This window comes from Pollachius pollachius (assembly GCF_949987615.1).
Source record: "Pollachius pollachius genome assembly, chromosome: 5".
NCBI lineage: Eukaryota > Metazoa > Chordata > Actinopteri > Gadiformes > Gadidae > Pollachius > Pollachius pollachius.
The window spans coordinates 2,960,129-3,088,071 of record NC_136938.1 but is presented as its reverse complement, the minus strand read 5'-3'; the positions used below and the strand labels follow the sequence as shown (position 1 = coordinate 3,088,071).

Sequence of the window (127,943 nt, the reverse complement as noted above, 5' to 3'; positions counted from 1 at the left end):
ATATGTCGATGTTTATGTGTCGATGTTTATATGTCGTGGTTTATCTAACATCTATCTACCATTGGATTCAACGATACAAAATCTCAAAAAGTAGAATTGCATGGCTTGTGTTTGTGCGCGTGTGTGTGCGCGCGCGTGTGTGTTTGTGTGAGCACGCAGCGTTCATCACATTTTCCTCCTTGCGGTTGGCGGATCCCTGCGATTCTCAGTGTTGGAGTCGAGGTCCGCACTGAGAGGCGCTGAATGGAAACTATGAGTGCAGACCGCGACGCTAACGGGCCGCCCGTTACAACCTAGTTACACACAAACACACCCACACACACACACACACACACACACTCACACACACAGTGGATAATGGCTAATGATCAGGAAACATTATGTTTCCTGATGATGTAATATAATATATAAAAAAATATATATCAGAAAAGAAGAAGATGAATGACGACAAAACGTCTTTGTTGACAAAAGAGTCTTTGAATGTCGTCCCTGTGAGGGGTGGGGTCTGGGGGGGGGTACCTAATAATACGCCTCGCACATTGAGACCTCAGGAAGGAAAACCCCGCTCCACTCTGAGACTCTTGTGTTACAGGATTTGACCAATACGACCATTGATGTGTTTGCACTGTGCGTCCGACGCGGGAGTGGATGGTAATAGGTTCCCAAGTGGACACTTGAGTGCGTGACGCTAGACAACCCATAGGCTGCGGGGGAGGAGGAGATATGTGTTTGGTTAATCACCCTTTTCCTGGGTGGGGCCTGGCTCCAGAGCCGGAGGAGGATGATGTCATGGATTTAAATGGGGATCCTTGACTTGACTAATGTTGGTGCTGGATCTCCTGTTTATGTTGCTCAAAACAGAACCAGTCACTCCAGTTCAGCTTCTAGTTGGGCTGGCTGGCCTGCTTCCCTAAAGGTGGGACTGGGTGAACTGAGAACCAGTTGGGTCTGGCTGGTTGGCCTACTCTCCTTAAGGTGGCACTGGGTGAACTGGGAACCAGTTGGGTCTGGCTGGTTTGCCTACTCTCCTTAAGATGGAACTGGGTGAACTGGGACCCAGTGTGTGAGAAAACATGCCAAATGCAGCCCTTAGTGAACGTCAGTGACTTTGACTAAAACAAGAAGTTCCTCAAACTAAACGGAAGGTAGAATGTGGTCACATCTCGACACTCAAAACTAGCAACCTTCCGCCCATGTCGGGCCCTCCCTGGTTCGTCTTCTCCTGGGGGCCGCTGGTCGGAAGGACAAAGAGGATCTTCATGAAGCACGTCGAAATCCACGCGTAGATAACAACTCAAAGGCAGCACCCCGGTACGGTGGGTGGTCTGAGTCAACGGCCCCCCAGCGCCCAAACCCCCTCTCTGGGGACCCCTCCCCAAGAGCCCGGGAACCACTTAGAAGGAACCCAGTCCTGGGGGGGGGCGCGTGGAAGGGGGGGCTCTCTGAGGAGACGGAGGCTAGCCCCCCCCCGTCATAAATCAGAGCCGGCATTCAGAGGGTCTGGGGTCAGGGGTCACCGGGGAGGGGGAAAGGGGCGGGAACTGGGACTGTGTGTGTGTGTTGTGTGTGAATGTGTGTTTGTCTGCATGAATGTGTGTTGTGCGTGTTGTGCGTGTGTATAAGCATGCTAGCCGGTCAGGCAGACCAGAGCAGTGTATATATGGGATAGAGCCCAACCCCTCCCCACCCCACCCCCATCCCCCTCCTCCTTCCCGGCCCCCCTCCCCCCTGCTAGCGTGTCACACATTCTACAACTGCCATGTGCGGCAGCAGCAGGAATAGCACCCCCCCCCCCCCCATGCTCCAGTTGGCCAAACACCTCAACGCCCACCGCTCAGTCCAGGGGGAGCCCACAGGAACCATGCTCCAACGGGCCGGACCCCACCGGGACCCCTGACCCCAGCACCATGACCCCCACTCTGGGATAATCAGTTTAATGAGTTCATTCATAAATGACCTCCACATTCAGAATACATGAAGCCCCTTTTAAAGAAGGCGTGACGTTACATTCAGCTCAGATCAGAACAAAGTCATTCTCCAATGCCCCCAGGCCCATCAGTACATGATCACAGCAGAGACTGCTTCACACATGTCCTTCCTTGATTCAGCCGCACAATATGACACCGTGACTGCTTATTGGGCATAACAGCAACTTGAATCAGTCAATTAGGGCCATCCTACCAACACCTGTCCATTTCCATCTGGCGTCCTCAGGTGCAGTGTGTATATGTTTGTGTGTGTGTGTGTGTCTCAGTGTGTGTGTGTGTCTCAGTGTGTGTGTCTGCGTGTGTGTGTTTGTGTGTGTGCATATGGGTGTGCGTGTGTGTGAGAGAGAGAGAATGGGAGAAAGAGAGCGGGAGGGAGGGAGACAGAGGGAGGTCAGTAGCCCAACAGCTGAAGGGTAAATACTGGTTCGGTTGTAATGCTTTAGGTTGTGTGTCTGTTTGTGTGTGTCCTTATGTCCTTGTCCATCAACAGACATGCAGCCGCACACAGAGGCTGATTGGAGCGTTTTGTCGTCTCAGTGTGGGGCGACGGGGCTAATTTAGGATTGATTCTACCACCTGGGCGTTGGGGGATATTTTCTGCCAAATAAGGATCCGCGATAGAAATGTCTTGCATGAAATACTAGTCTAAGTATATGTTTACAGCCGTCTGTCGCAGCTGTTGCTTAGTTTTGGTTTTAGTTTGGGACCGTCTAATGAGAGCCACTGAGCCAGGCTGCAGACGTTATACTTAGACAAGGGGATTTTACCCCAATGATGGAGTTTAAAAATAAGCAGAACACAGAAGGGTCTGAGATCATGACCAAATCACCTCCCTGCTCCACAGAACCAGCGCTAACTTAAAGAGAAACATCTAGAAGTCTGAACAGAAAGCAGTACAAAACGCTCAGCGGATTGATAAAACCAATAATTCCAGGTCAAACAAATAGGAAACAGAGTTAAAGATAAATAATACAACTATGATAAAATGTAACTGGAAGTTGTCGCACCAACAAAGTACTTTGTAAGTCTCCCAAGCAGGTATTGTTGCGATGGATCCGTTGTTTACATAAACAACGGTGTAATGACTTCCTGTCATCTCCTTCATTGGTAACACGCAGAGAGCCACTCTGGGCCCAGACTGAGGGTTAGAGAGGCCCAGATGGAGAAGGGTCTGAATGTGAGACCCCTGCTCTTTTGTCTGAGAACAACAGCCTGCAGGCCCCCGGCTGGATGGGGCCGGGCTTCACGCCTTTCGTCATGGCCGTTAACATTAGACCGTCCTGACGGTATAAAGCTGTCAGGATCTGTCTCCCAGGCTCGTCTGCTGCCTCGATTCGGGTTTCCATTTTTTTGGGATCAGTTTAAACTCTGCGGTAATCCCCATGGCAACAAGTCCGGGAGGTTTTTTAAAGTATGTTTAGTTACCGGTTGTGTGTGCATGTGTTTGTGTGTGTGTGCTTGTGTGTGTGTGTGTGGGTGTATGTGTGAGTGTGTGTGTGTGTATGTGTGTGTGTGCGTGCGTCTATGTGTGTTGGGGGGGCCCTGAAGAATGCCGGTGCTAGGGGCCTCACCTCTTGGCAGTGACTCTGTTGATCTTGTTGCTAGGCAGCGGGTTGTCTCTGCACTGGAATGGACCTTAGCGAGGGAGGGAGGGAGGGAGGGAGACAGAGAGAGTGGGCGAGAGGGAGGGAGGGAGACAGAGAGGGCGGGCGAGAGGGAGGGAGACGGAGAAGGCGGGCGAGAGGGAGGGAGAGAGAGGGAGGGAGGGAGACAGAGAGGGCAGGCAAGAGGGAGGGAGGGAGACGGAGAGGGCAGGCAAGAGGGAGGGAGGGAGACAGAGAGGGCGTGTGTGAGGGAGGGGGGGAAGAGACAGAGAGGGAGGGAGGGAGACAGAGAGGGCGTGTGTGAGGGAGGGAGGGAAGAGACAGAGAGGGAGGGAGGGAGAGGTTCTGATGATTTTATGATGACTTTAAAGAACGACTAAACCTAATCCTCCAAATATTTTTAAAAGGTTAAATGATATTAATTTGACCATGTCCTCATTAGAAAGGGAATGATTAAACTGCAAATAAAATCACTATTCACTTCTTTCATAGCTTTTGCATCGGCCTAAAACTGATTTTGGCCGGTTCGTTTTTTTTTATGAATGCAAAACTCTTAATTTGCGTTTATCCAAACATTATAATCTGTGGTATAAATCAGTTGTAAGAGTAGTAATATTTAAGACGGAATATAAGTGTTGATAATTCAGATTATATCCATTGTGTAACAATAATGTGATTGTGCATCTGAATGCCCCCTCAGCATTATGAATGCACCTCAACGATTATGAATGCACCTGTAGCGTTATGAATGCACCTTAACGATTATGAATGCACCTTTAGCATCATGGGCGCACCTCTTACAGATGAGACATGATTGTGTTTTGCAGCTTGCTGGGGGGGTCATTCTGGGCGTGGCCCTATGGCTGAGACACGACACAAAGACCAGCAAGCTGCTGGACATCAAGTTTGAAGAAGCCCAGGCCCCCAGCACCTTCTACATTAGTAAGTACCGCTCCGCTCCTCTCCTCTCCTCTCCTCTCCTCTCCACTCCTCTCCTCTCCTTTCCTCTCCTCTCCTCTCCTCTCCTCTCCTTTCCTCTCCGCTCCTCTCCTCTCCTCTCCTCTCCTCTCCGCTCCTCTCCTCTCCGCTCCTCTCCTCTCCTTTCCTCTCCTCTCCTCTCCTCTCCTCTCCTCTCCTCTCTTCTCCTCTCCTTCCCTCCTCTCCTAACCTCTTTAACTTCTTCACTCACTTTCTCTCCTCTTTCTCCATATTCAGTTTGACTAATGGAAAAGTCACCAATGTTTAGTTTGTAGGCTAAAACATTGTATTTGAATTAGCAAATGGCCAGTCAAGCAGCATTGCTCTTATTTAGAGGAGACTCAGCTTCATATCATTTGTTTTCTCTGCGGTAAGTATCTGTCTCTGCTTTACAGAAGAGCCTGTGTGTGCATCGGGTTCTTTCCACATTAAAGGAGTGGCCATGCCAACTGCAAAATCACCACATTTTCCACATTAAGGGAAGTTGTTGCAGAACAATCCAAAGTTGCAAAAGCTGTTTGCTGTACGATGTGGATTGCTTAAATTAATATTCACATTGAACACCGAACATGAACATATACTCTGGTGTAGAGTGTGGCAGACGGACGTGTTGGTAGAGTATCAGGGGAAGTGGTTGTGGCAGTGATGAGTAACACAATACACATGAATAAATTATATAGACTGACTGATCGATCGATCAGCATTATTATTCATTGGAATGTATTGATTGATGGTAAACGTATTCAAAAGCATTCATACTTTATGTTTTAGAATCAGTCGAATGGCGCTTGAGATTTAATTGAGTTTCAGTTTGGCAGAAATATAAAAAGCCTTTCAATATCTTATTTAATTAAAAACCTAAACTTAATAAAAAATGTAACTGTTTTGTTCTTTTTTTAAGAACTCTTCTAAAACAGATGGACTGTTATTGGCATGTTGTCATGTATCTCTGCCTAAAGTTAGACATGAATTGACCATTCAGTTTGCTGGAGGTCTGAGGAATGCTGTTTGTTTCAATCTCACTCTGAGGAATGAATCCATGAATCAATGAGTCCACCTCCATATTGATGACCAGGGTACGTAAACATGCTGTAATACGTTCTGCTTAGCTGTTTCTGTCCCTTTTTCCAAAACAATACAGACATTTCTTAATTATGTCGAAAATAGAAAAAAAAATCCAATAAACGGTCCATTGTATGAGGAAGCAGGCAGTAGTTGGTCTGGCGGGTGGATTGGCTTAGTCGGTTATCACATTAATACTTAGTTAACATGAACTCACCATTATGGCGCTTTTCCACGAGGGCTGCGCTTCGGACCCAGCACGCCTCAGCCCAGTAGTGCCTCAGCCCGCGGTATAGCCCAGCTCCGATACGGCTTGTGATAGGGCGGGGTTTAAGCTGTATGGCGATAGCCGCGGGAGCTACGTAAGCATCGGGATCTCATAGCAGCCTGACACAGTGTAGCCTGCTTATAAATCCAAGGAAAAAGAAGAACGCACACACTGAACAAAGACCAACAATGTAGGCCGTCCAAGAAGGACGGCAAACTTTTGCGCGACATTTTCTTCAATAAACACAGCTTTATTTAGCTTTTTACGAAGCACACTCTACACCAGAAGCACTTTTGGCGGTGGAAACGCGATCCGTGCTGCATCTTTGCAAACTGAACCGACCTGCACCCTCCGGTGGAAATGCGCCATAAGTAAAATGAACACCATTAGTAAATGCATATTCACGCTTTAACTGATGTTAATTATTGGTTAATGAATGCACCTTCATGTAAAGTGTAGCACATCATCTGTAGTAAAAGTGTTATAATATGTTTCCAGTTGCATACTTTCCATACATTTCCAGGCACTTTCCTTTCCACTTTGGTCAAAGAGTACATTGTGCTATTGTTAATCCTCCCAGTGCCCGCTGTGTACAGGAAGCTGCTTCACGCCCCACCTCATGCACCCCAACGCTCGGTACAAACAGCTGCTCCTCAGGAGTATCTCCCCCCTATTGTCCTCGCCGAGCAGACGGGCCATGGATCAGGGGGAGGGAGCACAACCACATCCAGATGTGAGCGCAGTTGAAAAGTATCCAAGACCGCTGGTATTTCGAGTGGAGCCGCTGAGGCCGGCCCCAGCCGAGGCAGGGCAGTTCAGGAACCTTCGCTGGGGAACGAAGGTCTCAGGCCCCCCCCTGGTGGGACACGGGCCATCCTGGGCCGGGTGAGGACCTCCTCCCCTTTCTAGAGAGAGGCTGGGGGTGAGGGGGTAGAGAGGCTGGGGTGAGGGGGTAGAGAGGCTGGGGTGAGGGGGTAGTCCTGCTTCATGTTCTACGGGGACAGTAACCTGATCTGGAGGAGCGGCGGTGAGCTGGAAAATGTTAGTGTTGAGAACCGCAGGTCTAAATATTGACGTTGAACAGAGAAAGAGAAAGAGGACGAGGATGACGAGGATCTTGGCTTCATGTTGGGTTCCCTCAACGAGGGTTAGTTGGTTGGTGTACTGGGTGGTGTACTAGGTGGTGTACTGGGTGGTGTACTGGGTGGTGTACTGGGTGGTGTACCAGGTGGTGTACTGGGTGGTGTACTAGTTGGTGGACTGGGTGGTGTACTAGGTGGTGTACCAGGTGGTGTACTAGGTGGTGTACGGGGTGGTGTACTGTAGGTGGTGTACTGGGTGGTGTACTGTAGGTGGTGTACTGGGTGGTGTACTGTAGGTGGTGTACGGGGTGGTGTACTGGGCGTTGTACTGTAGGTGGTGTACGGGGTGGTGTACTGTAGGTGGTGTACTGGGTGGTGTACTGTAGGTGGTAGACTGGGTGGTGTACTATAGGTGTAGGGGTCTTTGTGATAAAGCAGGAAGTTCTCCATCACTCCACTTGGAATGCTCCCACTATTGTTCCCAGGGTTCACTTTGTTCGCCGTTCCTTTTTGGGTATCATTTTCTGTATGTGTGTGGGGGTTGTGGGTGTGCGTATCGGTGTGTGTGTGTGTGCGTATGTGTGTTGAGGATTATCAAAGTTAGTCAGCGTAATAATTCTTCCCCACTTTTTGAATGACCGGGAGTGATATGGGTGGGGCTGGAAAATGTGTTGTGAAATGAAGGAAGATTACGTTGGAATGCAGAAAAAAAAAAGTTTTGTGATGATTAACGGATCAGCCGTGTGAATGAACTCCCCTGAACCTTCCTGTCTTCCTCAACCCCGGAGCGAAGCTTCGTGACGTCCGTCTTTGATGTGTTGTGAAGTCAGGAGGCTCTTCTTGTGTTTTGCACGAGAGAGAGTGTTTAATGGGAGGCTGTTTGTAGTTTTTTCTCTGGTCCTCATGTGGCTCTCTGGGGCCCACCCGGGTGGCACCAGACAGAGACTGTGAGTCACAATCATGTGGCGGCACGCGGTGTGACACGCACACACACACACGCACACACACACACACACACACATCATACAATTCACTGTTTTCCAAGATTTCAAACTGATTTAAAACATTCCAATCTAATATCCAACTTTGTCGAAGGGTAGTGCAGCTCCTATCTGAACTCTGTCGTGTGTGACATGTCTCCTAGCTGCTAGAAGTGCGCATTACTGAAGTGGCGTGACATTTTCTATACATACATCGCACATGGCTGCCAAGAAACAGAAGAAAAGGGGGACAAGAGTCACATGACCCCAAACTGGGTGGGGCTGGTGGAGTCTGGACTCTGGTCCTTAGTGGGTCTGGTCTCTGCTGGTCTGGACTCTCTGCTGGTCTGGTCTAGGGATGGGCATTTGAAGGCATATCAGTATTCGAATATCCGATAAAAAGAATTAGAGTAACCGGTTAACCGAACTACGGAAGAAAAAAAAAGAGTGTAGCTCACTCATAATGTAGCCTGAAGTTCTTCCGTGATCTGGCCTTCACTAAACAAATGTATTTGTTTTCCATCTATTAGTCAAATAAATAAGGAAATCAAATCCAGTTTGTCAATTTATTGAGCATTTTAGAAGGAAAAAGACACTCGAAATCAGTATGCTGAATCGAAACGAGTTGAAACGAAACCATCATTTATGACAAGAATATGAATGAACAGTATTGCATACTTAAGGCACAAACTGAAATTAGATTAAAGTAAATTTAAGGCACCAACTGAATAGATTCAAGTAACTGAAGCACAACAGCAAAAAGTACAAGTACTTGTGGGCTTGGATATCAACAGAACTCCACTTGCAACGCATGGGCCTGCCTCGCATTACGCATGATGCGCATATAACAAAACAAAAATATATTATGTGTAAGACGGAAATACAGTATGTCTAAAACATTTCCAGTTAACATAACACATAAGCCCACCTACTGAAACACTGAAAGACTCTCCGTTGGAACGGAGGTTGCCGGTATAGCCAAGTATTCCAAGTATTAAATGGCATTAGAATACACGTTTAATGAAAAATATGTAATTAATATAGCTAATGAATATATTTAATTAACTGTAAGCAAAAAAAATTAAAAATCCGCTAAAGCTAAAGTAGAATACCCACGTCATTTCGAATAATCAAATACTCGAATAACCGTGCCCACCCCTAGTCTGGTCTCTCTGCTGGTCCTCAGAGCCAGTGGGTCTGGTCTCTGCCGGTCTGGTCTCTCTGCTGGTCCTCAGAGCCAGTGGGTCTGGTCTCTGCCGGTCTGGTCTCTCTGCTGGTCCTCAGAGCCAGTGGGTCTGGTCTCTCTCCGCCCGCAGCCTGTCTGAGTCACCAGGGAAGGTCGAGAAGAGGAAAGTGTTTCTCAAGGAAACCTGGAAACAAAACAGCGGCTCTGGAGAAACCCAGAAGAAAGGGGAAGGAGGAGAAGGGAGAGTCAGAAAGAGACAAGAGACAGGGAGTCAGAAAAGAGACAGGCAGTCGGAGGAGAGACAGGCAGTCGGAGGAGAGACAGGGAGTCAGAGGAAAGACAGGCAGTCGGAGGAGAGACAGGCAGTCGGAGGAGAGACAGGGAGTTGGAGGAGAGACCAACCAGAGTCCGCGGGATTCTGGACCTTTAGAACAGATAAACATCGGCACTCAGACACGTCTTAATCTCAAATGTTTGACTAGAAAACTATATCTACAAAAAGTGCTCCACATCCAGAGTCTAGAAAGGCTGATGGGGAAGCTTGTTTTCCATCCAAGCGGCAGCTAAGAGGGGTGCTTGTTTACTGGGGGGAGGCTGAGGCTCCACCCGCTCTGCCCACAAACAATCCCCAACCTCCCCCAGACAAACCCCACCCAGACGGGCCCAGCAAGGGGGGGGGGGCTTTCTGCCCGCCACACAATCTTAATGATTACATCCTGCCAATCGCATAAAGCCCCTCTCTCCACCAGAGGGGTGGGCGGGAGGGAAAGCATGTGGTCAGGGAGAGAAAAAACACATAGTTCGACCTTCAGTCCCTCCCCTCCCCCGCTACAAACCTCCCTCCCTCCACCCCTCCTCCTCCTCCCTCACCAAGGATTTTTCTTCTCATTCGCTCATTTGCTAATTTCTTTCCACTGTCGTCCGCTCCTCATCTGGTTGTGATTACCGCCTTCTAGCGCCGAGTCCTCCTCCATCGCTCGCCTCCTGCTCCCCTCTCCTGCTCCCCTCTCCTTCTCCCCGCTCTCTTCCTCACTCTGCACATCTGTGTTCGCGTTCCCGTCGCTTTACAGCGCTCTGAAGCCGTCACATTCCTCTTGTTGTTCCACATAATCGAACCTATTCTTCCCATCGGCCTCCTGATCTTTATGTGTCCTGTGTGGGGACCGGATCTGCCAGGCCGTTTTTCTATTGTTGGGTCCGAGTAAACTTAGAACTCAGGAAGTCATTGTCTTCCTTCTCTGTGGTGAAGCGTTCTTTTTACACACTGTGACATTGAGCTAAGATTTAACCCTGAGGTGGACCAGGATCTTTGTAGGTCTTATACCCCCCCCCCCCCCCATAGATACTTCACTTCCCTCAACTATAAAGTGTGATTCTGGTACTTAATGGTGACTTGCTTTAGCTTCCTACACAACGTGGAAACATCAAAGACGATTTCTCAGTCTGCTCCTGGGTGTACTGGGGGCTGGGAGGGGCGTTCAGCATTCATCTTGTTTAATAGGAGGATAAAGTCAGCGTTAATGAACAACTGTTTCTCCTCATCGTTCACAGCTCCCCCTCTCAGCCAGTTGGCGTCGTGATGTTTCATATGGAAACATAAGACGTGATTCTGCTGCGGTAGCTCTGGGTGAAGCGGGCTTCACTTCTCTGTGCAACAGCAGAGTTAATGTTTGACAGAAGTTTAACTATCTGCTGTATTTTAGACCTAAAACCTTGGAGCCTCTGCTTCTGTTGTAATACACTATTTATACCATTTTCATTGACCTGATTTAGTCGTTAGAAAGATTTGGTGGTGCGATGACCCTACCAGTCAATATTGAAATAGAATAGGTTAAAAAGATGGAGAAACATTTTTGTCATTTTGGGATTTTAGAAAGATGCTTGTATTTCCCCCCATGCAAATTTAAAACACTTACAAATGGTCTAATTTCTTAATTACCAAATAAATGTGCTATTTCATTCAAAGTATTGGATGAAGGAGGAGGAGCAGGAGGTTAAGAAGGAGGGGAGGAGGGGCAAGAGGAGAAGGAGCAGAAGGAGGAGTAGGGGGGGGGAGGAGCAGGAGGAAAATAATATGTTTAAGAGAGCAAACGGCATCTAAGGAGGCTGGGAGGGGTGATCTGTGTGGGGAGGGAGGGGGAGGAAAGGCGTGGCCATTTGTCCCGACCCACTGCCCACCCCCCCCAACCCTAAGCAACAGTCGGTCCGATGATGTCATTTATAGGAATTGATAGGTCTGTGGTCAGGGAGAGATAGAGAGAGGGTGAGGGACATAGAGAGAGAGAGAGAGAGAGAGAGAGAGAGAGAGAGGGATGGTGGTCTTGGCTTCCGTCCACAAAGTGGTGGAGAGCGACCAGCACTTGGTCAGTCGCCAAAATATCAATTTGTATATCACCCTCCCCCCCCAGATCAGTGGGTGGCTGGGGGGGGGGACTCTAATGAAGATGTTTGCTTATGGCAAAGAAAAGGCGTGGCATCACAAAATCTTTGTACGCGAGTGTGTGTATTTCTGTGTTGTGTGTGTGTGTGTGTCTGTATTGTTGTGTAAGTGTGTGTGTGTTTGTAAGTGTGTGTGATAATGTGCATTTGTGTGTATCTCTGTATGCGTTTGTTTGGGTGTGTGTATGTGTGTAGCCAAATGTGTGTGTGTATCTGTGTATTTACGTGCATGTGCATGCAGGTGTGTGTGTGAGTGTACGCAGGCCCATGTGCGTGTACAGTACGTGTAGGCGAGTGTGTGTGTGTAGGTGTGTGTGTGTGTGTGTGTGTGTGTGTGTGTGTAGGTGTGTGTGTGTGTGTGTGTGTGGGTTGCAGGCCGTTGATGCATGGAATAGCAGAGCAGAGCCTCAGCGATGGGCGGCGACCAGTTAGTGGTTCACAATCAAGTTAGGGCCCCGATTACATTAGGCTACCGGGGCCGGGGCCCCAGCAACACAGGGGGGAGGGGGGAGGGAGGATGGCTTGGGGGGAGGGAGAGATGTGGGAGGGAGGGAGGCAGTGGGAGGGAGGGAGGATGGAGGGAGGGAGGGGGGAAGGGAGACACAGGTAAATAGAATCCGATAGAGGCGCCTAGGGAGAGAGAGGCGGGCTGCGTCCCCTTTCCACTGAGGGGCAGAGCTGCCTGACGCCGTCGAATCCAAGGCATTTCTCCTGGTAGCTTTTGGCCGGTGCTCCGAACACTTTCCCCGAGACTAACGATGCATTATCAGCGCTCCACCACATCACTCCTCCCCCGCTTGGCACGCTCAGACAACATTCATTGGTCGATTCCAAATAGCTTGGTTCTCATAAAGAAAAAGGGTCCATTTAGTATAGTGCTATGACTAAGAACTACTAGCCTGGCTATTGCAGGCCAAGTTCAATCGTAGATTCCACGTTGGTCTGGGGAAGCTGCTGTCATTTTCTTCAGCACAAGAGGCGTGATAGACAGGCCTAGTTCAACTGACTCTGTACGCAATTGGCTGCTTGCCGTAGCTTCCCTGTCATTATTGTGTTAACCAGCCAATAGTGCGCCAGGGGGATTGCCAGCTTGGTGATTGGCTCCCACAAAAACATATAGGATGCAGAAAGAAATGTATTGCTCTTCTCCAGACCCTTCTGCAGGGCGAACTTAAATCGCTGGCAGAATGGGCTGGGGGTACCCAGTTTAAAGAACTACTGTACCCAGAAGCCTCGTGGGCGCTCCCTGTCTGTCGCACCCTGCCGTGACATCACAGGTGTGAAGGCTTTGTGGAAGGTCCCGGTGGCAGTACTCCAAACACGAAACAAAAGTGAAACAATCCAGAGAACTGTTTCGGGGCTCACATTACAGGCCCCTGACCGCGTTCAGAAGAGGAGCAGGGAGGCTGGCAGCGCATGTACGTGTGGTGCCCCCTGCTGGCCATACATTGCTATTTTTCTCAGAAGATAAAATGGAGTCGAGAATGCAAGTGTAAATAATAATGAAATGACTGATTCTGAGCTATGTCCCAGATGTTGTAGTATCCCCCATAAACACGCACACACACTCAGAATGTTGTATAATCATAAGCGTCTTCATCTTTTAAAGGTAAACACATCTAAAGAGCATCTCTATACATCGTCTGTTAAACTTGCAGTCTCGGTTTTATGGCCACATATCAGATTTTTTCGAGTATTTCTTCTACTTTCATATTTATCTTATCTTATTTGTGTATATATATTGTATCTTATCTTGTGTATATATTTGATTACACAAGACATTAAGTTATGCTGTAAAATACCTGTGTCTCACTTCAAACTTTACAAAATTTCAAAAATACTTGAGACACACACACACACACACGCACACACACACACACACGCACAGGGCCCCCACCAGCTCGGGAATAGCTGACCGTTGACCTCTCGTTCTAGGCGTCTATATCCTGATTGCCGTCGGAGCCGTGATGATGGTTGTAGGTTTCCTCGGTTGCTATGGCGCCATCCAGGAATCGCAATGCCTCCTGGGAACTGTGAGTCAATAACAACAATATTTGTCTGTTGCATTGTGCTCAGATACATTGAGAAAGACGATAGCTATTATTTAATTAAAAACTTTGTATACAGTTGTTGTATTCAGATTAAAGTCACAATTTAAACATTCAATTGCAAAAACATAAACTTTCTGATTGAAAGTATGTTTGCGGAAATTCAATTCTTCTTGATATTTGATAGTTAAAAAAAGTATGTTAATACAAAACATAATAACAGTAACATGTAAGAATCCCCCAGCAAAGGAAACTCACATTTGTCTCATTGAATCATTCACTGGGGGAGAGCGGTGGTTTGAAGCAATGGGCTGAGCTTGTCTGATGATCTTTGTCTGTGGTCCTCTGCAGTTCTTCGCATGCCTGGTGATCCTGTTCGCCTGCGAGGTGGCTGCGGGCATCTGGGGCTACATGCACAAGGACACAGTAAGACTCACTCTCTCACCATTCACTCTCTCACTCACTCACCGTAACCCAGCATCACGGGTACATACACAAGGACACAGTAAGACTCACTCTCTCACTCACTCACTCACCATTCGCTCTCTCAATCAATCACCGTAACCCAGCATCACAGGTACATGCACAAGGACACAGTAAGACTCACTCTCTCACTCACTCACTCACTCACTCACTCACCATTCACCCTCTCACTCACTCACTATAAACCAGCATCACGGGTACATGCATAAAGACAGGGTGAGACTCACTCACTTACTCACTCACTCACTCACTCACTCACTCTAAACCAGCATCACTGGTACATGCATAATGACATGGTGTGACTCACTCACTCACTCACTCACTCTCTCACCATAAACCAGCACCACGTGTGTCAGTGCGCCAGTCAGCGAACATCTTGAAACAGAATTAGAAGTTCCAGAAACAGCCACCTCCCAGTCTGTCCAGGCCTTGTTCTACACTGAGCTACATCGTGAAGTAATCCGACCCAAATGATTTGATCTTATAACACGTCTGGGCTGAATACTGGATTCTGTCGGTCAGGACATTCCACTGTGTGTCACTGCTGAAGAGAAGAACGCAGCTGTGATGACAGACTGTTGCTATGGCTACAGATCTTCAACCATAGAAGCGAACAGACAACATGTTTTTGATATTATCTTTGTGTTAGACGATTAACTTCTTAATTAAAACTTCTTAAAGCTGTGGTATAAGCAGAAATATTCGTCAGGTTATTTCGCTAAAACGACCTGACTCGCTCCCGACACAATGACATGTGACGTGAGCATGTGACTGTTGTATGATGTGTCATGTGTCTGTTGTGTCATGTGACTGTGCCCGCCAGGTGACCAAGGAGATGATCAACTTCTACGACTCGATTTACGACAGGGCGATCTCCAACACCGTGACGTCCGATAAGAGAGAGGCCGCCGCCTCCGTGCTAAGGGGCTTCCACGAGACGGTATGCTAAGCTACGCTAGCCCCTAGGTCACGCTAGCCCCTACGTCACACTAGCCCCTAAGTCACACTAGCCCCTACGCTAGCCCCTAAGTCACACTAGCCCCTACGCTAGCCCCTACGTCACGCTAGGCCCTAAGTCACACTAGCCCCTAAGTCACACTAGCCCCTACGTCACACTAGCCCCTACGCTAGCCCCTACGTCACACTAGCCCCTACGCTAGCCCCTAAGTCACACTAGCCCCTACGCTAGCCCCTACGTCACGCTAGGCCCTAAGTCACACTAGCCCCTAAGTCACACTAGCCCCTACGTCACACTAGCCCCTACGCTAGCCCCTACGTCACACTAGCCCCTACGCTAGCCCCTACGTCACACTAGCCCCTACGCTAGCCCCTACGTCACGCTAGGCCTTAAGTCACACTAGCCCCTAAGTCACACTAGCCCCTACGTCACACTAGCCCCTACGCTAGCCCCTACGTCACACTAGCCCCTACGCTAGCCCCTACGTCACACTAGCCCCTACGTCACGCTAGCCCCTACGCTAGCCCCTACGTCACACTAGCCCCTACGCTAGCCCCTACGTTACGCTAGGCCCTACGTCACGCTAGCCCCTACGTCACACTAGCCCCTAAGCTAGCCCCTACGTCACACTAGCCCCTATGCTAACCCCTACACTAGCCCCTATGCTAGCCCCCACACTAGCCCCTACGTCACGCTAGCCCGTACACTAGCCCCTACGCTAGCCCCTACGTCACACTAGCCCCTACGCTAGGCCCTACGTCACGCTAGCCCCTACGCTAGCCCCTACGTCACACTAGCCCCTACGCTAGCCCCTACGTTACGCTAGGCCCTACGTCACGCTAGCCCCTACGTCACACTAGCCCCTAAGCTAGCCCCTACGTCACACTAGCCCCTATGCTAGCCCCTACACTAGCCCCTATGCTAGCCCCCACACTAGCCCCTACGTCACGCTAGCCCGTACACTAGCCCCTACGCTAGCCCCTACGTCACACTAGCCCCCATGCTAGCCCCTATGTCACGCTTGCCCCCACACTAGCCCCTACACTAGCCCCCACTAGGCCCTACGTCACACTAGCCCCTACGTTAGCTCTACGTCACACTAGCCCCTACGCTAGCCCCTAAACTAGCCCCTACTTCACGCTAGCCCCTGCGTCACGCTAGCCCCTGCGCTATGCCCCTAGCCCCTAATATATGTAACTTTAAACAATATATAAATATATATATTGTATAATAGTACATATATACTACACACATACAATATATAATTATATTTATATCACTAGATCTTTTGTATTGATATGCTATTTTAATAAATATGATGTATAAAAAATGTGCATGTACATTTAAATATATATTGTCTCCTCTCCAGCTGGACTGCTGCGGTAAAGGACAGATCACCAGTGTGTTAACCTCACTGACAGACAGTCTGGGGATAACCGCCATCTGCCCCAAGGGCGGCATCGCCATCGTGAGTCTGACCCCCCCACCCCTGAGCGAGGAGTTACCGTCCTGTGACCGTACCTGACAAGTAGGCGGTTCTTGACCGTGTCAAGAACCGCCTACTTGTCAAGAAGAGGTCCTGATTGACATGGAAGCACGACCAATCACAGGCTGTATGCCGGGAACAGTACTTCTGTAACAATTGACCCGTTTTTAAACAAACCTCCTTTTCTAATGTGATTGATGACGATCGCTCAGCGGTTGGCCAAATACTGGGACTGACAACGCAGACAGCCAATGAGAGGCCTGCCCTGAGCTCTAGGTATCGGACAGGGCGGGTGATGGTGACGTGGGGCTCCAACGAGGTTAGCCGTGCGTTTAGCCGTCAGTAGTCTGAATTAGGTGATCATTCAGGAGGCTCATGGTCTGAATGAGGGGATCATTCGGGGGCTGTGGAGGGTAAGCTGGTTGCTGAAGCTGTTGTGGTGATGTTGTTCATCTTTACTTTTCCCTGACAGAACTGTCACACCAGGATCGAGGAGCTGTTCACTGATAAGATCTACCTGATCGGCATCGCCGCCCTGGTGGTCGCTGTGATCATCGTGAGTGTTTGGGTCTTAGTTAAACGTGATGACCTCTAATGCGGAATCAATTAAATACATGATCTTATTAAATATGGAAAATAACCCAACATCTTTCCTTTTCTTCTCTCTCCTCTGTCTTCTTTCTCGCTCTGTCTGTCGGTCTGTCTCTCTGTCTGTCTCTCCCTCAGATCTTTGAGATGATCTTCAGCATGGTTCTATGCTGTGGGATCCGCAACAGCCCGGTGTACTAGAGCACCAGGGGGGCTCCCCCAAGATATAATGGAAGGACCCCTTTATGTCCTCCTCCTCCTCCTCTCTCTGTACATGTATCTGTATCTCCCTTCACTCGACCATCCCTCTCTCTCCCCCCTCCCTCTCTCCCCCCCTCTCCCTCACTCTCTCCCCCTCCCTCTCTCTGTTACCCCCCTCTCCCCCTCCCTCTCTCTGCTACCCCCAGTGGCTGTATTGTGTAACTGCCCCTCTCCCCCCACCCTCTCTCTGTTACCCCCGGTGGCTGTATTGTGTAACTGCTTGCTGGATCTGTAGTCGTCGTCGTCAGGAGGAGGAGCGGGGGGCGTCTGTACCCTGCCACCGCTGCTCCTCTTCTCCTTAGTCGAAGATGCTGTTTCGTATTTGACCAGAGCTGCCCTTCAACACACGCGCACACACAGGCACACAAACACACACACACAGTACAGAAACACACACACGCACCACACCACACGCCCCACAAGTTCAACCGAATGCAAAGCTTCACTTTTCTTTAGTTTTTTGTTCCTTCTGACCTTCACCGTGTTCACGCTGAAGTCTGTACTCTTTTTATCCGCTTGAACGTAGAGAATTCCTCTTTTTCCACTGTTTTATGTATAAACTGTATATAAATATATATGATAGCAGTGGTTTATGACTGCATAAGCATGGTTGTTGTACTAGACTCCTCTATAGTGTTAATGCTTGTTTGCCTTGCCTTGACCAACCACTAAGAGCTTGAGAGCTGGTAGCCTGGCTAGACATGACAGAACCGCGATGCAGGCCGACCTACTGCAGTTAGCATCATGACAGAACCGCGATGCAGGCCTAGCTACTGTCGCTAGCATCATGATAGAACCGCGATTCAGGCCTAGCTACTGTCACTAGCATCATGATAGAACCGCGATGCAGGCCTAGCTACTGCAGCTAGCATCCCTAGCGCGCACGTGCACACACACAGACACACACGTATACATACATACAAACGCACCCACACACACGCATGTATACATGGATACAAATGCGCAGACACGCACACACACACACACACGCATATGAAGACCTCCCTGCCTTACAGACCATTCTTACCATCCAGTCACCTCACAGTGGGTCCGTGTGGGTCGGGGCGCGAGGAGACATTAGAGACGCACCCTGGGGTGCCTGGCTCTGGGCCATGTGATCCCCATTCCCCAGGTTTATAATACGTACCACACTTTACCCTCACCCTCAGGAAGGGAACCCACCTGATTATCATGTCTAGGAAGGCGTAGCGATCGCTATGGACGCAGCGACAGGCCTGATTTCATCGCGGGTCATCCAGGGCCGAGCCACGCCCTGTCGTTGGGTCCTCTATCATTCGATGGCTCAGAGTACTTCTTTTAAGGCCGCCAAATCGTTGGGCTCGATGCCCGGCGAACACATAGATTATAGACTCTATAATCTATGTGTATAACCTGCGAGAGCTACTCTAATTTGATCGGGGCCCTACACTGCTGCAGTATTCACGGCTCACCACTAGAGATCAGACGTCTTCCACTGCCAGCTTTGGGTTGATCTGGTAGTTTTATTTAGTCCAAACGGTCTGGGGGATTCGGGTTGCACGTTCAGAGCCAGTCCACCGATAGATGCTGACACCTGCAATTCAGGCAACAACAAAACAAGCATTAATTTTCTCGCTCCGCTCCCTCCTACACCACACTGCCACACACACAATTGTAATATCTAACACGCATCCTCCACACCTTCCGCGTAACCAGAAGCATTTCTGTTATCGTCTCCGCACGACAGCCGTGTCTTGCTAACTAGTTAAAGCTATGGTGAGATAAGCGAACATATGTCTTGTAACATGTACAGATCTGTACGATTCTAATTAAAACTATGAAGACTGTGCTAAGACAATGTATGCCTTTTTATTGTGATCACTTTGTCTAATACGCTTCGAGGGTTATGGTGACGGTTCCTCTGCAGTGGAGGTCAGACTGTCACCAAGTTGTCCTCGGTGATAGATATACTCGGTGTCCTGTGGTTGGAGGTCCAGGATGAGGAGTCCATCCCACGGTCCTGCCTCAGTGTGAACCAGGTCGACTCAGTGAACTGCCAGTGATGGAACCAGGTGCGCCTTATGTTGCACAGCGTGGTGACAGCAACCTCAGCGCGCTGCATTGGCACCGCACCTACAAGCCTTCTCTCTTCGGTGTGCCCAAATATTAAGGGATTAAATGTATTTTACAAATAATCGAGTTGTCTTCCTATCTTTTTTTCCGCCCGTGCTAAAGTTTGTATGTTGGGATGTTCTAGGTGGAAACAGGCCCTCAAGTTCATATTCAATAAAAGTGTTTTTGAATTCAGCCTGGTGGTCCTTATTAGAACAGAAGGAGAACCTTAACTGCAGGCTGTGTTCACTGCGATTATAACGAGAGTGGCAAAAAGTTACAAAAGAAAGAAAAAAAGAAAGTTATCAGAGAAGTGAAGTTTATAATAATAATAATAATACTTTGGATTAGTCAAACAGGGTAATAACAAAGACTATAATTGGTGATAGTACAAAATAGTTGATCACTGAACTGACAAACGGTAACACTTTACGATAAGGGTACATTGACTAACTTATTAACTTAATTAACATTAGTTAATGCAGTAAAAAGTATTATATATCATTAGAATAGGTTTTTGGGTTAGTGGCTTAGGTATTAATGTATGCATTATTTAATAGGGTTAACCCTACCTTAGTTATGAACACCATTAGTAAAGGATTACTAGACTATTAGTTCACTGTTAACTCTGTTAGATAATGCTTATTACAGTTGCATAACTGCAATTTATGTAAATGAATGGACAATTAGTCGAACCTTATTGTAAGTTGCAACCTGATAAACCATGATGACATAAACACAATATAGTTCTACATGTTTAAATAGATCATGAGTGAGTGACCCGGCCCTTCTAGATCTCTCTTCCTTCCACATTAGTTGCTGCTGCGTGAATCCAGACGTCCAACCACAGTCCTGCTGCTGACAGAAGGCCTCTGCATGCTGCTGAGGAGACCCAGCGAGATCCGCCCGGATCCGGTCTGTACCAGGGCGGCCCGGGTCTGACCCACCTGGACTCCTCCACCGCGGACGATAGGATCCAGATGAACCCGCTCGGGAGGAATGCCTTTGAGTTCCCGACACACTCCCATGAAATCATCCTTCGACTCCCAAGAGTGTGTGGACGATACAAGCAGGTCCACAGTGACATTAGCCTATATAGACTTTAAAGTATGGACCAGGACTTCCAGAACCGTCTGTTGGATCTTCTGGCCCGGGCCTACAACAGATATTTTGCAGTTAAAAAAGTGACCTAATAAAAAAAAATCTAAATTGTTTATCAACAAAAGTCTTCCCCTTTTTCGTCCTCAAACATACTGTGGCGAGAAGCGCGGGAAAGACGAGACGGGAGCCCAGGTTAAGCGGTTATGCAACTCTCGCGCCCCTTACATCGCACGACTACGAGAGTTGCCTTTATTGAACAGACACACATGACACACCAAAACCACGCCCACGGTCGCCACAATACTAACGATAAACTGAAACAGCGAGGCGTGTACAGACGAGCACGATGTGTGTGACGTTTATTGGATTCAGCGTCATCCCCTGAGGCCCTTGGAGCGACCTACTGAGGGGCCACGACGCGCAGTTTGAGAGCCCCCGGCCAAGATTGACATAAGCATTGTCCGTCTGCGTTACGCTGCGGCCTGAAACAGGTGAGAGGACTAACTCACCGGCCTGCGAGCGGACCTCCTCTCGCTCGGTCGACTGGACCGGTCAGCGGTCGCGAGCTGAACATCTGGACATCTGATCATCTAACATCGGAACATCTGAACTCTTGGCAGCGTCTTCTGTTTCCCTGAAATTTGTTTTCTCAGGAAGAAGTTTATTATAATTGTTTCAAGATTCAAGACCTTTATTTGTTTCAGAAGGGAAAATGTTTCTGCCAGAATATAAATAAAAATAGAAAACCACACAGAGTGAGACAATCACACAACCAGCCCTGATGTATGGAGATGTTGCCATAATCTACCAGATGTTGCCACCATAATCTACCAGATGTTGTCCCTATAATCTACCAGTTGTTGTCACTATAGTCTACCAGATGTTGTCCTCATAATATACCAGATGTTGTCACTATAGTCTACCAGAAGTTGTCCTCATAATCTACCAGATGTTGTCAGACTCACCATAATGACGTTGTCCCCATAATCTACCAGATGTTGTCACTATAATCGACCGGATGTTGTTCAATCGACCAGATGTTGTTATAGTCTACCTGATGTTGTCCTCATAATCTACCAGATGATGTCACCATAATCGACCAGAAGTTGTCCCCTTAATCGACCAGATGTTGTCCTCATAATCTAACAGATGTTGTCCCCATAATCAACCATACGTTGTTATCATATTTGTGGTCACTCCCCGTAAATGTTTTGACCCAACTGAGCTCCTCAGCTCCTTTAGATCTCCTGTCCCAAGAGTTGTGAGTAGAGACCCTAGCCCAACACTTCTTCCACAGCCCTTCAGCAAGGCGTTGAGCAGCCTGTAATCAGCCGAGCGGCAGACAGGATGCTGGCTCACAGGAAGCAGGAACGGCGGGTTTGCGTGAGCCTTGGTACCAGCCTGCCCGTCTGTTTCAATCTATACACACTTAAAGGTTACTTTATACTCTCAGACAGATCAACTTTGAATATTTTTTTTTACACAATAAATTGTTTACCTTGCTTTGTTGTGTTTGATAATTGACGTGAATAAGTTGACTGATATATTATTATGGTCTCTTGAAGGTGATTCTTATTGTGACCATGAACCATAGATCCGTTTTATAGACTGCTGGGTGTTTTGAGTTTACACACCTGTTGTGATGCGTCCACCGTAAGCAGCACCGTTGTCATCGATGGTTGTTAATGAGCCTCATTCATCCCTGTTAGGGCCTCAATTTAATTCCATTTATTTTATTTCAGTTGTAACCCCAACCGCCGTATAATTACATGCTGGAGTTAAAAACATGTTGTGTTTTCAAAGTTTCTACTTGTAAACTAGTTGAACAGCGACCCCTACTGAGTTCACTGCAGTATGAGTTATTATTATTTATCTTTTGAATGCCGACATAAAACATGCATTTCATTGAGTTAATGTATCAGTAAATTACGCATCCGAAATGTTCTCAAAACTGAAAAAAACATCCTACTTTGGTAAATTACAAAGGAATCAATACATCTGAGAGAATATGGACAGTTCTATAATACCGAGGCACTATGAGATAAGGGTTAGGGAGGAATACAGGAGAAAATAACGAGAATATTAATCTCCTTTTTTGATGGCACCAACACACTGTGACCCATCGGATGAAGGTCAGTGACTTCAGTTCAGACGGAGTGGTCACGACCTCTTACTGGAACCAGACCGGGAGTCTCCTGCTGGTCATCACTGAACTCAGAGCTGTCAGGGAGGAACTGGACGGAAGCCCCTGCAGAAAAAAAAAGATTCCTGTGTGGTTAAATCCCGAAATGACCTATTGACACCTTGAAGGTCACGGAAAGTGTCGTTGTTAAATAGTGTTGGATTTCAGCTTATTTCTTAACTGTTCGTGTAGACTCTGCGTCGTACACGACGTACACATATTTGTGGTCACTCCCCGTAAATGTTTTGACCCAACTGAGCTCCTCAGCTCCTTTAGATCTCCTGTCCCAAGAGTTGTGAGTAGAGACCCTAGCCCAACACTTCTTCCACAGCCCTTCAGCAAGGCGTTGAGCAGCCTGTAATCAGCCGAGCGGCAGACAGGATGCTGGCTCACAGGAAGCAGGAACGGCGAGTTTGCGTGAGCCTTGGTACCAGCCTGCCCGTCTGTTTCAATCTATACACACTTAAAGGTTACTTTATACTCTCAGACAGATCAACTTTGAATATTTTTCTTTACACAATAAATTGTTTACCTTGCTTTGTTGTGTTTGATAATTGACGTGAATAAGTTGACTGATATATTATTATGGTCTCTTGAAGGTGATTCTTATTGTGACCATGAACCATAGATCCGTTTTATAGACTGCTGGGTGTTTTGAGTTTACACACCTGTTGTGATGCGTCCACCGTAAGCAGCACCGTTGTCATCGATGGTTGTTAATGAGCCTCATTCATCCCTGTTAGGGCCTCAATTTAATTCCATTTATTTTATTTCAGTTGTAACCCCAACCGCCGTATAATTACATGCTGGAGTTAAAAACATGTTGTGTTTTCAAAGTTTCTACTTGTAAACTAGTTGAACAGCGACCCCTACTGAGTTCACTGCAGTATGAGTTATTATTATTTATCTTTTGAATGCCGACATAAAACATGCATTTCATTGAGTTAATGTATCAGTAAATTACGCATCCGAAATGTACTCAAAACTGAAAAAAACATCCTACTTTGGTAAATTACAAAGGAATCAATACATCTGAGAGAATATGGACAGTTCTATAATACCGAGGCACTATGAGATAAGGATTAGGGAGGAATACAGGAGAAAATAACGAGAATATTAATCTCCTTTTTTGATGGCACCAACACACTGTGACCCATCGGATGAAGGTCAGTGACTTCAGTTCAGACGGAGTGGTCACGACCTCTTACTGGAACCAGACCGGGAGTCTCCTGCTGGTCATCACTGAACTCAGAGCTGTCAGGGAGGAACTGGACGGAAGCCCCTGCAGAAAAAAAAAGATTCCTGTGTGGTTAAATCCCGAAATGACCTATTGACACCTTGAAGGTCACGGAAAGTGTCGTTGTTAAATAGTGTTAGATTTCAGCTTATTTCTTAACTGTTCGTGTAGACTCTGCGTCGTGTATTTATTGTTGTAGACCTAGTAGTAATTCTTGAAGTGGAAATCAAGGCAGCTTGACAGGTTGGATCAGAGGATCGAATAGGTGGTTTATACCAGGATGTAATACAACAAGATATAGATTTAGGTTGAATAATCTATAGTGTAGGCGAGTGAGGAGCAATCTCCAGACGTGCTCCTTGGCTGTCGACCCCTCTTCTTCTCGAACCAAAGGTTTGGGGCGAGTATTATAGAGAAGAAAGCGTGAATAACAAAATAACAGATGCAGTGTCTACCTTGATAAGGTATATGGTCCTGGCTATGTCCCAGACGGCCAGGTTGGTTTGTCCTGTTGGGACATAACAAATGGAGGACGGTTGGAAATAACACCTCGTGTCAGTTGGAGAGGAACTGGCCTGTCCCCACACTAAGAATTGTGAACACAAAAAGACACTAACAAGCACCAAAATTCTACAATAGATTGTGGGATAATGTATAATTAGATTAGTAGGCTACCTACTTCTGATTTAGATTGCGTAGGTGATAAAGGTGTGAATTGATAGGTGAACACATGAACTAGATCGGCCTTTAGCCTCCTAACCTAAAAGCATCTTCAATAATGGCAGATGGCTCAGACTGCGGTGGAATAGGAAAACTCATAGAAGCAATATCAAGCAAAAATGTAAAGACAACATTTGGTCCAATCGGAAAGATAAATATACATAAATACATAAATAGATACGATAAGGGATTAATAGACACATAACACGTCAAGTCTAGTATTGAGTCCTCCAGTATTAAATGACTTATGATGTACTGGCTTTACAAACGGCCTTGTGTAAGAACATCAATGAACAGAGATAGGAACTCTATCAAGTAGCCTACATATATGGGGATTCAATTAATGAGTATTAAATATATGGCCCACTAAGCGCACCCTCCCCGCTGACACATCTGTTGACGGACAGCTGTCACCCGGTGTGTATCTGTCCGTCAACTGTCACTCGACCCGGGGTGTATCTGTCTGTCACGTCCCTGTCCCCATCACTCGCGCTGTGCGTAAAGACAGGAACCCAACCCACAAGGCGTAATGTACACTCAGGCAGAATCAGCCCAAATGACTTCATTATCATTCAGTCAGAACTATTCCTGGACGATGTGAATCTCTGACTGATATCGTCCTGCGAGCAACAGGTGAATGGCTGAGCGTCGGAAGACCCGCCTCCGGCCCCCGCCCCCCCCCCTCGCCTCCTCCTCCTCCTCCTCCTCCTCCTCGGAGCGTCTAAAGGTCCGGTCCCGGTGTCGTCCTTCAGTCCTGCTGATCTAACGGCGCACAGCTTCAGAGACGCGGTGCGGGAGCTCAGCTCGTTCTAATCGCTCTTCCACCTCCAAGGCGAACAGTCGACCCTTGTTTTGTTGTTGTTCTTCTGGATGTTTCTGCCCTGAACGCGTTCATCTTCATCGGGATTCGGAGTTCCAGTCAGACTTCGAGGTGATCGTCTTCTCTAACTTTAAACTTGCCTCTCCAAGATGAGCGTCGCTGTGCGGGCGGCAGACGGCTGCTTCCTGTCCGCCTTGCAACCCAACTCGTCCCGCACGTCCTACGGCCTCCCGTCCGACCTGCAGATCTCCGACGGGCCGTACGGGGGGGACGCCGCGGGGACCCGGGCCCGCAGGGTGCAGGAGCAGGTCCGCATGCGACTGGCTGAGAAGAAGTGCTCGTCCATCCCTCGACTGAACGGCTCAACAGGTGAGGAGAGGTTCAAATTCTCAAACAGCGATGAGTCTTCTTTCCAGTACACATTCACAGATCAACTCTGCATTTATAGATTATTTATCTACACATTTACAAATCGAATCACGCCCACACGGACTGAGATACAGTAACTCAGCTCCAAGCACATTCCTCAATAGTTCTGCTACCATAAAGCCAGATGGGCGACTTAAAAACAACATAACGGTTTATTGTTGAGAAGATTCCAAACTGAGGGTTTCCTAATGCTCTATTCTTCTTAATCTTCTGGATTTTTCTAAGTTGGAACTTCGGTTTTGCTGGAGGTCAACAGCATTAATTGGAAATTAGTCATTTTTGAAGGGTCAGGGAATTTCAACAGCAGCTATTGTACTCAAGGCTGTTTTTGGTGAAGTTGTCTTGCATTGCAGAATTATTCCCTGCCAGTATTGGTAAAAGTCCATGGGGAGGAAAATCTAATGTTCAGAAGACCCCAACTCTGAGAAGTACCACGTCACACCACAAGGCCAAACCAACAGTAGCCGTCCTACTATTTATTCATTAGTGTTTCACCAAACCTCCAACAAGATCATCCCATCTTAACAAAGAGAAGGAAGACACGTAGATTGGTCATTCTCTGGACTGGGTTTAAGAAGTTAGACCACAGAGTAAGGTGGAGAGATGTTGTTGAGGTTCTGGACGTCCAGAGCAGCAGACAGGAAGCTGTTAGGGGAAGTTATGACGCCCACTCTGGTGTAGTTCCCAGTGTCCCTGTTTACAAAGGATCTCAAGCCATAAGTTCCTGATTATATGTCCTGCCTGTTTACCAAGACTGTCTACCCAGTGCATAAACATTTGATAATATCTGTTATATCAGTTATACTTGTTGAGTTGAGGATTAGAGTTACAATGTGTAACATTTCAAATAGCTTGTTACTCAAAATGACAATGACTACATTGATCTGTAGTCAATGCTGATCGATAGTGACTTCATGTTATCAATAAAATCACCTAACCCCTATCTACCCCCCCCCCCCCCCCCCCCCAGTCAGAGTGGACAGAAGTCTGTTATTTAGTTTTTTTAATTCTGCCCGTCTCCCGCCTTCTCAGTGGGAGGGGCTTCATCTCACACACTGTTTGGTTCTAGAGGAGCTTCACCCTCCAAACACCAACACTCGGCGATGGCCGCTCCATCTTCCTCCTCCAGACGGTCTAAACTCATGAGACAACGGCCAGCCGCCCCCGGGCCACATGTCTGCCTCGGAGGCGGTTGTTTGGGCCGCGTTCCAATCCACCGTTTGTTCATCACATTTCCTCTGGCTTGCGTCCTCCTGAGTTGGATGAACCCGTATGTAGCTGTCCTTGGCAGAGATGGAGAGGGTTTGCTCCGCACGCTGAGCTGCTCTCTGTCGTTTAGACGTTGGTCCTGCTACCATGCTTCCCCCCCTTAATGACAACGATGTTTGGCTGCTGCTCCCACTAATGAAGCCGCTCGTGGGATAGGGACGACTTAAGAGGGATTAGGAGGAAGTTATCAGGGTTGGAAGTTAAGGAACCCACTCATCTGGATTGGTTTCTGATGTGTTGTTTTGGACAACGGAGGATTTTGATATTAGAAAATAAGATTAAAGCCTTCATAGTGTGGTATCAATGTGGTTGGTATGTTGGTCCATCAAACATTGGCTGTGGCTGAGTTTACACGTTAGCATCAGGAAGGGATTAGCCGCTGCGATAGAGAAGCTACCGTGCTACTCTCTCCTGCTGCGATGCAAATGAACGAGAGATTCTAAAAGGCAAATGGAAAACAAGAAAACCAGAACCGCCTTTCAAACCAATCACAATGATGCTGGGTTTAAGGAATGCAAAGCTACAGCGGACGACCAGGCCCTTCAACAAGCTGCCTGCCGCCGGCGGGGGCCCCCTTGATAAAACAGTTTACCTAGCAACCAGGAGGGTTACCGTAGCAATCCTTTTCAGGTCGCTGGGGGCGGGGCCAGACCTTCCCTGCACAGAGGGGCATTAGGGAAAATGTCTGCCAGTAAACACTTGTTGACGGTTGAATTTTGGTCTGAGACCAAAGTCGTTCTCATAGTGCCAACCCTGTCCTTGTTTGAAGACCACAACAAAGCTTCCCACTGTAGTTGTAACTTTTATTGTTTTAACTGTTTTGTTTCACAACTGCTCTGGGTGTTCTCATCATTGGGGGAACCTTACGTAATAAGTGCAAAGATTGAAAAGATTTATGTCTAAAAGGCGCTGCGTTGCTAAGTGAAACCTGCCTGCTCCTAACTCCTCAGACATTGAAGCTCATTGCTGCTAATCTTTGATACCATGCGGCGAATTCCTTTTCAATTACGACAAACACCAGATTATCAGAGTGTCTGTGGTCTACTTTGGCAATCTCTTGAGCAAGGCTTTCTATATACGAACAGGTCTCTGAGGTCAGCAGGAAACAGCAGACTGGTACCCGGTACTCCCACACACCAGAACCTTTTTATTTTTTTGTCCGGATTTTGTTCAACTGCAATGTTAACTTCAAATGTCTTCCGTGTGATTTTCTGATCAACTATATTAGAAATACACACACAAAATAATTCCAACTATAAAACATGCTCCTTTCTGACTATGTGAATGATAATATTTAAATATTGTGCAGTATAATTTAAAGCCAACTAATTAACATAAGTCTCTGCAGACTCAGTAACAGCCCTCTAAAAATCACATGGAGACAAAACTATCTGGAATAGGGCTGTAAAATGTGGACCCAGTAGATGCCACAGTAGCAGTGAGACGAGGTCCTACCATGCAACGCTCATACGGGAAGAAGAGTATTCTGGGGGACCACAGCAGGGTGCATCTGGTCCAAGGAACGGTGTTGATACGGGGTTGCCATGCAGACAGGGGGTGACTTAGAGGAGGTGGTCTGGTGAAGGGGTATAACCGGGTCTTGGGGTTCAGGAGAAGGAGACCAGGATCTCTAACTGGGATGGATTCTGGTGGGCGTAGGCCCAGAGACCTGCAGCGTGTGGTGGAGCACAGCAGCGAGTTCTGAAGGAATCCGGAGTTTGTGGAGAAGGCAGATGTGAGCGAGTGAGCGGTGAGGGGCTGTTTGAGTCCACACGATGGCTCAGGGTGATGGAGGCCAGAGGCATAACCCAACAAGAGCCAGCAGGGTGATTACTGTGAGGGGAGATATGAGGAGACACCAGAGACATCAGCAGAGTCAGAGTGCTTAATTATAGTCATAAAAGTGGATTGGATTTAATTAAAACCATTGAGATTCTAACGCTTCATTTTCAGAATACCAGGGTTTGGCTGTCTTTGGTTTATTGCATAGGGTGTGGTTGTTATTCGTTCCTCCCTTGAGATAAACAGATCCATACCATTTAAACGTACAAACACGGCTTGTTCAGAGGATACGGACGGACGGGGAGAGAGAAGCCCAGTAGGACAAAGAAGGGATTCACTGTGGTTCTGTTTACATCTCTTTGAGGACACAGGGAGAATCGATGGACTTTAGTCTTATCAGTTAGCTTCGTTGTGTTGTTCTCTCCGTTACACGCTACAGTAGTGGCAGAACTCTGACAGACTCTCGCCTTTAATTAAGAGCTGGACTCAACTCAGAGCCCCTAGCCTGTCCGGAGCCGGACCAGGTCAAGCAGTAAACGTTAAGCTGATAATGAACTGTCCCTAGTTAAGATGTTATTTAATTTCATTTGAACAAGCATGTTCCACAAGCCAGTTTCAGCCAGTTAACGTAGAACTGTGCTCTGTGGATGAAGAAGCAATGTGTGGTAATTCTGTTAGTGCAAAAGAAAGAATGTGTGTGAGGATGGGAGAGAGAGAGAGAGAGAGAGAGAGGTTGAATTATGAGGTGGGTGTGTAGGATAAAGTACATTCTAAATCCAGTGGGAGCAGACATCTGGCTGCAATGGGGCTGCACTGGAGATAAGCCATGTTGTCTTTCAGGGGTTTTCAGGTCAAATCTAGAATAAAAATAAATTTCCTGTGTGCAGACGTGTATTCCTGGAAGGCGACCACCCCCCACCCTGTTACAGGGACACGCCCACCCCCGGACCCTCTCCACAGTGATAAGCTGTTAGTATCAACGTCTAGGTTAATTTCCAGATAGAGACAGATCTTAGATTGACCAATCAGGGACGAGGTGCTCTAGACTTCTGGTATCTGCTGTGCCTCATGCATCGGGTTTCACAACATTGACCCCAGCGCTCAACTCACCCTGGTTCACACACTGTCAGTCCGTTTAAAGTATGTGTTATCTATTAGTAGTGTCTGTGTATGTGTGTGCGTAAATGCATGTATACGTGCGAGTGTGCGTGTGTGGTTTTGTGTGTGTTGTGTGTGTGCGTACGATTGAGTGTGTGTGTGTGTGTGTGTGTGTGTGTGTGTGTGTGTGTGTGTGTGCGTGTGTGTGTGTGTGTGTGTGTGTGTGTGTGTGTGTGTTCAACCGGACCCTGCCTTCATCCCTGTGACCTGCTGGTTGTTCTGCAGAGTGTCAGAGCACAGGCATGCAACCCCCCCCTCCCCTCTCCTCCTCCTCCTCCTCCTCCTCCTCCTCCTCCTCCTCCCCCCTTCCTCCACTATCCCTCCCTCCCTTTTCCCTGCCTCACTCTTGAGCTCTACTGGACAATGTACACACACACACACACACACACACACACACACACACACACACACACACACACACACACACACACACACACACACACACACACACAGTCTCTCTTCCCTCTCTCAAACGTCTCTGCTCCCTCATACTGATAGCCGGGCCCCTTTCACCCAGTGTTCCTGCTCGTGTTCCTGGAGCCCAGCCAGCCAGATTAATCCCCAGCCCGGGACCCTATGACAGGGGGTCCGGCCTTCAACAATTAACGGAAGGACCATGATGATGATGATTATGATGAAGGTCGACGTAGCAAAAACTCAGCTGTTTGTCTTCGTCCTCGCACCACAACTATACCTTATTACTGTACCTCCTTACTGTACCTCATACAGTACTTTTTATTGTACCTGATTCCTTGATCATAATCCTGTCTGGTTGTGCTGTCTGTTTGTAGAAATTCAAACTGTACAGTGTACAGTGTACACTTTTCAAATGTAAGTGACATTCTTCAAGTCACTCAGACTTGTCAGTTGACTTGAAATGCAGTAGTCCGTAAAATGTGATATAAATAAGTATTTCTGAGTAGGACTATAGTCTGATAGCGGGTGGGCCTGGATCCTGAGCTGTGGCAGTCAGGAAGCATCGCAGGCCGGGTTGAAAATGTTGAAAACATTGAGTGGTTGACAACCAGTCAGCCGGTGGGTTGACCATGTGGATCATGCCCGCTGGTTCCGCTCTCACCACACAGTTCTGACCGTCTCCTCTCCTCTCTCCTCTCCCCTCTCCTCTCCTCTCTCCTCTCCCCTCTCCTCTCTCCTCTCCTCTCTCCTCTCCTCTCCTCTCTCCTCTCCCCTCTCCTCTCCTCTCTCCTCTTGTCTCTCCTCCCCTCTCCTCTCTCCTCTCCTCTCTCCTCTCCTCTTGTCTCTCCTCTCGTCTCTCCTCTCTCCTCTCCTCTCTCCTCCCTCTTCTCCTCTTGTCTCTCCTCTCTCCTCTTGTCTCTCCTCCCTCCTCCCCTCTCTCGTCTCTCATCTCTCCTCTCCTCTCATCTCTCTTCTCTCCTCTCTCCTCTCTCCTCTCCTCTCCTCTCTCCTCTCTCCTCTCTCCTCTCTCCTCTCCTCTCTCCTCCTCTGGTACAGATTTCTGCCCGCCGCCCGCGAGGAGCTTCACCGCCAACCACGGCTTCAGCTCGCGCTCCCTGACGCTCACGCCCAGCCGCGTGCTCTCGGTGAGTCTCACTGTCTAACCCCCACCGCCCACTGTCTAACCCCCCACTGTCTAACCCCCACCGCCCACTGTCTAACCCCCCACTGTCTAACCCCCCACCGCCCACTGTCTAACCCCCCACTGTCTAACCCCCCACCGCCCACTGTCTAACCCCCCACTGTCTAACCCCCCACCGCCCACTGTCCAACCCCCCACTGTCTAACCCACCACTCTCTAACCCCCCACCGCCCACTGTCTAACCCCCCACCACCCACTGTCTAACCCACCACTGTCTAACCCCCCACCGCCCACTGTCTAACCCCCCACCGCCCACTGTCTAACCCCCCACTCTCTAACCCCCGTAGCCCCTCTCTAACCCCCACTCTCTAACCCCCGTAGCCCCTCTCTAACCCCCACTCTCTAACCCCCGTAGCCCCTCTCTAACCCCCACTCTCTAACCCCCGTAGCCCCTCTCTAACCCCCACTCTCTAACCCCCGTAGCCCCTCTCTAACCCCCACTCTCTAACCCCCGTAGCCCCTCTCTAACCCCCACTCTCTAACCCCCGTAGCCCCTCTCTAACCCCCACTCTCTAACCCCCGTAGCCCCTCTCTAACCCCCACTCTCTAACCCCTGTAGCCCCTCTCTAACCCCCACTCTCTAACCCCTGTAGCCCCTCTCTAACCCCCACTCTCTAACCCCCGTAGCCCCTCTCTAACCCCCACTCTCTAACCCCCGTAGCCCCTCTCTAACCCCCACTCTCTAACCCCTGTAGCCCCTCTCTAACCCCCACTCTCTAACCCCTGTAGCCCCTCTCTAACCCCCACTCTCTAACCCCCGTAGCCCCTCTCTAACCCCCACTCTCTAACCCCCGTAGCCCCTCTCTAACCCCCACTCTCTAACCCCCGTAGCCCCTCTCTAACCCCCACTCTCTAACCCCCGTAGCCCCTCTCTAACCCCCACTCTCTAACCCCCGTAGCCCCTCTCTAACCCCCACTCTCTAACCCCTGTAGCCCCTCTCTAACCCACTAGCGCCCACTCTCATGCACCCAGAGGCTGTCTAACCCTGGTACTACCACCCACTATCATCCACCCAGAGACTGTCTAATCCAGCTGTGTCCCTCCATCCATCTCTCAGTCTAATGAACCATTCATCCATCAGACACACTTTGATGGTGTAACTCTAACAGCATGTGTTGCATAACAATATTTTTTTGGATTTTCACCTAGTATAGTTGCCAACAAGTGGGGACGAATATTCAAAGAATGTCTGTTTATTGACTCCTTATTGTGCAGAGAACTGTGTATTTTTTGTACTCCAGTCTTTGCTCATGGACACACACCCTGTTCTCCCCCCTCTGTGATTGTGACAGACGGACCACTCCTATTGCTCACTCCTGTTTTCAACACTCCCTCACAGCATTTGCTATTTTATATCTGTCTCACTGTCTCACAATGGGACTGTGTCACTTTGTTTTCTGGTAGAATATCTTCAACTCGAGTGCAGATTGGATTCCTTTCTCTTTTTACGGGCTCCTGCATTATCCAAGCGAGCCTAACATTCCTTTAAGAGGCAGTGAGGGGCAGTGTCTATGTGGTCTCTGGGGGGCCATCGGGCCCACACACGTCCAGCTGAGGAGGTGTGGAGCCCAGCGATGGTGGAGGCCGATGAAAGGCTTCCTTCTCTGTGTTTCAAAGGACTATTGTTTTGGGACCCTGTGACTGCGCCTTTAAGCCAGGAAACAACCGGCTACCGATCACTGGGCTGGGATGTGTGGTGTGGGATGTTTGATTTGAGATGTGTGGTGCTAGCTCCATCAGAGAAGAGGAACAGCCTCATCAGAGTAGAGGAACAGCCTCCTCAGACTAGAGGAACAGCCTCATCAGAGTAGAGGAACAGCCTCATCAGAGTAGAGGAACAGCCTCCTCAGAGTAGAGGAACAGCCTCATCAGAGTAGAGGAACAGCCTCCTCAGACTAGAGGAACAGCCTCATCAGAGTAGAGGAACAGCCTCCTCAGAGTAGAGGAACAGCCTCATCAGAGTAGAGGAACAGCCTCCTCAGAGTAGAGGAACAGCCTCATCAGAGTAGAGGAACAGCCTCCTCAGACTAGAGGAACAGCCTCATCAGAGTAGAGGAACAGCCTCCTCAGACTAGAGAAACAGCCTCATCAGAGTAGAGGAACAGCCTCCTCAGACTAGAGGAACAGCCTCATCAGAGTAGAGGAACAGCCTCATCAGAGTAGAGGAACAGCCTCCTCAGAGTAGAGGAACAGCCTCATCAGAGTAGAGGAACAGCCTCATCAGAGTAGAGGAACAGCCTCCTCAGAGTAGAGGTACAGCCTCCTCAGAGTAGAGGAACAGCCTCATCAGAGTAGAGGAACAGCCTCCTCAAAGTATAGGAACAGCCTCATCAGAGTAGAGGAACAGCCTCATCAGAGTAGAGGAACAGCCTCATCAGAGTAGAGGAACAGCCTCATCAGAGTAGAGGAACAGCCTCATCAGAGTAGAGGAACAGCCTCATCAGAGTAGAGGAACAGCCTCCTCAGACTAGAGGAACAGCCTCATCAGAGTAGAGGGACAGCCTCCTCAGACTAGAGGAACAGCGGCCCGCCCACCTGTCCTCTCTGAGCCCTGAGCTCTGAGCAGAAGGCCGCTGGCCCGTTGGTGTCAAGCCCAACACGTCCCCGCAGAATTTCACAAGGGCCCTAGACAGCTCAGTTTAGGCGGTGACGGCGGGCCCTCGGAGTGGGGGCCAGGGGCCGGACACGCCTCATCATCTCCAGCTTGAGATAGTGGATCATGCCGACCAACAGAGCCATGTTAGGCATTTCTTTTAGGTGATTAATGTCTACAGATTTGATACTGAAGCAATTTGATGTACAATCAGATCCAATTCAAACACAGGACAGTTTGATTTGATTCTGGTACATCCTGCATCACTGCTTTAGTACAGATATTATTTTGTAAATTAATTTTTGTTTTTATCTTGTGATCGTACCTTAAAACGGCTATAACTCAGTTTACCTGTTTGTTTGACCAACATCTGTTTTAGAGCTCAGTCGCTTCTGATTTTCCATCCGGTTGGTCAAATTCAAAGGTCTACGTCGTTCGTAACAATAGGAAGGTAACTGGGCAGGAAACACTGGGGAAAATCTGACTACAGTCTGAGGTGGTCGTCATTACTGCAGTGAATTATAGAATTCAACATCACATAATATGAAGTTACAGCTAATACAGTTCAGAGGTTTAAGAAGGTTCTCTTTTCTGGTGGATTAGGGCGGAGTTCATCCATGTTTTCCTCAGGTCCTGATCATACAGTTCATACCTTTTAGACTAGCTTTAAACTCCTGGTCGTTCCCAGGGTTCCCCTCTGGGACCCTGAGTCCATGGCCGCGTCTCTGGAGGAGGACCTCGTCTGTTCTGACCCGTTTCCCCCCCCCCTCCCAGGTGGCCACCGTCCCCCTCCCCTCGGCCTGCTTCTCCTCCCGCTCGGCCGTGGAGACAGACCACGGCCGCTTCAGGATCAGCCAGGGCAGCTCCACCCTCCAGACCGGGGGGGCCCACGGGGGCTACCTCCCCGGGGGGGTCCAGGTGGGCTACACCACCGGGGGGGCCCCGTGGCACGGCAACCGCCGCTCCAAGTCCCTGTGCCAGGAGGACATGGAGGACGTCCAGGTGGGGGTGGGCCTGCCCCCCAGCGGCGCCCCCCACCAGGCGCCGGACGGCGGGGTGGGCGGGATGCGGCGCAGCCTCAGCGGGACCCTGGCCCGGGCGGGGGGCGGGGCCAGCTGGCAGGACGAGCTGGCCTTCCAGCAGACCTACAAGGGCCCCTCCCACCGCACCATCAGCCGCATCACCAACCGCCAGCAGCAGCAGCAGACCCAGAGTCAGCACCACCAGACCCAGCACCACCACCAGCAGCACCACCAGCAGCAGCAGACCCACCTGAGCCCCGGCTGGGTCCCCGAGGGCTGGGCCGGGACGTGCACCTTGCCCGGGACAGGCAGCCGGCCCGGGGGCCGCTGGGGGGGCCAGCAGCAGCAGCAGTACGGGGCGGGGGCTGGGGGAGGGTTCCAGGAGCCCCTGTACCGGGCCGCCTCGGTGCACAGCGTGCGGAGCGTGGGGCGGGGCGTGGACCTGCTGGACCGCGCCTCCAACCACAGCGTGGACAAGCTGGGAGGGTGAGGACACGCCCCCTTTAGCCGTGAGCTACGACCCTCGCTAGCGTCCTGAAACACAAAGCTGTGGTCGTTACGAACCACACAAATAATTGATGGTACAACTTGAGCTAACCTGTATGTGTGTTTGTGTCCCTGTGTGTGTGTGTATGAATACGTGTGTGCGTGTTTGTGTGTGTGTGTGTGTGTGTGTGTGTGTGTGCCCTTGTTTGTGTGTGTGTGTGTGTGTGTGTGTGTCTGTGAGCAGAATGCAGAGTCTGAACATCCCCACGGCCGTCCGCTACCTCCTGGAGAGCGACCCGTCCATCCAGGTGCAGGGGGCCGCCTACATCCAGCACCAGTGTTACCATAGCAACGACGCCAAGAACCAGGTGAGCCCAGAGTCGATGCTACATCTACATTGAGGGCGTTTAGCAGACGCTTTTATCCGAAGCGACTTCCAATGCGTACATTTGTCAGGAGAAAGAGAAACAATATATCGCTTTCGGTACATTAAGGATGTTCATAGAACCAAGTGTCAAGCACTAACATCACTAGGTTAACCAATTCCCCGTATACAACAAAGATAGCTAGGATAAGACGCTACACCATGCTTAGTACTATCTTTAAGTGGCAGGATGTACAACATATAATAAATGTATGTATTAAGTGCCAGGACGTACAACATACAATAAGTGTGTACATTAAAGGACAATTCCGGTATAAAATGGATCTGGGATATGTTTAATATGACAACGAGTTGGAATGTTCGTTTGGGAGCGAAAAAGCGCATATAGACGCACTCTTAAGTTGGTTGTTTTTAGCCGATTCTACCAAAACGCTATGAACTTGGAACGATGGGGGCATTTGTTATGGTAAAAACTAAATCGCTACTTTAAACCACTTAAAAGGCTAGAAGTAGCCCGACACTTCTTTGGTAGTATAATAAGGGTCTTAACATATAAAACGAGGCATTGATAACTTTGTAAGTGTACAGATTGTTTATTAAAAATGACATTTTATACACACAATACCATCAGTAGTTCACCCGTCTACTGATGGTATTGTGTGTATAAAATGTCCTTGCTCCCAAGATTATAATATTAAACATATCCCAGATCCATTTTACACCGGAATTGTGGGGGGGGGGGGGGGAGGCCATCCAGAGTCCTCACTCATTTAGACGACTGAGTCTTGCCCCTCCCCCCCTCACCTGTCCAGGTGCGGACTCTGAGCGGGATCCCGGCTCTGGTCCAGCTGTTCTCCAGCGAGAACCAGGAGGTGCAGCGCTTTGCGTCGGGCGCCGCCCGCAACCTCATCTACGAGAACGCCGACAACAAGGCGGGGCTGATCGCGGCGGGGGGCGTGGCAAAGCTGGTTGACGCCCTGAGGGAGCCCGACGAGGAGCTGCGGAAGAACGTCACGGGTGAGGAGCGGTGACCTCACCAGGACAGGGGTGGGGGCGGGGGAGATGGGGCAGGGAGGACGGGGTGTGGAAGGGGGGTGAGGGGAGGGAACAGGGGGGACGTGGGGGACACAATAAAGTATAAATCTTCCCTGGAAAGCTTGCGTATCTGGGAGCGTCTTGTTCTAAGAGGCTCTGCTGAGTCAACAGACTGACTTAATGAAACCCAGCGCTGCTTCCCCCCCGCGCTGCTCCATTTCCCCCCCCCCCCACGGAGCTCCTGGTCTCTGGAGATCCTCCTCTCTGACGGCCCCCCCGTGCCTCCAGGCATCCTGTGGAACCTGTCCTCCAGGGAGAACCTGAAGGAGAAGCTGTCCCGCGAGGCGCTGCCGGAGCTGACGGAGCGCGTGCTGGTGCCGCTCTGCTGCACGCAGGACGCCGGCGCCATCCTGCTCAGCCCCTCGGAGGAGGACATCTTCTACAACGCCACCGGCTGCCTCAGGTACCCATCTGTACAGGTTGAACGTCTGTCCTGGGAGAGGGAGGACTACCAGCGGTACCCCTGGAGCGACCCCGGCTCCGCTCCAGAGGAGTAGAGTAGAGCATAGCACAGCATAGTATAGTTTAGTAAAGTAAAGGAATAGTATTGTACAGTATAGTATAGCATAGTATAGTGTAATTGATTCCATACAATGGGGAAAGCTGTTATTGATGATGTTAGAGGGGTGAAGGTCCGTCCATGTAGCTCTGCTGGGGGAGGTCAGATGATCAGAGCTGAGACAGTGGAGCTACTACAGTGAGGCTGCTCCATACCTCACTGACAGATTATAGGTGGTGTTGCTGCTTCACTATCAGATTATAGGTGGTGTTGCTGCTTCACTATCAGATTATAGGTGGTGTTGCTGCTTCACTATCAGATTATAGGTGGTGTTGCTGTTTGTTTAGGAGGTTCCGGGGGCTTAGAGCTTCCACCAAGGACTCAAGGAGTGTAATCGCGAGTGTGTTTGATTAGCTGAAATAAACTGTTTATTTGGTTCAACTTTGTTGAATGACCGATGCATAAAAACACCCTGTCTATTGTTAAACACTCACCAAAGCACAAGACAAATGATCTTTTCCCCAGCCACGCATTACGTCAGACTCAGAGACCCAAACGTGGGCCGTGATCCACGGCTGACCTCATGTGCTCGTGTCCCATTGTTTAGAAACCTGAGCTCTGTGAATGAGAGGACGAGGCAGAAGATGAGGGAGGTGCGGGGGCTGGTCGACTCCCTGGTGGCCTACGTCAAGAACGCCCTGCAGGAGGACATCGCCAACGACAAGGTAACACCTCAGCTCCCCTCCACCACTTGGGCCCGGCCTTAAGCTACCTCCTCTCAGCTCCCCTCCTCCCCCAGGGAGACCCCCCGGCCTCAGTAAGCCACGGAGCTCCGCTCCCCCACACTAAACCTTCTGAAATGAGTTCATGCTGTAGTTCAGGATCATTGGAGAAACAGGCTTTGAGTTGAGATACATGTGATGACATATGGAGAGTGGGGGGTTAGACAGTGGGCCGTATGGGGTTAGAGCAGTGGTTCTCAAACCTTTTCTGTCATTCCCCACGCATGGAGGGTCGGAAATTGTCCAACCCCACCAGCCTTCAGAACAATGTTGAAGCACTATTTTCACCTTATTTTTTTTCCATGTTAAATTTTGCTCCTAATCCCCAGATTCTGGTTTTTGTTTGCATATTGTCTGCATATGGGCCCATTAATGATTGCTTTGTTTGTATGTGGCTATTTTGTTCATTGGCAATAAAGAAAGGCATTGAAAAGGCAATCCATTTTCCTGTTGCTTTCTGCGCCTCACCTGTCAGATCTCTATTCCCCATTAGTGGGGCCCGCCCCACACTTTGAGAAACAAGGAGCTAGAGAATGGGCCGTAGGGGTTAGATAGTGGTGGCGGCGGGTTAGACAGTGGGCGGTAGGGTAGGCCATGCACAGTATGTTGACCCCTCCCCTCCCTTCATCCCCCCGGTTCCCCGCAGGGGGTGGAGAACACGATCTGCATCCTGAGGAACCTGTCCTACCAGCTGTACGCCGAGCTGCCCTACGCCACCCGCCAGCGCCTGGAGGGGCCGTCACGCGCCAACGCCGCCGCCAAGGGCAGCCAGGCCATCGGCTGCTTCCCCCTGCAGAGCAAGAAGCTCAAGGAGGTGAGGAGATGTGGGAGGAACCTCTTCATGTCACTACTGTAGCCCTCAGTGGAGTCATTATACTGATGGACCCTACTCTTGAGTCCAGCTGAGGTCCACGTTAAAGGACCAGAGGGTGATAGTGGGAGACTGTGAGCTAGCTAGGGTTAACAAGCAAGTTTTGATTGCTGGGCATGATTGTTCACTCTTAAGGACCTATGTCCACAGAGGGGGTTTTCCTGGCAGATCTGCGCTGGCACGGTGTTGGGAGGCACTGGGAAGGCTTTGGTGCTGGGAGGCACTGGGATGAAGTGCTTGGGCGGTGAAAAACAAGACAGCTGCATCCCTGTGCTTTGTTTACAGTTTCTATGACAACTAGCCATTGTTTATATGTAACAACCGACTCTTTTCCGAAATTAAATGTTGCGTTGACAGTTGAATATGATCTGTGATTGGCTGAAAACAGTGACAAAGAAAACGGTGATGACGGCTGTGCTTTTCTAAACAGTTTAAAGATTTTCAACCGAAAGTGACCGGCCAAAAAAGCAAAAACGCTCTGAGGACAAGCGCTGGGCGTTTCCTGCTGGTCTCATAGATGGTTTTCAGAGGCAGCCTCATAGGATGACCTCAGGGTTCCTCTGGACGGCTTCTCGTCTTCTCTAGGTACACGGGCACCGCTAGCAGGCTAAACTAGTGAGGATGAGTTAAGGACCTGTGCTCTGGTCCCTGAACTAGCAGGCTGAACTAGTGAGGATGAGTTAAGGACCTGTGCTCTGGTCCCTGAACTAGCAGGCTGAACTAGTGAGGATGAGTTAAGAACCTGTGCTCTGGTCCCTGAACTAGCAGGCTGAACTAGTGAGGATGAGTTAAGGACCTGTGCTCTGGTCCCTGAACTAGCAGGCTGAACTAGTGAGGATGAGTTAAGGACCTGTGCTCTGGTCCCTGAACTAGCAGGCTGAACTAGTGAGGATGAGTTAAGGACCTGTGCTCTGGTCCCTGAACTAGCAGGCTGAACTAGTGAGGATGAGTTAAGGACCTGTGCTCTGGTCCCTGAACTAGCAGGCTAAACTAGTAAGGATGAGTTAAGGACCTGTGCTCTGGTCCCTGACCTAGCAGGCTGAACTAGTGAGGATGAGTTAAGGACCTGTGCCCTGGTTCCTGAACTAGCGGACCCATAATCAGGGTTTAGAGCCAACCTGTGTTTGTTTTACGATGACATCTTTGTGAAAATGGTTCTAAGTAGTAACTTCATATCATAATAAACATAATAATACACTTTGGTGCCACAAGGAATAAACTTAAGGAAAGTGTGTTGAGTTATAAATCACAAGAAAGGATGAACTAGGAAAAAGATAATTGCGTCAGAGATGCCAATAGTGAGAGATGCCGTTGAGTGAGAGAAGTCGTTGATTGAAAACATTTATCGTAGTTCTTTGGTTAGCTGCTATGTGGTGTGTAAACCTGAACACTCTTTACATCTTAGCATGAACCTGTTAGCATCCTCCTGGTGAGACGCTCCAGTGAGAGTCTCACCAGGTGTCCTGGAGGCTGAGCACAGAGAAGAAACCCAAACGCTGTTTCCACAGGGGGAGTCGTCTTACACACAGAGTAGGAAACAGGATCAGCTTTCTGCTCGCTCACACGGAGAGAAGCCAATACCCCGCTGGGGCATGTGTGCTCAGGCTTTACGGCGGGACGGCCGCGAGAGTTTGTTTCTTTCACTCGTGATTAAAGGTCCCTCATGGCGAGTTAACACTCTGGCCTTCTCGTGCAAAGTCAGAGCAAAGCAAACGGGTTTGGAGGGTTGGACGTTATGCATCACCATGGCAACCGGCGCACACAGATCTGATAGAGGATGAGGTAGCGACCACGTCATCGGTTTATAGGAGCAGGGTGCAGCACTGCACAGGAAACAGACTCATAATGAAAAGAAGAAAGTAAGCAATCCAGCGTGTGACCTCATGTGCCCTGCTGTGCTCTTCTGACCCAGACGTTCTGCTTCTCTCTCTTCCCCTTCTCCTCTTGTCCCCGGCCGGCCCGCAGCTGGACCCCGAGATGGCCTCCATGTTCTCCGAGGTGTCGGGGAAGCCGCGGGGGGCCGAGTGGCTGTGGCACCCCCAGGTGGTGGCGCTGTACAAGGCCGTGCTGCAGAACAACACCTGCAGCTCTGTGACCCGCGAGGCTGCGCTGGGGGCTCTGCAGAACATCACCATCGGAGAGTCCCGGGTGAGGACCCAGAGACCGACACCTAGACCCAGGCCGCAGGCCGCGGTCTGGGGGGAAAGGGGGAGGTAGAGTAGGGTGGGGGGGAGGGAGAGTAGGGTGGGGGTGAGGTAGAGTAGGGTGGGGTGGAGGTAGAGTAGGGTGGGGGGGATGTAGAGTAGGGTGGGGGGGATGTAGAGTAGGGTGGGGGGGAGGGAGAGTAGGGTGGGGGTGAGGTAGAGTAGGGTGGGGGGGAGGTAGAGTAGGGTGGGGGGGAGGGAGAGTAGGGTGGGGGTGAGGTAGAGTAGGGTGGGGTGGAGGTAGAGTAGGGTGGGGTGGAGGTAGAGTAGGGTGGGGGGAGGTAGAGTAGGGTGGGGGGGAGGGAGAGTAGGGTGGGGGTGAGGTAGAGTAGGGTGGGGGGGATGTAGAGTAGGGTGGGGGGGAGGGAGAGTAGGGTGGGGGGGAGGGAGAGTAGGGTGGGGGGGATGTAGAGTAGGGTGGGGGGGAGGGAGAGTAGGGTGGGGGGGATGTAGAGTAGGGTGGGGGGGAGGTAGAGTAGGGTGGGGGGAGGGAGAGTAGGGTGGGGGGGAGGTTCAGGTCGGGTGGGATATTGGGACCAAGGGGGGAGTAGTTTCAGGTGGGGTGGGCGGAGGTGTGCGAGGGGGTGTAGGAATGGAGGGGTGGGGGGGGGGTCCCCGGTGTGGTCACATGACCTCTCCCCGGTGTGGTCACATGACCTCTCCCCGGTGTGGTCACACGACCTCTCCCCGGTGTGGTCACATGACCTCTCCCCTGTGTGGTCACATGACCTCTCCCCGGTGTGGTCACACGACCTCTCCCCGGTGTGGTCACACGACCTCTCCCCGGTGTGGTCACATGACCTCTCCCCTGTGTGGTCACACGACCTCTCCCCGGTGTGGTCACATGACCTCTCCCCGTTGTGGTCACATCCTCCTCATGGTATTTATTCACGGTGCGCAGCCCAACATTCTGTCGCCTCCACGCTGACTGAGGTCAGCGCAATCCACACACCGCCGTGACTTTACCCCCCCTCCCTCTCTCCCCTGTCTTCACCTCACGCCCTCCCCATCCCTACACCACCTCACACTCTCACCCTACATCACCCCACCCTTGTCCTCACCCCCACGCCCACCCTCACCCCCGCCCTCCCACCCTACTCTACCTCACCCTACCTCACCCTCACCCTTAACCTCCCCCCCCCCCCTGTGCAGTGGCCCGGCGTGCTGAGCTACGTCATCCTGGAGCAGGAGCGCATGCTGCCGCTGCTGCTGGAGCTGCTGGACACGCACAGCGAGGAGGAGATGAGGCCGCTGACTGGCCTGCTCCGCAACCTGGCCCGCCACACCCGCGACAAGAGCCGCATGGGTGAGGACCCGCCCCCCAAGACTCGGGGGGGGGAACGGTGGGGGTCGTGGTGGGGCGGGATGGTGTATTATGTGGGGGTGCTGTTGGATGGTGTAACAGCTGTGATCTGTAACGCCTGCAATCAACCCACAAGATCTTCCTCGGAGCCAGCAGGACAACATGCATTAAATATAACTCAGAAAACAATCATCTCTACCAGCAGGACTTTGTCATTCTAAAGATCTCACTCCAGCCTCTCTTTCTTCAGTTATCGCGCACCAGCTTCAGCAAAAGACTCAAGACTCAATTGTTCAGAGTTCCCTTGGACTGTGAATAGCCTTCCCCCCCACCCCCGCCCCACCCCTCTAACGCACTTAGTGTATGTTGTACCTCCTTGCACTTAAAAATAGAACTTAGCATTGTGTAGCTTCTTATCCTAGCTATCTCTGTTGTGTACGGGGAATGGGTTAACCTAGTGATTGTTAGTGCTTGGCACTTGGTTCTATGAACATCCTTACTGTACCGACAGAGATATATTCCTGTGTCACTTTCTTCTGACAAATGTACTTATTAGAAGTCGCTCTGGCTAAAAACGTCTGTTAAACGCCCTGAATGTAAATCTAAATGTTAAAAAATACCAACCTCCACAAGGGTCTGCCTCCCTCACCCTCTGACCCGACACATTTCCTTCTCAGGTCCATTTCCTTCTCAGGTCCTAATGATCTAACCGTTGTCCCCCCCCCAGCCAAGAGCTCAGTGAACGTTCTGGTGGCCAAGCTGCCGGCCGACGGCCACCAGAAGCACCCCGGCAGCGAGGTGGTGGTGAACCTCTGTGGCGCGCTCAACCAGCTGGTGACCGGCAGCTCGCTGGCCGCCCGCGACCTCACCTTCTTCGACGGCATCCCCAAACTGCTGGCCATCAAGACCTCGCATGACAACAGGTAGGAGACTGTAGGGGACCCATGGTCGTTAGGTAACGAGCTAATTAACAGGTAGGAGACCGTAGGGGACCCATGGTCCTTAGTTAACGAGCTAATTAACAGGTAGGGGACCGTAGGGGACCCATGGTCGTTAGGTAATGAGCTAATTAACAGGTAGGAGACCGTAGGGGACCCATGGTCGTTAGGTAACGAGCTAATTAACAGGTAGGAGACCGTAGGGGACCCATGGTCGTTAGGTAACGAGCTAATGAACAGGTAGGAGACCGTAGGGGACCCATGGTCGTTAGGTAACGAGCTAATTAACAGGTAGGAGACTGTAGGGGACCCATGGTCTTTAGGTAATGAGCTAATTGACAGGTAGGAGACCGTAGGGGACCCATGGTCGTTAGGTAACGAGCTAATTAATAGGTAGGAGACTGTAGAGTACCCATGGTCCTTAGGTTACGAGCTAACGAGCTAGTTAACAGGTAGGAGACTGTAGGGGACCCATGGTCGTTAGGTAACAAGCTAATTAACAGGTAGGAGACACCTGGACTGCAGCTGACCCGTTATGTAACGAGCTGATGAAGTCATTAGGTAATGCGATACAACCTCCCTGAACAACCAAGACAAGCACAGTTGACAAGAAGAATACAAACCGAGAAACGCGTGGTTCACACACCACTCACGCTAGTCTACACCCAAAGTCGTGTGTTCCTGTTGTATCTGTGATATCACCAGTAGGGTAGTTGTTTAAGTGTTTATTTTCATTTATATCAATGAAGCACAATTCTTCACCATTTTCAGAATTTCCATGTTGAGAGACCACCAGGCCAACTCTCTACTGGTTTGAGCCAGTTTGTGTGTTTTTTTTGTCATTTTAAGGGTAGTTAAAGGACAATTCCGGTGTAAAATGGATCTGGGATATGTTTAATATGATAACGAGATGGAATGTTCATTTGGGAGCAAAAAAGCGCGCATAGACGCATTCTTAAATTGGTTGTTTTTAGCCGATTCCACCAAAACGCTATAAACTTGGGGGCACTGGTTATGGTAAAAACTACTTTAAACCACTTAAAATGCTAGAAGTAGCCAGACACTTCTCTGGTAGCATAATAAGGATCTTAACATATAAAACGAGGCATTGATAACTTTGTAAGTGTACAGATTGTTTATTAAAAAGGACATTTTATACACACAATACCATCAGTAGATAGATTGACGAACACAGAGATTGTGACATCCGTCAGCAACACGCAAGCTCTGTGTTCGCAAATCTACTTATCGAGTCTTAAATACAAGATGGCGTAGACGGGTGAACTACTGATGGCATTGTGTGTATAAACAATAATAATAAACAATCTGTACACTTACAAAGTTATCTTTGTAAGTGTACAGTAAGTGTGCCTCGTTTTATATGTTAAGACCCTTATTATACTACCAAAGAAGTGTCAGACTACTTCTAGCCTTTTAAGTGGTTCAAAGTAGCGATTTAGTTTTTACCATAACCAGTGCCCCCATCGTTCCAAGTTTATAGCGTTTTGGTGGAATCGGCTAAGAATGAGTCTATACGCGCCTTTTTGCTCCCAAACAAACATTCCAACTCGATATCATATTAAACATATCCCAGATCCATTTTTACACCCGAATTGTCCATTCATTTATAAAGGATTAGTTGTAATAAACTGGGGGAGTGTTATTATTGTAGTTTTATCACCCAATCCCAAGAGGCTCTTTAGAAACCCCTCCCAAGCCTCCACCACTCGACAGGCAAGAGCTCAAGAAAAAGAGCAAATTCCACAGCTCAGGAAAACACAACTCAGTTTACAATTCCCTGGGGGATAAAATGATTGTAGCACACGGCCCAATTAAACCCAGTTCAGCACCCTGCTTGGTCCCCCTGTAGTTCTGTGTGTGTTCCGTCCTGTCTGGGCTGAGTGTGTTGGTTCTGTGTGTGTTCCGTCCCGTCTGGGCTGAGTGTGCTGGTTCTGTCCTCAGCACCGGTGGACTAAAGGCGGCCAAGGCGGCGTCGACGGTTCTGCTGAACATGTTCCAGTACAACAAGCTTCACAAAGATTACAAGCTGGTGAGTGAGGACCGCGCGCTGCTCAGCCAACGCCCTCTGGTTTCCTGTTTGAGTTTGGTTCCTCTTGCTGAGGTATCTAAAGATGGAGCGTTAATAACTACGCTGATGAAGATATTAAAAAACATGGAATGGTACGCAAACGGTAAATGGACTGCATTTCTACAGCGCCTTTCAAACCAGTGGCCACTCAAAGCACTTTACAATATTGCCTAACATTCACCCATTCATGCACACATTCACCCACCGACGGTGGTGTCAAGCACGCAGGGCGGCAGCCAGCTCGTCGAGCAGTTAGGTGAGGTTTCTTGCTCAGGGACATGCCGGCACTCAGCTAGGAGGAGCAAACTTCCAGTTACCAGCCTACCCGTTCTACCTCCTGAGCCACATGCAACTCCGCCACATAATGAAAAGTGCACCATGACAAACACTAAAGAGCTCTGCTGGATAAAGCCCAGCTACTTTGAACTAGTAGTACCTTCTTTATTAGGAAATCCAAACATCCTCATGACATCTACATTTCGTAAGCAGAACAGATAAGTGGACTTCTTATTAAAAGCACCCAGTGGGTTTTCCCATTAGTCATCAGACATATGTCCGCGCCCCTTAGGCTACTCAACCCAACAACCATCGCTGGGTAAGTGACCCGTCACTTCCTGTAGGGAGAGGATGTGATGAAACTGGTGTGGCAGTAGACCCAGGCTGACCGTGTTGTTATGTTTCGTTCTCAGGCATCACCGGATGTTTTTTCTATTTCCACTCTGTCCTGATCGACCTTTTTTTCCGTTGACCTCATCTGTTTTCCCTTCGTCTCCAGCCTCTCCTGAACCCTGCCCCTACCCCCCCCCCCCCCCCCCCCCCGACAATTCTGCTTATGTTTTCTCTGTTACAATTCCATCTTGTCCTCCTGCCTGGAAGTGGACAGACGGTCAGCTCGCCCACTCTGTCCTTCTGTCCAGCTGTGAGGCTCATTCACCAGACTTGATGTGGTTTAAGGACCCCTGCATTGACCTCAGCCCCTTAAAACATTGTATGGAATGATAATCGCTTAATATGGGGGGGTTTCTTAATGTACAAAACATGACGTGTCAATGAGTGCAGAATAAAAGGCCAGCTGTGTTGCAGCCAGCAGAGCGTGCAGCAGAGAACACTGAGCCCAAAGAGCCTGTCATGCCAGCCTCTGAACCATCGTGTGAGAGGCGGCTGGCTCCACTTCACAGACCAGCAGGTCGGCACGGCCCGTGGAAGACAAAAGCAGCGTGTTCTGGTAGACGACATCGGCTGGTCTTTACTGAATCAGAATATTGCTCTTGTTGTACAATAGGAGCTGTTATTTACGTCGTTGATGAAGAGCAGAGCAGCAACTTTTTAATCTCAGCTCTAATTGGTGCTATCAGCTGTCCTTGTTGAACTTGTTTGTCTTGTGTCCGCTGCTCTGATTGGTCCATTTTCAGTAGGCAGGTCCTTTCTGGCCTGTTTCCAAGTAACCCCACATGTCAGGACAGCGCTAGTGTTCTGTGGCTCAGGGTTTGGCTCAGTGGGGCGTGTGTGTCCTCCAGAACACACATGCCATGGAAATGTGGGGAATGTCACAAAGAGCCTCTGGCCTTCTGACGGCTCCCCGTCAGCGGGGGTGACTGGTGTTCTCTTCCCATAAAGCATCTGGCTCCTTCTGGTGTTCCCTTCCCATAGAGCCCCCCCCCCCCCCCAGGCAGAGCAAACAACAGCGTTCTGTTTGTTGTGTGGGCAGATTCCAGGTTTAGCCTCCCAAAGCTCACACCATGTCTCCAGAAGGTGTCCCGCTCAGTTTGAACTTGTTTCTCATGAAGTAATGCTTCTGTATTCTAATACAGAAACATAACCTACTACCTTCAAATAAAAAATACACAATTTAACGGTATTCATCACATACTTTACTTTAAGTTTGTCAGTTGTACTTTTTGGAGTGTTTACCTCACTTCCACTAAACCCCTTTGTCTCGTTAACGGTTTCAGAAAGGATTTACCAGAGGAGACTTCACAGGGGGCAGCGTGTGAAAGAGCTGGCCGTAAGCCCCCCACTAGGCCTGGACTGGACCACTGAGAAGCAGAACACCCCAGAAAGATGACGTGATGTTCAGCACACAGCAGACTATGAGCTGACGATGCATACGACCACGGTGGAAGAAGGCAAAACACGCTGACGCAATTCAAGATCTGAGTGACAGTGGTGTGCTAATCTGATAGTGATTAATAGTGGATATTTCTCTCCTTTCACTCAAACCCCAAAAGGCACTTAACAAAGTTGACATTCATTTTTTTTGTATTTGCTTACATAGACCTTAAATATGACCAAATCTGTCAGATTTCTGCTGTTTTTCCTGCGTAATTTGATTGACATGTTAACAACATACACATAGTTCATAATTCATGGCTTACCTTTGCAAAAGGGGAATCTTTATTAGGCTTCAAATGCGTGTTCCCTTACATTGAGGTACTACCTGATCTATGCATTAATAGAGGGGGAGGAACAGGAGATCAATAGATCATAATAAAATCACTGACCCAGCAAGGGTGAGATATCTTCTGGACGTCAACAGTCACAGTCATAACCGTCCACGGCTGTCCCTGTGGTTTGATGAATGGATTGCTTTATTGATGCGATGGTTTTATAATAATTATAAATTGGCTTTATCTCTGCTGTTGGTATATATTTTTTATTCAAACAAGCTAACACTGGTAGAGATGTAAATGTTTCACGGAATGTGTGACATTAAAAGCAATAACCTGATTGTCATTAATGTTCTATAGTTTGTGTAGTTATATAGATATAGATATCTTTATATATAGAAAGATGTATACATTCATACATACACAAACATTTTTTGTGTGTAAGGAAATCCATCCATCCAATTCGTACTGTCGTGTGGTGTTTCTTTGCATAATGTTTTACATTCATTGTTGGGAATAGTTGACACTGTTATTGAACACGTGGGAAGGCAGTATTTACATAATTTATGGGGAACTTTAACCAACATGATACAATACCACTGGGGAAATGAAACGGTGGCAGTACTGCAGCGATCCAACACGCAACAGCTCACTGTAACAGTTCACTGTAACCCTTCACTATAACAGTTAACTGTAAAAATAAGGCCTGTGAACAGACTGGGATGCCGCTGGCTGAGGGAAAAAGACGACTTTGGAGGCAAGTGTGGAAAAACAGAAGAGGGCCACAAACACAAAGGTTTATGTGGCAGAATGTAACCTCAGCTGATAGCATCTGGAGACTGAGGGGTCGAGACGGGTTAATGAGAGACGGCCATCAGGCTAACGAAGGACTTCTCTGGAAGAGGAGAGTCAGAGTGCAAAGGGAGACAGAGAGGAGAGGGGAGGGAGGGAGAGAGAGGGGAGTGTAGGGGAAGACCAAGAGAAGGCCACAGCTGTGAGTCACTCTGGTCAAAGGGAAGCGGGGGGGGGGGAGAAGGAATTTGGGGCCAGGAGCCGACCACAGAAGCATAATCTGTGCCGGGATCAGTGCCCGGCCACACAGCCAGAACAATGGAGAACCGCTACGTGGAGGGAAGTGGCTCTGCTGGTGTACAGTAGGATGAATACACTCCCCTTTTCCTGCTGTGGAACACAGCTTGGAACACTGGTGTGATTTATTCAGACTTGCACCAGTTGTTTAAAGGGTCGATGTTGCAGACACTTAGGGAGTGACTTCTCATCCCCAGAGCCCATCAGACCTCTGTCAGCATGACCTCTCTCCTCAAGGGTCGTCTTGAGGAGATTCCAAGTTTTGTAACGTACTGTTTTGTGCATCTAAAGTACAAAGTGAAGTATTTAATACTATGTCTAACAGACACCGTTGGTGTCTGTAAGACGGGATGTGGGATGTGAACGGGATGAGGCCAGATATAACCAATACATTGGTTTATAATGAAACGGTAAACGTTATGAACTTGGCAGGTGCAGATCCATTAACCACTACACGATGGCAGCATAACCACGGTGGTTGGGAAGAGTAGCCAAATTTCAGAAGTGCAGATGAGTAGCCTGTAGCTCCCCCCTGTGGCCAAACGGATCAGCCCGGATTCAGCTGTAATACACCCAGACATCCTAGCATCTCGTCGTATGCTTTTACAGGACATTATGTGATGCATTCGTACAAATTAATTCCATAACATACCTTTAGTGTCTAAAATATGAGTCAATGTAGTTGTATATGCATATCCATACATTTATTCCACCATAAAAACATTACAGACCCATACAGGCATGTGCTAGCAGGAGTTTAATCTCAACTGGAGCAGTAAAACATGTCAAATGCTGGCAGTGCTTTAGAAAAAACGAACGGAACAAAAAACGCTGAAATCAAATGACTACAAATGTCCGAATTATATTCGCCCTCGTACAACACAACGATGACATAGTTTAAAACACTCGGAGAATCAACACTCTGCGACAAAAAACACTGGCAAATCTGACAGTATGGCATTTAGACACAGCCGTCCATCAAGGACAACATAGCTGGTTCACATCGTATAAATACTATGAAAGTAAGAAACAGAAGAGATACGAGGAGAGAATGCCCACTCTATTGGTTTGGATTTATGTGCTTAGTAAAGATATACATGGCTCACCTAATTTACACTTATTTTCACTTTTTAAAAATAAACAAGGGGATGAATGTATGCTGGTCCCATAGAAGAGTGTGTTAAAGATTCCGTCCAGATGTCTCCAGCAACACAGAACCAGAGATGTTCAGAACAGCGTTTGCTCTACCTTCCAGACAGCTCGTCATCGAGTGCCATGGGTAGAGCGGTTAGGATCCACGTAAAGAGGTTGGCCGTAGATGGAGTCTGACGGAGTTTGTGAATCATTGGCCACCAGGTGGCAGGTCTGAGGAGCGTGGGAAGACGTCGTGGAGCTTTGGCTTTAAGTCTTTAAAAGAAACGGTCCCTAGGCTGCAGGCTCAGAGCGACTGGTGGTCAACATCCAAGACGTCAGGTTAGGAGCGGAAAGAAATGAATACCTGACAACCAGCTTCACCAAATCAGTCTCTCTGGCTCAGCAACTGGACACCAATGAGAGGACGTCTGTGGACGTGGGATATTTACACCTGCAGGTCACACCTCTGTGGTTCTGCTTCTCCTCTGGCTGGAATAGAAAACAAGAGAGAATGAACCACGCAGACAGACATCAACGTACAAACACGTAGATCACCTGACCCCGCCTGGGTGGACCAGGAACTTGCCTCAACGCAACCCCCCAACACTCGGCCCGCTGAATACCTGCACTGAAGTGTAACGTATGAATATATGAATGTATGAATGAATGAATGGATGCCATTTGATCCTTTCCTCCAAAACCTCTAAGAAAGGCCCCGAGTGTTGGCCCCAGTGGGATTGAACCTCTCACTCTGGCTCGTTGAGGCTCTATTAGCTGGGCTAGAAGAGTGTTCATCTGGATTCATGCTTACATCATTCATCATTCATCGGGGGAAATGTGATCCTTGTTCCCCGATATAGTTGATCACTTGGCCACTCTATACTGACCTGTTTGTAAGCTTCAATACTGAATAAACTACAGTTCAGTATACAGTTCAAGCATTCTTCATCACTTTACCTTTTCGTATCATATGACATATGTTGACTCTCTCTCTGTCTCTTACCGGAGCTCCTCCTTCAGCCTCTTCTGCTTGTCCTCTAGTCGCTGGTTCTTCACCAGCAGCGGGTTGTTGGGTACGAACCAGGCGGCGATGAACTTACACACCACCAGCACGTGCTGTGGGGCGAAAGGAAGTGAGTGAACCAACAGGAAGTGAATTAACCAACAGGAAGTGAATGAACCAACAGGCTGTGTGGACCCCAGAGGTTCTTTAACGACAGTTCACATCAGAAGGTTTGGCGCTTCATCGAGAGAGATGTCAAGCTCATTTTACTGACAGAGACTGCTTGATAACAATTTGATAACACTGCCTTTCTCATCAGAAACTCCCTTTGGAAAAAGAAGAAGGATGAACTGATGCCAGACTGTGCCTCCACACAACAGCTACCGGGTCCAAAGTAGGACAAATGAGTCGATGGTGACGAGTTGGTTAATGCATGGTTAATATTAATGCTCAGTACGTATGTGGACTCACCTCGAAGAGGATGATGAAGGCAAAGCGCACAGCCAGTATGAGCCAGAACTGGGAGGTCAGAGTGTAGTCTTCATGGTGCCTGTAGTCCCTATAGCTGCACACACACACACACACACACACACAAAATTATAACTCTAAACAAGGCGCTAAACCACACAGACCGCCACCACAGTGAGCTTCAGTGAACTGCAGTGTGCGTTACCATTAGAGCTCCAGGCACTCAGATCAGTGGCTTTACACAGAGCAGACCAGTGGGTCTACACAGAGCAGACCAGTATGTCCACACAGAGCAGACCAGTGGCTCCACACAGAGCAGACCATTGGGTCCACAGAGCAGGCCAGTGGCTCCACATAGAGCAGACCAGTGGCTCCACATAGAGCAGACCAATGGGTCCACAGAGAGCACCACTCCGCTGAGGGAGACAGACCTGCACTGCGTGACGCTGAGGCCGTCGGTCATCAGCTGGGTGGTGATGAAGTCCTTCCGGACCAGTGTCTCGTTGAGGTTGGCCGTGGACAGCGTGTTCCTGATGTAGCCCTGCATGCAGCTGGGCAGGGAGAACCAGTGAACAGAACCAGTTAGCAGAGCCAGTGGAAAGAACCAGTGAAAAGAACCAGTTAGCAGCACCATTTAACAGAACCAGTTATACCAGTGGGACCCACCTGGGGTCCCCTGATTGCGGGGGTTGACGGGGTCGCCGGAGATTGCTGAAATGATCTTTGGATATTAGATGATTTTTTGGTTTTTTTTTAAGGTCTCTTGGACAGCCTGTATAGTCACAGAAATCTCTTAATTCGCAGTCAGGCGATGTGATTACGTTTACCAGGAAACTGATATTACTGGTAGCAGATCTTTGGGAAAAAACGATTTGTTAGGAGGTTGGTACCTCTGTTAGCGCAGGGCCCAAATTCATAGCTACATGCTAACTTGCACAACGTACTGTGTGTAGATACTGTTGTAAGCTCAGGGCCCGTAGCAATATCTAGATTCTAACTAGCACAACGTACTGTTGGCACTGTTTTTGGCTAAGGCCCCTTAGCAGTAGCTAGATGCTAACTAGCACAACGTACTTTGTGTTGGCACTGTTGCTAGCTAAGGCCCCTTAGCAGTAGTTAAATGCTAACTAGCACAACGTACTTTGTGTTGGCACTGTTGTTAGCTAAGGCCCCGTAGCAGTAGCTAGATGCTAACTGGCACAACGTACTTTGTGTTGGCACTGTTTTTAGCTAAGGCCTCATAGTAGTAGCTAGATGCTAACTAGCACAACCTACTTTGTGTAGACCCCGCTGACAGCACAGGGCCCGTAGTAGTAGCGGTACAGCAGGCGGGGGATGAAGTCGGAGGAGATCCCGATGACCAGGCCGTTGGCGATAACCGCCAGCACCCCAATGGCCTCCAGCACGTTGGTCCAGATACCTGCAGGGAAACCACACACATGGACACATGGAGTAAAGGCACACACACACACACACACACACACACACACACACACACACACACACACACACACACACACACACACACACACACACACACACACACACACACACACACACACACACACCCAGTCAACCAGTCACACAGTCACTCAGTCACAGACTCTTGGAGCAGGGCCTCACCGATGTCGTTAGTTTTCTTGGGGACCAGCCGGCGCTCCAGGCTGATCATCTTGATGGCGTCCAGACGGATCTCAAAGATGTTGTTGAGGAGAGCGAGGAGGGGAGCGAGGGGAAAGGCCGCCACAAAGATGGTGGTGAAGCTAAACTGGACCACTGGAGGAGGGAGAGGCCAACAGAGTCTATGTGTTAGAGTATAATAGGACAGCAGTAATAGAGAGGAGAGGACAGCAGTAATAGAGAGGAGAGGACAGCAGTAATAGAGAGGAGAGGACAGCAGTATTAGAGAGGAGAGGACAGCAGTAATAGAGTGGAGAGGACAGCAGTAATAGAGAGGAGAGGACAGCATTAATAGAGAGGAGAGGACAGCAGTAATAGAGAACAGAGGACAGCAGTAATAGAGTGGAGAGGACAGCATTAATAGAGAGGAGAGGACAGCAGTAATAGAGAGGAGAGGACAGCAGTAATAGAGAGTACAGAGGACAGCAGTAATAGAGAGGAGAGGACAGCAGTAATAGAGAGGAGAGGACAGCAGTAATAGAGAACAGAGGACAACAGTAATAGAGAAGAGAGGACAGCAGTATTAGAGAGGAGAGGACAGCAGTAATAGAGAGGAGAGGACAGCAGTAATAGAGAGGAGAGGACAGCAGTAATAGAGAGGATAGGACAGCAGTAATAGAGAGGATAGGACAGCAGTAATAGAGAGGAGAGGACAGCAGTAATAGAGAGGACAGAGGACAGCAGTAATAGAGAGGATAGGACAGCAGTAATAGAGAGGAGAGGACAGCAGTAATAGAGAGGGCAGAGGACAGCAGTAATAGAGAGGAGAGGACAGCAGTAATAGAGAAGAGAGGACAGCAGTAATAAAGAGGAAAGGACAGCGGTAATAGAGAGGAGAGGACAGCGGTAATAGAGAGGAGAGGACAGCGGTAATAGAGAGGAGAGGATGGCAGTAATAGAGAGGAGAGGACAGCAGTAATAGAGAGGAGAGGACAGCAGTAATAGAGTGGAGAGGACAGCATTAATAGAGAGGAGAGGACAGCAGTAATAGAGAGGAGAGGACAGCAGTAATAGAGAGTACAGAGGACAGCAGTAATAGAGAGGACAGAGGACAGCAGTAATAGAGAGGAGAGGACAGCAGTAATAGAGAAGAGAGGACAACAGTAATAGAGAAGAGAGGACAGCAGTAATAGAGAGGAGAGGACAGCAGTAATAGAGAGGAGAGGACAGCAGTAATAGAGAGGATAGGACAGCAGTAATAGAGAGGAGAGGAAAGCAGTAATAGAGAGGACAGAGGACAGCAGTAATAGAGAGGATAGGACAGCAGTAATAGAGAGGAGAGGACAGCAGTAATAGAGAGGGCAGAGGACAGCAGTAATAGAGAGGAGAGGACAGCAGTAATAGAGAAGAGAGGACAGCAGTAATAAAGAGGAGAGGACAGCAGTAATAGAGAGGAGAGGACAGCAGTAATAGAGAGGAGAGGATAGCAGTAATAGAGAAGAGAGGACAGCAGTAATAGAGAGGAGAGGACAGCAGTAATAGAGAGGAGAGGACAACAGTAATAGAGAGGAGAGGACAGCAGTAATAGAGAGGAGAGGACAGCAGTAATAGAGAGGAGAGGACAGCAGTAATAGAGAGGGCAGAGGACAGCAGTAATAGAGAGGAGAGGACAGCAGTAATAGAGAAGAGAGGACAGCAGTAATAGAGAGGAGAGGACAGTGAGTCAGGAGGCCACACCCATCTCCAGGAACTCGTTGAAGAGGCTGAAGGCATTTGTGTCGGCCAGGTGGTAGTTGAGCAGCCAGTTCCGTAGCTTGCAGACGTCACATGGCTCCACGCAGCCGTTCTCGTCGCGACACGTCTTCCTGTAGCAGTGCCCGCACTTCCTCTCCATCCTCTTCGCCTTCCTCCTCAGGAAGAATTTCTTACACCAGCTGAGAGCCAGAAGACACCGGCTCAGTCCCCCTTCACCTCACCCCTGGCCCCTGACCCTTGACCCCTAACCCCTGACCCTTAACCCCTAGCCCCTCACCCCTGACCTCTCAACCTGGACCCCTAACCCAGGGTAGCAAAACCCACCCTGACCAGAGATCACAAACTGAGAGCTAAGGTCAACTCCCACTCTGAACATGCTTTGATTAATGTGTACTGCAGTGTAATGCAGTGTAGCGTGGTGGGCGTGGTGTAGCGTAGTGTACTGTAATGTAGTGTAGCGTAGTGTACTGTAGTGCAGTGCAGTGTAGTGTAGTGTAGTGTAGTGTAGTGTTGTACAGTGTAGTGTAGTGTAGTGTAGTGTAGTGTAGTGTTGTACAGTGAAGCATGGTGAAGCGTGGTGTGGTGTAGTGTAGTGTAGTGTAGTGTTGTACAGTGCTTGTGGTGTTGCGTAGTGTAGTGTGGTGTACTGTAGTGCAGTGTACTGTACTGTAGTGTTTTACAGTGTGCGTGGGGAAGCTGGCTGTGGTGAACCACTCACGGCACAATGAATTCGAAGACGTTGTTGAGCGTCTGCTTTAGCACCATGACGACGGCCATCTGGATGAAGAGGTCCGTCAGACACCCACTGGGGTGACACTGGAGGGGGAGGGTTAGAGACAAGGGAGCGTCAGACACCCACTGGGGTGGCACTGGAGGACAAGGGAGCGTCTCAAAAGTGTACTCCAGTACTGACACATAACATGGGTATTATACTGTTTTTTGTGGACAGTAAATTAAATCAATCAATCAATCAATCAATCAATCAATCAATGTGACACTGCAGTTAGGACTATAGACATATTGTTCTGCTCCTCATCTATCTATAAATGTATTTAATAACAAAAGAGTCTCTTCAGGTGTGACTCTAAAGGCGTTGTTCACCTCCTCCAGCCTCCAGCGCCCGGCCACACGGACGTAGCTCCCTGGGTACCCGTTGATCCTGAGGAGGAACGGGAAGGTGAGACAAGTGTTGTTCCACATGAACACACACACACACACACACACACACACACACACACAGTACCTGCCCATGAAGAAGGCCACGTAGAACAGGGAGGAGAACAGCGTGAAGAACTGGAAAGTGAACATCTTCACGGTGAAGCTCCTCTCCGTGGCCGTAGACGAGCGCGTTTTCTCTGCGGAAAGATCGGAATATACGGACTGAACACTTTCTGATTCTCTCCTGTATTATCATCCGCAGTAGGATTGCACTTCTTCAAGAGAAGACGTTTTGTCCTAATAATTAGTTCATATCATATAATCATCACCCATTCATCCTTTCATATTTTCTATTACAAAATAATTCCTACATTCCTGATTTATTGGTATGGATTATACATCTGTTCTTCTCATGTGTCTTACCTAGTTCACACAGCTTGAGGGCCACCCAACGGTTGACCTGTTCAGAGAGGGGTCAAAGGGTCAATCCCCAGGCCACAGGGGCGGGTCAAATAGGGCAGGTAGGCCCTTTAGCATCTCTGTAGGACTACAACAGGAGTCTTCCACAACACGGAGTGTGGGTCTGCTCCTTTCACCATGCTAATGACGGCCTAAGAGCAACATGAATGGCCAAGACAAATATGAAACAGAAGAAAGTGACTGGTCCTGTTGGGCCAGGTCTGACCCCATCTGCCCATCTTGTTTGGATCGGACCCTGAAGTCTGACCAGTGGGGTCCGACCACAACGGCTCTGGGGTCTATGAAGGGACCTGAGCAGGGAGCAGGGTCTTACTGGGTCGAGGTCTGGATGGATGGGTCCTGAGGGGGGTCTTACCCGGGTCATGAGGTGGTCTTACCCGGGTTATGAGGGGGTCTTACCCGGGTCATGATGTCTGGGAGAGGGTCTTACCCGGTTCATGAGAGGGTCTTACCCGGGTCATAAGAGGGACTTACCCGGTCATTATCTGGATGGGGGGATACTGAGGGAGTCTTACCCGGGTCATGATGGGGGGGGTCCTGAGAGGGTCTTACCCGGTTCATCATGGGGGGGTCCTGAGAGGGTCTTACCCGGTCATTATCTGGATGGGGGGATACTGAGGGAGTCTTACCCGGGTCATGATGGGGGGGGTCCTGAGAGGGTCTTACCCGGTTCATCATGGGGGGGTCCTGAGAGGGTCTTACCCGGTCATTATCTGGATGGGGGGATACTGAGGGAGTCTTACCCGGGTCATGATGGGGGGGGTCCTGAGAGGGTCTTACCCGGTTCATCATGGGGGGGTCCTGAGTAGGTCTTACCCAGGTCATGATGGGGAGGTCCTGGGTGGGTCTTACCGGGGTCATGATGTCTGGGAGGGGGTCTTATCCGGGTCATGATGGTGGGGTTCTGAGGGGGTCTTACCCGGGTCATGATCTGGATGGTGAGGTAGTGCAGTACGGCCCCCAGCAGTACGGCCACCGTGTTGGCGTGGTCCCGGATGAACTCCCAGCTGCCCTCCGACAGCAGGGGGGCCGCCACCACGCGGAAAACCACGATGGCATGGGCGATCCCGATGATCACCACCAGCTGGACACACGCGCGCACACACACACACACACACACACACCCACACACACAACAAAAACGCACGTAGAAACACACACACGCAGAGACACACACACACACACGTACACACAGACACACAGTGAGTGAGTGAGTGAGTGAGTGAGTGAGTGAGCGAGCGAGTGAGTGAGTGAGTGAGCGAGTGCGTGCCTCACCATCAGGGTCACGAGGATCAGCACCAGCATGCTGCGGAGGTAGGAGTGCCTGAAGTGTTTGGGTTTACAGTCCGGGTCGTTGACGATGTCCAGGATCAGCTCCTCCTGGGGAACAGGTCAGCCCCAGGTCAGAGGTCAGAGGTAAGAGCCCGTTCTGTCCTCACTACACCAGCTCAGAGTTTAAACGCCTTCATCCGTCTCTATTCCGGATGCCCAGACTCAATCCGGCGTAAGAAAAGGTGTCCTTTAGCGCTTTTAGCTTGTGAGCTGGTGGAAACGCAAGCAAGGGTAATCTTAAACAACATAGCGTGGAAACGGCCACAGTATGGTAGGTGTGAGTGCGGGGGGTCAGACAGGTCACATAGGTTTAGGATTGGTCAGATAGGTCAGAGATGTAAGATAGGTCGGACAGGTCAGAGAGGTTTAGGATAGGTCAGATAGGTCAGAGTGGTCAGATAGGTTTGGGATAGGAAGACAGAGGGAGGGTTCAGACCGCTTACCTCCTCCTCACACCAGTCGTAGACCTTCCACTTGGACACGTGTTTGGCCCGCTGCCTCTTCCACAGCTCCAGGAACAGGGTGGCTGATGGGAACAAGACACTCAGATACACAGACTACAAGATGGAGGACATCAAAGCGCCACACTGGACAGCTTATGGGAAAACACAGAAATTACAATTAAATTTTGAGTACAATCGGCCGTGAAATCGGACCGACTGAAGGATGGATGGAGTTGGTAATCTAAGTGTAGAGTGTTAATAACGTGGTCATTCTCACCCCATATGGCCATGGACATGGCAAACGCCACTGTGGCCTCATTGTCAAAAAGATGGCTGACCTGGAATACCGAGGGGCAAACGTGGGCTTTGTCAATATCCTGGTTTTACTGAGCTGTATATTATACCTCAACTATTGTGATGCGATGTAGAAAGAAAGAGAAAGAAAGAGAGAAAGAAACAGGGCAACAAAATGTATTGCAATCGAATGTTTTTTTTCTCTCGTTTACTTTTTTCTCTCGTTGTTAATGAGGGCGTATTAATCGACTCAAAGTCATCAGGGACGTCGTTAGACTTATTTTGGGGGGGGGCCCCCCAAAATGTTCAGAAGCCCCCCCTATAAATTAGTATTATTATTGTCAAGGAAATTGTAACATGCCTGCACTTAACATAATAAGCCAGACTATGAGTTGAAATAAATACTAATACAATTAGAAGTTGTCTTTAATTTGTATTAAAATTGTTTCAGTGAGCGCATTGATGGATACATTTTTCTAACCTATTTTCCTTGAACTTACCCCAATAAGTAGGCTTAAATCATACCAACTCTTACATTTGTTTAGCTTATTTATATTTTTAAAAAGGAGGACATCCTGAAGACTCAGAAGAGGGAAGCAGGAGGTCTTAAGGCAGGTAAAGAAAAGAGAGTGACCCAGAAAACAGGCCCTGATAGATGCTCTGCTATACTCTATACTGTAATAAATGATAAAATAAAGAACCACTTTGATGATGTGATGAAAAAATGTCAGCGTGCGCTACACGCACGCATGCATTTCTGAAACTGCTAGGGGCTAAGCCCCCCTAGCCTCTAAATCCTAGTGACGTCCCTGAGAGTCATCCTCTCATTGATTTATGCGCTACATGAAACACACACGGTTCTGCTGTGTTGAGGTTGTTGGAACACGCTGAGCTCACCTTGGCGTACGCACACGTGTCCGACAGGTTCCAAACCGGGCACCTCTTGTCACAGCGCGGGCACATAATGATGTCAGACTCACACACCTCCTTACTGTAAGAAAATCAGCAGAGGGAGCAGTGAAAGGAAGAGACAGAAACAGCCTCACACCCATCAGCGTGTTCCCGCTGAGGAGCGGATCTCAACAGCCCGGCCCGGAAGAGCGGGCGGCAGAGAACCGCTCTTCGAAGAGCGGTTCATCACATCGTTAAGAACACTAAACTCATTCATGTTTTCTGAACCGTGATTTAGGTGGATTACGTCTGGAAGGAGGCGTACGAACGGTCTGTCTGTGACCACCTACATGAGCGGGTTGCTGTTGAAGAAGGCCAGGCCGTACAGGAACACCAGCAGCCCCAGCACGGCGGCGGGGACCAGCAGCTTGGTGTACCAGTCCAGCCACAGGTAGTACAGCGCCACCTTCTCCCCGAAGTACGCCCTGTTCAGAACACAAGCACAGCGCGGTCACAGGGGGACACGGCCACACACAGGGGTCCTCAGGACCAGGGAGACAACGAGAGGGGACGGAAGACAGGGGAGGGGGGGACAGGGGAGAGGGGAGGGGGGGACAGAAGTGAGGGGAGGGAAGACACGGGGCGGGGGGACAGGGGAGAGGGGAGGGGGGGACAGAAGTGAGGGGAGGGGGAGACAGAGGAGATAAGGGAGGGGGACAGGCGAGGGGGAGGGGGGGAGAGGGAAGGGGGGCACAGATGAGACGGGGGGGGGGGGGGGGGGGGGACATACGAGAGGAGAGGGGAGGGGCTGACAGACGAGAGGGGGGAGAGGAGCGAGGACTGACTTGACTTCGCTGAAAGGCTGGCGGATGAACAGGTTGGTCCACCGGGCCCAGTTGGTCCTCAGTTCCTTCTGGGTCCTTTTCTGTGTAACACGGGACAGATGGACAGAACCGGTCAGAACCCGGAGGCTACCCAGACGGTTTGAAGTGCGTTGACGGTGAGGGGTTTATGAATGACCTTCCAAAGAGAGGAGGGGGGGGGGGGAATGACCTTCCATGGCCTCTGCATGGGGGGGGGGCATTTTAATTCCAAAGCAGTGTTTTCGCGTCAATATGCAAACGATGCACAGGCTTTTACACATCTGTCAACATGAGTCAGGTCAATTCAAGGATGCCCTCACCTCATGGAGACAGAAGAACGTCTCAAACACATGCTTCTTCAGCAGCTCATGAAGGTCCTCTGAGAGAGAGAGCGAGAGAGAGCGAGAGAGAGAGAGAGAGAGAGAGATAATTTCCATGAGTATAGGGGATAAAACGATGCACAGTGGGGCCTAGGTATCGCCTCCTAGTGGTTGAAAGAAGGTTTTTAAAATTATGACGTGGTCGATGTGATCAGCTCACCACAGCTAAAAGCTCTTTCAGCTCTTTAATTTTTTTAACCCTACATATTTCATCCTCCTTTAGAATAAGGCACTCCAGAGCATTTAGAGAAAACGTTTTCTTACCTCCATTATCGAGATATGTGTGATGCAGGATGTGCTGAACAATCCGGATCCTGAGGACATATTGGACATGGAGGAAGAGGGGAAAAAAGTGGTCAGTCAGCACTTTATTTGCTAAGGGAGGAAGAGCGACTGGAGGTCTTAAACCAAAGCAACACCAGCCGTCTAACGAGAGAGAGCCCCGTTAGCCTCAGAGAGTCTTGTTAGCCTCAGAGAGCCCTTGACCTGCTGCTGGTGTCTTACATGCGTGTAGGGGTGTGTGTGTGTATCAGGTACATGCGTGTAGGGGTATGTGTATCCGGTTCATGCGTGTCGCTGTGTGTATACGTGCGTGTAGGCTTGTGTGTATCAGGTACATGCGTGTAGCTATGTGTATCCGTGGGTGTATAACTAACGTTTGTGTAGTGTAGCTATGTGTATCAGGTGTGGGTCGTACCGGGTGGACTGCGGGACCACCGCATTGGGTTCTTCGATCCAGTTGCAGGCGTCAGAGACCTTGAGCAGGTACTTGTAGTCTTCAAACACCTCGCTGGGTGCCCGCAGGCCGTAGAACAACTTGTCATCATGGGCGATTTTCTGAAAGAACATGTTGACAATGTCGGATTACGTTCCCTTTATTGGGGGTGTAAAGATTAGTTGATTGATTGTTTATGTTGCCAACACAGTGAACCGTTCACTGGGAGCTCACCACCACTTTGATGTTCTTCTTCCTCAGCATCTCGATGAAGGCCTTCTGCTTCAGGGTCCTCTGGGTCTCCAGGCCTCCCTCTGCCTCCTCGTCCTTATGGGCCACCAGCACGTAGTCATAGCTCTTCTGGGGGGCCTGGCATAGGGACACAAGCATTAAGGCTCACTGACTAATGACAGAAGCACTAAAGGGCTGATTATGGTCCTATGTTCACGCAACAAAAGGGGGTTACGGAGCCCTTACGTCCTTGTGGACCCTCCTTGCGTTTACTGCAAGGGCCTGACGTGCGCCTCCCAAAAATGTTCACCTTCTGTCAAGACGACGCAGCAGCATGGGCTGCTTACTAAAACTCGACGCAGAACCATAAAGGTTCAAGACTGCGTCGAAGCGACTGCGTGGTCATTGCGTTGTGTGAAAGTGGAACCATAATCAGCCCTTAAGGAACACTGAATCTAAGTACACAAGCATTAAGGCTCCCTGACTCTAAGGACACATTACGGCTCACTGACTCCAAGGACGCAAGCATTAAGGCTCACTGACTAACGCCACAAGCATTAAGGCCAACAGACTCAGTGCACAAGCACTAAATCTCACTGACTATTTTATTATAAAGGTAGCTGGTACACTCATAAAACATGTTTGTTTGAGTCTGCCCTCTGGGCCATCATAACAAAAGCCAGAGGGAGTTGTTGATCAGGATTTAATTATGTGTACACCTCCATCTGAAATTCATGCTAAGCTACTGAGCACTGAGGCTAAATACTCAACCCACAGCCTACAAGGCAAAATTCTGCTCAATAAAAACATGGGTTTGCAGTGACTACGATTTTGGCTGTGCAAGGTCTTAGCAAATTGGTTGATCTTACTGTTGTAATCTTATGGTTGCAATCCAGGTTTTAATGGTTTCAGGTTTAACGAGGCGTGCTATTGAAGAGGCCATGTTTGGCAAACGACTGCAAACGTTGGATCTTATCACTCTGACATTTAAATAAAGCCTCACAGCAAGGGTTCAGGAATGCTGTCAGTACAACAACACACAACACTGACCCACACAGCACTGACCCATTACAGGTTTCTGGCCCGTCAGTCCTGCTTCCAGGGGTTAAGATCCCCTCTTTTCATGTCAGTGAGATTGGCCTATCAAAGAGCCTAGTATCTGGGTGAGCTGGTGAGCTTGAGAGGAGATAAAGGAGTGTAGTACAATACCGCACAACTGTACACTTTCTGACAGTTGGCTTGTAAGATAAGATAAGATAAACCTCTATTAATCCACTAAGTTGATTCAGGTTCAGGTGTTAAGCAGGTACATAGAGGGACCAATCCCAGATAACACAAATACAGTCCTATGAATGAATAAAATAAAGATCAAGTAAAACACAGAGCCGCTGATCAGGGATACGTGATCTCTGAAAAGACAGAGTCTGACAGGAGTTTGACAGTCAATCAATATGTTAGTCTCAGTTTGTATCAATCTCTCTCTTTCTCTCTCTCTCTCTCTCTCTCTCTCTCTCTCTCTATATATATATATATATACAAATAACGTATTCTTGCTACTACTGGATGTTTGATACAGGATGATACATATTCATGAAAACAAACACACTACACGTGGTCAGGTATCAAATGTGATTTAAGAGACTGCTAGTTGTGTTGGATGTCCAGGAAAGTGCATCACTGTTATAACAGTGTTATTATTTGTGTAATAGACTGATTTCAGAATGCTCACCAACACGGGCAGAAAGGGAGCTCTTTGACTCGGGGAATCCCTGTCCAACAGCTCGATGTCCTCCTACAACACAGAAAGACCGGATTAACAATCCCCACTCCGTTCTTCAGTATCACACACACACACACACACACACGCACACACACACACACACACACACACACACACACACACACACACAAAACAAACATCAACACACACGAACGCCCACGCACACAATCACACATAAACAGGTCCTGTCTTGTCCGGCACTGAAACCTGCAAGCTATCTCACTCATCCACTCAGTCGTTGGGTTTGTACATAAATCTAGAAATAACAGTTCATAAATGTCGTCATGAGAGATAGAATACGTGGGTGGTTTCAAGGAGGCAAAGAAGAGGTTTAAAAAGGGGGCCACACATAGAGCAAAGCAGGGGCCCACATCAGGGGCCTCTCTCTGTCTGAGGAACTCAGCAGTCTCCCGTGAATGTGACTGAGAAACGGCTCTCTATGGGGGGGTTGCTAAGGCTGGATGTTCCCCCTTTAAACTGAATATAAACAAAATAGCCCCAACACTTTATAAATAGATGGCCTATAGCCTCAAAAGAAACCAAAATTAAAACTTTTAATGTGCTGAAAAAGTATGAGCAATCAACGCCAATGGGCTTTCACTATGGTTGTTTACCACAGCCTACATGAACTGTCGTCTTCTTACCTTGGCTTTTCTGCAGAACATGTTGACGGCGGATTACTCTTTACTTTTCTACTGCGGAGAGAGAGTCCAGTCATATCCATTGGCGCACATTACTGTCGGTGTCCACTGTTCCGGAGAGATCGTCGTCCATCTGGACCATACATCAGAACAACACCTCACAGATACTCACTTCCGCATTGTTAAGTAGTTGCAGGTAGCTTTCTGACTGTTGCTCCTCACCTGTACTCCTGTGTGACGTCACCCCAGGAGCACGGAGATAAAAAGGCCACTCCGACGCGTATGCCCAAATATGGCCATTCTGCACCCCGCCAAGCTAAACACGCACATAACATGTGGAAGAGCTGCAGAGAAGGCAAATGAGTTCTGTGTGAACCACTCCGATCTGCAGCAGCGCCTCATCCCACATGCAAACCAGTCTCCTGGAAGAGCAAAGTAAACGGCAGCATTTGGTTAACCGATTCAGCATAGATAGGCCTTTAACAACCGTACAATATAAAATAAATACAAATTAAAAAGGAAATGGCAAATCTTCTCTATCTTCCAAAAAAATAACTTGAAAACTTTTACACATTACTTGTTTTAAAGGCTATTCTCTAGTTTATAGACTAGCATTTATTTTCTTCCCCACTTGCTGTTTGTTCAGGGTATATTGTCTAGGCCTTCACAATTAAGTGCTGCAGAATGTAAATATGTGCTCATTTTGATCAATTTACACAATCGTTTTGTCTCACAATGGCCCTGCTTTTCATCTCGTATGAAGAATTGACACAGGAAAAATAACGTTTTCTCATTTCTCAATGAAACCCCAGCTTTACTGGGAAAGACGATATGTAGGTTCAATGGGAAAGCCGATATGTAGAGGTATATTGGGACAGACGATATGTAGAGGTTTACCGTGTATCGGGACGATATGTAGGTTTACTGGGACTGACTCATATAGTGTCAGAACGTGACTAGAATCAGGAGTCAGTGTACAAAGGGGGACACCATGTCTGTCCTGTCTGTCCAGTGTCTCTCGTTTGTTGAAACACGGCAACAAACCCTCGAAGAGAAACAAAAGCTCGAAGAGAAACAACGAATTGGAGAAGGAAACCCAAAATGTAAATTAGCCGGTGCTCTTCTAATTTGCATTGAATAGAATAGAATAGAATAGAATAGTTCAGAGGGAACGGGTTACTGGTCATCCCATACTTTTTAGACTGCATGGACACCTGACATTGATGAATTATAAAACATTGTTTTATTATGTTTAAATAAGATGTACATTTGATTTTGTTTTCCAATTTCTCTTCTGTAATTTATATTCTTAATAATGTAATTTATTTTACATTGTTCACTAAATTTTCTATAATTACATTATATATTTAGATTATATTGTATTTGTCAGCTAATCAAACTAAATTCTGATGACTTTTCATTTCAGTTTAGTGATAGGGCATTTGTAACTCAATGAAAGGTTAAATTCCTTGTGCTGATCGGTTGATCGGAGTATCTGCCGTTGATCCGACCTCAAGATTCCTTATTATGGTTTTCTATAGCGACTAAGGAGCACAATTAAAATATCTAATTCTAGGATATGGCAAATGTTAAATGCAACCCTGTCATTCACATGCAGATGCTTTTTCATATTTCTATAATGCAATCAATTCACTTTTCAAATGTCTGAAATTCAATTTTTTAATTAAAGCTAATTGTTAAATGATGTCTTTGTTTGTTTTCTTTAAAAAAAAATATGATGAAATAGGGCAGTTTAAGACAGCTTGAAATCAGAAGTTTTTCTGGGGTGAAATCAAAACAACTTAAAAAAAAAGATCTAATTGTATCAGCTTAGCTTGCAAAAAGCATTTTTATTATAAAATAACTTCTGTACAGCGATACACCCCAATCAGCACACAAATTACCCCAACTATTAAGTGGTATTCTCCGGGGCAGTGCTGGGTGACAGAGCCCCCCTTGATGGAGAGAGGCCAGGAGAGACTCCCTGGGGGTCCGGTCAGCAGTCCCTCATTCATCCTCCTGCTCGGACGTCTTCCTGTAGTTCTTGCGGTGAGCCTTCCTGAAGGAGGCGAACTCTGGCACGACTTCTGGTTCGCTCTTCTCCTCCTCCTCCTCCTCCTCCTCCTCCTCCTCCATCAGCCCTCCTCCTCCTCCTCCTCCTCCTCTCCCAGGCCCCATCCTTCTCTTCCTCTGCTCCACCTTGGGAGGCAGGGCGGCCGTGCTGGAGTCCAGGTCCTGCTGCTCCTCCTCCTCCTCCTCCTGCAGGTGGCTCAGACCTCCCCTCCTTCCCCCTCTGTCTGCGGCCACTCTCCCCTCGTCCCCCCGCTCCTCCCTCCCGGGGCCCCGGCTGGGCCTGGAGAAGATGATCCTGTGGGGGGAGGGCCCCACGCTGCCCTCGGGGGCCGGGGCGCAGGACGGGTCGGGGGGGACGAAGCGGGCCCCCTCGGGCCCTGGGGCCGGCTCCTGGCTCTGCTGCAGGCTGAGGAGGTACTGCAGCGCCACGCTTCGGTTGCGGCTGTCGCTGGTCTCCGCCACCTCCTCCAGGCTGTAGCGCGTCCAGCGCTCCGGGTGCAGCAGGTAGTCCGGGGCCCCTCTGCGGGCCGGGACCTGGACCGGGTCCCCGAGGTCCTCGGTAACGTGGCGCTTCCGCCCCGCCTGCGGCCCGCCGGTCTTCTTCCCGCAGCCAAGTGGCGGCGGAGGCGAGGGCCTCACGAAGACCCCGTCGACGGCGCCGTCTTGCCCCGGCTTGGGGGAAGTCACCATAGTGACGCCGTCCTTGCCCGGTGGGGAGGCGGTCTCCATAGCCACGCCGTCCTTGCCCAGCGAGGAGGTCTCCTTGGTGACGGTGTCCAGGCAGTCAAAGATGTTGCGGCTGCGGAAGGAGAAGCTGCTGCTGCCGCCCTTCAGGCTGAAGTTGCTGAGCGGCGCTGCGGGCAGCGGGCGGCCGCAGCGCACCGTCGCCACCTCCTCCTCCTCCTCGCTGGAGGAGTTCAGCTCCCTGACCTCGGCGTCCAGTGGGGGGCCAGCCCCCGGGTCCTCAGGGTCCGAGTCGCTCAGCTCCAGGTCGCCCGGCACCTTGACCACGCCCCCGCGGATCCGCGGCTCGCGGCCGCCGCCGGCAGAGAGGCGGTCACACATGGTGTCTGTTCAGCTAGGAGGCCACGCCTGAACAAGGTCAAAAGGTAAGAAGTCAACGGAGGCTCCAACTTTTAACATCCCCTAAACCAAGCCCAGTTCCATCTCTGAGTTTGTGAAATACATTTGTATATCAGCACAGAATGTCGGCCTCCTCTTGACTCTTGACAACGTTATAAACAGACTGATGGAGAATGAGAGAGACCTGTCGCCGCCCGGGCCAGGTGAGCCCCGAGTCATCACTCCAGGGGTTAACACTAACTTTTTTCACCAACGTCCCGGAAACGTTGTGAAAAACATTTTGAACCGTCCCGCATCGTCCCGAATTTTCCCAAGAATCTTTTTTTACATTATGAGTTGTTACTTACTGATAATATAATAAAACACAATACATTATGTTAATAAAATAATATATTTATTTCCAGACTAGATTTGTTTAGCTTCAAGATGTCAGAGTGTCATTGGCTAGGCGAGACCTCCAGTCCAACTTCACCCGTTTCATGCAGGAGAAATCACGCTAGCAGCAGGAGCTGCTCACGCCTTTTTCGCGGCACGGTCAGCCCGTTTACACTGCCTGAGGTAAATTGCCTGCTTGAGCTAGCACCCCAATTTACCCTCCTGGACCCTACACACATTGGCGGTTTATTTGGTTTCACTCTGATGTAAATGCGACGGCTCCGCGGTTCCGGGGGGTTCTTGGTTAGAGGTGTTGTGCTGTCTCCACAGAGAAAACGCAGCAATATCATCATGAGCAGTTCTAACTGGAGAGAAAGCGAAATTCGCGAGCTGGTGAATATGTAAGAGAAGGTGTTGCAGTCGCATTAAACAAAGACGTTGAAAGATGGTGAGATCTACGAGAGAAACGCAAAGGAACTGTCCTTACGAGGCTTTTGTGGCGGTCAGCAAAATAAAGAATATGTTGGCGTTTTTGCACTTGTAAATAGTTAATCGCGTTTGTAGCCTACACTCAGACGTGAACTCATTCTTGCATGCGGGTGTCTTCATTCATAAAAAAAATAAAAACATTCGGGAGTATGCTAATTATTCTAAAGAGGTCTAGACTAGAGATGTCATACCCGTGGACACCGTGGATAATCGACGGGTTGGGTGGATTGTGTGAAAAAAAAGTAGGCTTAATACTTGGAGGAATTGCGGGCGGGTCACGGTTGAAATAAATAAATAAATAAATAAATATTAAGTAGGTTAACATATTGACTAGGCAAACGGCATACTGACAAATTAAACATATTTTTCTATAATCTCCCTGCGTCTGAAATGCGTGAACATCTCCGCCCAGCGCTCGTCTGCTGGGTTTCCATAAGCATTCCACTGTTCGATCATCCCTGCTGCGTATGCCCTCACACATTGTTGAAATATGCTGGAAGCTTTATTCTTTCTATGTAGCTTTTAGTTATTGATCGGGCTATAATAAGACAACGTTGGATATGTAATCGCTGACAACAGGGGACATTTCATAGTGGTTGGACATTTTAGGAACACGCAACTCAAAATCGCGACTTCTGGTCACCCGATGATCGGGCAGGTGCGGGTATCAATTGTTGAAAAAAATTGCATACTGCTTTGGGTGGATAAATTGATATTAGGCAGCGGATACGGATGACATTACAGCTCATCCGCACATCTAGACTCCGTACGTAGCCCCGACTTCTCCAGTGAACCAAGAAAGCCTGCGCCGTGACGAACGGGAGATTTTACCCCCTCGGTTTTACTCAGGAAACTTTAGATAAGACGGTGAAATCGCCGGGTGTGCCAAGCTGCGACCAAACCGGCTTGGCAGTGTAAAAAGGCTGTCACCATTGTTGCAAGCAGTCTCTGCGTCTCACTGAAGAACACAAACGCGAGCGCGCCAGCCGAATGAACGAAGCTCAGTCATTTTTCCATTTACCTTTTCACATAAGTCTTTTCCACCGACCACGAACCCGTTCGGGTTCGCAGAAAGTGTTGAAAACTTAAACTGAAGTCAGCGCCCACAAAATTCTCTTCGTCCCGAGGTCGAACCGAGAGAGAATATTGATCCTCCCAATGAAAATTAATTACGTCCCCGGGACGACGGGACATCATTAATTTAAATCCCTGCATCACTCACCTGGGAGGATCGCTCCTGAGCTGTGGTCTCTGAGCAGAAAGGTGAACTGACCCAACCTGCACAATTAACAAGAACAGAAACGTTTCTCATAGTTACTTCTGAATGTCTTTCAGCTTATAAATTCCACATAGTAAAATGTTAGTAGAAGTATTGCATATGTACATGAAGAGGGACAGATACAATGCTGGAGGGGGTGAACAGGGTTACTTATTATTACTATAACTACATAAAGAAAGAAATATCCAAGAGCGCAATCTCAGACCAGCCAGCAACAAGTAAAGTGGGGTCCAACAAGCCTTCTGAAACCTCACCTTGTATGAGTGTGTTATACTAATGGTACTAAATTAGTATTCAAGAGTTGCATTCATCTAAAATCTTAAAACAACGTAAACATACCGTTATCCTATCCGTATCCAAGGTTAATCCAAACTTTGTTTTGTCACATCTTGCATGAGAAACGATGTAGCGGTTTGACACACAACAATGTCTCCATAATGACAACTCATTTCACGATAAACTACTAAACATTGACCAGAACACACCACCATTAACATGCTAATGCTGGGAAATGGTGTAAGAGGCCTACAGAGATGAACCGTGGTGCTAACTGATACTATCTCTAGTGTAGGTTACCAGAGCTGGTAAAATGGTGTCTCACTGGACTGGTGGACTCACAGGAGGGCTTATCACGACGGAGGGACGTTTGATTTTGACGTGATAACTTCAGCACTTAGGTCCATCGCGCTAAGGTGCGATTAGAAACTCTGTGGGTGAAAAGGAGGGAAAGCCAGACTCAAATCGAATACAGAACATTAAGATTGTACATTCAAAAGTATTTTCAGTTGTGGTTTAGCATTGGGGGTAACGTTAGTTAAAATTATAGAAATATAATAACAAGTCCCAACGGGAATCAAGAGCAATTGAAACATGAAGGACGTAATACATGAGCGGCTTTCTGCCACCTGGACCCTCGTGGTTCCTGCAGACCTCATGGCCACACAGATTTCCCAAAGACCGTCTTATATCTCATCATTCCCGTGCATTACAGGACACTTAATAAACTAAACCTGGACGAAGGTGAAGTGGAATTATTCCAATTGAAAATGGCGTTACTGTTGTGCATAGTGCAGCTCCGCATCATTCAACAAGAACCCTTGTCCTCAAAGATCATGATCATATTATGCATTATATAAAGTGACATGCGATATCACTAGCATGCACTCATACAAACTACAAACGCTGTTTACCTAATAGAGATGAATAAAGAGCATCTTCTGAATTTACCTAAACTTTCCACCACGGATGTCTGCTGCACACTGAAGCCGGAGGCTGCTTCCGCTTCCGGAGGACGGGATCGTAGAGGTGCGTGCGCAGTCTTTTTACACTTTACCTTGTATCTCTGTTGTTGGTTTGCATGTTGCTCTTCTAAGATAAGGTTTGGATACTGCAGCAGTGTCTACTCTGCTGCGATGATGTCATCGCAAACCCTGACCCGCCATCCAGAAGGTGCGTCCCATGAAACCTGCAGCAGAAACCTCTCCTAGTTGTAATGGTGTTGTGTAGTTACTGTATTCATTCCGAACTTCTCTTCCAGGGAGCCGACGGCTGCACTGTCCTCTCTACGGTTGCAAACGCGTCTTCACGGACACGGTGGCCCTCGAAAGTCATATCAAAGACCATGAGATTCCTGCTGAGTCTATCCCAGGTGGGAATGGGATAGTATAGATTCCTATGCACGTCATGGTTGAGTTGCTGTCCGTCGAATGTTGTACATTTCCCCTCTCCCTGACACATGATGCCTGTACTCACACCTCTGCTCCACCCAGGTAAAATCCTTCTCTGTTCCTCGATCGGCTGCAGTGACTCTTTTCCTGACATGCAACAACTGATGCAGCACATGAGGCTCCATCACAAACCAAATATCTTCTTCCTGTGAGTCTATTACCCGGGCTCTAGATGCTTGCAGATCTATTATCTATATATATTATCTCACCCTTCAGCTCTCTCTGATACTGACCCTTCCCTCTCTGCAGGTGTGAGAGCTGCCGTGCCAAACTCCGCTCGCACCGCGGCCTGCTCATGCACCTGCACACCTGCTCGAAGGTGTCGCGGGCCAAGCTGAAGACGGAGCAGACGCAGGGCCCCCCGGCCCCCGAGGGCCCAACAGGGTACCTCACTGCCGCCGGGGAGGACTGGAGCCAGGAGCAGGGGACCCCCCAGGGAGAGTCAGCGACCGGCCACATGCAGGCCCCCTCTCACAGCCAGCAGGCCAGCGCCCCCCCCTCAGACCAGAGCCCTCTCAAAGACTCTCAGGAGAAGCCTTCCTACCAGCAGCTCCAGAACTTCAGCCGGCCGTCTTTGACGAGTAATGATGGCGACATGCTGACCGCTGACCCACTTCACTTTGATGGCCAGACTGAGAACCAGGGCCAGTTCCCAGCCCAAGCACAGCGCCAGGGCCAGTTCCAAGCCCAGGGCCAGGGCCAGTTCCAAGCACCACAGGAGCACCAGCCTCAGTACCAAGCCCACCCCCAGCACCAGGGCCAGTTCCAAGCCCCGCCGCAGCATCAGGTCCAGTTCCAAGCCCAGCCGCAGCACCAGGGCCAGGTTGAAGCCCAGAACCAGGGCCAGGTCCAAGCCCCGCCTCAGCCCCCCACGTCCTCTGCAGCAGTTTGGAAGAAGAATCAAGGTGACCACAGCGTCATGACTAATCACACTCCCTACTGTGACCCGTTCAGATGATGTGGATCCTAACATGAAAACCCCACTTTGCACCATTTGAAGCCAGCCAGAAATGGCAACTGCAATGTTTTGTATTTTACTAACACTAAACCCTTTGAGTGAACCTACCATGCGGGTTTAGTGTTTGGGTGCTGAAGAGCATTAAAATGATTACTTGCTGTTCTTTATCCAACAGGATCGCCTGGCAACAGCCGCATCCTGTGGGAGCACACCAGGGGGCGCTACCGCTGCGTGCAGTGCAGCCTCGTCTTACCCAACCGGAAGGCGATGACCGCACACATCCACACGCAGCACAAGACCCCCGCGGAGACCTAGACCCTTACATTAGTCATGTGACTGCTGAAGGAACGCGGGTCTCATTAGCACTACCCCCCTCTATGCTGATCTTGTCTGGAGAAATAATGGAACATGGCTTTTTTTTTTAATACATTTTTATGTAAATATGTATAGCATTATAATTTGTCAAATGACAAGGATCCTGAAGCAAGTCCCGCCGTGTGTGGTGTACTAGTATATCAGATAAAGGGTGCTTTTGGGGTAGATGATTTCATTGCGTGTGTGTGTGTTAGATGTCAGCTTTCAGTCAAATGCTCTGAGAAGATCTGCTCTGTTGAAGCCAAGGGCCACAAGTTTCTTTAACCTCAGATTTTCTTGGTACCGTATAGCAATGAGGCAGTTTCTGATTCACAACAGAATGCTTCCACATTGAATGTCATCAAACACTGGAAAAAAAAGACTAATAAAACGGAAGACATTTTTAAAAAAGCATAATTTTGTATTTTTATTTTGCTCATTCAGAATAAGTTCATACAAGCATTCAACTACTGTGAGAAGGCCAGGAGGTATGGTCATCTATCCTCCTCTCCTGTGAGGAGCCCCCTTTATCTGAACATCCACAGAACCTTTAGCATTAAATTCACAGCCAGGGGCCAAACAGTGGTGTTTCAGGCATGACAAAAGTGAGTACATGACCACAGGAGGTCTCCGCGTCCCGTTACCTATCCAATGTTAAACACTAACACATGCAGAATTAGACATTGCTTTATGCAAACCAAAGCAGAAGAACCATCACATCTCGGTGGAAGGTCACGTTAAACATCGTAAAGGGAAGACCGATCACCAATCATTGGGGAGGAGACACGTATTGACCAGTGAGAGCACACAATCTTGGAGAAACGCCTGGCAGCTTTTAACATTTAGTGCCATTTAGGTTTTAAATTAGGTTATTCGCTATGAAAATAATAGAAAGATGCAGCAGACCTTGATGTAAAAGAATGCAACATTGTTACTTCCATAATGGCAGACATTAATACAAATAATAATAAATCAACTTCGACAAGTGCTTCGAAATATTGGTTGCCCTCCATTCAACCCCAGCTCAGGAATATGTTATCAGTTATTTTATATCAATACAATTAGAGTCTACCTGATCAGATCCTTCTAGACTTAAAAAAATCTCTTTTGGTCAATGGCATACGTCTTTCCTGCAGGAAGCTTCCGGAAAAATAGACTGTTCCCTCTGCTCATGTTGCCCTGGGGAGAGGAGAGGAGAAGGACAGTTACACCAGAAATACATGAACACGACGAACCCAGAACGTACCGTGACCACGTCAGGGTTCATGTTTATAAAACACACAAAGGCTGCACCAACATGGAAATGCGGTTACGTAAAGGTCATCCAACAAAGATGTATATTAAACTCAGTCAGTGTTTCTTTAATATACATCTACGTTGCACACTGTCCACAGCGGGGGGGTGTGCGTTACCTCTCTGCTTAGATGCCTCCAGCAGTCCACCCAGGTGGGGCAGACGGAGGCGTAGGGAGGCAGGCCACCAGCCAGCCTGGGAGAGGAGACAGATGTTAGTAGTCACTAGGGCCGTCCGGTATGGACTCATGTGTTTCTAGGTCTTCATTTGCTACAGCTTACCCGCAGTTGTTGACCGCCATGAGGTTGGACACCAGCACGAACGGGTAGGTGAGCATACTGGCAAAGAACTGCAAGACAGCACAAGTTGCAAACATGACCACTTAATGAGGAAATTCATCACTGCTGTTGATGTTGTTCAAGACGATCGAAACATACCCCGGTCACGGCCTGGGAACAGTTCTTGATTTCTCCTGTGTGGCTCATCTGCGGAGGACAGAAGAGGAACAGTACCTTGACTTTTATTGCGCTTCTCTAACAGTAAAGGGTTAGAGGAGCCCTGTGACTCTAAACTCTGTGGAGGAGAGATGGCATACCGTGTCGTCGATGGCGTACGTGTTGATGAAGTGAGCCAGCAGGTTACAGATCCACAGAGACAGGATGTCCCCCAGCAAACGAGGAATCAGCCCACTGACAGAGAAGGCTCATGGTCAACCAAAAAAAAAATCTAAAGCCACTAGTCCGAAACTATTCAATTACCAAATACAGCCGATTGGGGAGTAACATGGGGCAGGTTTATACATCAAATATTAAACATGGGAACTCACGCAAAGAATCCCAGCACGCCCTCCTCTTTATAAATGGTGACGACGGAGTCAAAGACACCGCTGAGGACCACAGAGAAGACATGTTAGAGAGGACATGTTGGAGAGGACATGTTCAACCTTCTGCGTCCCCCATCCCTCCTGATGAGGAGTTGTTACACGTACCTGTATTTAGTTTCCCGCCCAATAAACTGGACCATGCATCGCAAAGTGATCACTGCGGAAAACAGAGAGAAAAAGGTTAGCCCTAGTTTTTAGAAGGTAAGCTTCAGAAGGTTAGCTTGAATGTCCATAAGGTTAGCTTAAGAAGGCTAGTCCTAATGCTCAGAGGGTTAGCTCCAGAAGGTTAGCCCTAATATTCAGAAGGCTTGCCCTAATGCTCAGAAGGTTCCAGTATAACGCTCAGAAGGTTCCAGTATAATGCTCAGAAGGTTCCAGTAGGGGTATCTTTACCGTGCAGGGGGTGTGTGACTACTGTGGCACAGGAGCGGGCAACCATCTCTTTTGTTGTCTGTTAGGAACAGAAATACACATTATACTGCTATAAGACCACTCAGGCATTACTGAAACTGCAGGATATGGTGAGCATGTAAGTGACTGCTAAATTCAAACACTAAACATAGAAAACCCCAGCCCTCGTTAACCCCAGCTCTCGTTAACCCCAGCCCTCGTTAACCCCTACGTCTCTGAGGGGGTGAGGTGAGCCTCTGTGTTCGTTACCTCGTTGAGGACGTGTTGTAGGGAGCCCCCCTCGGCCTTCTGACAGCCCCCCAGCACCTGGCAGAGAGAAGAGCACACACACATTCAGATCAAGGCAACCACAACTTCAGATCAACACACTCTGATCAACAGAACCACACCCTCTAATCAACACACCCACACACTGATCACAACCTGGGGTCCAATCTCATCATAGCACACCCACGACACCAGCCTTTTCCCCAGTGAGCTACTTGGTAAATTCAACCCTTTTGACTTGATGTTGAGTCTACAATACATAATAATTGAATATCCATCAAGTCATTAACTTACCTCAAACTGACCTCGTTCATGGCATTTCTGGAAAAGAGAAAATATTTTTACTTTTGGTAGACATCACCTGGATTGACTTTTCTCCCCTTGTTCTCCGTACTGAGTTTATATGCTGCCCCTGTAACTATTTTAATGCTGGGCTCCCCTTGGTTTTAGCGCTGTATGTATACACATGTTGTTAAGCATCCTTTCCTTCAAGCATTGCCACCTTTTGTTTGTAAAGCTGCTAAATAAAAAGGCCCAACTTAAACACAACCTCTGTCAAACAGTGAACTCAAACACATTCTACACAGCATATTTAAACAGGCTTTGAATATATGTAAATTTGGTAGATTCTCCATCCAGACGTTTTATGTACAGGAGTGGTGGCAGAGTGCGGAGCCCCTTCCACTGCTCCAGATAATGGGAAGACAGACTCAGTCACTCGGTCTTATGCCTTAAAGAGGACATCGCCTTCCTAAAGATTGTTTCTACGATACAACCAAATAAACCCAATCTGTACCCAACATGACCACATCGAAGTACCAAGAGATTAAACATAGGCGACACAACTCTTCAGAGGATATCATATTGCACTAGGACATAATCAGGATGGTCAAGCCCAACCCTGAATGCAGATTGAGGGCTGAGCTGAGGTTGTATTAATAGGACACACAGATTGACTCACCTGCAGTATGTTGCCGTGGACCACGGTGCCGATAGTGCTGGCACAGAGCCGGGGCAGCAGCCCGTTGAACAGGCCGGCTTTGCCATCGATCTTTATGATGTGCTTTGCTGAAACAGAGAGAGAGACTCTTTAAAGATAACAGAATGACTCACACACGCACAGAAACACGTGACCAGCGGGCCGCCTACCGTAAGCGAACAGTCCCGGCAGCTGGTACACTTGCCTGCGAAACAAGTTTCTTCCAAGTATTGGGGGTAGAGGCTCATGTCCGACCTGCACAGGACACACAGGTCACTCGTTAGGACTCGACACACAGAGCAGAACGTAATCAGTGGTCACGTGTATTCCGTTAACAATTCGGTTGTACTGTTTGTATACAGGTGTCAACATTTTTTAAAAAACAATGAAATAACAATACAGTACTGCTATAACACCACAGAGTACTGCCCTAATACCACACAGTACTGCCCTAATACCACACAGTACTGCCCTAATACCACACAGTAGGGCCATACCACTACACAGTAGGGCCATACCACTACACAGTATGCCATAGCACCACACAGTACTGCCATTATACCACACAGTCCTACACAGTATTGCCATAACACTACACGGTACTGCCATAAACACAACACAGTACTGCCATAAACACAACACAGTACTGCCATAAACACAACACAGTACTGCCATAAACACAACACAGTACTGCCTTAATACCACACAGTACTGCCATAATACCAAAGTCCTAAACAGTACTGCCATAACACAACACATTAACACCATACAGTAATGTAACACTACACATCATTACAGTATGCAGGAGGTGCAGCGCCCTATCTGTCCGTCTGTCTGTTGACTGTGTCGGCTCTGACCTTTGACGTTACTTAATACTCACAGCAATAACCTTACAAAGTTCACGACACACTGGGACGCCCTCCAACCCGCGTCCTCTCCGGCTGGGCCCGGTGTATCTGTGTGTGTTGTAATTGTATCTGTGTGTACTATATTTGTATTTGTATGTATTATTTTTGTATTTGTATTTCATGTATCTCAGCCCGACAGTCGGAGCTGTCAGTCAGCAGCTCGGAGGTTATCTCCACAATCTTCTCCCCTACACCTCCCAGACTCCACAATAACCCCTCCATGATGTCCCGCCGCCGGACCTTACCTGAACCAACACCTTGATGTACATGAGCGGGTGGGAGAGGACCGTGAGTCCCGACCCCAGCAGTATCTGTCCACACGTGTCCGCCATTACTACAGAGGTCTCTCCTCCCCGCTGGAGACGCACCGGAAGTACGGAACTCTCGTCTTCTTCTGCTTCTTCTTCTCGCGTGTTTTTGCGCATGATGGAAACGCTCCGACACCACCTGTCGACGATGTATCAATTAAAGCGGTGAACAATATCTCAATTTAAATGGTGTACAATAACTCAATTAAAATGGTCTACATTACCTCAATTAAAACGGTGAACAATATCTCAATTAAAACGGTGCACAATATCTCAATTAAAACGGTGAACTATATGTATATCTCAATTAAAACGGTGTATAGTATCTAAATTAAAACGGTTTACAATAATAAATGCACAATAGTGTAAAATAGTCTCTGGTATCTATGTTTTACCAGTGTACATGACAATGACAATTATACATTATTAACGCAACTCAGATAATAATTTAATTAAAAGTGATTATGGCAATAATAGGCCTTATAATCATAAGAATAATGCAGACCATTTTAGCTTTTCGTAATTTTCAAAGAAAAAGTAAAGAATGATGATGTAGTGGTTAGAAAGTAACGTTGAATTATCTAATGAATATTGTAGCTACCCTCTAATATTCAAATTCAACATTCCCAATCAATTCTGATATGGTAATATTGTTCATTGTTGAAGTTATTATGAAAAGTACATTGCACTAAGATAATTATGGAGTGTTTAGTTTTTAATATTATTTAAATGATGACAGTTTTAACAGAGAACCTCACAGTTTAATATTTGGAAATAATTGGGAGATTCAATATTTTTCCAAACTTTGAATAAAATTCTATTAATGATAATATGAAAATTAATAAAAAGTAAATGGTTAAAATAAATAAATTGCAATAGTTTGCAAATTGACTATAGAAAGACATCATAATTGCATCCATGACGTGGCTCCAAATCAGATGTCCTAACCAGCTGTTTCAGCAGAGTGTGGGCAAATTACATGTAAACATGTTGTTGCATTTTAGCCCACATTGGGGAACTTGGCAGGGTGTTGCATCTCCGGTTCTTTGGTTGAAGTGTTGGAATATCGATGTGAGGAAAGCCTCTTCTGCTTGGACATGAGTATTCACTTTATAACGATTATTATTTATGTTGTGTCATTTTGGTGTCCTTTTCTACCCTCACTGGAGAAACACCTCACATTTCTACAAGACTGACTTTATTCATAATGCATCACCTCTTTCTTCATTAAAGAGGTGATGAAACAGTGAACGTATTGCGAATATTCTTTCATTTCTTCATTTGGCTCTGTTGTCAGAATAAAAATAGCACAAATTTGCTGAAAGCAATAACCGTCATGCGTTTCTCCGGCATTGTGCCTTATTAGGAGATCAATGTCTGAGCGATCCTATAAATCTCTCCATCCCTGGTGGAGCGCTAAGAGACCATCTCAGCTCACTACAGCAGCACCATGCAACTCCGTCTCCAGATCGCTCTGCTCGTTGGGACCTTCTGCTCCGTCCAGAGCTTCTTCATGAAGGTGAGATTCAATGGCCTTAACTTCAATGATTTAGGCCCCGTTTACACGAGAACGCTTGCGGGTAAAAACGACAAAATATTTTATCGGAAGTGCCTTTCGTTTAGACGGTGACGGCGTTTTTGGGGCTTAAAAACGCAAAAATCTGAAACCACCCTCCAGAGTGGAAACCTTGAATACGCTCCGCCGTAGCGTTTCCGTCTACACTGCCAAGACGCAAAACTCTGCTCAGATCTGCTCACGTCGCGTACGCGTTTACGTCACATACAGCGCCAGTACAGGGAAATAAACAAACATGTTGTATTATTTCCATGCGTCGGACCGTCAAGCTACGGTGGCGCTGAGCATTCACAAAAAAAATAAAAAAACTAAGTTTCACACCGTTAGCACACCAGGATCTCGTAATTACGACATCAGGATCTCGAAATTACGAGAAAAGATCTCGTAATTACGAGATATTTTCTCGTAATTATGAGAAAAGATCTCGTATTTACGACATCAGGATCTCGATATTACGAGAAAAGATCTCGTAATTACGAGATCTTTTCTCGTAATTACGACATCAGGATCACCCCTCTCATTCATCAATAACGTGGCTGGCTGGCTGCAGGACGGCAACGATGACGCTATCCGACGCTGTTGTATTTTATTTCTTGCTCGGATTGAGGCATTGGGACATTGATGTTCCTTAAAAGTGAGGAGGGCATTTATATGAGTATGTCAACATTGCGCAGACATCAATGATTTAGCCTCTACATTGTAAGTATCAAGCTTACCAATGTTATTGAACCTCTCCGTGGACACGCATTGGCTCTACTGAGTAAAGTAGTGACAGTGGTTCGTTAATTTTTTTTCTCGTTATGGATCTCGAGAGATCGCATAATTACGAGATCCTGATGTCGTGATTACGAGATCTTTTCTCGTAATTACGAGATCATGGTGTGCTAACGGTGTGAAACTTACTTCTTTTTTTTTTGTGAATGCTCAGCGCCACCGTATCAAGCTGCTCTGGCAGCTTTAATAAACTTACAGGAGTCTTTCCACGAAATGTACAGGATATGTACAGATAGTATTACTGAACAGAGAAGGATCTGTAAATTACAGATCCTTCTCTGTTCAGTAATACTATCTGATAATAATAATAACTATAATATTATTATTCAATGTTTGAAGGATCGGCTCTGAGTACCGATAATATAATTGAAATAATAATTAATGATAACAATTGCAGTGTTGATGCGAGGTAGGGTTCAAATCTGTTTAAAGTGCATGATGACCACTGCCAGGTGCAATGATGCAGCTGTTGAACAGTGAAATCAGTTAAATTAAAGGATTTACATACATAAATAAACTCAACTTGGCTAATCCTCATTCTCCAGGACAAGAGTCCAACTTCCGGATGATCCAGACCAATAATCTGGGAACCCCCTACGACTATAACTCTGTGATGCACTATGGCAGGTGAGCCATTCATTTAATCTACATGATGTTGTTCAAGATGAGACAGAACTCCATATTAGTGGTGTATGTAGGAGGAATGGAATGCATCCATTATAATCCACACCATGGCGGTTCATCAGCATTAGTAACGGATATCAGATCAGTGGTGTTTCTCACTGTTGGTTTGTGTGGCAGGTTTGCTTTCTCCAGGAACAGGCAGCCCACCATCCTGCCCATCCCAGACAACAACGCTGTCATTGGGAGGGCCAGGCAGATGAGCCCCCTGGACATCCGCAGGGTCAACCTCCTCTACCGCTGCAGTGAGTACCGCTAGATCTACCTGTCTGTCTGTCTGTCTCTCTGTCTGTCTCTCTGTCTCTGTCTGTCTCTATCCGTTTCATTAATGTATATCAAATTGATATGTGTATATAAATATATTAAAATGTATCATTTGAAACATAATTGTTTTGTCTATTTCTTTCCCTCTTTAACAATATACATTATATTCTTTATCTTTTCAGACAGCACAATCTACGAGTAGTTTTGAACACACCATATGCTAAGTGTGTGTGTGGGTGCACATGTGTGCGTGTGTGTTTTGTATTTCAATGCTCTTCTTTTCAGCAGGTATATGGCAGAAGAATTATCATTGTCATCAAAAATCAACATTGTAATCCACCATTATTACTGGTGGATTACCATATACTAATTGTAATTATTAAACAAATTTACTTTTTTTTTTGAAGATCTGAGGATTTCTCATGTTTAGATGACTTGAGAATCTATTTTGCTTTCTTTACAATGAAAATATAAGAGCACAGCAAAATAAGTGAACATTCGATCAGCTGACGAGAAATTGTATTGTTGAGAAAGAGTATTCCTTAATCCCTCAATCAACTGTCAACCCATTAATCCATGTGACCTTCATGAATAACGCACCTGCGCACATGCTGAGCACCGACCCAGCGGTGAAACCGCCCGGCTGATCAAATAGAGCAGGCTGGAGAACAGGCTCGGAGCAGGTCAGACCGGCGGGCCGACAACCTGACTCAGCGCTGCTTCCTGGGAACGACCACGTGGGCGCGGCCCGTCCCGTTTCAGACTAATACTCCCAGGAGGACCCAGATTGGCATTCCGATATAAACACACAGAACCTGAGGTCATGTGACTAGGCGTGGGCTCGCTTCTTAGAATTAAATTCAATACAACTGTATATGTATAGCCTATATTATATTGATCGCAATCTGAAAGGGCTTAACAGGCCATATGTTTGTGAACCCCCCCCTGGCCCGAGCCCCCCAGAGCGCAGACATCTTTTCGGGCCGCATAGCGGTGGTCCCTGCCTCCGGGGGTGGGGCTGGCGTGGTGTGGTGTGTGTGTGTGTGTGTGTGTGTGTGTGTGTGTGTGTGTGTGTGTGTGTGTGTGTGTGTGTGTGTGTGTGTGTGTGTGTGTGTGTGTGTGTGTGTGTGTGTGTGTGTGTGTGTCTGTCCTTACGTCTATCTATTGTTTCCCCAATTCCCCTTGACCACAGACCACCTCGGGCCTGTCAGACATCCTGTTAGCAATAGCATGTCCTTGTGGTAGATAAACCATAATGCATAATGCCTACCATCGAAATAGTATTAGTCATTATATTTAGAATTGGGACTATATACTTTAATATACATATATAAATGAACATATCTCTTATATACCACCCCAGCTTTTCCCACACATTCATTTGACATGCGATACTATACGGATAACTACTGTGTTTCATCAAAGTAATACTCTCATTATAAAATAACTATTAAGAGGATTCATAAAATAATATATTAGATAAAACACTCCTTTTAACACTTCACTTTACCTGTTCACAGACTCTAACTCTCATCCCATCCCATATAGGTATGCCCCCCACAACCCCGGTCGCTGCAACAGTAAATCATCTTAGGCTGTCACTAGCCCCATAGACACACAGAGCCACCCCCACACACTCATGACTACACACACACACACACACGCACATGCACACACACCTTTACATATACATTTAGGGCATTAAGCAGACGCTTTAATCCAAAGCGACTTAAAATAAGTGCATTTGTCATAAGAAGTGAAACAATATATCGCTGTCAGTACAGTAAAGATGTTCATAGAACCAAGTGCAAGTACTAACAATCGCTAGGCTAACCCATTCCCCATGTACAGCAGTGATAGCAGCTACTGCAGATGCTACACAAGTAAGTACTATAAATAAGTGCGTACAATAAGTGGGTACATTAAGTGCCAGGACGTACAACATACAATGGTGGCCGGAAGGCGCTGGGTGGCTATGCAGAGTCGAGGTGAACTCTGAACAGGTGAATTTTGAGTCTTTTGCGGAAGCTGGTGAGCAACTCTGCAATCCTGACATCGGCAGGGAGCTCGTTCCACCACTGAGGTACCAAAACAGAGAAAAGTTGTGACTTTGCTGACCGACCTTTGCTTGCTCTTAGTGATGGCGGTACCAGACGTCCAGCTGAGGTAGTTGAGCAGAGGGATCGAGCTGGGGTGTGTGGCTTGACCAAAGCTTGGAGGTAGGCAGGGGCAGTTCCATTGACTGCCTTATATGCCAGTGCCATCATCTTGAATCTGATGCGAGCTACTACAGGGAGCCAGTGGAGGTCTCGGAAGAGGGGGGTCAAATGGGAGAACTTAGGTAGGTTGAACACGAGGCGCGCTGCCGCATTCTGGATGCGCTGCAAAGGTTTAATCGCAGTGGCAGGGAGTCCAGCCAGGAGCGAGTTGCAGTAGGCGAGGCGGGAGATGACCAGTGATTGGACTAGAAGCTGAGCTGCTTCCCTTGTGAGGAAGGGCCGGATCCTGCAGATGTTGTAAAGTGCAAATCTGCAGGATCGGGCCACCGCGGTGATGTTTGCGGTGCAGCATAACTGATTGTCCAGTATCACACCGAGGTTTCTGGCAGTTGGAGAAGGAGATACAGTGATGTTATCAACAGTGACCAGTAAGTCCATGTGTGGGCAATCTTTCCCTGGCATTAGAAGGAGCTCAGTCTTGTTGAGGTTAAGCCTCAGGTGATGGGCAGTTGTCCAGGTGCTGACGTCTGCCAGACATTCAGATATGCGTGTTGCAATCAGGGCTTTGTTAGATGAGGGGAAAGAGAGAAATAGCTGAGTGTCCTCATCATAGCAGTGATAGGAAAAGCCGTGTGATGTAATTACAGAGCCCAGCGATCTGGTATAGAGGACACCAGTTTCAAGTGTGCAAGGTTTGGACAAGGAGCCATTCCATGTTACCCGATAAGTGCGATTCGTCAGGTAGGATGTGAACCAGGAAAGGGCAGATTCAGCAATGCCAAGTTCGGCAAGAGTGGCAAGGAGGATCTGGTGGTTCACCATGTCAAATGCTGCGGACAGGTCAAGGAGAATGAGAAACGATGAGAGGGACGAGGCTCTGGCAGTCCGGAGGGACTCAGTCACCGCGGGGAGAGCCGTCTCAGTGGAGTGTGCCTTCTTGAAGCCTGACTGGTGAGGGTCAAGCAGGTTGTTAGATGACAGGTAGGAGGAATGTTGGTTAGCGATGGCACGTTCCAGTGTTTTAGAGAGGAATGAAAGAAGAGATACCGGTCTGTAGTTCTGGATGTCGGTGGTATCAAGGGTCGGCTTTTTGAGGAGAGGCTTTATTCTGGCAGTCTTGAAAGACGCTGGAACAGTGCCTGAAGTTAGGGAGGAGTTGATGAGGGCAGTGAGAAATGGCAGGATGTCATTCGAGCCAGCCTGGAGGAGAGAGGAAGGAATAGTGTCAAGGGGGCAGGTGGTGGCATGGTTAGATGTTATTATTCTGTTGACCGCGTCGGAGGTGAGAGGGATAAATTGGGTAAAGACAGAGGGGGGGATGGAAAGAGGGAGGATGGTGGCAGGGATGAAAGAGGAGCTAATGTCCTTTACCTTCTGGGTAAATTAGGTAACAAAGTCATCAGCAGTGAGGCAGGAAGCAGGTGGAGGGGAGGGAGGGGTCAGGAGGGAAGAGAACATGGAAAACAGTTTCCTGGGGTTTGAGGCGAAGGAGTTGATTTTGGTCCGGTAGAAGGCAGATTTGGCTGTTGACACAGTGGAGGTGAAATCAGAGAGAAGGAAAGGACAGTGAGATAGATAATTAGGACAGTCTGATCTTTTCCATTTCCTCTCAGCTGCCCGCAACTCTGTAAGTCCGCAGAGATTCGGACAGCTAAAGGGGGTGGGGGGGGGGGTGAGGATCGCGCAGGTCTGGAGTGGAAGGGACAGAGGGAGTCCAAAGAGGAGGAGAGGGAGGATAGCAGAGTGTCGGAGGATTCCTCGGTTAATAGTTGAGAGAATCATTCGACAGAAGGTAGAGAAGATAGAACAGTTGAGGCAAACGTAGAGGGAGAGAGAGATTTGAGGTTACGGCGGCTGGTGACAATGTGGGGACTAGAGAGGAGGGGGAGAGGACTTCAAGGGGAGAGAAAAAGCAACAAAGTGATGGTCAGACACGGGGAGCGGGGTAACAGAGAGAGCAGAGGTGCCGCAGGACCTTGTGAATATCAGGTCAAGTAGGTTCCCGGCCCTTTGTGTGGGAGGAGAAGGGAATAGTGTTAAGTCAAAGTTGGTTAATTCAGGTGAGTGCAACTTCTCTGGCAGCATGTTGAAGTCGCCAAGGATAACGAGTGGTGTGCCATTTTCAGGAAAGCAGCTGAGAAGGGCATCCATCTTGTCGTAGAAGTCACGAAGGGAACCTGGAGGACGGTAGATCACCACAATGAAGAGCTTGATGGGAAGGGTGACAGTAACAGCATGGAGTTCAAATGCAGATCTGGCCATGTGTTCTAGTGGAAGGACCTGGTAGGACCACTTTGGCGAGATGAGGAGTCCGGTCCCTCCTCCTCGCCCTGATGGTCTTGGGGTGTGTGAGAATGAGTAGACGGTGGAGAGGGCAGCAGGAGTTGCAGAGTTATCTGGAGTGATCCAAGTCTCTGTCAGGGCCAGGAAGTGGAGGGTCATGAGGGATGCGTAGGCCGAAATGGAGTCTGCCTTCTTGACCGCTGATTGACAGTTCCAGAGTCCTCCCATCACTTCAAGGTCAGTGTAGGCAAGGGTCGGTGGATGGAACAGATTGGATGGGTTGCTGCGCCGAGCAGAGGATCTATGGTGGCGTCTTCTATGAGTGGAAATCCTGACGATGAGTGATGCACGATACATGCTACAATCAGGGTGGCTTCCCTGGTCTTCCTTGAGGGACTCCCACAGAGAGACTCCCTTAGTCTTTGTTTCCCGGGTCTTCATTTGCAGGGTCCTGACGTTACAGCTGATGCTGATATTAGCTAGCCTTTAAATGCACATGGTAGCTCAGGCAGCCTTAGCTCCGCCCAGCAATCCAGTTTCAAGACACTTAGTTTCAAGACTCACCTACAGCCAGATATGAGACAACCTTTTTAAAGACAAATATAAATGTAACAAACACACACACACACACACACACACACACACCCACAAACACACACCCTCACAGAGGGTCCCCACCACTCACGGTTCTAGACCAGAAAGGGAAGTCCTCTCAACTCCTCCAAACAGGGTATAGTTATCTACTTCCTATAAATGATAATATGAACACTAACAATATATTGTGCCCATCGAAAAACTCAATTTTGAGGGGACGTTAGCCCTCCCCTTACCCCTTACCCTACCTTAAAATGGCTTTCGGGACACGGCTCCACTGCGCGTGAACCCACAACAGCGCGGGGTAGGGCTGAGATTTTGCTTGGAGCAAAGAAACAGGATTCACCCTAAGTAAATGGTTAAAATAAATAAACTGCAATAGTTCATATCGACACAGTTTTTATTCTTCCAATAAATGTTTGGGATGCATCCAAATTGACTATAGAAGGGCATCATAATTGTATCCATGATGTGGCTCCAAATCAGATGTCCTAACCAGCTGTTTCAACAGAGTGTGGGCAAATTACTTGTAAACATGTTGCTGCATTTTAGCCCACATTGGGGAACTTGGCAGGGTGTTGCATCTCCGGTTCTTTGGTTGAAGTGTTGGCATGTCGATGTGAAGAAAGCCTCTTCTGCTTGGACATGAGTATGCACTTTATAACGATTATTATTTCTGTTGTGTCATTTTGGTGTCCTTTTCTACTCTCACTACAGAAACACCTCACATGTCTACAAGACTGACTTGATTCATAATGCATCACCTCTTTCTTCATGAAGCCAGACTGCAGGTGTCCTTTCATTTCTCCATTTGTCTTTGTTGTCAAAATACAAAAAACACAACTTTACGTCATGTGTTTCTCAGGCATTGCGCCATATTAGGAGACCAATGTCTGAGCGATCCTATAAAGCTCTCCATCCCTGGTGGAGCGCTAAGAGAGCATATCAGCTCACTACAGCAGCACCATGCACCTTCGTCTCCAGATCACTCTGCTCGTTGGGACCTTCTGCTCCGTCCAGAGCTTCGTCATAAAGGTGAGATTCAATGGCCTTAACTTCGATGATTAAGTCTTATGTACTATAAGGATACTGGGACTCTACTCTGTGTTTACTCTGCTGACTTTGTGACTTCTTGCAGATTTCAAATGAAAGCAGTGCTGACAATGCAGGTGAGTTTGGTGTTTGTTTGAATAGAAATGCTATCGGAACATTACTGGAGTTCCGTGAAAGTTGTTGCATGTAAAACATTTCTTCTTTCTCAGGCGACTTGGTGAAGGATGAAGACTTCTCTGTCTCCTCGCTGCTCGAGAGGGCCAACATTAACGTTGGTATGATGAGGAATCACTTCTTGAGTAACAGTATTAGGATTTACTTGACTTATGTGAAAACACATTTAAAGACTCAGGATCCCTGTCCCTGCAAGGGTTTTTATCAGGAGCATGTGTTGTGATGAACCTTGACTTGTTGTCTGCTCATTATACTTTAGGGCTTTAATATTTCACAATACAACAGAATGACCTCTCTGTCCTCCACCTCTCTACTGGCAGGTAAGGGCCGGAACGACCCCCTGGTGATGTTCGGGGACATCGCGGTGGACCCCGAGCTGAAGAACGCGGACCCATGCACAGCGAGGGGCTGCCTGTGGCCCCGGGCCACCGACGGGAATGTCTACGTCCCGTTCCGCATTGCTGATCAGTACTGTGAGTCTTCCTGCTGATCCGGCCCGCTGCATCATGGGAATTTATAGTCAGTGTATTACATGATTTCATATTTTAACGTTTTATTTAGTTATGCTGGAGTTTCCTTTTCCAAATCAAGGCACGGTTGACTGATTTATTCTCAACTGAATTGTAGCGATAGACAAGTGATCTTTTTGGATTAGGGTTAAGACAAACTGGACTTTCTGCATTTTCTGAACTGTCTCTTATCCTGAAATGTTTCCCATCAAGCGGCGAGAGAACGGAACACCATCATGCAAGGCCTTGCGTCGTTCGCCAGATCCACCTGCATCCGCTTCATCCCCTTAGACCGTCAGAGAGACTTTGTGGACATCCAGTCCCTCTCAGGGTATGGACACAGCTTCATGCATGGATGATAGGATTCAAAGAGTTTATTGTGACACCAGTGATGGCATCAGGTCTTCTGTCCATCTGTCCTGACCTCTATGGTCGTAATGGACGGAGTACAGAACCTCTTCCTTCCTCACAGGTGCTTTTCCTTCGTGGGGCGCCGGGGGCAGGGCCAGGATTTGTCACTCAGCCGCCAGGGGTGTGTCTTCCAGTCCATCATCCAGCACGAGCTGCTGCACGCCCTGGGCTTCAACCACGAGCAGTCGCGCTCCGACCGCGACCAGAACGTCCGCATCCTCCTGGAGAACGTACAGCCGGGTGGGAGAACCGGACGCACACTTCACATTATTGGTTTACAGTTCTATTCGTTTTTTATATATTATAATTATTTATATTATAAATATTATTATTCAATGTTTGAAGGATCGGCTCTGAGTAGCGTTAATACAATTGAAATAATAATTAATGATAACAACTGCAGTGTTGATGCGAGGTAGGGTTCGAATCTGTTCAAAGTGCATGATGACCACTGCCAGGTGCAATGATGCAGCTGTTGAACAGTGAAATCAGTTAAATTAAAGGATTTACATGCATAAATAAACTAAACTTGGCTCATCCTCATTCTCCAGGACAAGAGTCCAACTTCCGGGTGATCCAGACCAATAATCTGGGAACCCCCTACGACTATAACTCTGTGATGCACTATGGCAGGTGAGCCATTCATTTAATCTACATGATGTTGTTCAAGATGAGACAGAACTCCATATTAGTGGTGTATGTAGGAGGAATGGAATGCATCCATTATAATCCACACCATGGCGGTTCATCAGCATTAGTAACGGATATCAGATCAGTGGTGTTTCTCACTGTTGGTTTGTGTGGCAGGTTTGCTTTCTCCAGGAACAGGCAGCCCACCATCCTGCCCATCCCAGACAACAACGCTGTCATTGGGAGGGCCAGGCAGATGAGCCCCCTGGACATCCGCAGGGTCAACCTCCTCTACCGCTGCAGTGAGTACCGCTAGATCTACCTGTCTGTCTGTCTGTCTGTCTCTCTGTCTGTCTCTCTGTCTGTCTCTCTATCTATCTATCTATCTATCTATCTATCTATCTATCTATCTATCTATCTATCTATCTATCTATCTATCTATCTATCTATCTATCAATCTATCTATCCATTTCATTAATGTATATTAAATATTATATATATACGTATATAAATATATTAAAATGTATCATCTGAAACATAATAGTTTTGTCTATATCTGTCCCTCTTTAACAATATACATTATATTCTTTATCTCTTCAGACAGCACAATCTACAAGTAGATTTGAACACAGCATATGGTAAGTAAGTGTATGTGTGTGTGTGTGTGTGTTGGTGTGTGTGTGTGGGTGTGTGGCTGTATATGTGTGTGTTTTATTTATGTAATGCTCTTCTTTTCTTTTCAACAGGTAGATATGGCAGAAGAATTATCATCGTCATCAAAAATCAACATTGTAATCCACCATTATTAAACATATATTAAACAAAATGACTTGTGTTATTGAAGATCTGAGGATTTCTCATGTTAAGATGACTTGAGAAACTATTTTGCATTCGATCCGCTGACTGAAATTGTAATGTTCCTAAATCCCTCAATCAACGTTCACCCCAATAATCCAGCGTGACCTTCATGTATATCATGCTGAGCATCGACCCAGCGGTGAAACCGCCCAGCTGATCAAATAGAGCAGGCTGGAGAACAGGCTCGGAGCAGGTCAGACCGGCGGGCCGACAACCTGACTCAGCGCTGTGTCCTGGGAACGACCACGTGGGCGCAGCCTGTCCCGTTTCAGACTAATACTCCCAGGAGGACCCAGATTGGCATTCCTATATAAACACACAGAACCTGAGGTCATGTGACAAGGCGTTTGCTCACTTCTGAGAATTCAATTCAATACAATTTGATTTTATTTGTGTAACCAACAGCATAAAAGGCTAGTATATTAATAACATTTGCAGTCTCAAAGGGCTTAGCAGGCCATATGTTTATGACCCCCCCTGGCCCGAGCCCCCAGATGGCAGGACAGAGAACTTGTCGGACCGCAGAGTGGGGGTCCCTCCCTCCAGTGGGGGGAGGGCGATTGGGTCGTCCGACATACAAGCCTTTTAAATTATTATGTGAATACAAATATTAAATATAACCGCAAGCGGTGATTAATGGAGTCAGAGCAAAATTAAAAGTCAAGAGTACACTAATGGAAGATGTATAAATATGAAAAATAATTATGAAGGAAAGATGTTGATGAAGATGTTTCACTTAATGCAATATTGTGCCTCGGCTTTCAGGAGAGCTGCAAAGCAATGGCCAATTTTCATGTTGAGCGTGCTATAGTCGGGATTTGAACTCTCAACCTAAGGATCACCTGTACTAGGCATTTTCCCATTGAGCTACTGATAAAACTAAACATCAGCCTCATTCACATGGTCAAAATACCTTTTGATAAGCATGCAACATTCAGAAACCACCAAGCACACAAATCTCAAGTAAATCGGGATTCGAACTCTCAACCTAAGGATCACCTGTCCAAGCCATTATCCCATTGAACCACTGGTAACCCTGAAGTCATACCTCATTCACATGGTCAAAATGTCAATTGATAAGCATACAACATCCAGAAACCTCCAAGCACACATTTCTCAAGTGAATTAGGGGCTTTTTCAAAAGCCCCTAAAAAAATCTTTGAAATGTTTTTGAAATTCTGGGGAAATTAAACATTTGTAGTCAAGAACACTAACAGAAGAAATATAAATATGACAGTTAATTATGAAGGAAAGATGGTTAACAAAGAAGTTTCCCTAATGCCCTACTGTGTCTTTGCAGTCAGATTCTTGGAAACTAATGAGCCGGAATGTTGATTGCCTGATGAATTTCAGGTGCTGTTCAATGTTGTGTTTCTTAAATGAGTGGTAATGACAGAATCATGTTCAGTTTGTTCATAATGCTCTAAACAAGATTCGATCTCTTAACCTAAGGATCACCAGTACAAGGGCTTATCATGTTGAGCCACTGACATTCCTGAACTGCATGAAGCCTCATTCACATGGTGAAAATGTCTTTTGATAAGCACACAACATCAAGAAAACTCCAAGCACACATTTCACAAGAGAACTAAGGGCTTTCTTAAAAGAGCACATATCTGAAAATTTGCACTGTTAATGGTATCCACCTAATAATAGCCGTATGGTAGTTATACAACAACAAAATGGTCATATAGGCAAAATGGGTTGAGACTGTGGACGTTTGGCTCTTCGAGGAAATTGTGGGAAAAGTAAACATTTTTTGAGCAGAAGACCAGGGTGAAAAAGATCCATCTGATTTTAGAGATTAACATGATGACATCATGAAGAATTTTGAGTCCAGGTCAATCTAGTAAGGACAAATGAGCTAGTTCATTTTTTTTTTTAAATAGCGCCACCTTTGGGTGCAGTACCACAATTTGGGTTTATGGGTAGTGGGGGGTATTGGTATTCACCTAATAATAGTTGTATGTTTTTTTATACAATAACAAAATGGTCATTTAAGAATAATGGGCTAACTGCTCCAACTTTATTAGCCAATATTTCTCAAATGGAACTAAATAAAACAAATTCTGTTCAATGATTTTTGTGAGGCGTGGTCTAAAGATTTCATGTGGCGATTTTGGTGAATTTTTGATAATTTTTGTGGACTGTGAATCTTTTTATCATGTTTAGCTTTAATATGAAATTGTGGGAAAAGTAAACATTTTTAGGGCATAAGACCAGGATTTTATAAATGCATCTGATTCTAGAGATTAATATTCTGAAAGAATTTTGAGTCCAAGTCAATCTGGTGAGGAGAAATAAGCCTAATTCATGATATTTTACAATAGCGCCACCTTTTGGTGCAGTACCACAAATCTGGGTTTATGGGTAGTGGGGGTTATTGGTAACCATACCTGAGATTTTCAAGAGATTTCGACTTATGGTGCAGGCTGCAGTATGACTTTTACAGAATTTGAGGGAGAAAAAAAAACGTTACAGAAACAATAGGGGACCAAGCAGCTTCACTGCTCGGACCCCTAATAAATGGTTTCTATAGTGATGGGGTGCTGGCCGGTGAAGTCAGTCAGTCACCCCAACAGAACAGGCAGTCAGTCACCACAACACGCTACAACAGCTAGAATCATGAATTAGACGGGGCAGGGAGCAGAGAATCAGGCAGACAACATCTAATCTAATCAGCAGCAGCCATCTTGGCACCAGGAGGACTGTGATGATGGAGCAGGAGGAGGAAGGAGAAGGATTCAGACCTATCACCTGGTGAGCAGGGGTCTTCTGGTTTCTGGTTGCTGTGTCTCAGGTGTGATGTAACCACCTTGTATCGATATTTTCTGCTGTTACATTATTCCAATGTTGGTCTAGTCAGAGTACATTGAGAGCCCTGTGTAGGGTTAGACATGAGGTCCAACATGGTAGCTAAAAAATAAGCACTCGATTATCCACACGTAGCAGGAGTAATAGATGACAAGCTCCCCCATGGGTATAATTACAACTGTTCAAGGTCTCCATTACTTCCATGGAAGTGATGACCAGTCACTTCAATAACAAACCTTCCAACATACAGCGAGCTTCCCACATAGGCACAGAGAACCTTTTATATATGTTCATGTGCTAAATATGAGATAAGCACAGACAATCCAGCTGACTCAGGGATGCAGATGTCCTGTACACAGCCCTGGTTCCTGTAGTGATGCATTAACACCTCCAGTATATAAACTCCTTCCCCTCGCATCTGAGCACCTTCACATCTGTGTCCTACCCTGTTCTCTGCTGAGGTACGAGGATTCACGTTTGTTCGCTTGAAGCGTTGCCGCCTATGTGTTCTGTTCACCATGCACCTTGATATTCACTATTTAGTGAATTAGGTTAGTGTCGTTGATGAGCAGGAAGGTCTTGCTCCACTTTTTGTACTCGTGCTCCTCACTGTTCAGGTGGAGGTATTAAATATAGCCTTGTTTGAAGTTTTTCTCTCTCTCTCTCTCTCTCTCTCTCTCTCTCTCTCTCTCTCTCTCTCTCTCTCTCCACTCTTTGCAGGACTCCCAGAGAGACGATATGCTTAAATTCATTGTTCTGACGTTGCTGTTGCTGTCACCGTGCTGCTGGGCTGATGAGGAGGTAAGGGTGGAGTTGATCCATGATAATCCAAACTACATTCTATGATGAAAAAAAAAAATTCTATCACAGATCTTTTGGTAACTTGTTGAGTGTGAATGAAGTCTATATTGACTTCATTCACACTCAACAAGTTACCACACCTTTTGCACTTGTATTTCATTCCATCCGTATGACCTGTGTTCTTGTTATTCTCTTTGATTCTATTGCTGACTGACCCTGCAGGCAGGTGAGTGTCTTCTTTATACTCTAGATCTATAGAACTATATACTCTGTCTAACTCGCCCAGAGTTCAGAACGGTACAGGCAGCGCGAAACTCAATAGTCTGTGATTCTTTGCCTCCATACAGCAGTGGAGGATGACCGGCTGGGAGATCTTCCCGTCTCTGAGCTTCTGGAGAGTGCCAACAGCAACCTGGGTACGACACAGCACGTCAATCACGGGTTGTGGTCCCCACCCTGTTGTAGTCCGCTCCGCTCCGTGTTGCATTCCGCTCCGCGTTGTAGGCCGCTCCGTTCCGTGTGAAGATCCGCTCCGCGTTTTAGTCCGCTCCGTGTTGCAGTCCGCTCCGTGTTGTAGTCCGCTCCGTTCCGTGTTGCAGTCCTCTCCCTTACGGCCCTATCCCCTTCTTGCAGTCCGCTCCGCTGGTGGTCCTGTCCTGACGGAGGGAGACATTGTCGTCGACAGCGAGGCCGAGAGGAACGCTGACCCGTGCACGTCCAGCGGCTGCATGTGGCGCCCGTGGACGGACGGCATGGTCTACATCCCATACTACATCAACAACCAGTACTGTGAGTCCAAGGCCTGGTCTACTGTGAGTCTCAGACCAGTACTACATCAACAACCAGTACTGTGAGTCCAAGACCTGGTCTACTGTGAGTCTCAGACCAGTACTACATCAACAACCAGTACTGTGAGTCCAAGACCTGGTCTACTGTGAGTCCCAGACCAGTACTACATCAACAACCAGTACTGTGAGTCCAAGGCCTGGTCTACTGTGAGTCTCAGACCCGTACTACATCAGCACCCAGTACTCTGAGTCCCAGACCGGGTCTATATCAGCAACCAGTACTGTGAGTCCCAGACCAGGTCTATATCAGCAACCAGTACTGTGAGTCCCAGACCAGGTATACTGTGAGCCTCAGACCAGTTCTACATCAACAACCAGTACTGTGAGTCCCAGACCAGGTATATATCAGCAACCAGTACTGTGAGTCCCAGACCAGTACTACATCAGCGACCAGTACTGTGAGTCCCAGACCAGTACTACATCAACAACCAGTACTGTGAGTCCCAGACCAGGTATACTGTGAGCCTCAGACCCGGTCACTGGATTCCAACCACAAGCGTTTCCAAATCCAGCCTCCGAGCCTCCTAGCTTCCAAACACCGCCTCCATTTGGAAGCATAGGGGCGTGGTTGTGTTGTTGTGTTGTTGGAATGTTTTTAGGGCCATTGTTAAGTGTTTAGTTATGATATCTTCCGTCATTACTGGAGACGTTGTGTTTCAAACTGCTGCAACGTCTCTCACTTGAGACGTTCGGCTAGCCAAGCTTACAGGATATTAACGTTGACTTTACCGAACTACAATTCTTCCGAGTCCTCTGAAAATGACAAGTATTTCTGGGAGGACTGTGAGAAGAGAATGGAGCTGCTCTGTACGGTGAGATGTAAGATGTCATTGGTTCTCCTCCCAGCTTCTTGTGAGAAGCTGGGAGGAGAACCAAAAATATCTTACATCAAACCCTATACAGATCTTTACATAAGATGTCATTGGTTCTCCCTCCAGCTTCTCGTGAGAAGGCCATCATTACGCGCGGCCTGGAGTCCTTCTCCTCGTTCTCCTGCATCAGGTTCAGACCCAGCCGCAGCTCAGACCGGGACTGGATCAGCATCGAGTCCAAGGGCGGGTATGGGCCCAGGACCCGTTTGGGTCGTTGATTGGTTTCCATTAAAACACAAAATAAAAGCACAGCTTTCTTTGGCATTGACGCACGAATTGATGAATAACGTTGTTCAGAAGTAAAACAACGTCTTCCTATTCATATACTTACAATTATTATACATCAAAACATTTTGAGTGCGGGGGGAGGGTGTGTGTGTGTGTGTGTGTGTGTGTGTGTGTGTGTGTGTGTGTGTGTGTGTGTGTGTGTGTGTGTGTGTGTTTGCAGGGGGGAGAGTGTCTGTCTGCTTGTGTGTGTGTGTGTGTGTGTGTGTGTGTGTGTGTGTGTGTGTGTGAGAGAAGGTTCCACCGACTAACTGTGGTCCGTGTTGTGGCTCCAGGTGTTTCTCCTCCATCGGTCGTCGTGGGGGTGGCCAGGTGCTGTCCCTGGCCCGGCAGGGCTGCCTCTACCACGGGACGGTCCAGCACGAGCTGCTGCACGCCCTGGGCTTCAACCACGAGCAGACGCGCTCCGACCGCGACCAGTACATCAGGGTGGTGCTGCAGAACGTCCAGTCAGGTGGGTTGGCTTCAGATAGCCTTCAGTTAGCCTAAGTTAGCCTTCAGTTAGCCTTCAGTTAGCCTTCAGCTAGCCTTCAGTGAGCCTCAGTTGGCCTTCAGTTAACCTCAGTAAGCCTTCAGTTAGCCTTCAGCTAGCCTTCAGTTAGCCTTCAGCTAGCCTTCAGTTGGCCTCAGTTGTCCTTCAGTTGACCTCAGTGAATCTTCATTTAGCCTTCAGTTAGCCTCAGTTAGCCTTCAGCTAACCTTCAGTTAGCCTCAGTTAGCCTCAGCTAGCCTCTTTTATCCTTGGGGTTGTGTGATTGTGTTTCTTTTATGTCATGTGTTCTATCGGTTGAAGGGATGGAGCACAACTTCAGGAAGAAGAACACCTTGAACCAGGGCACGTCCTACGACTACAACTCAGTGATGCAGTACCACAGGTGAGAGGACCCACACGCACACGCACGCACGCACGCACGCACGCACGCACGCACGCACGCAGACAGACCCCCCCCACACTCACAAACACACACACACACACACACACGCCCTCCCCCTACACACACACACACACACTCAGTCAAGCAAACAGACCCCCCCCACCACCACTCTCACACACACACACACACACACACACACACACACACACACACACACACACTCATCCCTCAGCAGGATGGCTGGTCCCAGTCTGTGAATCTCACTGGTGTGAGTCTCCAGTACAGTCGGTCTAACTGGTGTGAGTCTCCAGTACACTGAGTCTAACTGGTGTGAGTCTCCAGTACACTGAGTCTAACTGGTGTGACCCTCCAGGTACGCTTTCTCTAAGAACAACCAGCCCACCATGGTGCCCATCCCTGACGCCAACGTCTCCTTCGGGAAGGCCACGCAGATGAGCCGCAATGACATCACCCGCCTCAACACCCTCTACAAGTGCTGTGAGTGCAGGCCTGACCAAGCAAACACACACACACACACGCACACAAACGCACGTATGTGCACACAAACACACATGCACACTCACGCACACTAACACACAAACGCACGCACACAAACACACAAAAACACAAGCACTCAAACCCCCAAACACTCACTCACACACACACGCACACACACACTAACACACAGACAGGCATGCACACACACACACTCACGTGCACACACAGGTTGTCTCCAATGCTGACTCTGACCACTGACTCTCTGCTTCGTTCAGAGGACCGGCTGGACGGATGGACAGGGAGGGAAAGGGCTCCTCACCGAACACCAGGAGGGTCTCCCCACGGCCCCCAGGAGCCTCCAGTAGAACGATCTCATAATGTACAATAAAATACTACAAATAAACAACACGAAACCAACATTCTGTCTCTGTTTCTGCGTGGCTTAATGGCTCTCATAAGAATTTTAAAATATATATATAATTTAAGTAATTTAAGACCCCCCCCTGTGTGGGAGGGAGTTCCCTCTGGGGGAGCGCATAGCGAGATGATAAGATGCAGAAAGGGGGAACAGATACCAACAGCCAACATTGTTCTGGTCTACGGTCGCTGCTTAAAGCAGAAGATTATCGCCGACATGATCAGTATTCAAATGTCAGTATTCATAATAAGGACTTGGTTTTATATGCCATAACAATTTGAGTGCTGTTGTTATTATCATTTATATATTGCATTGATTAATATTATTCATTGATCAGCATTAGGGATAGTATTAGTTTTTAAAAAAGTACACATTCAAGTATCATACTATTGTAGTGCCGGAGGAAAAGGAGGACGTAGGCAGCGTAATAATAACCATTTTAATCCAAAAAAGACAGAGCAGAACAATCACTCACAGCGCATGGCTAGAACTCGTGCAACCGCATAACCCGTCCCCCTAGACCCCCGTGACTCATAGCCAGTTCCCTCCCACTCGATCAGTAAGAGGGGAACACGAACCCATAATGTAGTCACTACACCAGCCCCCCCAGTGTTCACCTCAATATTCAAAATCCCCGCGGCGAGAAGGGCGTATGGCCCGGCCCCTACGACTGTAGGCAAAGTCAGGAGGTGCGGGAGGAGGTGTGACATCGTCCATCACATCCTCTTGTTGTGCGGGGCGGGGGGCAGCGTCGACCCGAGGGCCGCAAGCTGTAGGGGCTTGTAGGGGTTGGAGGGGGGAATGGCCACGGCGTGGCAGGGGGGGTAGGATGGGGGGGCGGCCCCTGAGCGGTGGCAGAGCCAAGTCCGGGGGCAGTTCAAGGTCCAAGTGAGCCGGTTTGAGGCGATCAACAGACACACACTCCGGCGTACCCCCCATATCAACCATGAAGCTCTTGGCTCCTGCCTCGATGACACGGAAGGGTCCGTCATAGGGAGGTCGTAGCGGAGCCCTGTGGCCGTCGTGGCGGATGAAAACGTAACCCGCAGACTGCAGCTCCGGGGGCACCCGCGAAGCAGGGACGCCATGCCGCGTGGTCGGGACCGGGGCGAAGGCCCTGGCGCCGTCCAGCAGGGAGGCGCGCTGAGTGGAGGCGGACCAGGGCTCCGTCGGCTTGGGGATGAAGTCACCAGGGACCCGCAGCGGCTGTCCGAACACCAGCTCAGCCGACGATGACCGGAGGTCCTCCTTGGGCGCCGTCCTGAGCCCCAGCATGACCCATGGCAGTTTGTCGAGCCAGTTGCTGTCCGTGAGGCTGGCCCGAAGGGCGGCCTTCATGGAGCGATGAAAGCGCTCCACAAGTCCGTTAGCCTGTGGGTGGTAGGCGGTAGTGCGGTGGAGCTTGACCCCCAGATTCTCTGCCACCGCCGCCCACAGCCCCGAAGTAAACTGCGGGCCGCGGTCAGAGGAGAGGTCAGCAGGAGTGCCGTAGTGGGAGACCCACACCGCGATGAACGCCCGGGCCAGGTCGGGGGCTGTCGTTGAGGAGAGTGGGACTGCTTCCGGCCAGCGGGTCGTCCTGTCCACCATGGTAAAGAGGTAGGTGAAGCCGTGCGAGGGGGGCAGGGGTCCCACCAGGTCCACATGACATGGTCGAACCTCCGCTCGGGCACCGCGAACTGTTCCAGGGGGGCCTTGACATGGCGATGCACCTTGGCGCGTTGACAGGCAGTGCAAGTGTCGACCCAGGACCTCACATCCCTCTTGAGCCCGTGCCAGACGAACTTCTCTGACACCAGCCGTGAGGACGGTTTCCTACCCGGGTGAGATAAGCTGTGCACCGCCTCGAAGACGGGGCGTCTCCAGTTGGCGGGGACTACTGGCCTTGGCTGACACATGGAAACGTCGCACAGGAGCTTGGCCCCTGTGTCACTGAAGAGCACCTCCTCCAGGCGCAGCCCTGTGTTCGACGACTTTAGAGCTTGGACGGAGGGGTCGGCAGCCTGATCCACAGCCATGCGGGAGTAGTCCAAGTTCAGCTGGACCGACCACCGCCCTGGAGAGACAATCGGCGACCACGTTGGACTTCCCAGCCACGTGCTGGATGAAATGTCTGTGGTGAACTCGGAGATGTAGGAGAGTTGGCGCTGCTGGCGGTCGGACCAAGGCTCCGTGGTTTTGGACATGGCGTGTGTGAGCGGCTTGTGGTCCACGTAGGCCGTAAACTTACGGCCTTCCAGCAAAAAACGGAAGTGTCTGACCGCGAGCCACAACCCGAGGAGCTCCCTGTCGAAGATGCTGTACTTGCGCTCTCTGGGAGACAGCTGGCGGCTGAAGAATGCGAGTGGCTGCCAGGCATCCCCAACCCACTGCTCGTACACCGCCCCCACGGCAAAGTCTGATGCGTCCGTGGTGAGAGCAGTGGGCGCAGAGGGTGAGGGGTGGGCCAACATGGCCGCGCGGGCCATGTTGGCCTTGGTGTCCTGGAAGGCCTTGACACGTTCCGCCGTCCAGTCGACCGGTTGTTTCAGAGCCTTGCCCTTCTGGGCCTCGTACAGTGGGTGCAGGATGTGAGTTATGTGGCGGAGGAAGCGATAGTAGAAAGTCACCATCCCGATGAACCCCTTGAGCTCGCTGACTGTGCAGGGGCGTGGGAAGGCTGCAACAGCTTCTACCTTCGAGGGTAGGGGGGTCACACCCTCCGCGGAGACCTGATGCCCGAGAAAGTCAAGGGTGTGTCGTCCGAACTCACACTTCGCCGGATTGACAATCAGCCCATGTTGGCTGAGTCGCGTGAAGAGGGTCCGGAGGTGGAACAGGTGCTCCTCTTCTGTGGTGCTCGCGACGAGGATGTCATCCAAGTAGACGAAGAGGAAGGGCAGGTCCTGGAGCACCGAGTGCATGAGGCGTTGGAAGGTCTGCGCCGCGTTCCTCAGGCCGAAGGGCATCTGCAGAAACTCGATGAGACCGAAGGGGGTGACGACGGCTGTCTTAGGGACGTCCTCTGGGTGCACCGGCACCTGATAGTACCCCCGTACCAGGTCCACCTTGGAGAAGAAGCGTTCGCCCGCCAGATGCGCCGAAAAGTCCTGGATATGCGGGACTGGGTAGCGGTCAGGCTTGGACGCGTCGTTGAGGCGGTGGTAGTCCCCACATGGGCGCCACCCACCGTCTGGCTTAGGGACGATGTGCAGGGGAGACGCCCAGGGGCTGTTCGAGCGTCGAACAATGCCCACCTGCTCCATGTGCGCGAACTCCGCCCTGGCGACGGACAGCTTCTCCGGGTTGAGGCGCCTGGCCCTGGCGTGGAGGGGAGGCCCATCGGTCTCGATGTGGTGCTCCACACCATGCTTCACCGTGGGAGCGGAGAAGGTGGGCTTAGTGAGGTCAGGGAATTCGGCGAGCAGCCGAAGGTACTGGTCGCTGTGGGCGAGTGTGTTGGACAACCCGCTGTAGATCGCCTCCCCCTGCGTACAGGCGAAGGAAGCGAAAGTCTGCGAGTTGACCAGGCGCCTGTTCCCCACGTCCACCAACAGGTTGTGGGCGCACAGAAAATCAGCGCCCAGGAGGGGAAATGTGACAGCTGCGACGACAAAATCCCAGGTAAAGCGTTGTCCACCGAAGCAAACATCCACCGCTCTAGTGCCATAGGAACGGATAGGCGTGCCGTCCGCACCCACCAACTGCGGACCGTGCTCCCCCTTCGCCACCTCCGATCCCCCTGACGGAATGATGCTCCATTGGGCACCTGTTTCACAAAGGAATCTGCGACCGGAAATGGTGTCTTTTATGAAGAGCAGCCTGTTGGTGACACCAGCGCTCAGGGCTACTACCGAACGCCTGCCCTGCCGTTTCCCGCCGGTCCAAAGGAGCAGGGCGAGCGGCATCGTTTGGCCTTGGCGCCAAAAGTGCCGTGGTAGAAACAATGGCCCGCAGCGTTACCCTGCTGGCCCGAGGGTCTGGCGTCGTCCTTCGCTCTCCTGCGACGGTCCGGCGGTGGAGCAGCCGCGAGAGCCAGCAGGTCCGGGGACCGTTGAGGCATGGCCAAGACGAACCAGTCTGCCTCCCTGGCCAGGGCGCGGGGTCCAACGATGGTGGCTTTAGCAAGCGCCATCCTGACCTGAGCTGGCAGTGTGCGCATAAACAGCTCCTTGAAGAGGATCATGGGGTCTTCTGTACCGAGCAGGTTTAGCATCCTCTCCATACGTGCAGAGGGCCTCTCGTCTCCCAAGTCCGACATGTCAAACAAGCGGCGCACCCTCTCTGCGGTGGACAGCTCAAATGTCTCCAGGAGCAGGGCCTTGAGGCTCTCATACTTGTTTGTCGCCGGGGGGGCGGACAGAAACCCCACCACACGCGCTGCGGTGGAGCTGCCTAACATAGCCACAGCATGGTTGTACCGGTCGTCGTCGTCGGTAACGTCGCTTTTGTAGAAATGTGCCTCCACTATAGTGAACCATGCAGCAGGCGTTGAGTCCCAGAACTCTGGCAGCTTAAGAGTGGGGGTGCGCACGACCTGCATCACCCTGACAGGAGACGGTGATGTCTGCCGCTGTGAACGTCTTCCTCGGGCGGACATGTTGCAGAATAGCAGTGTTAGCTTGTGCGGTTTTTGTACATGAATAAATAACAAAAACGAACGTCGGGGTCACCGATGTAGTGCCGGAGGAAAAGGAGGACGTAGGCAGCGTAATAATAACCGTTTTAATCCAAAAAAGACAGAGCAGGAACAATCACTCACAGCGCATGGCTAGAACTCGTGCAACCGCATAACCCGTCCCCCTAGACCCCCGTGACTCATAGCCAGTTCCCTCCCACTCGATCAGTAAGAGGGGAACACTAACCCATAATGTAGTCACTACACCATAGTGTTAAAAAACACACAGTTTTTATTGTGGCATCCAACAGAATGGACTAGCAGGCCTGCTATTACTACTATAATAGCAGGCCTGCCGCACCAGTTACTCAAGTTACTCAAGTGCGCATGTGCCAAGCGCAAACGCATATACACTGCAAGCAAGCACATGCGCACGAACATACACGGAAACGCACACACATACACACACAATACACACACACACACACACACACACACACACAGGTAAAGACGTTTAACGGCTCCGCCATCGACACACGGCAGGTACACACACGCACGCGCACACACCGAAGCGACACTCGCCCAGGTAAGACGTTATGTTTTTAAACACGTCGACAAATTCTGCCAGGTAACACGTTCTGTCAATAGACTTTAGAAATTGCGATAAAATAAGGGAAGAGACAATTTCTCACCTCGACCAGCAACAGCAGGTCGTTCATTTTGTCATATAAAAACCGTTAAATTCAAACATCGCACCGACCGGCATATCGACACAGAAGTCACGTGATTCTTAAAGAGACAGCGTCCCTATAACACAACGAAAACATGTCAATAACACAGTATGGTGAATTATGTCTATAGAGTCCACCACAAGACTACACTTTGTTGCTCAAATGTAATATTACCCTCCTCCTTGAGCCTCCCCAAATGCCTTTACACTTTGTTGCTCAAACATAATATTACTCTACTCCTTGAGCCTCCCAAAATGTCTTGCAATATCGATATCCCCCCCTCCCCCCTTTGGACCTGTTTTAGTTGTTTTATTTTTCCTATGTTTTGTGTGCATGCTATGTGTGACTGTAGGCTACTGCTGTTGTGGTAGAAAATAACCGAATTCTATCACTTCAACTAACTAAGAGAGCATGAGGAATCGAGGAGTCCGAATCAAGTATGACAAGAGACTTTATCGCTACCTGCGAACTAGCAACAACGAAGCCGAGTGAGGTTTGCAAAGACACTGCCGACCAAAAGATCCCGGCCTCTTTTTATTCTCACAAACAAAGCTGTTTTCCATATGGTATGACCGCCCACAGCATGCATAAAAGATAACCTTTTATGGTAAGGCCGGTCAGCAATACATTCCTTTAAGTATGTGGTCATCATCCACAGTTAATCTAAACATTAGGTGGACGTCAGTACGCCTTGGCCCCAGACTCTCTGGTGCCATGCTAGTCTCTCCTATGAATTCAGAGGTGATTTTGCTGCTTTCCACTATTAATGTATCTATATGATATATAGGCCTGATAATATTCATAGTTAATATAGAAAGTAATGGTTAATTTCTCCCATAGTGCCCGTCATGGCCAGGACACTGGAAGAGATGTTTAATCACAATGATGATTATCATTTTTCAATTAAGCAAAAGTAGTTGCCTTGCATTTTAAAATGTCAATGCAGTTTTCATCCCTGAATAACAGTAAAAGCTATTTAATAATTGATTTGCATGCATAGTATACTACACTTTCCATTGAACAATTACCCCGTTACCATAAATTGACACATTTTATAATGTAATCAAATGCTCACACACTAGCTGCTTTCACATACGTGTAAATCCTGATATTCTCCTGACTGGCCGTATGTGTGAACAACATCCTGACATTTGTACTCTGAAAATGTCCTGAATAATGCTACCCCTGAGGTAGTATTTTCTCTGTAGGAAATGTAAATTACCTTATATGTGAATAAGGAAAATTCTGTATTTCTCATACCACTTCAGTGGGCGTGTTGATGACGGTTCTGCATGTCATTGAGTGGCCCCCTAAATGATAATCAGCCTGTTGCCTTTTGTTTGCTGAGTGGTTAAAAAATATTAAAATGTTGGCACTGCTTTTAAGAGTATATTGTGGTGAACGAATGCTATGGGTTGTAAAATCATAGGCAAAATGTAATTATATTATGCGCTCAGAAATTTGTTACATTATCGACTGGGGTTTCCACATTATTGCTATGGGTTTAATTACAACTAGAGGTGGAGCGCTCGCGTGCGCAAACTCTACATAATATTCCTAAATACGTCTTAGTTAGTATACATTTAAATGAGTGTACAATCCCTTAGAATAAGGCCTTTATACCTACACAGGGAGGGGTCCTCTTACACGGAGGCCGCCAGGTTTCCGTGTCAGGAGCACAGAATGGACAACAACTCCAGATAGGCTGAGATGCTACCACAATGTAGAACAATTAACAACAATCACTATCTTACTTTCATGCTAGGACCTAAGTTGTACACACTAAATAGCTAAATACCATTTATTAATCTATCCATGAGCCTCCTCACTTGTCATTGCTGTCTTTGCTGATTTATGGTGTCGTAGACTATGAAATAATTTTGGAATAGCTAAAGGTGCCTGCAGGCCACCGTAGCTCCCCAACTTCGTTGGAAAGGCAGGGGTCAGGGGTCTATTCAAATTCGAATAGCTTTATTTTTCTGTTAGGAACTTCAGATGTGGAGGAGCAGCAGGGTGTGTCCATACCCAACATTATACAATAAACAAAAACACACACACACCATCAGCCCCGCAGAAAATAAAAATCCTTGCCTAAGCCTAATGAATAAATAGTATTCCCTCCATAGTGGAGGAGAAACAAATAAATAATTTAATCATTTAGTCAGGGATCATGGGAGGTGATCCGCCGATGGTGGAGGCCACTAAATCTACACACTGCCCCGTTAAGGCAGCCTAACGTGTGTCGGTTCAACATCGATTACCATCATCCTCCCTGATGTATTAAAGATCATTATAGGGCATTATGTCACACGTGGCTTTAGGATATTATAAGGTGATAGATGTAACAAAGAGCATCTTGTAGTTTATTGATTGTATAAACAATGTTTGCTGCTGGTGAGACACTGCTGCCAGACAATACATCTAAAGGTATACAAACATGTTAAATACTCCTAATATAACATGAAGCGGATGTAGTATTGTGTTTATTGTTTTAATGTGGTGCGTTTTCTGACCTTGATGGAAATGAGAGCCCTCCTGTAGTTAGGAAAAGTAAGAATAGTATCTCAGTGCATTAAACCCCAAATCATGGGCATGACACACATGACCAGGGTATCCTTATGTTCCCCCCTAGTGTGTACACACACATGGGCCCCGACCCAGACACACATATGTGGTGTTTCACACGGGCTGCAAGGATTCTCAGAAACAATCTAAAAATCTATTTTTGAAGGCTCCCCCAGATGTCCACATCCCACATGTGACCATATAAAACACCGTCCAGTGGCTCAGAACTCACAAACCGTGTTTCTGAACTCAAGGTAAGGCCTACTCCCTGCTCTGATCTACAGTCGGAGAAGACTTGTCCATATCGGTACCTTAAGGCCGTAACAGAAATGCATTTTGTTTTTACTGAGAGAGGGCAAATGATATTGCTTTGCGCTGCTGCACAGCATGACTTCAGTACCAGCATGAGCCTGCCAACCATCTCTCTCTATCTCTCTCTCTCTCTCTCTCTCTCTCCCTATCTCTCTCTCCACCAGAAACCTGTTGCTATGATGGTGAAGATGTCTTTGGCTGTGTTTGCTCTGCTGCTGGCATCAGCTGCTCTGGTCCAGGGGCAGACTGAGGTAGGGCACCCAGTTTTCATGTGTATTGAAGAAAGGTTGGCGTGTTTATGCTGAAACAAACACACTACAGAGACAACACAGACACAAATAACGAGTAATGGATTGATGGATGGATTTACAGTGGGGCAAAAAAGTATTTAGTCAGCCACCAATTGTGCAAGTTCTCCCACTTAAAAAGACGAGAGAGGCCTGTAATTTTCATCATAGGTAAACCTCAGCTATGAGAGACAAAATGAAAAAAAAAATCCAGAAAATCACAACTTCTGATTTTTTAAGAATTTATTTGCAAATTATGGTGGAAAATAAGTATTTGGTCACCTACAAACCAGCAAGATTTCTGGCTGTCACAGACCTGTAACTTCTTCTTTAAGAGGCTCCTCTGTCCTCCACTTGTTACCTGTATTAATGGCACCTGTTTGAACTCCTTATCAGTATAAAAGACACCTGTCCACAACCTCAAACAGTCACACTCCAAACTCCACTATGGCCAAGACCAAAGAGCTGTCAAAGGACACCAGAAACACAATTGTAGACCTGCACCAGGCTGGGAAGTCTGAATCTGCAATAGGTAAGCAGCTTGGTGTGAAGAAATCAACTGTGGGAGCAATTATTAGCAAATGGAATACATACAAGACCACTGATAATCTCCCTCGATCTGGGGCTCCACGCAAGATCTCACCCTGTGGGGTCAAAATGATCACAAGAACGGTGAACAAAAATCCCAGAACCACACGGGGGGATCTAGTGAATGACCTCCAGAGAGCTGGGACCAAAGTAACAAAGGCTACCATCACTAACACACTACGCCGCCAGGGACTCAAATCCTGCAGTGCCAGACGTGTCCCCCTGCTAAAGCCAGTGCATGTCCGGGCCCGATTGAAGTTTGCTAGAGAGCATTTGGATGATCCAGAACAGGATTGGGAGAATGTCATATGGTCAGATGAAACCAAAATATAACTTTTTTGGTAAAAACTCAACTCGTCGTGTTTAAAGGAGAAAGAATGCTGAGTTGCATCCAAAGAACACCATACCTACAGTGAAGCATGGGGGTGGAAACATCATGCTTTGGGGCTGTTTTTCTGCCAAGGGACCAGGACGTCTGATCCGTGTGACGGAAAGAATGAATGGGGCCATGTATATTGAGATTTTGAGTGAAAACCTCCTTCCATCAGCAAGGGCACTGAAGATGAAACATGGCTGGGTCTTTCAGCATGACAATGACCCCAAACACACCGCCTGGGCAACGAAGGAGTGGCTTCGTAAGAAGCATTTCAAGGTCCTGGAGTGGCCTAGCCAGTCTCCAGATCTCAACCCCATAGAAAATCTTTGGAGGGAGTTAAAAGTCTGTGTTGCCCAGCGAAGGCCCAAAAACATCACTGCTCTAGAGGAGATCTGCATGGAGGAATGGGCCAAAATACCAGCAGCAGTGTGTGAAAACCTTGTAAAGACTTACAGAAAACATTTGACCTCTGTCATTGCCAACAAAGGGCATGTAACAAAGTATTGAGATGACCTTTTGTTATTGACCAAATACTTATTTTCCACCATAATTTGCAAATAAAATCTTTAAAAATCAGACAATGTGATTTTCTAGATTTTTTTTTTCATTTTGTCTCTCATAGCTGAGGTTTACCTATGATGAAAATTACAGGCCTCTCTCATCTGTTTAAGTGGGAGAACTTGCACAATTGGTGGCTGACTAAATACTTTTTTGCCCCACTGTATATAGCGCTTTTCTAGACACTGAAAGATGCTTTACAGTGAAGGGGGGACCTCACTTACCAACCACCACCAGTGTGTTGCACCCACTTGGGTGATGCACAGCAGCCAATCTGCGCCAGAACGCTCACCACACACCAGCTTGAGGTGGAGAGTGAGGGAATGAATGAGTCAGCCAATTATACAGGAGGATGATTAGGGGGCCAGATTGAATGAGCCTGGTTGGGCCAAGAAGAGTAGAGGAGTACCTGCTATGTTTAATTAATGTTTTCATGCTCTTTCTTTTCATATCTCTCGTGGATACGTCCAGGAAGGTAAGGAAGACCCTTTGTTTACCAGCTCCCTCAAACAGAAGTCAGTGTGTCCAGTGATTTCATCTGGCATGAGAGTAGAATCAAAGTATTCGATGCCTCAACATTATGACGTTATTTGTGGTTATGAGGCCCACTTTAGTAGGAGTTAAGGTCCTCAGATTCTGTCGTAATTACATCAGCCATATAAATTAATAAGTAAATAAATAAGCCTTATTCTTGTAATACGCTGAGGAAAATGAACAAACAATAAACCAACACATATGTAGTGAATTGAGTCTTTAGACGACGTTGAGATGCTGATGTGGTTCACATTCCCGGGTTGAGACCCCATGTGCTGTGTTTGCTTTGCGCAGAGGGGGTCCGCCAAGAGGAAGTCCCTTCCCTGGGGATGTCCGTGGGAGAGCTTCTGGAGAGAGCCAACCGAGGCCGCAGTAAGATGAAAGAGAACCCCTCACTGAGCCCGGCTGGTTGGTTGAGGCAGCCTCACCTGCCCGAGTCAGACTGCTGGGTGGGGCTGCACACTTGTTGACCAATGAGAAATCAATATGCAACAGGTTAAACCGGCCATCACCACACACACTCAGGGAGAGACCTCCTGCATGGCAGCATGGGGCACCAGGTCATGGATCGTTGCAAACTTTGACAATAAATCGGGTTCCCAACACCCCCAACCCTGGTCTGGGGTGGGGGTGAGCCCAGCCACCGAGGGGGCGTGCAGAATCTGTCCTTCTTAAACTAATCTTTCAAACATTGACATAATACATTATCGACTATTACTTCAATATGCAACCAAAATCCCACTGCTCCATGAGTGGCGTTGCAGCCCCCCCAGTACCCCAGTACCCTGAGAGCTCCCTAACCCCTGTCGTCTGCGGACCCCTACAGCTCTCCGCCCTAATGAGCCCGTGGTGGTGGAGGGAGACATCGCCATCAAGTCTTTGGCGGAGAGGAACGCCGACCCCTGCACCGCGCAGGGCTGCCTGTGGAGGAAGTGGACAGACGGCCTCGTCTACATCCCCTACTACATCTCCAACCAGTACTGTGAGTGGCTGCCGCTTCTGGGATCCACTGGGATCCTTTCAGATCCTCTCAGATCCTTCTGGGATCCTTTTCCTTCATCTTTCCTTGGATGTTATTTCAGGAGCCATGCTGCTCTCTGATGCACAGTAAACTTGTTGTCTGTTTTACAATAGCAAAGAAAGATTGTGTTTGTTTATCATACAGAATTGTCAGAGAGAAAGTAAGAGAATTCAAATATCAATGTAGAAATCTTAAATAGGATAAAAAATGGGCTGGGCCCAGTCAAGCCTTTATCTTCCTCAGAACTTGGTTCCAGAATTTTTGCAGAAACTGGTCCAAGACGTTCTGCAGTACAGGATCTCTCATAACGTCCCTCCTGGACTGATGAGGTTCTGCTCCCCCTGTGTGTGCGGCAGCGGCCCGGGAGAAGGCTATCATCACCCGGGGCCTAGAGTCCTTCTCCGCCGTGTCCTGCATCCGCTTCCGGCCCACCTTCCAGAACGACGTGGAGTGGCTCAGCATCGAGTCTCAGAGCGGGTGAGAGACCAGTCGAATGCAAACACTTCGCTCAGTAAACCACCTTCAACCGATTGGAACAAATCCTCTGTTAGAGGAGCAACACATATACATGATGTCATCTTAGTGATGGAAGCCTGCAGAGGAGATCTTAGCAGCTAGTTCACTATTTGAGAGCAGACACTTAAAAACATCTGTTAGCAGGATTGAAAATGGAAAGTCCAGCGGAAACCCACCTTGTGACCTCTGACCCTGTGACCTCTAACCCCTTGCCCCCTGTGTGTTCCCTTTAGCTGCTACTCCTGGGTGGGTCGTACGGGGGGTAAGCAGGTGGTGTCCCTGGCCCGGCATGGCTGCCTCTACCATGGGACGGTCCAGCACGAGCTGCTGCACGCCCTGGGCTTCAACCACGAGCAGACGCGCTCCGACCGCGACCAGTACATCCAGGTGGCCTGGGAGAACATCATCGATGGTGAGGACCCAGTGTGTCACGCTCTTCTCCTCCTCCTAGTGTCCCGTCACGCTCTACTCCTCTTCCTCCTAGTCTCCCGTCACGCTCTCCTCCTCCTCCTCTTCCTCCTCCTCCCAGTGTCTCCTCCTCATCCTCCTCGGTTCTGTAGGGACGTTTTACTGCGTCTGTTTCCTTGAGTTGTGAATCTGCGCTCTCCTCCTTAGATATGAAATACAACTTTAACAAGATCAACACGCTGAACCAGGGCACGCCGTACGACTACGGCTCCGTGATGCAGTATGAGAGGTTAGCCCGCCTCCGGCGGCACGGCGCAATTCACATCAACTACCGTTTATTAACCAGATGGTGATTAACAACCAAAACAAACCATTCGACTCCTCCTTCTCCCACCGTGCAGGTATGCCTTCTCCAAGAACAACCGGCCCACCATGATCCCCATCCCCAATGCCAACGTGGCCTTCGGCCAGGCCCAGGAGATGAGCAAGAACGACATCATCAGAATCAACAACCTCTACAAGTGCTGTGAGTCCCCCTGTCACTCAAGTTTCAGAGCAGCGCAGGAACCCAACAGGGAGTAGCTCAGGAAGGTAGAGCAGTTCGACTTGTTACCAGAAGGTTGCTAGTTCGATCCCCACACACGTAGAGTGTTGAGGGGACCCTGAGCGAGACGCCTCACCCTGACTGCTCCTGACAAGCTGGCTGTCTCCTTCCATGGCTGACACCGCCGTCGGTGTGTGAATGTGTGTTTGGCCATAAATGTAAAATGTAAATGTATGCATGAGCAAAAGGAACACTCAACATCAAGCTTCAAAGATGCTTTTTATCAAAGTTGAAAAAACACCGCCATCACGCGTCCATTCAGAGGTTCCTCTTAATGTCTCCACAGGAACGAGGCTGTGGACATGAACTTCAGCTGAGAGCAGATCCACTCAACGTTGAGATCAAGTTGTAGGAACAATAAAGATCCTGCTTCTCAGACGTGTTGATTTATTTCACAGTAGAGGTCACATGCCCCCTGCTGGGTTCACTAGCAGGGCACGACATCAGGGGCAAACAGATCATGTCGTTTTGTAATTGAGGGAATATTACAAATATTACAGATATTTAAATGTAGGCTAATGCAACAAAACAAAACTAAAATGTTTATTGCTATTATAACGACTAGTACTTTTTTCAATTTCAATTTCAACTGATTTAACTCATAATACAAAATGCCTTGCCAGGTTTTGGACAACTTGTTTTTGTGTCTATGCTGATTTCAGACATTCACAAATATGACCGTGGTTCAAGCAATTCATAACACTCGGAATATTATGTGTGTGTGTGTGTATTTATGTATGTATGATTCATGTCTTAGTTAGCTGTCTTAAGTGATTCTAGTATATATGGAATTATTATCCTATTTTATACATTTAAGCCTAAGTGATAAAGGAGATGTTTGAATAGATAGAGATCCATCATGAGGAAAGATTTAAAGCAGACGTTTATTGCATAATTTACCGGCTGCCCTCCTCCTAACCAGTCAGTCGCTCCACCATCACATCTCCAAAACAAAACCACTGTTTGCTTTCACTGCATAAACAATCTTTTGGACGTTGCTCCATCACTGCTTACTAGCCCCACGTAGCCTCTCCTCCACCTTCTCTGCGGTGAGGTTCATCTCACATGCTTTGAGGGCGACCAGGAGGTGCTCAACCTTGGCCTCCCCCCGCTGGGCGCTCCTCCACTCCCGGACCACCTCCATCGCCATCTCCTCCAGGTCCATCTGCAGGCCCCTCCGCTCAATGTTCTTGATCTTCACCTCCGATAGGCCCAGCTTGCGGGCCAGTTTGCGCCAGCTTAACCCTAGATGGTCAGCGATCACCTCTGCGGCCAAAGTAATTTTCACTGCAGGAAGGTGAGATAAAGCGTTGCGATGAATGTACAAACAACACCTGTTTGATGCACTAGGACTGAAACATGGAGGAGCTCACCGGGTTCGAGAGGAGCCTAGATGAATGACATTTACAATTCGACAATCAGAATGTATAAAATAGGATAATAACCCCATATAAACTAGAATCACTTAAGATAATTAACCAAGGCATGAATATGTTGAAAACAAAAGTGAAGTTGAGCTCTTTACAAAACTTACAGGCGGCTTTGATTCTGTGGGAGTTGATTCTGTGTGTGTGGGTGTCACACACACACACACACACACACACACGCACACACACACACACACACACACACACACACACACACAGGGTGTAGCATACCTCCTTCTGCGTCACTAGGGTCATTGGGACCCCCAGTAGAACCAAAGTTCCCAGTAGTGAGGTGAGATAATTTATCCGACAGGTCGGTTCGACCGACTTTAGTCAGGAGATCACTCAGGAACAACGTGTTGTCGGGTTGTATTTTCTTCCGTTCGATAAGGACCTCAAATAGTTCGTATCCTTGGGAAATCTTCTCCTGACGGGCCTTCCCGATGAACCCGCAGAGGAAAATCAATTCCTTCAGTTGAGACTCGGTGAGCTGGTTAGACACCAGTAAGAGTTTTTGTTTGAAATGGTCCACCGACATCTCGACTCTTCAGCAGGAAGTTGTTCATCGGAACTTTCTGTTTATTTCCTCAACGTTAGATGTCGCTGTTCACTCCTTGTTTTTTTTTGGTTAAATTAAACTAATAAAACAAGTTTGTTTTTAGCTTTCTTTCTATCTCTGTCTTATTGGTCCGATCACCATACGGGAACCAGAGCTATAGAGAGAGAGAGTTGCGACACGCTATGATCTCGCCGACAGGGTGGTCACGTGGTTGTCACGTGGTTCATGTAAGCCTCAATAGTTCCAAACACGCCGCGCTTTCAATGTTATTCTATGGGACGACAGCAGAGATTTCAATATTGAATGGTAAATATGAATGAAAAAACAGATACAAGTATTTGTCTGACTGTTATTATTTTTTTACTGCATTATTGCTTTATTGCATATTTGTAAATGTCTGTTTTAGAGTGGTAGGTGGACAACTGAAAGCTATTAGATACGTTTTTAAGTTTTGGGGGGAAAGCTTCACGTTCGTGTTAGCATACTGGCCTAACCTTAACTTTTACCTTACATCTGTTTTTAAATCAAAGTATTCAAGATGTTCTACCATGATCATTTAAAGATATAAGCCACACAAAGTATCAAATATATTAAAGAATAACAACTCATTACGCTTGGATGAATGAAATTGTATTTTTTTATTAAACAATTAGTGTGACAACAAGAACAAGTGATTGCGATTGTGTGAACAGATTCAACAATGGACACAGCAGGGAACACTATATACTTAGGGCAAACCATTAACATATAACGTTGCAAATATACTATACTTTATGCAATTACAATACTGATAATAGCCCTGAGCAAATTCAAAATGGGTTTAGGAGGGAGGATCCTCGTTTGGTCATGAACTAACCTATTCTCAAAAGTCGGGGCATAAGTGGTTGAGGAACAGTTGTTACCCGCTCTGTGATCTTCAATGGTGTCATGATTCATTGGTTACAACTAACATTTTGTAGATAAATGGTCATACCATGGTTGGCTGTGCAGCATTTGGATGCTCCAATCGGTCCGAGAAGGGTTACCACATGTACGGCTTCCCCAAGGACCAAGAGCGCAGGAAAAAATGGATGGCAATGGTCAGCCGTCAAAACTTACTGACAGTCAGCAACAGTCACAAACTATGTAACGTAAGTAATTTTCAGATCACTTGCTAGCATTTCAAAGGGCATAATAATTGTAAGTGTAGAGAATTATGACTTTCCAAATTTCCAATGATATTTGAAGTGCAATGGAAACTGATCTTACAAGCCTACCTACAGGTACACTTTGAAAATGACCAATTCAAAGCCACAAAAGTAGTTGGGATGTTGAAGTTGAGGCCCGATGCAGTCCCAACAATTTTCATCCATCGCCCTAAACCGAAGAGGAGGAAACCCCCTTCTGTGAGGGTGCCTCTGGATACAAGTGCAACGGACCACACATATTGCGCTAAATTAAACTTCGGTATGATCCATGCAGCTAACAATATTCCCCATTTCATGTAATTCAAGGATAGACTGCACAACGAATGAGATTACCTAATTCATATTTGTACATTCAGTTTAAAAAACAACCAGAAGGCAGGGATTCTCTGAGGATTTGCACACAATGTAGATAAGACACTATTTGCCGGTAGATCCATTTATACATTTTATTGGTTTCTGATTGTGGCAGATAATTTAATTCACATTGCAGAAATGTTTCGCTTCAATTCATTTTCTTACATTGGAGATGACAGTAGTTGCAAATGCAAAGGCAAAATACATATAACAGCAACATTACCTTGTAATTTTTACAGAGATTGAGGGAGAAATTGAGGTGGATTTCAAGAGCGTTGAAAGGGACATGACAGGAGACAGAGAGAGAAATCAAGAGGCCACATTGCCAGTGGCAGGCGATTCAGTGGCAGGTGATCCAGGGGCAGGTGATCCAGGGATGTGTGTGCCGAGGGCCAGTCAGTCAGGGGTCAACAGTGAAGTAATAACTTTGCCAGGGCCAGCTGCTCCAGGGACTGCTGCTCCAGGGACCAGACTGCCAGGGACTGATGGGGCGACTGTGGAGGACCTAATAAGGCAACTAGAAAAGGAAAAATTATTCAGAAGGAGAGCAGAGAGGGCTCTTGTAAAACGAAAAAGAATCAATTTGGCACTAAGAAAGAGAAACAATTCAGTCAACAAGAATTAAAAAAAAAGTGTTTAATTCCGACCAAATTAGAGCCCTTGGACAGGAAAATAGACAAATACGGTGGGGAAAGGAGACAATTAAAAAAGCCATACAGGTTAAATTTACTGCTGGCACCACTGGTTACAAAACCCTCCAGCGAATGCATATTCCGCTGCCCAACATCCGGACGCTGCAAAGGAGGATGCAGCACGTAAAACTGGAGCCAGGAGTTTTGGGCGAAGTGTTTGAGATGCTGAGGCTGAAGGCAGGTGGTATGACGGAAATGGAGTGAGAGTGTGTGCTCACCTTAGATGAGATGTCCATTACTCCAGGCGTGGAGCTCCATTTGGGAACGGGGAGGCTATTTGGCAATGTCACACTGCCTGAGCACAAAGGACAAGCGACACATGCACTGGTGTTTATGCTGGCTGGAGTTACAACACGGTGGAAACAAGTTGTGGCTTACCACTATAGTGGCAATTCCACCAATGGAGCAGTTTACCAGCCCATCATAATCAACATTGTTGAAGCAGCGGCATGTGTAGGGCTTCATGTACTGAACATCACCACAGACATGGGGAGCCCCAATAGAGCAATGTGGAAGTCCTTTGGGGTGACCTATGACAAGCCATGGATCCAGCATCCTGTTGAGCCAAGCCAGCGCCTCCATTTCATGCCTGACGTTCCTCATCTCGTCAAGAACTTGAAGAGTGCCATTGTCCGTGGTCACATCATCACCATACCACAGGATGTGGTGGAAAAGGAGCAGCTGGCATCGAGTGAAGTCTCTGTTGCCCCCTTAAAGGATCTGGTGTCCTTCCAGGAGGGCATGGCACTTAAGCTGGCACCCAATCTGTCCAGAGGTGTCCTGGAGCCTAGCCATTTCGAAAAGATGAAGGTGAGTTCAGCAATGCACGTATTCAGCAAGTCAACAAGTGCAGCCCTGAGGTACATGGTGGAGGAGGAGCGCAGACCACAGTCCTACCTTACAACGTCATGGTTTTTGGAGAAGTTGGACCACTGGTTTGACCTCATGTCATCCCGCAATGTTGTTTGTGCCCTCAGTCATTTCAAGATGGAAGAGTATGAAAAGGCCATCAGCTTCCTCCGCGACTCGATCCATCTTTTTCGGGGCCTGAAGATCGGTCCCCAGGGCAGCTGGAAACCAGTCCAGACTGGACTGGTGATGGCCACAACAACAATTCTGGAGGTCCAGCAAGATCTGTTGAGACAAGGGCACAAATTTGTTCTCACAAGCCGGTTCACACAGGACTGCCTAGAAAATACGTTTTCTTGCATACGTCAGAGGAACTCTGTCCCGACACCTGTGGAGTTCCACTATGCACTACGGGCTGTCACTGTAGGGCAGTTCCTCTCCACAACACATACTGGCAGTTACCTGGATGATGCATCAGACCACTTGGCGGACTTCCTGGACACCCAGAACAGCAGCTGCAGTGCTTCTGAGGTTGTGAGAGTGGAGCAGCTGGTAGACCCATCACCACCTGACATGACAAAGACCGAGTCCTGTGTCCTCTACCACCTGGCAGGATACATAGTGAAGAGGGTTATCGGCTTCTCACTCTGTGAGGAATGAAAGTGTGCACTGGTGGAAAAAGTCACCAACATCGCAAGTGAGAGAGCTGTATTACTTGTATTAAAAGAATTTAAAAGGGGAGCATTATACCGTCCATCCGATGAGGTGTTCACTCCTGCAGAACGTGGAGCAGCTGTTCCGTTCTCAGACGAGTGATTCCCTCATGCAGTCCTCCAATGTAGTGGCACAGCTGGAAAGAGAGGCCATGGGTCTGGACAGCAACCTTCCCTCATGCCATGAGCTGAAAAAAAAAATCTTGTCAACATATATCAGGCTGAGGTTAAGGATTCAGTCAAACTGCATCAGGGCTGAGAGGAAGGTAAACAAGCATAATAAGGGGTACCTTGGAAGCAAGAGTCAGACTAAGAAGGCAATTTCAACAAAGCAGACTTCCTCACCTGAGGTCATAACATCTAGGCCACTGCCAACCAGCTTACTGATTGCCATGGATGTATTTGGCCTCTCCATTCCTGGCCCACCGTCCGCAGCCCCCAGCCTCCTCTTATTCCAGCAGTAACAACAAGCAGCATCTACCAGCAGCCAACGCCAGCACCAGCCACCACCATCAGCAAACGTCGTCAGCCGCCACCACCAGCATCCACCAACAGCATCAGCAGTCACACTAATTTCTGTGTATAAAACATGTAAAATCTCAAAATGACTTGATTTTTTTTGGTGGAATAATGAGTTTTTCACCTAATAAGGCAACTAAAAAGGAAAAAATAATGAGAAGGAGAGCAGAGGGCTCTTACAAAACAAAAAATAATCGATTTGGCACTAAGAAAGAATCAATTTGGCACTAAGAAAGAGAAACAATTCAGTCAACAAGAAGTTAAAACGAAAAAGCCATACAGGTTAAATTGACTGCCCATCATAATCAGCATTGTTGAAGCGGCGGCATCTGTAGGGCTTCATGTGCTGAACATCACCCTTTCCACGATATAGTTAAACAAACACACTGTTTTTTCTACTAGCTATCGCATCATAAAACCCGTCCTTAAATCAACCTAAATTATCCTAGCAATCCAACATAAATAACTAACTAAATAACTAACTAACTAAAAGTTAGATTCACTACTGAACTTTGTAATTGTTGGTGTAGATACCATCACACGGCGAAGTCGAGCTAACAAACCAGCAGGCAATCGGTCGTCTACCAAGATAAAAATATATATAATTACGCTGTGCATATACAAATAAATATCAGTATATTCCTCATAAAGGTCCTGATACAATATAGACAGCTGAAATTTCAAAAGAGGTAGCTATTTAATCAATTTACCCCTGGAGATACCTTCACAGATGGCGAAGTTGAGCTAACAAACTAGCAGGCAAACGGTCGTCTACCAAGACAAATATATATATAATTACGCTGTGCATATACAAATAAATATCAGTATATGCATCATAAAGGGCCTCTGATACAATATAGACAGTTGATAATTCAAAAGAGGTAGCTATTTAATCAATTTACCTCAGAAGTTACTCGGCGGCCAGCAATGGAAATTAATGATCTCCTACGCCGTAAAATGGTTGTTTGGAACTATTCGAGGCTCCATACCCCGGAAGTAGGCGCTACAACGGAGTCCAATGGAAGTGTCGCCACTCTGTTATATCTACCACTCTGACGGGAACCTGCATGTACTGGTCACTTAACTCATCCACCTCCACACTCAGCTCCAGTGCCGGTGTTACACCGTGTTCTGTGACCCCCGTGGAGTGGGCCCCTAGGGGGCGTTGGTGCACATTCTCTGCAACATGCACGCGCTTAAAGCGCGGGCACGAGGTCGAGCACCCACTCCCGTTCCCCCAAAGTGCTGCCCCAATAAATACAATTGGGCTCTGAGGTCACTACAATCCCCCTTATGTTGCAAATCCACTCAAGTCACCGCAATCACACACACTTCAGACCTATACAGGCGTTAGTTCAGTGGCACACTAAATGATAATCGACCTGTTGCCTTTTGTTCGGTTAAAAAATATTTGAATGTGTTCACTACTTTTCAGTCATTTGCGTCTTTTTGCGGGGTCTATACACCTGCTTACTACAACCCATCAAGCTTATTGCAGGTTCATGACCTATTAGCACTTCGTTGAAGTTGGCAGATGTGTGCATGATGGTGCACAGCCATTCATGTCTTTCTATATACAGTGCTAACTTACTCATGTCCCATCCAGGTTTATGGCCTTTTTGCACTTAGAAGAAGGCTAAAGGATAGGGCTTATCATTACCCTAAAAGTACACATCATACAATCAATTACAATAAATGAGTTCACAGCTGCACGCGTATATAGATAATGTTATTATTATTATTATTATTATTATTATTATTGACTTATTATTATTATTATTATTATTATTGACTTATTATTAATAGTTAGCTGAAGTAGGGTCCCGGCCATCCCAGATCCTTCCCTGCCGTCGATGCAGGTCAAACAGGAACTCATGCTCCAATCTTTCAGCGATGCTTGTCGTGGACGCAATGCAGACACGATGCATCGATGCAGCAACATTTAAGGTGATCTCGATGAGTTCTGCCCGTTCTACCTCCACGATGTCTGTGACAGCTCTAGCACTTTTCCCGCCTCTTGCGAACGTAGACCCTACGTCATATCCCGCCCCTTGCAAGCCCACCCCCTTAAAACAACACATATAAGGCATCAAGTTTGAATCTACCTCAGGGTCGAATCTCCGGATGTGAAAATATAAATATTGCAATGTTTTTCTTGGAAAGAGGGGTCGAATCCAAAGGAATAGCTTTAACGAGACTTTATTTGTATAAAGTATTTTCGGTATGGTAAACTGATGTTCTGAAGTAAAGGGAGATTGGAGATGTGCCTTAGCACGTGCGAGAGTGTTCTCCTAGCTGATCCTAACCACAAACCCACGTATGGTAATCGCTGCCGGGAGAGTTCTAAAGGTTTCGTGGCCAGGTGGTCTTCTTTATGGACTCAGCGAGGACCGGAAGACTCGGAGAGAAACCGGTGTGACGTAATCCTCGGTTTTCCTCGCCTGGTCTGTGATGCTGCCCTCTGTGGCTAAAGTATCTATTGTAGCCTTCAGTAATGTCCTGCTTTCCCTTGTGGCTATGTGTAGTATTTACGGCTTATATATTTGGTCCTACCCCCTATTGGTTAAGTGAGGGAAATACAGCTTGTGTTCCTAAAATACGTAACAGTCCCTCCTTGGTCATCTTAGATGACCATACAATAATATTTTAAATTATAAACACCATTTACCACACCGAAAACATAGTCAAAGTAGAATCTATCATCAACACCATCAACCGTCATGGAAGAACCTCTTGAAGAGAGGGGAAAAACCACTACGCGTCCCCATAATACTGAGACGGCATTCACGTTGTGGGTCTTGTTGAAAATACAGGTCATTATTTAACAATACAACAATGAACATGAATCTTGTTATCATACAATCACATGGCCAAACAGCACACAAACAAAACAATCAATAGAAATCCTGAGCTAATACTTTTGGTCATGTGCTACAAGGTCATAAAATATTCAACAGGTGCGAAAGTAACGTAAAAATTGATGGTCATAACACAATTTTAAAATTTCAAAATGATTGATAGACTAAAATGGATTTGGGGGTTCAGGTGATCTTCGTGTATTGGTGCGCCGGTTCATGTGGGTGGTTTGGGCATGGATTTGGGGAGTTCAAGTGATCTTCGTGTATTGGTGTGCCGGTTCATGTGGGTGGTTTGGGCATGGATTTGGGGAGTTCAAGTGATCTTTCTGTCGCCGTCGGGTCTGTAATTCATGAACCCAAGACTCGTCCCTCCTTGTCAAGGGCTCATCTCAGAGAGGTTACTCCTACACCATGGGAGCCTCCTCACAAGTTCTCCGTCGTCGTGTCAGCAACAGGTGGCCTGTAAAACAATCGTCTCAAGGAAGATCAACAGTACCATTATCAATGCAGCGAGAGAGAGAGAGAGAGAGAGAGAGAGAGAGAGAGAGAGAGAGAGAGAGAGAGAGAGAGAGAGAGAGAGAGAGAGAGAGAGAGAGAGAGAGAGAGAGAGAGAGAGAGAGAGAGAGAGAGAGAGAGAGAGAGAGAGAGAGAGAGGATGTAACACTTAAGTCGAGGCCCCCTGTTGCTCTTGAGCAATGGCGTTTGTTTCAGAAAGGGCTCCGACTACAAAGACTGTGGAGGTACGAACAAAGGAAACGCACGTTTCCAAGACGCGTTGTCCCTTTAAATCGTACACCACGTGGTACATCCAAAATGCTGCAGAAACAAACTAGTTTTGGATCTCTATAAGAAGTATGAGATTCCAGCAAGTTTGTCCCCACGGCGGGTTAGCGAGGGACTTGATAGCAGATGGGTTGTACTGCGTAAGTGCTACCTCTACGGCTGCGTTTTATACTAACCAAAATTGCACATTAGATGTTACATGAACCGGGCTGTGAGGAATCAATTAGATTTGAACTCCTTGGCTAACGCCGGCCAAGCCTCCGTCCGGTTCAATATGCAACTAAGCTAGATTAACGTTAAAAACCTGACCTTTCCTCGCCCCGCCGTAAGAGTTCGGAAGTTTATGGCCGGTAATAAATATACCTTATGGTGGCCCGGCTGAACTCGAAGCTTATCACCAAATAAATAACACTTAACCACAGGTAATACGTCTCCCACGTTGGTACAAACATTTAGATCTAATCAGGATTGGATACAGTCTATCTACAAACCCATATAAAACACACTCCGAGCCCTTTACTTCGTGAGCTCGTTATTCAATTTCAATCTGTTAGCGTATCCTAGGCCGTTCGTCTAACCGGCTGTATGAATTTAAACCAGTCCGAGATTACACGTCCCCGCAACCAGTCGAAGGCAGTACAAGCTATTCACCTAATGTTACTAATCTAACTATACAGAGTTTAGTCATTGACAACAGGTTCTGTTTACCTTTCTTGTGGCGCCTGTAAGTAGCTTGTACTGCTCCCGACGGCCCCGCGGTCGCAAGTCTCGGTCCGGAACTTTCCAATCACGTCAGGGTCACCAAATTGCAATGTTTTTCTTGGAAAGAGGGGTCGAATCCAAAGGAATAGCTTTAACGAGACTTTATTTGTATAAAGTATTTTCGGTATGGTAAACTGATGTTCTGAAGTAAAGGGAGATTGGAGATGTGCCTTAGCACGTGCGAGAGTGTTCTCCTAGCTGATCCTAACCACAAACCCACGTATGGTAATCGCTGCCGGGAGAGTTCTAAAGGTTTCGTGGCCAGGTGGTCTTCTTTATGGACTCAGCGAGGACCGGAAGACTCGGAGAGAAACCGGTGTGACGTAATCCTCGGTTTTCCTCGCCTGGTCTGTGATGCTGCCCTCTGTGGCTAAAGTATCTATTGTAGCCTTCAGTAATGTCCTGCTTTCCCTTGTGGCTATGTGTAGTATTTACGGCTTATATATTTGGTCCTACCCCCTATTGGTTAAGTGAGGGAAATACAGCTTGTGTTCCTAAAATACGTAACAATATAATAAAAATAGACAGAAATGGTTTGTTTGAACACTTCCCTTGTTTGGGATTGAGGAAGTTAGCAATCCTTTCAGCAATCCTGTCACACACACCCAGACACCCACTACCTCCTTCTGCATCACTCGGGTCATCCTTACCCCCAGTAGGACCACAGTGCCCATTAGTGAAGTGGGATAATTGATCCGACAGGTCGAGTCGACCGACTATACTGAGGAGCTTACTCAGGAACACCGTGTCGTCAGGTTGGATTTTCTTCCGTTCAATTAGGAAAAAAAAAACTTCAAAAACTTCAAAAATGTGTGTCCCTTCGTTATCTTCTCCTGACGGGCCTTCCCGATGAATGTTCCTTCAGCTGAGACTGTGAGCTGGTTGGACACCAGAAAGAGGTGGTGATTTAAAGTTTCCATAGACTGCACCTAGTGTTGCCACCCGTCCCGTTTTTCCCAGAATTGTTCTCTTTTTCACCAGCTGTCCTGGGAAAAAAGAAATCTCTCCCGGGACACAATTTGTCCCGATTTTTTTGGGGGAAATGCCAACACCTCATTTGATTACTTTCATTCTGTAGTCTAAATACGGTTCCTGTGCTTCTATGGCTCTTAAATTTGTCTCAGTTTTCTTCCCGTCTATGCGTACGTGACCGTGACGTCCCAGGCACGCGCCCCCATTCTTGCGCTCCTCAGACAGAGCGGGAACAAAATTTCAAACAGAAACATATTTAAGTGGAGGAAAGTCACTCTGTTAGTGGAGTCGAGCGCTGCGTCTTCATTTGCAATGGGAGGCGAGACTGACGGGGAAGGAGATGGAGCAAACAATACAGGCAAGCCACCAGTACGAAAAAAACGGTATACTAGTACAATCCTGACTGGGCGAAACTTTCAGAGTTTGAATGGGTTCGGCCGTCCCAGGGAGACCATTTTTCAGCCACATGCGTTTTCTGTCCGGCGAAAATCACCGTAAAATATGAAGGGGAAAAACGCATTGGAAATCCACGCAAAAACAAAAAAACATCAAGTTGTGCTATCAAACAAACGAAAACACGCAGCCATTGCAACTTTTATGACCAAGAAAGGTTCACTAGAAGAAGACAAGATTGCAGCGGCAGAGCTTTGCAGTGTTTACAATGGAGTGAAACACGGCCACAGCTACTTATCAACGGATTACGGCAATAAAGTAAGTGCGAAGATCTTTAATGATTCTACTATTGCCACAAAAATGTCATGTGGAAGAACAAAAAGTGAGGCTTTAGTTCAGAATGTCCTAGCTCCTTACAGCCAGGAGCATTTAGCCACAGAACTGCAAAAGGCACCATATTTTTCGGTCTGTTCTGACGCATCAAACTCGGCAACGCAAAACTGTATCCATATACAGTACAGTATTTCCACGGAGAACAGGGCGTTCAATATGGGCTGTTGGAATTTTATGAAGACCCCCATGAAACTAGTTGTGCTATCTATGAGCAAATTGTCGATATCACAGAAAAAAATGGTCTGCGTGTAATTCAGATTAGCGCATATGGAGCTGGCCATGCATCCGTCAATTTTGCAAGCATAACTCAGTTTTCCAAAAACTGAAAGAAGTCAATCCACACATCATTAAGGGAAATTGCAAATGTCACTTGATCCACAACACCCTGAAAAACGCTAACAGAATTTTCAGTGCTGCAGTTAATGATGCTGAAGCTATTGTCTTAAAAATCTACAGCGAATTCTCATGCTCAGCCAAAACAGCAGATTCTCTGAAGGAGTATTGCGAGTTTACTTCAGTACAGTATAAAGAACTACTTAGGCGTGTTACAACCCGTTGGCCTCTGGCCTGCAATTCAGCCGATCTTGGAGTGTTGGCCTGCCCTGAAGTGCTACTTTTTGTCATTGGGAAAGAAGGACTGTCCTGACATTATTTGGAGGGTTATGTGCAAAAGTGCTACTGATGCTGCCGCCGACAGCAGCGATGAGGATGAGGTGACAGTGTCTGAGTGTGTGCTGCTGTTCCTTCACGATATCATGCAAGAGTTTCACTGTGCAATTCTGAAGTTGGAAAATGAGAGTGCTACTCTACTTGACATTCTGGAAGTAATGAGTCGACTACGCAGCCAACTAAACTTGCGCTGTGCAGACAGGTTCTATGGTCATAAAACAAAGCAAGCAACCCGAAAACTGAGTGCAACAGAACAATCAAAGTTTGCAACACTGATTGACTGCTTCTTTGAAAAGGTTATTCTGCACCTTGAGGCTAACTTTGATTTTGATCATCCAGTTTTATCTCACACGAGCTGTCTGCGTCTAAACGGTCCAATGGAGTGGGATTAGGGTTGGGCATCGTTTGAATTTGAATGATTCCGGTTCCGATTCCGATTCCTCGTTTCGATTCCGGTTCCCAACGATTCTCGATTCCGATTCTCTTAAGAGGCAGGGACAAAAAAGTTTACATGTTTTAAATGAGCTAGCTAACCAGAGGTCTTTCTGGATGAAATAGTCTGAACTTCTCCATGAATTTCAATTCTATGAAATTTTTACTTTTTATGAACTTCATTTTGAATTTCTCACAGGGCTGTTTTCAACTAGTATATAAATATCAAATCTATGAAATGAATATAAATGTTATGAATTTTCTTTTCACAGAGGTATACTTTTCACAAGATAGTTTAATTCATTTTTGAAAACTTCACATTTAGACATCCTGCAGGTACTTAAACATGTAACTGAGCTCCCACTGATGGGCTAACCTGTTGCAGAATATCGAACAAACAAAGAGGAGCAACTTGTACAACCTAGCCCAGATTAGCAGCAGGTACAGTATAAAATCAGAAACCGTTCTTGTTGAGGAAAATGATCATATCTGCCTTCTCAGGCAGTATGCGTGAGCGTTCTGGACAGATAGTGTCTCCTGCAGTGGAGAACACGCGTTCGCTGGGTGTAGATGAAGCTTGAACGCATAAATATGAGAAAGCAAGATCTGCCAGCAAAGGATAAGTCTTTCGTTGGTTCTACCATCATGCAGCAGGTAGGGCTGGGCGATATGGGCCAAAATGAATCTCGATATTTTTTTACTATATCTCGATACACGATATATATCTCGATATATTTTGAATCTCCTCTAGAGCACATCATAAATGCTCGAATCAACCATGTCTGGCATAATGTTACTACATGTTATAATAATTTGAGTATTCCTGAAACATAAGTCTGCATGTAGATTACATGAAACAACATATTGTTTAAACTCATTAGTGCTTTCTATTGGAAGAATTTAGAACTTGCACATAAGAAAAGAAAAATCACAGCAAGTTAGATTTACCAACACAGCATTTATTAAAGCCGTTAATTATTTTCGAGCAAAAACAGAGCTCAAAGCCGTTTTTTGTTCCACATCTTCCTTTCGGTAGCCAAACCACTGCAAGACGACGGATCCTGTACTATTCTTTTTTTGAAACCAAATCCTCCGTTTCCATCATCTTTTCTCTCTCTCGCTGTTCTCACTCAACGGTAGGAGATGAGTGACCGGTCGCTGTTGTCACTCACCGGTCGCGTGTGTGACGTCACACACGCGACCGTCACACACGCGCGTAGAATCCTAGAATCTCGCGGGGGGAGTGAGTGTGTTTAATGCATATGAGTCTGTGAGGCAGAGAGCCACAGGAAAGAGCGAGAGAAGGGAACACAACGACTATGCCGGCGGCGGCAAAAAGAAACATTACGTGCCACTTTGTATTCGATGTTCGCGACAGGGGCATTTTATACATCGCCTGGAGAACATCTCGCGATACATCGCATATATTCGATATATCGCCCAGCCCTAGCAGCAGGGTCCTCAGACATAATGGCCGGTGGAATTTCCTGGTATGTCTGCAGCTCTCTCTCCACTATTTTCTTGATGGACATGGAGCTCTGCTGTGACACTATGTTCTGTGCCTCTTCCTCAGCGAACAGCTCCTCCAGTGGAGTCTTCCTGGACAGTTTGCAGGGAGGCGGTTGCTAAACAAACAAAATGTTCATCAGTATTATCACTAAAAAGGAAAATTAAAAGACATGATCCATTAAAGGCATGATCTTAATTAAGATTGAGAATCTATATAATATCAGCTTTTGTACACTTACACTCTCCCCCCCATCCTCATTTTGACTCCCTCATTCTCAGGCCTTTCCTCAGACTGCATGGTGTCCCCATCACCTCCCCAGTCTTCTTCTGTTGACTACAAAGAACATAACTAGCAATTAGATCTTAGATTTTAATAGCTGAAAAGGACGGTTGTGCTTGTGCATGAATGACATTTCACCTGCTTAATCAGCTTTCTCTGGATCTGGTCCCAGACGGTGTCATCCTCCAACTTATGTTTAAAGCGCGGATCCAATGCAGTGGCCACTTGGAGAAAGTTCCTGGTCTCATCATTCTGCAAAACACATATTCTTTATATGTTTTAGCAAGCCACAGGAATAAAGACATTTCTATTCTTCATCAATTTCTTTCGAGCTGCCTGCCTCAGTCACTTACCTGGTAGCGCTTGGATAGGTTTGCCCAAACCTGTTTTTGAAGTTCTGATACAAACACTGTCTCCCTCTTTCACAATCAGATGTGCCTCGAGCTTTTGGAGAATGGGTATGTGTCCGCATGTGGGGCTCTTTTCTGAAGAGACGCAGAGTGTGGACGTGTAGAAAACTTTCATGAGCTTGATGAAGTCTTCTGCTTTCCGAAAATCCTCCTCAGTCAGCCGAGCAAGCCTGTATGAAAAAGAATACAGAACACATAGATCAGTGTTAGAAATATCCTTTCTTAACAAAACACCTAACATATGCACTGCCTACTTTAGCACATAGTCTATCATAGTGACAGCTCTTTGTAGTAAGTCAAGTGTATTCCTTCATATTTTGTGTTTATTGGTATTTTTTGTGTCCAAGCTTCATACATCAGGAACAAATATCTTATCCATCTCGTCTATCTATCTCTACCTGTCCCTTTCCATATTTATTCTCAGCCGTGGATCCAAGCTGGCTGCCTGAATTGCAGGGTACTGCTCTGAATCTCTCCAGCATTAGCTAAAGAGAGTTCCAGCGTGTTCTCACATCAAGAATGAGTGCATGTCGGGGCAGCTCTGATAGAAACAAGAAACTACTTTTAGGGCATTTAGCAGATGCTTTTCATCCTAGGAGACAAACAATACTTGTATTTAAAATAAGTACTCAAATACTGTAGTACTCCGCAGAGCTCATAAATAATAAGATCAGAAATATGGTTAAATAAAGTGAACTTCATGTTTCTTACGTAGAAGTTCTTGCTTCTCCTGGAGGACCACCTTCCCCATCAAGCACCTCTTCATCCACACAACAATGGTTCGGACCTTGGCCACCCACTGACTCACTGAATTTAGGGAGTACAGACTTTGTGCTCCTAGATTAAGTGTGTGGGCAAAACAGCCCAGTTTCACAAATTGCAGGTGCTTAATAGCCACATCCATATTGGCAGCATTATCTACAGTGATTGCTTTAATTTTGCCAGAAATGCCAAACTCTGACAGAACATCACTTATTTCCTCTGCCACAACACAGCCAGTCTGTGCTTTGTACACAGCTTTTGTTTTTAGCACTTTTTGTTGCATTTTACCCTCCACTATATAGTGTGCTGTGATGGTGAGGTAATGGTCCTGTGTGATGCTACTCCAGCCATCACATGTGAGTGCAACAGAGCAGACGTCACTGAGCTCTGTAATGACATTTGACTTCTCGACCTTATACCAAGATGGTATTAATTTATTTGCACAGTAGTCCCTGGTAGGTGGTGTGTACTTGGGGTTGATGGCTTTCACCATGTCCCTAAATAAACAAACATATAATATCACTGTTACTTTAACTTTAGCTCAGTGTGGACTATTAATTAAGTTAGCTCTATCGATGCTGTTTAACTAACCTAAATGTTGTTGATTCCACATCTGAAAAGGGATGCAACCTTTTTAAAATGAAGGCTGTAACCTTTCTGTGGCACTCTTCAACTTGTTGCACCGACATCTTTCCCTTGGACGCTATGGTGAACGGAGTAACTGCCTGGCTAACGGTAGCAATTTCAGG

At 47.7% G+C, this 127,943-nt stretch overlaps 10 protein-coding genes and 1 long non-coding RNA gene across 16 annotated transcripts in view; 6 read left to right on the top strand and 5 right to left on the bottom strand.

Moving 5' to 3' along the window:
* cd81a (CD81 molecule a) overlaps positions 1-19,697 on the top strand; it is a 20,254-nt gene extending 557 nt beyond the window's left edge. The window contains exons 2-8 of the mRNA XM_079736805.1: positions 4,420-4,534; positions 13,523-13,620; positions 13,987-14,061; positions 14,942-15,058; positions 16,446-16,544; positions 17,035-17,118; positions 17,289-19,697. Coding sequence (XP_079592931.1) covers positions 4,420-4,534; positions 13,523-13,620; positions 13,987-14,061; positions 14,942-15,058; positions 16,446-16,544; positions 17,035-17,118; positions 17,289-17,351 — 651 coding nt within the window. The 3' untranslated portion in view covers positions 17,352-19,697. The remainder of the gene's footprint in view (positions 1-4,419; positions 4,535-13,522; positions 13,621-13,986; positions 14,062-14,941; positions 15,059-16,445; positions 16,545-17,034; positions 17,119-17,288) is intronic.
* A 5,812-nt stretch (positions 19,698-25,509) lies between these two features.
* LOC307075685 (plakophilin-3-like) lies at positions 25,510-48,788 on the top strand. Its single transcript, XM_079736363.1, has 13 exons — positions 25,510-25,931; positions 31,674-31,762; positions 35,187-35,920; positions 36,165-36,288; positions 37,118-37,322; positions 37,629-37,803; positions 38,507-38,624; positions 39,328-39,495; positions 41,518-41,700; positions 42,909-43,062; positions 43,787-43,982; positions 45,960-46,047; positions 48,039-48,788. The coding sequence occupies exons 1-13, from the start codon at positions 25,712-25,714 to the stop codon at positions 48,078-48,080; spliced, it is 2,496 nt and encodes an 831-aa protein (XP_079592489.1). The 5' UTR covers positions 25,510-25,711; the 3' UTR covers positions 48,081-48,788.
* Positions 48,789-48,969: 181 nt separating this feature from the next.
* On the bottom strand, positions 48,970-64,959 carry ano9b (anoctamin 9b). Of its 2 annotated transcripts, XM_079736803.1 has the most exons (25): positions 64,754-64,959; positions 64,059-64,121; positions 62,333-62,467; positions 62,081-62,220; positions 61,648-61,697; positions 61,324-61,382; positions 60,986-61,065; positions 60,491-60,625; positions 60,147-60,240; positions 59,233-59,293; positions 58,956-59,038; positions 58,456-58,560; positions 58,100-58,264; positions 57,124-57,160; positions 56,786-56,897; positions 56,644-56,701; positions 56,261-56,358; positions 55,525-55,721; positions 53,791-53,943; positions 53,443-53,587; positions 52,834-52,878; positions 52,599-52,718; positions 52,171-52,264; positions 51,700-51,812; positions 48,970-51,185 (listed from the first exon to the last, which is right to left on the bottom strand). In XM_079736803.1, the coding sequence occupies exons 1-25, from the start codon at positions 64,772-64,774 to the stop codon at positions 51,155-51,157; spliced, it is 2,394 nt and encodes a 797-aa protein (XP_079592929.1). In that variant the 5' UTR covers positions 64,775-64,959; the 3' UTR covers positions 48,970-51,154. The 2 variants fall into 2 exon arrangements, with proteins under 2 accessions (XP_079592929.1, XP_079592930.1); XM_079736804.1 differs by lacking the exon at positions 52,834-52,878 and having other exon boundaries at positions 48,971-51,185.
* Positions 64,960-66,105: 1,146 nt separating this feature from the next.
* On the bottom strand, positions 66,106-71,319 carry tssc4 (tumor suppressing subtransferable candidate 4). 5 transcript variants are annotated; one of them, XM_079736124.1, is made up of 4 exons: positions 71,240-71,319; positions 70,626-70,756; positions 69,993-70,048; positions 66,106-67,915 (listed from the first exon to the last, which is right to left on the bottom strand). In XM_079736124.1, the coding sequence occupies exon 4, from the start codon at positions 67,886-67,888 to the stop codon at positions 66,758-66,760; it is 1,131 nt and encodes a 376-aa protein (XP_079592250.1). In that variant the 5' UTR covers positions 67,889-67,915; positions 69,993-70,048; positions 70,626-70,756; positions 71,240-71,319; the 3' UTR covers positions 66,106-66,757. The 5 variants fall into 5 exon arrangements, with proteins under 5 accessions (XP_079592250.1, XP_079592248.1, XP_079592249.1 ...); XM_079736122.1 differs by having other exon boundaries at positions 70,668-70,756; XM_079736123.1 differs by having other exon boundaries at positions 70,668-70,756; positions 71,277-71,316.
* Positions 71,320-71,349: 30 nt separating this feature from the next.
* Positions 71,350-73,445, top strand: znf414 (zinc finger protein 414). The gene is made up of 5 exons (XM_079736374.1): positions 71,350-71,498; positions 71,587-71,697; positions 71,819-71,924; positions 72,026-72,681; positions 72,910-73,445. The coding sequence occupies exons 1-5, from the start codon at positions 71,462-71,464 to the stop codon at positions 73,047-73,049; spliced, it is 1,050 nt and encodes a 349-aa protein (XP_079592500.1). The 5' UTR covers positions 71,350-71,461; the 3' UTR covers positions 73,050-73,445.
* A 60-nt stretch (positions 73,446-73,505) lies between these two features.
* mtch2 (mitochondrial carrier homolog 2) lies at positions 73,506-78,203 on the bottom strand. Its single transcript, XM_079736387.1, has 13 exons — positions 78,075-78,203; positions 77,092-77,176; positions 76,904-77,010; positions 76,237-76,263; positions 75,925-75,981; positions 75,658-75,715; positions 75,370-75,421; positions 75,208-75,267; positions 74,977-75,070; positions 74,819-74,866; positions 74,663-74,730; positions 74,501-74,576; positions 73,506-74,267 (listed from the first exon to the last, which is right to left on the bottom strand). Exons 1-13 carry the CDS (start codon positions 78,159-78,161, stop codon positions 74,181-74,183), a joined length of 906 nt encoding a protein of 301 aa, XP_079592513.1. The 5' UTR covers positions 78,162-78,203; the 3' UTR covers positions 73,506-74,180.
* A 9,261-nt stretch (positions 78,204-87,464) lies between these two features.
* LOC307076364 (hatching enzyme 1.2-like) lies at positions 87,465-90,131 on the top strand. The gene is made up of 10 exons (XM_079737346.1): positions 87,465-87,563; positions 87,667-87,697; positions 87,791-87,856; positions 88,076-88,228; positions 88,478-88,595; positions 88,737-88,915; positions 89,227-89,308; positions 89,483-89,607; positions 89,906-89,943; positions 90,052-90,131. The coding sequence occupies exons 1-9, from the start codon at positions 87,495-87,497 to the stop codon at positions 89,923-89,925; spliced, it is 843 nt and encodes a 280-aa protein (XP_079593472.1). The 5' UTR covers positions 87,465-87,494; the 3' UTR covers positions 89,926-89,943; positions 90,052-90,131.
* A 2,993-nt stretch (positions 90,132-93,124) lies between these two features.
* LOC307075763 (hatching enzyme 1.2-like) lies at positions 93,125-97,560 on the top strand (the record flags this gene model as incomplete). The annotated part of the gene is made up of 8 exons (XM_079736458.1): positions 93,125-93,143; positions 94,126-94,194; positions 94,412-94,567; positions 95,565-95,685; positions 96,059-96,237; positions 96,577-96,658; positions 97,032-97,156; positions 97,432-97,560. Coding segments are annotated over 8 exons (753 nt in total). The 3' UTR covers positions 97,434-97,560.
* Positions 97,561-105,958: 8,398 nt separating this feature from the next.
* LOC307075762 (hatching enzyme 1.2-like) lies at positions 105,959-110,649 on the top strand (the record flags this gene model as incomplete). Its single annotated transcript, XM_079736457.1, has 8 exons — positions 105,959-106,030; positions 108,060-108,063; positions 108,417-108,530; positions 108,949-109,104; positions 109,500-109,620; positions 109,893-110,071; positions 110,275-110,356; positions 110,469-110,649. 8 exons carry the CDS (start codon positions 105,959-105,961, stop codon positions 110,647-110,649), a joined length of 909 nt encoding a protein of 302 aa, XP_079592583.1.
* Positions 110,650-111,536: 887 nt separating this feature from the next.
* On the bottom strand, positions 111,537-112,790 carry fadd (Fas (tnfrsf6)-associated via death domain). Its single transcript, XM_079736630.1, has 2 exons — positions 112,330-112,790; positions 111,537-111,958 (listed from the first exon to the last, which is right to left on the bottom strand). The coding sequence occupies exons 1-2, from the start codon at positions 112,634-112,636 to the stop codon at positions 111,675-111,677; spliced, it is 591 nt and encodes a 196-aa protein (XP_079592756.1). The 5' UTR covers positions 112,637-112,790; the 3' UTR covers positions 111,537-111,674.
* A 1,869-nt stretch (positions 112,791-114,659) lies between these two features.
* Positions 114,660-115,657, bottom strand: LOC307076198. Its single transcript, XR_013811887.1, has 3 exons — positions 115,109-115,657; positions 114,916-114,992; positions 114,660-114,715 (listed from the first exon to the last, which is right to left on the bottom strand). It is a non-coding gene; the product is annotated as an uncharacterized lncRNA (long non-coding RNA).
* Between the last annotated feature and the right edge of the window lie 12,286 nt (positions 115,658-127,943).

What these genes read in the sequence shown, in the direction of transcription:
- LOC307075685 (XM_079736363.1), top strand. Translation starts at nt 25,712, where the DNA reads ATGAGCGTCGCTGTGCGGGCGGCAGACGGCTGCTTCCTGTCCGCCTTG. An exon ending in TCGACTGAACGGCTCAACAG is followed by an intron (nt 25,932 to 31,673) that starts GTGAGGAGAGGT and finishes CCTCTGGTACAG; the next exon opens with ATTTCTGCCCGCCGCCCGCG. An exon ending in CGCCCAGCCGCGTGCTCTCG is followed by an intron (nt 31,763 to 35,186) that starts GTGAGTCTCACT and finishes CCCCCCTCCCAG; the next exon opens with GTGGCCACCGTCCCCCTCCC.
- mtch2 (XM_079736387.1), bottom strand. Translation starts at nt 78,161, where the DNA reads ATGGCGGACACGTGTGGACAGATACTGCTGGGGTCGGGACTCACGGTC. An exon ending in ACATCAAGGTGTTGGTTCAG is followed by an intron (nt 77,177 to 78,074) that starts GTAAGGTCCGGC and finishes TGTCCTGTGCAG; the next exon opens with GTCGGACATGAGCCTCTACC. An exon ending in GCCGGGACTGTTCGCTTACG is followed by an intron (nt 77,011 to 77,091) that starts GTAGGCGGCCCG and finishes TCTCTGTTTCAG; the next exon opens with CAAAGCACATCATAAAGATC.
- tssc4 (XM_079736124.1), bottom strand. Translation starts at nt 67,888, where the DNA reads ATGTGTGACCGCCTCTCTGCCGGCGGCGGCCGCGAGCCGCGGATCCGC.
- fadd (XM_079736630.1), bottom strand. Translation starts at nt 112,636, where the DNA reads ATGTCGGTGGACCATTTCAAACAAAAACTCTTACTGGTGTCTAACCAG. An exon ending in CCCTAGTGACGCAGAAGGAG is followed by an intron (nt 111,959 to 112,329) that starts GTATGCTACACC and finishes ACCTTCCTGCAG; the next exon opens with TGAAAATTACTTTGGCCGCA.
- ano9b (XM_079736803.1), bottom strand. Translation starts at nt 64,774, where the DNA reads ATGTTCTGCAGAAAAGCCAAG. An exon ending in GTGGTCCCGCAGTCCACCCG is followed by an intron (nt 61,698 to 62,080) that starts GTACGACCCACA and finishes ATATGTCCTCAG; the next exon opens with GATCCGGATTGTTCAGCACA. An exon ending in GGCGCTGGAGGCTGGAGGAG is followed by an intron (nt 56,359 to 56,643) that starts GTGAACAACGCC and finishes CTCCCCCTCCAG; the next exon opens with TGTCACCCCAGTGGGTGTCT.
- znf414 (XM_079736374.1), top strand. Translation starts at nt 71,462, where the DNA reads ATGATGTCATCGCAAACCCTGACCCGCCATCCAGAAG. An exon ending in AAACCAAATATCTTCTTCCT is followed by an intron (nt 71,925 to 72,025) that starts GTGAGTCTATTA and finishes CCCTCTCTGCAG; the next exon opens with GTGTGAGAGCTGCCGTGCCA. An exon ending in AGTTTGGAAGAAGAATCAAG is followed by an intron (nt 72,682 to 72,909) that starts GTGACCACAGCG and finishes TTTATCCAACAG; the next exon opens with GATCGCCTGGCAACAGCCGC.
- LOC307076364 (XM_079737346.1), top strand. Translation starts at nt 87,495, where the DNA reads ATGCACCTTCGTCTCCAGATCACTCTGCTCGTTGGGACCTTCTGCTCC. An exon ending in GAGGGCCAACATTAACGTTG is followed by an intron (nt 87,857 to 88,075) that starts GTATGATGAGGA and finishes CTCTACTGGCAG; the next exon opens with GTAAGGGCCGGAACGACCCC. An exon ending in CCGCATTGCTGATCAGTACT is followed by an intron (nt 88,229 to 88,477) that starts GTGAGTCTTCCT and finishes TTTCCCATCAAG; the next exon opens with CGGCGAGAGAACGGAACACC.